Here is a 144,179-nt window from a genome sequence, read left to right as displayed (position 1 = left end):
CTATAAACTACTGTACTATACTATACTATAAACTACTGTACCATACTATAAACTACTGTACTATACTATACTATACTATAACCTACTGTACCATACTATACTATAAACTACTATACTATAAACTACTGTACCATACTATAAACTACTATACTATAAACTACTGTACCATACCATACTATAAACTACTGTACTATACTATACTATAAACTACTGTTATAAACTACTGCACCATACTATAAACTACTGTACCATACTATAAACTACTATACTATAAACTACTGTACCATACCATACTATAAACTACTGTACCATAATATACTATAAACTACTGTACTATACTATACTATAAACTACTGTTATAAACTACTGCACCATACTATAAACTACTCTACCATACTATAAACTACTGTACCATACCATACTATAAACTACTGTACCATAATATACTATAAACTACTGTACCATACTATAAACTACTGTTATAAACTACTGTACCATACTATAAACTACTGTACCATACTATACTATAAACTACTGTACCATACTATACTATAAACTACTGTTATAAACTACTGTACCATACTATAAACTACTGTACCATACTATACTATAAACTACTGTTATAAACTACTGTACCATACTATAAACTACTGTATCATATTATACTATAAACTACTGTACCATACTATACTATAAACATACCATACTATAAACTACTGTACCATACTATACTATAAACTACTGTTGTAAACTACTGTACCATACTATACTATAAACTACTGTACCATACTATACTATAAACTACTGTACCATACTATACTATAAACTACTGTACCACACTATAAACTACTGTACCATACTATACTATAAACTACTGTTGTAAACTACTGTACCATACTATAAACTACTGTACCATACTATAAACTACTGTATCATATTATACTATAAACTACTGTACCATACTATACTATAAACATACCATACTATAAACTACTGTACCATACTATACTATAAACTACTGTTATAAACTACTGTACCATACTATAAACTACTGTACTATACTATAAACTACTGTACTACACTATAAACTACTGTACTATACTATAAACTACTGTACCATACCATACTATAAACTACTGTTGTAAACTACTGTAGTGTGTGTTGGGGGCAGATGCTGTGTGGTGATACCGTCTGTTCAGCAGCCTGATATCTTTCAGGATCTTAGAAATACAGAAATATCTCTCAGAGGAGCCGCAGCTTCCTCAGAACAGACACCAGAAAGAATCACTCAGCAGAAGAAGCCTCCATCTGGATAGTTCATGTGTTATTCATGTGTTATTTATATGTAGACTGTGGATTTTTTATTTCCTGAGATTTAAAGTTTAAAACTCTTTTCATACAGAATAAAACCTCTGACTCTACTTTTAATCTGTAATAAACTCATTATTGTGCAGAACGTCTTAAATCTTCTGTTGCTTCTTTTTTTACTTTAATAAACGCTGAAATTATCTAGTGATACTTAGATAAAGATAAATAGTTTGACCTTTAACTGATCGATGACGACAGGAGCAGTGTTACCTCATTTACTTTTGCTTTAAATGCAGTATTTTTTTTTTTTTTTTATATTTTATCTAGTTTTAAATGAGGAACTTGAAGTTTTCCGTCAGGTTTTATGTCTTTTTTTTGTGTTAAAAATAGTAAAAAATGCTATAATTTAACATATTTTAATAAAAAACATTTGATGATTAAATGATAAGTGTAAAACATGTCACCTCACACACATACAGCATAAAATAAACTCATTATTATTTAATAAAATGACGTTCTTTATCAAGAGAGAATCAACTAAACAACCTCCTCTTAAAATGATCATCATTATCTTAGTGTGACGGTTTATTATCTGAAGAGAAGAAAAATGAAAAGTAAATAACGAAATCAGCCTTCAGAGAAAAAAAGGAGGAACAGAGGACGAGTTATGAAAACTGGACAAAAAAAACAACAACCTTCTTCCTTCCTGTTTCTTAAAGTCACTGGATGAAGCTCAAGTCACTCACATGTTAAAACTCACATAACAGAAGTCTGTTAACGACCCCGTCAGCTACATTTATATGATCTTTAGCTTTAACAAGGAATAAAGTTTCATTGTTAGAGTTTGTCCTGAACTTTGAAGCTACATGATGAAACAAACCCACAAAACATTAACCTCTTAACCCTTTGAGGGTCTTCAGCACTTTCTAGTGTGTTATGATTTTTATTTTTAGCATATTTTATCAGTTTTTCATGCATATTGCTTATAATTTTGCAAGATGGTGAATTTTTCAGAGTTCTCAATTTTTTTCATGTATTTTTTGTGTATTTTAGACCATAAAATGATGCGCACCATGACAAAAACATGGCAATTTAAGGGTTAATTTTTAAAAAAAACTAATTAAAATTTGATATGTATGATTAGGGCTGATGCTGGTCTAAAAAACTATTTAAAAAAAATTTAAAAAAAAGAAAGATTTTTAACATTTTTATGGCTTGTTTTTATGCATACACATTTATGTGTGTAAGGATCTTTAACGTGATTATTTCTGAGGACCTTCAAGGGGTTAATTTCCAGAAAACACAATAAAGTCACCTTTGTGCAAAACTCTTTATTTCCACCCTGAACATAGCAGTTTTTTTTTCTCCTGACTGCTTCTGCATGTATTTATAACACATACAAAACATATTTTGAACATGTTTTGAAAATCACGGTGCAAAAAACAATATGAAATATCAACAGTTTTGCCCACATCCATGTCCACACGGCCCCAGTTAAGCAGAATTAACTACTATGGTAATATAACCCAAGATGTGATGAGAGGTCTTTAGAGGTTAAAGCCTATTTTTGTAAAGAGTTGAAATGTTAAATCTGTGCTCATCAGTTAAAAGAATATAAACTTGCAGGTTAACTTTTAATATTGTGGCTCTCCAGGGAGGAGGCGCAGAGCTTGTCAGCATCTTACAACATTTCCTGCCCACGTTTCCCAAAAGCAACCGAACAGATTTGTGCTGTCGAGTCACGTCAACGTTACTTCAGCATCACTGAGATTTAAAGTGCCGGACTTATTTTATCCGAACCAAATCCAGAGCTACTTTGTTTAAATACCTTTTTTTGGGTTTTCTGCTTTAATGTGCTTTATAAATAAACGATGATAAAAGCAACCGGACAGTGAGGTTCTCATCCTGAGTTAAAAGCCGGGAAGTAAAACTGTGTTTGTATCTTAACTTCATGCTTCTGCTTACAGTGTTGTTGGCTGTGATGTCTTAAATGTGTTTAAGGATCTGAAGCTGAAACAGAACGACGAGCAGGAAGGAAGTGAAAACAAGTATTTCACAGTTTAAATCTCACTTTAACTGAGCTGAGTCCCCCAGTGTGGAGATATTGTCCTGTAATTATCCTGTTTCTGCAAAAGACAAAGATAAAATACTTATATATAATTATGAGGTGCAAAGTCGAGTTTTAAGACGAACTACGACAGGATTTTGACTTATATCAGTATTTATTTTATTCTTTTTATTCTTTTTTTGTTGTTGTTCTTCCATACGGGTGTCATTTAAACAGTTTTTGGATTAAAATCTCTGCATGTTGCACATTTTCTTTCAGATTTTACTTTATACTGTGAACATTTGCACACTTGTTGGTCATAATGTCACACGATAAAAAGTATTGCATTCAAAATGTTGCTCCTGTCACTGTAACGCTACTGTAGTTTATTACACTATCTGATTATTATTATTACTGTAACATAAATATCATATGAGCTTATTCAGACTCATATGTCACTGTGGAGTGTAGTAATCTTGTAATAACTTTTTATTTACCGTTTTTAAAACGGAGTTTACAAAGTGTTTTGCCAGACGAAGCTGAAGCAGAACGACAAGAGTCAAACAAAACAGAGACAGAATGAAGGTTAAGTTGAGATAAAGTTTAAAAAAAAAAGAGGACAAAAGACGCAGAAGCACAAAAGAGAGAAGACAAAAGGACGATGAAATAAAAGGAGGGCAACAGAGATGAAGAACAATTATATGAATAAATACAGAGAGGAGAATGAAAGCAAAACAACAACACCGATGTCTGTAACAACAGGATTCTGTCTCCAGAGCACGGCTGTGAACGGACTCCTGCACTTATTTATTTAGTGAACCTTTTCTGGGGCAGGATGTAAAGCCTCCACCTCCCTCTCTAAACTACCTCAACACAGCCGTTTATTAGTCATTTAATAATCAGTAATCAGAACTGTGATCTGATCTTCTCTCTCTTCTCTCTGGTAGAACCATTGCTTTAAAAGTGCTCATTAAAATCAGTGGAGAGAAGCAGGACTGGGCCCAAGTGACAGGGGGGCAGTTAAAACCAGAGAGAGCGACGCAGTAAAAGTACTTCAGGGGTGTACCTGAGTGCAGTACTAGGGTAAATGTACCTGAGTGCAGTACTGGGGTAAATGTACCTGAGTGCAGTACTGGGGTAAATGTACCTGAGCGCAGTACTGGGGTAAATGTACTGGGGTAAATGTACTTGAGTGCAGTACTGGAGTAAATGTACTGGGGTAAATGTACTGGGGTAAATGTACTTGAGTGCAGTACTGGGGTAAATGTACTGGGGTAAATGTACTTGAGCGCAGTACTGGAGTAAATGTACTGGGGTAAATGTACTGGGGTAAATGTACTTGAGCGCAGTACTGGAGTAAATGTACTGGGGTAAATGTACTGGGGTAAATGTACTTGAGCGCAGTACTGGAGTAAATGTACTGGGGTAAATGTACTTGAGCGCAGTACTGGAGTAAATGTACTGGGGTAAATGTACTGGGGTAAATGTACTTGAGTGCAGTACTGGGGTAAGTGTACTGGGGTAAATGTACTGGGGTAAATGTACTGGGGTAAATGTACTTGAGTGCAGTACTGGGGTAAATGTACTTGAGTGCAGTACTGGGGTAAATGTACTGGGGTAAATGTACTTGAGTGCAGTACTGGGGTAAATGTACTTGAGTGCAGTACTGGGGTAAATGTACTGGGGTAAGTGTACTGGGGTAAGTGTACTGGGGTAAATGTACTGGGGTAAATGCAGCTGCAGCTCTGACTGACTTTCTGTCTCCGACGGTTGTTGTTGCCGTCTGAACAAAGACGACTTCATGTACCAAGAGAGCTGTGTTACTGTGTTCACAGGCTTAAAGGGTCAGTTCACCCAAATGTACAAAGACAAACTGAATGAATAACGATGAACCACAGCTGTGATTTATCACATAGTTCATGTTTGAGCTCGGAGATGCTGTGATGAATAAAATCTCAACATGCTTTTCAAATTAAAAGCCCCTCACGATAAAAGCCAGGATTTATTCTAATGAAACATCATCTGTGGTGCTAATTAAATCATTTAACGATCAGACTCTTAATTACAGGAAACTGCAAAAGCTGCAGTCGATTAATAAAAAGAAAGATAACTCTAGTATTTTAACATTTGGGCCCTGATTTACATTTTTTCTGTTTGCAATGACTGGGAGGTACTAAAAGTGTTGGAATCAGTCCAGTAGTTCGCTTCTACTCGCTATGTAATCCTCCTCCAACGTCACCTGATCACAGTAGGTCCACTAAAAGAGCTTGTTTGATCCACTGACAGGCTCAGAGTGTTATTCTAAGTGTGTGACAGCATCATGGAAAGGATCCCTACAGAGAGAGACCTGGAAGATCCTTTTGGTTTAACCACAAACAGCACACACACCAGACTACATTCACTAAAACAGGGATTTTAGAGAACAGAACACAGGAGTTGATCAGTTGCTGCCTTGAACAGTTTGTTTGTGTGTCACACAAAAAAAAAGCAGCTCTCCTGCAAAACTGCTGTCTTTGTCAGCACTTTGTACTTATGTTATCATAATAAATGCACTTCTGTCTGTTTGTCAATGCCGTTTCCAATCCCAGTATTAGATTTAAAAACTGCTGCTGCTCTGGTTTTTGGACACTCGGGGGCAGCAGAAGTCCTCGTAAAGCAGAGTGAGGTGGAAGAGAGAACAGATTCCAGAAGTGTTGGGACATTAAAAAGTGCCTTTTGCATAATATAGGACCTTTTTTAAATGTGCCATGTAATCAACGTTACACAGCCATGCCTTAAAGAACTGAATAATCTACATTTTTGAATATATAGATATATAAATGTACAAATATACAGAGCAGAATATGCAGGTCGTTACTCGACCTTGACCTCGACTCATGTAGTGATTCATGCAGTCATTTAATTCTCAGAGAAATTCTGCAGTTACAGAATAAGAAACATGAGATGCAGCTTTTTTTTTCTTTTTAGTGAAATAAAGAAAAAGGAGGAAGCGGCGATAAACAGCAGTAAAATGAAAACACGCAGCTTTGAGGTTGGATTTGGGGATTTCAGGATTTGCAGAGCGGCGGTAAAACCGTCACATTCGGTCTTTGATGAAGTCAAAAGTGAAAACGTTGAGCAGCCAGAGCCTCGATTCACATGTGAAGGTAGACGCACTGAACCGGGATCAGTTTGGCCTCATCAAATCATCATTTATCCTAAAACAAGTAGAGAACGACACACACACACACACACACAGTGTCAGTGTTTACCAAACTGAGCAGTATCAATATCTCTGATGTGCAACAAAGTGACTTCAACCACAGCAGTCGGTTTATTTATTTACCGGAGAGTCTTTATTGGGAATGACCCTTTAATATTAATACAAAGCATTCAACAAAAAACAAAATCTTTTTTTAGGGAATATTTGTTCACTAGTTTATTATCTTATCTCATCTTAAATATCAGACACAGATTCAGGAGATCACATGAAAATGGATCAGTCATTCATAGATCAGAGGAAATATTTACCATATTCTGCTTTTATATTTATACATTTTGCCTTTTTTACTTGCTATTCCACGTTTCCCTTTGATGCTCTGAAGCTGCAAACTATCGTACCGTATCCTGCTGTGAGTAAAAGACGTCTACTCAAACTTTTACTGTAGTGTGTTTAAGTGCAAAATACACATAAATGCATCCTCAATGTGCAGAATAATAACTGATAATATGTTATATCATTGGATTATTGATGCATTACTGTGTTCATTGCTTTAATGTTGGAGCTGGTAAACTGTAAATAACTCCCTGAGGATCAATGGAGTTTTATCTTAATCTATATTAAAACAAAACTTTAGTTACTTTGCAGATTTAGATTAATAATGTTAATTATAATGTAAAGTTATCAGATAAATACGGTGGAGTAAAAAGTGCAAAACTTGACTCTGAGACATAAAACTGGACGTAGTGTAAGTGAAGTACTTGAGTAAATGTACTTAGTTACTTTACTTTGCCGCCTGCAGGTGCAGCAACAGTGAAAATGCTTCGTTCCCTGAAAACCTGGTTTGAAATCTTACGTATTTCTCTGCTACATTAAACATTCATGACAGAATAAGAGCTTTAAAATATGACAGAAGTTCATTGTTCAGACGTGGATCGACTTCATCGGGACTGAGGTTTGATCTGATTGACAATACTTGATCAAACAACCCATAAAGGATCATCAGAGCCTGATTCAGACGGTGCAAAGTCCTGATAATGTTATGTTTTGTGTTTTATCACGTCATAACATCCCTTTATTCTTCTTTATTTAACACTTAGAAAGAGGAGAAATAACAAAACATCTCTTTATTTATGACAACTAACTGAAAATAAAGCTGGTTTGTGGTTTTTATGTCGAAGAATGATGAAGAAGAATCACGAGGAGGATGTAATAAGAACCCAAACTGATCATCAGAGTCAGTGAAGCAGTGTTTGTCCGTGCAGCTTATTGTCTGAATTTCCTGCATGTGGGAGCTGAAGCCATCGGAGAGGACGTCCCCCGTCTCAGGTCTAAAATCTGTGCAGGAGCAAAGTCACCGCAGAGTGGCGGTAAACCTCGGAAGTGTCCCTGGAAGGACTGAAGGACTTTCCTGTCTCAGCCATCTGCCGGCGAGGAAACATGACGTCTGACATGATGTTGTCAAGGTCTCTTTCACCACAAATAAACATGAAGAATCTGAGGACATCTGGTTGATCAAATTAAAACGTGTCCCTCAACTAACGGCACCATCTGGCCCGCTGAGCTGTAAACTCGCTAATTTATGATGTTTTTTTTTTTTTCTTTCTCTCACTACGCTCAAGTGAATAAACGCTAATTCACTGCACATTAATTAAGCACACGCTGTCACTTTCCCGTGGCTGTTGGATAAAGTGGTTCTGAATGAAAAACAGGATCAGATCCTGATCGGTCACGGAGGATTACGGAGAGAACAGAGCATAATTCGTGGCCTGATTCCATCCTGATCCTCCCGGGAACGCCGACCCGACCTGAACCCAGAGGAGAGACCACATCTCTCTGCTTCTTACAGTCAATAGGTGTGTTTTTAATGCGCATTTTTAATTTGTGCATAAAGGAAACGCCTCAAAATATTCCTGAGAAGTTGTTTTAGCTTGGCTGAGGAGGAAAAGTTGGTGTAGAGAAGAGAAATGGGAACAAACCTGAGGTGAATTAATGAAGCGAATGACTGAAAGCTCCACTAAACAGACTGTAACCTCTCTCACATTAACGGGTGACTTCAGTATTTTTAAACCTTTTGGGTTCAAAATGACTAATGAATACAGAAAGTTGGTCATGTAGCAGCCACAAACTGGGCTACGATAGCGGCACAGTGTCAGAAACAGATCGCTCTCTTCAAACACACCAGACTCCATTGACAAAAACAGTAATTTTACTTCTCAGGACACTGGAGTTTGTGGTCTGCTGCTGCCTCCATCAGCTGGTTAGTTTGTGTTATATTCTATTGTATTCTAACTAACCATTAACACCAAAGTTACTCAATAACAAAGACAAATTAATCGATCGAGGCAACAAAGGTGATCTACTGGGGACTACAGATCCAAAAGTTTTTGTGGCTACTAGTAATTTCTAACCAAAAATAAGACCCATGAATTATTTTAACCCTTTCATGCACAGAGGTCACTGCAGTGTGCAGCTCTTCAGAAGCTGTTTCCTTCTATATGCATGAGTTTTGATGGCGTAGCTGCACATCAGCCACTACAGTGAAGCTGCTGCATCATCTCATCCACTCAGAGTGAAGCCAAGATGGCCGACAGACAGCCAGAAACACCAAGCTGCTCATTTCTTTCTGTTCAAACCTTCTATAAAAAGAAACCCTTTGCAGGTAAGAAAAACATGGTGACATCAAGTAACATCTAAGGAGTCATGCAGTTGCTAAATTGTCCAAGTATTGATTTTATATTGGGAGGAAATTATGATTAATCATACGTCCACTGAATTGTACATCATGCATCACTGGCTATATTTCAACTACTTCATGCATGAAAGGGTTAATTACATCATCTAATTGCACCATCGTCTTCTGCAAAACTAACTCTTAAGACTATAAACTGGTCAGGAAAGAGTTTACTGAGCTAAAAAACAAACAAAACAAAATCAGGAGTCGGCTCATTTTCTCATAGACTTCCATTCAGTCAGACTCCTGCTGGATATCAGGAAGAACGCAGGCGTTCAGACAACAATACGACTGTGGCTGTCAGCTCCTCAGAGGAAAGAGCTGAAGAGATCAGACACCATGTAATCTGAGCTCACCTGAGTCACATACACTTTAGCGTCAGCCCTGTGATTGGCTGCCTGACCTGTCCACGCTGGACCTTTGAGGATAAGACACTGTACATTCACTTCTGCGTGAGCAGGTTGGAGCCAAAGCTGCGAGTCAAACAGAGATGACGACACAGAAACGCCAGCTTCAAGCCACTGGCCTCATTTTATTTTATTATGTGCGTGCACTAAAATATTGATGAGCTTCCCTTTCCGCTGACGAACGCCGCGTCGCCTTTCCTGCCAAAACGACCAGGACTGTTTACTGTTAACAAAAGCTGCAGTGGAGGCTCTGTTTTAAAATACCACGTGGGGAGAGGACGGGCGGCCATCCTGCCACCAGAACAGTTTGTCACTATTTTCATCTCACTGTGATCCGTGCCCAGCTTGCTGCTTTTCCTCGAGAGCTGTTTTATGTGCCGCCTTTGTTTTTACCTTCTGGAGCCTGAAAGAAAACACGTTCTGCTGCTAATTTCATCCCCTCTCCCTCCGAGCTTCGTTTCTCCGAGCACATCTCTGATTTATCACCGCTCCACGGCTTTCAGGTAATTCCCAGGCGGTGCCACCTGTCTTAACGACCGCCCAAAATAGAAGACTTATCACCCAGAAGTAGGCTACAGAGGCTCTGTGAGAGACGGTGTGTACGTCGGCACTTTATTCCACCACACATCACAGAAATGCTCCTCCACTTTGGATTCCTCTGCAGCACATAATCTCATGCGGCGTGATGCGGAGGAGACAATCCTGGATTCAGCTGAGGTTTTTGTTTTTGAGTAAGAAAACGTTTCCTTACGGCCACGCTGACGGGCTTACAGTCATGTCTGCGCCCGCTGTAGAGGGTCAAGGTCAAAGTCAAAACCCCATCGAGGGGCAAACTGAGGCAGCAGGCGTTCATAAGCACATTTAAACAATTCATTGATAAACACAGAATACATACATGCATACAAACAAACAAAGTTGTGAAAGAAAATGAGTAAAAATAACTTTAACTTGGTGCAGTCAATCAATCTTTATTTAATTTGTCTTTGTAACATAATCTAGAGACACTTTTCATAGAAGAGCAGCTCAGGTAAAACTCTTCAACGACTCAAGAATTCAAAATTAAGGATTCAGGATTCCCCACATGAGCAACAAACAGGCAACAATGGCAGGAAAAACCTTGGACAGAAGTCTGATTGGATGGAAGTCTATGACGAAAATGAGCCGACGTCTCTCCTGATTTATTTTCCTGATGAGTTTCTGCTCTCAGTCTCTAGTTTACAGTCTTCTTCAGCACAGCAGGATGTTCATTTAGTCAATTATGGTCCCATTTAGAGGACAATAGACCAGGAAGAGGGGGGCGGGGCTACCTGCTCACTATCCAATCAGGGTCTTTGTGGAATTAGCGTCACTTCCGGTTCCTAAAAACCAAGATGGCGGCGCCCATAAAGTCAAATGTCCACTTCACTGATTCACAGACACACACTAACGTAACATCATCTGCCTGCTCTACCTGTGATGACATCCTCATACCAAACACATCACACCGGTACTTATGAACCCTTTGGGTGTGTCGTTTTTCTAGTTTATGTATTTTCAAAGCCTGACACAAACTGAGACTATGTCCCCTTTTCCACCAACATTTCCATGAACTTTTATTACCGGGACCTCGTCGTCCGTCCACTTCTCGTAGCTTCTCTTCTTTTGCTCCATTTTCCAAACGATCAAAACACAAACAAAGTGAAGCTTGTAGAAGTGAAATAAAGAAGTTTGCTTTGCCTGCTAGGTACTTTTTTCAGGGAAAGTTTGCGGTTGAGGGAATGTTTTTTTTCTCCGGGTAATTTTGGTGGAAACGCGCCGAGGTTTTTCAAAATCCCGGGTAAATGATAAAAGTTCCTGCAGTGGAAAAGGGGCTTTGGTTGACTTGCAAAATGATCTTGTAAATTGAGAAACATCATGCGTGGGATTCAAACAGGATAAAAACATTTCTTTTTCATTATTTGTCTGAAATGAGGTGCCATCACAGTCCCAAAGGAAGGACTTCACCTCTCTACATGCTCCAACTCAAATTCTACTAAATTATTTTAAATACACTTCAGCAGGAGAGAGGAGTGAGGAGTCAGCGAGGAAGGAAGGAAGGAAGGAAGGAAGGAAGGAAGAGGGAGATAAAATAAAGAGTAGTCGACCCAAAGAGGAATGATTTATAGATCAGAAAGGATGTGATGCTGCAGGCTGAGAGACGAGAGAACACGAGAGAGAAATCAGGGAGACGCAGAAAAGGAGATTGTAGTGTGGATCAGTCATTGCAGTATTTATTACTGATGATCAATACTACTGTCTTAAAGTGCAAATAATTAGAACAGGGAAATAAAACTTCTTCCTAATAAGCAGAGTACAATATACTCACAAAGATACACTGTCTTAGCAGAGAAGATCAAAGTTAAACTAGTGTGTGCAGAGTCTGGAGGATTAGCCTAGCTTAGCATAGAGGCTGGCAGCGGGGGAGTGGGGTGGGGGGGTGGGGGGGGTGGCTTACCTGGCTCTGTCCAAAGCTCAGAAAACACACCTGTGAGCAGACAGAGCTGCTCGTCTCTCCTCCATCCGTCAGCCAACACGCAGCAGATGGACGCGAGCATCGGCGGCAGCATGTTTACAGAGAGATGGAGGAGAGGATGTTCAGCCTGCTGCTGTTTCCTCTCATGTTTCAGAGGGCAGCTTTTAATTAGAAACGACTTCAACGTATATCGATGAATTGATCGGGTATTTTTCACACAGTCGATGCACCAAGAAGTCTGTGTGTGTGTGTGTTCTTATACTTGCTACATAGTGAGGACCATAACATTTTTAGGGACGTGAGGACATTTTGGTTTTAAGGTTGAGGTCAGGGTGAGGGCAAGGCATTTAGACGAGGTGCTTAAGGTTACGGGAAAGGGCTATGGGAATACATTACATCAATGAGTGCCCTCACAAAGAGTGTGTGTGTGTGTGTGTGGCTTCTTGTATGTCTACCTTTGTGAGGACCCGTGGGAAACAAAGAAACCTGCGATGAATTTTGAAAAGTGGGGACATTTGTGGAAAATGAGGGAATATTTGAAAAGAAAGACGGTTTTCTTGTAAAATGTTTTAATGTGAAGGATGCTGTTTTTAGTGATACATCTTGTCGGACCAGTCCGTATCAATATATTTGTCAATAGAGGGCTGCATCGGTAGTGGGACCCACTTGCGTCCTGCAGGACCCAACGCAAATCTCTTGGGGGAACGGGAGGTTTGAGCTTAAAAAATGAGATGCAGGATGAAAAATTGTAGAAATGAATTCCTTCATGTGTGAGTCAGTGATCACACTCTGGAAATAACCTCTGGTTTATTAAGAACAAACACAGAGTGAACAGACCGAACAGTAAACACGTCCTCTCTCAGGACCGCGAACGAGACGAACTGAGCCTGAGCACGTTCGCCAGCGTTGCCGTGGATACACATACACAGTACGGTGGCTCGTAGTGTCCAAACAGGACGATAATCTCAAGCAAATAATCTGAAAAGGTCAAATCTACTCTAAATCTACTCAATACTGGTTGTTGGTCAGTGGACTCACGGAGAAAGAGCTCTTTATTCCAGCTCACTGATACTGAACTGATCATCACTTACTGATTAATTAATATATTATTTACCACATCTTTATCTACTATATAGTAAATCAGAGTTATTCAGGAAATCATTAAAACAACTTATTAACGATCAGCTCCTTCCTCAGTAACTACTCACATTTTTGTGCTTTCCAATGTGAAGTGTTACCATATTTTATTTCTAATGTATTTTTTAAGGCATTTTGGGAAAATAGAAACCTTTTTTAAAGTAAGAACGTCTTTTTTAGGTGAGAACATTTAATAAAGTCTTAAGAGTTTTTACTTTACATGAGACATAAAAAGGCATTAAGTTAAGATATGAAGGGCACACAAAGCAAAACAATATAAAAAGATGTCAACAGGATCTTAAATGAGTAAAATAAAGACAGATTTAGTAACTCAGAATATAAATTTAAAGTGATTGGAAAGTGATTTTTAATTCAATTTAATTGTTTTTATTGAACAACATGCAGCACACAGCTGGTACAAAGTGTCTTCTGGACTATGTGGGTGAATTACATCAAAATCTATAAATACATATTAAGCGTTTTTCATTCCACGTTTCTCCAGTTTAAACTTTCCATAGATAGATAGAAATACTTTATTGATCCCCGGGGCGCTATAAATACATATTAAGTTTAAACTGAAGAAGTGTGGGAGTAAAAAAAGTCAGACCATCGTGGAGTTTTGATGTGAAATGAGGATGTTTTTCACTTTCCAAAATGTCTGTGACACTTTTGTTTGGAGCAGGAATGTTTTATCTCAACAAGTACATACAGCCGCTGTGTTTGTGCATTTCTCTGCATGCATTTACTCAACCTACCAACCTGTGTACATGCCAGGGTGAGTGTGTGTTTGTTGGCCATGTGTGTGTGTTTGAGACTGCAGATTCCTTTGACCTTGGACGCCCGTTAAGCTGCTGGAAACACGCAGCAGCTCATCAAATATTTACGGCTCCATCTGATTCAGGACTTCATGTGGTCTTTCTTCCTCCGGCCTCGGGCTGTTGGCCGCAGGCTGCCAGAGAAGAGGAGAAAACACGTCGGCGCCCAAGAAGCCCAGACTCACTGCAAAAACATGAAACGCACCGCTCACCCTGCCCATAATGAGCAGTTAGACAGGATGTTCAGGGGCAACACTTTAAGCTTAAAGAGCCACTTGCAGGTTATTTCTTCTCTGACATTTATATTTAACCTGGCCTGAAAATGAAATGAAAATTTTTAAGGGTAATGCAGGATTTAATATGTTTTACAAGACGTAAGGGCAGAAATTAAGAGGAGGAAGTGGCCGTTTTTCCATAAAGCTCCTAAAAACGCTCTTTTTTTTTTTTTCCACCAACACGTCACATGACGTAACATAAGGAAGTCTCTGTAGTCGTCGGACAATTTTAAGTAATAAACACTTCTCTGAGCCTAACTGACGTATTAATCATTTTAAGGGCATAATTATTTGGCTATCCATTAGTAAAGCAGCGTATTCTCGCGTGACATCCTGATGCTGTTATTGTTTTTATGCTGAGATAACGTTGTGTGAGACATTAGCTAGAGGTCGCTAGCTAGCAAGAAAAAATGTCACTGTCAAAAGCAATGAAAAGAAAAGTTGATAGTGAAGATAGGACGTACAAAGAAGAGTGGAAAGAAAAGTATGCATTCATCCCACCTGAATGCAGCAAGATCCTGGTTCGAGGACTCACAGATCAGCAAAAGTGCGTCCCTTGAAGTAGCATGGGTTCTCACCCGGCACAACAAACCATTCACTGAGGCAGAAGTTTTTAAAGAAGTGATGGTGGCTGTTTTGGAGGAGCTGGCTACTGATGAATCAATGGATGGCGTGAAACAGGTGCCTCTCTCTGCGAGGTCAGCGTCGGATGCTGTGCATGGAGTCATTATCAGTGGTCTGAGTCAGGCCATATTACTTTATTTATATTTTTTTTTAAAATTTTTAAAATCAATTTCACCTGGCGGACCAGGTATTATTGGCGGTGGGCCAATTTTGGCGTCTGAGCGTCACCAGATATCATCAGTCCACAGTTTTCCCAGCAGGAAAAAGGAGCGCTGTTCGCTTTGTGCTGCTTCATCCATTAGGAAAACCAGGATTTCAGGATTTTCTTCCTGAGTTTTAAAACTCACACAGCAGCTGGTTCTCCTCACACCACGACTCACTTCTTCTTCTCTGACCGTTAATTCCTTTGTCTGTTCCTGATCTCTTTTGACAGACTCATAATTATATAGTTGTATGAATAAATGTTTACAACCTCCTCTGCATCAGAATTAGCTTCAGCTTCATCCACTCAGTTCTGTTGTGTAATTCCATCGCTCTCCTTTATCTTTCGTCACATGTGGAAGTAAAATTCAACTCACAAAAATGATTACAGAAGTAACTGTGGGGAATATATGAGCATATTTTGATGAAAATCTAGTTCCTAGATCATTTTCCTCTCTAACCTGCAAGTTGCTCTTGAAGATTTTTCCTTGTGTTTACCTGATTGTGACATTTAACAGAGTTGTTAGTTAGACTGAGAAGATGAGAGAGGCTGTCAGTCAGCGGATGTGTACAGAACGAACGAAAGGGAAGTGGTTTTGAAGGAAGGAAGGAAGGAAGGAAGGAAGGAAGGAAGGGGGTGGGCTTTTTTTTTTCAGCTGGATACTTTCAAAATCTAGTTGTGTTTAGTGTCTCCAGTGCTGCACATCCTGCCTTTAAATGTGTTGAAGTTACATCTTCGTGTTGACCCTCTGGTTCCTTAAAGCTCTGACTGGACTTGGTGTTACTGGACCAACTTCTACCTTTATTGTCGATGCTGTTGCCGTGAATACACAATACAGCGTTTTAAAGCACCGCATCAGCTTATTGTGAAGCTGTATTTTTGCAGCGTTCTCCTGCACTGTCCTTTTTTTTTTTTTTGCAGTTCACAGCTCAGCAGCATTTCTCAGTTCTTTTTGGCTTTGATTTACCTGCTTTATTTTAACCCTGTCCTGACTCTCTGGACCGATCACAAGGCCAAGCCACCGAGTCCTACAGCAAAAAATACAAATCTCTTATGAAAAGCCTGAAGATGTCAGCTTATAAATATAACTGGAGAAAAATTCAGATACAAAGACTTTAAACAACCCAAATTGACAGAAACAATACAGAAGACGAGACCTCAGCAAAGGTTAAATGTGAGAAACTTATGAGGTGACCTTCACCTTGTTTTTCTGTTTCTCTGCTGCAGTCTTATGAGGAGCAAAAGCTCTGCGTGCACAGGACTAATATTCAGTTTAAACCTTGTGTAATTAATGAATTGCGCCCCCACGCAGTTTATTTTTGTCAAGAGCAGAGTTTGGGGCATAATTTAGTATTCAGGGTTATTTATCACCTGCTGATTTGGCATTGCTGCGTTGAAGTGATGCCTCACAACTGCTCCTGTATAGATTAAGATGAAAATAAACATCGGATGCCCCCGAAGAAGTAGAGAAAGAAACGGTGTCACTCTTAACAAATTGTAAAAGAAATGAAAACGTAGGTACTATTGGAATTATGAGTGTCTGCGTGTTGTAATGCTGCGTGAAATTTGTGCTGCAATTCTTGCTTTGCACATTACAAATGAGTTTTAAATAGGATCTATAAATCAAATACACTTACAAAGAAATGTAAGTGGGACAGCAGGGTCGTCTTCTTCCTACACAAACACTGAGAGCTGTGGTTGTACTGTGTGTGTGTGTGTGTGTGTTCGTGCTCCACCTTTACGGGATAATTAAAGTGTGAAAACAACATGTGGGTCCATGAAGTGTGTTATTCTTTAATAGGCAGAACTCCCACACACCCAGTCTGCTCCGAGTCAGAGTGTAAATGTGTTCTGACACCGTTTCCATCCAAATATAAAGGTGTTATCGTCGTCTCCAGCGCCGGTGGAGTCGGCCTGAATCGGGATGACGGGGAGAAAAGTTGGCTCACGTGTCGGCGGACAGAAAACGAGAGGTGACGTCAGCCTGATATCGAAGGCACGGATCGTATTTCAGTCATTTCAGTCATCTGTTGTCTCAGCAGCGATTGGATGGACGGTCGTTCAATCAATCAATCAATCAATCTTTATTCATCCAGTGCCACCAGTGTTATCTCAAGACGCTTTACATAGAGAGCAGGTCTGGACCAAACTCTCCATTCAGGAATTCATTCATTCATTCATTCATTCATTCATGGTCCCCAGAGGATAAACCCTAATAACCACCTGATCCCATCAAATGTCCTTACAAGTAGGCCAAAAGGTGCATTTCATCTATTATTATCAACACGGCCAGAACAACATGTACGACCACACTTCTGTCGTCATTGTAACAATGATAAACACATGATTAATGCACACACACACACACACACACACACACACACACACACACACACACACACACACATCCTTGCTGACAGTCAAACAGGACTTGCACTAAGTTGCACTTTATTATCATCACCCATCACTTTTTTACCTCTGTACATACATTTTGTTTGTCTGTAAATATTTTTTATTCTGCTTTATTTATCTATGTGTCTTGCCGGGTTGTCTGCAAAATTTTGTTATTCCTGCTCCCTGCATAATGACGATAAAGAAACTTGACTTGACTTAATGTGTCTGTCATGCAGTGCAGTGGAACGTGAGGCTGTGACGATCTCATTTTTACTCCCGTCCGCTCAGAGCACCTCGACCTCCTGCAGTCCACCATCATGTTTTTGGTTTTTGTTGGTGTTTGAGTGCAGGTTGAGAGCGATGCATCGTTCTGTCGGGTGCTGACTCGTCGTTGTCTGTCAGCTCTTCCACCTTTGTGTCGTCGTTGGAGGAAGTGGATGGTTGGAGCGGTCGTACGTGAGAAGAGCACCGAGCTGCTGTGTCTTATTTCTTATTTCTTTGTTTGAATCCAGAAAGTTTTTAGTTTGTGCAGATTTATTATTTTAGCACTGAAACAGGAAACAAAGTTCATCAGAGCTAATCGCTAATATGAGCGCGGCTCATAATCATAACACAGTCAGAGGCTCCACACACACACACACACACACACACACACACAGACCACCGTGTTGATTTATTTCACCGCTGTGCTCGGCTGTTTTTCTTTCCTTTTTTTTCTCCAGTCCTGATCCCTCGATTGTAATTCAGCGGTGGAGGTGAAGGGCAGATGGAGGCGATGAACAGATCTGCGGTGAGGAGAAACAGAGGAAGAGCTTCCCTCAGGCGAAAGGAGTGATTAACAGCGAGGATGAAGGTGACTCTGACAAATAAAGGGAGCTGCGAGAGGGTGGGAGCACTTGTGCGACTGTGGAGGTGAAGGTGTGGAAGGGAAAGGCAGAGGCGGGAGTCGAAACATCATGTTTGTTGTTCTTTATGTGAGCAGAAAAGGATGCAGCCGAGTTCACACGTCACATTTTATTCTCTTCTGTTATGAGCGCCTGTGAAGAAATGTTTATTACACCAGCCACTGGTCAGCTTAACGCCTCAGTAACTCCTAAATTATCACATCTTCATTAGATTCCCTGGGGGAGCTTGATTCATACACTTCTGTGAACTGCTGATCGTGGAAACGTCTCGGCGACGACTCGTCCAATCAATGAGCCGTAGCTGACAAATGCAACACATCATCCTCACGAAGCTGCTCATATATTAGTGGATGGTAGCTGTGAACTGGCTTTCAGCTCTCAAAACTAATTTGCCTAAATGGGAGCACTGTACATAAATCTATATAACTCCAGACCCGACCAATCGCAGGGAGGTTTGGATAAACGCTGCACCAGACTAACCAGATTAAATTGACTTACATGAAGTTATGGACACGGCTGAGCACCTCACTGCCCTCAGGCACCTTCCTGTACAGTACAGTCACTGTGTGTTAATGTGTTTTTTAAATGAAGAGTCACATTTACCTTTGTAAATAGCACTTGTAAGTGTGTAAAAGTCCTCATAATGCAGAGAAATGGCCCCCTGTGAGTGTTATACACGTTATATAGTTTATTATTTGATTATTAGAACTGATGCATTTATGTGTAAGAAGAATAATAATGGATATACTTTATTTATGCACCACTTCAAATGTTCTATATAGCAAATAAAATCCGGCAATTAAAATAATACAGAAATACAATGGAATAAAGCACCCAGCAGTAAAGATAAACAATAATAATACTAATAAATATCCCACAGTGTAAATATTTATTTCATCACAGCCATATATTTATATTTATATTTATATTTATTTTGCTATTGCTATTTTTTCTTCTACTATTGCTTCTTTTCACTCTCCCTGTTCAATTGTTGCTGCTGTAACATGAGAATTTCCCCCTATGGGGGATCAAATAAAGAAAAGTCTAAAGTCTAAGTCTAATAATGACATGCAGGCAATAAAACAGTATGCTAGAATTAATAAAAGGACCAATTTTGAGAGGTGGTTTGGAGCATGGATGTCTTCTGTTGTGGCAAATTTGTCTTCGACGGACAATAAAAGTCAAGAGAAATGAGGTGAAATAAGCAAATATGGAGGTGAGATGCAGTAAACCAAAGCTGATGTGTTCTCACACCATGCAGAGAGCTGCAAACAGGGGGATGCGTGGAAACTGAAATTAGCAGATTATAATCGCACTGTGTTTGTTGTTACTGCAGCTCAGGCGATTGAAGATCCATCCATCCATCCTTGTTCTTCCTCCTCTGAGCAGGACGCTCTTCTGGGCGTCATTCCCTCCATCACCGCCTTCCAGCTCCTCCGTCCTGCGGGACCCCGAGGCGTTCAGGGGCCACGTGACACGGATAATCCCTCCAGCGAGTTCTGGGTCTGCTTCAGGGTCTCATCCCAGTCGCACGAGCCCAGAAAACCTCCAAGGGAAGGTGGCTGAATATCGGAGTCACCGGAGCTGAGCCTGTGAGAGAATGACACCTCGGATCAGACGTGAGGCACCTGGTAAAGTCAAAGGTGGGAAATAATGAACAACAAGCAGTGCAAACGGGTGAACAATGAGTTTCCAGGAACAAATCGAACCAAATCATCTCTCTCGTTGGGGTTTCACAGGTTGCGTGGTGTGCGTGGAGAGGAGGAAAAACACATCTGCACTTTGCAATTGAATGTAAATTCTGTTTTGTTTATCAAATGAAGAAAAGACAAATGCTAAAATTGCTCATTTGCATTTGAATTATCCGGATTATAAAACCATTAACTTGGTCTTTTGTTTGTTTTCCATTTATAAACTCAGCCACGCGGAGACACTGTGACACATGGTCTGATGTTGTTGTATAATGATCCACTCATGTGTTCAATAAAGGCACGGGATATTCAGGCTCTTCAGTGAAATAATGCAATAAAGCTGGCTCAAATTGCTCAACATTGTATGAAACCATTTGGTTGTTATTGAAGGAGCACTGAGGCATGAATCAGACCTCAGGGCTGCGTTTCAGAAAGAACAAAAAAAAAACCTCAAAGTTCAACACTAAGCTTTTAACGCCACTCGTATCACCGCTTATGTGACACGTTGATAATGGTGCTGAGCGGCTGTGCTCTGTTACGAGATCAGCGTGGAGACACATGTGGCGTCAGGTATGACATCTTAATCATCCCGGTACCGAACTATGGGCTGTAAAGAAAGTGGACGTAGCCAAAGTGACGTCACTCAGACTTTGGTTTGTGGACTGAAGCCTGAAGTTTGGCTTTTTCAAAATCGCCATCTTGATTTCGAAGCTAAAAGTGATGCATGAGTATTTTCTTTCATGCCTCTGATTGGTTATGTTTAGTCCTGACCCTCCTCTGATTGGCTAGTGAGCAGGTAGACCCTCCTCCTCTTCCTGGTCTATTTTCCTCTAAATGGGACCATGAATTACTAAATGAACATCCTGCTGTGTTGAAGAACACCCAGGACTCAAATCACCATTCGAGGCTCGACACATCCATTCATTATAAAGCAGCACAAACATGGCAGCCTGTTAACTTTTACAGTCCTCATCTTGTTCTAAAATTAATCCGACTGCAAAACGCAGCTGCAGGAAATAGAAAAAAGGGCGACGGAGAGCAAAGCATCGTGTCAAACTGGGGAGGAAAGCACATATTAGTGATGTTTCCTGGTTTAATGTTAAAATACACATTATTTTTTCAGGATCTGTCTGAACAGAAACAATCTGCTGCTTCGCTCTCGCCTTCGACATCTTCGTCTTCGTGAGAAAAAAAAAAAAGATGGTGGATAGTTTGTAGCCATGAGTTTCGCTTCACGGGCGTCGCCATCTTGGTTTTTTGGAGCCAGAGGATACATTTGTTCCACAAAGACCTCCTCTGATTGGTTAGTGAGCAGGTAGCCCCACCCTAAAGCCCCCTGTCCCCTCTTCCTGGTGTATTTCCCTCTAAATGGACCATAATTTATTGAATGAACATCCTGCTGTGTTGAAGAAGACTGTAAACTAGCGACTGAGACCAGAAACTCCTCAGTCATTGTCATTGTCATTGACTTCCATCCAATCAGACTCCTGTTTGGAGCCAGTGGAGTCGCCCCCTGCTGGACACGCTGTCTCTGCACAGTATTCGTCAGTAGAGGCTAAGAAATGAGGTGAAAACCAAAAAGTGTGTTGTGATAACATGAAAATAACTGAATACAGTAGCGAGTCAGTAATTCACCATCATGTATCAACCTGTTCTGGTTACTGACAACAGAGTCAGACACCAAAACACCAACGAGAATGATCTTTGATGCACAGAAACAATTCTTATGGTTGTTACAGTTTCACAGCTCCGTTCCCGTGGACACGCTTTATATGGATTGATTAATTGAGACTCTGGCAGCACAGAAGTTAAACCAATCTTTCAAGCTGCACATGATTAATAACCCCTGCAAAATGCCCCTGAAAACCAGATTAAACGGGCCAAACTATTTGATTTGATCGCCGGACTCTGGAGCTGAACATATGAGCAGACCTCGTCGTGTGTTTCTGATCATCTCACGTGTCAAACCAGAGATTAGCTCAGCATTTCTGCAGACTGCAACGCTGTTTGTATCCGAGGGAGTGATTGATGGCTGTTTACCTGTTTATCTGTGTGTGTGTGTGTGAGGGAGATCTTAACCCCTTGAAGGTCCTCAGAAATAATCACGTTAAAGATCCTTACACACATAAATGTGTATGCATAAAAACAAGCCATAAAAATGTTAAAAATCTTTCTTTTTTTTTAATTTTTTTTAAATAGTTTTTTAGACCAGCATCAGCCCTAATCATACATATCAAATTTTAATTAGTTTTTTAAAAAATTAACCCTTAAATTGCCATGTTTTTGTCATGATGCGCATCATTTTATGGTCTAAAATACACAAAAAATACATGAAAAAAATTGAGAACTCTGAAAAATTCACCATCTTGCAAAATTATAAGCAATATGCATGAAAAACTGATAAAATATGCTAAAAATAAAAATCATAACACACTAGAAAGTGCTGAAGACCCTCAAAGGGTTAATATTACTGTCCTTGTTTTGTTTCTTCTACCGACCACGTCCAGTAAAAACAGTTAGTTTGTCTTTGGATGTGCAGACATTGTTGGATTATACATGTATGTACATATTCATATATATATAGATATTTACAGTAAAATGGAGGTCCGGTTGAGTTTTGCAATATTTAACAACAAAAAACAGAAAAATCCATCTTCCTCCAGCCTTAAACAAGAGCTTTGAGTGGCCGAAACAGAACCACGACAAAGTTACGAGCAAATATTTTGGGGAAACACATGAAAAATATTCAGTATGAATATAAACGTCTTTTACGGTTTAATCAAAATGTTTCTCCTGCTGCACTTCAGTCGTGTATGAAAGTGATTTTTCGGAGACATGATAGGATCATTTTCAGTTTAGCGCTTGAACTTGGACTAAAAGGTACATTTTAAAAACAAACAGTGACATAAAGCAATTAAATACATTTACTTCAGTATAGTTTTAAAGTCCTTCTGAGGGAAATAAATATAAAAAGTAAAACAGACAATTCTTGTTTACTTTGCAAACAAACACATCAAACCAACACATCATTAAAGATCAAACCAGCGGTTCCAGCGTTTCTGACCTCTAAACTTCTCAAATGTCTCATTTTAAAAAACTGTTTTGCATATTTTAAAAAACAAATAACTATAAAGTCTGATATATTTATTGTCCCATTAATCATCTGATGAACTAAACTGTCCACCTGCAGCAGCTCCAGCAGGAACATGCTGCTCTGATACATATAATATAATAATAATATATATAATAAACACTTTTGTTCTTTTATTCAAGCAGGATTTAAAATGCAGAACTTGTATTAGAATGTTTTTCCCTTGCTGTTCTGGTACTTTTACTTAAATAAATGATCTTCTCTCACAGCTGCATTTATATTTATTCAATGTATATCTACTAAAATGCAAATGCCTAAATTATAATCAAACACGCTCAGGGTTTTAGGCTCCATATGGGATAATGAATGCAAACACAAGCCACTGAAGACATGATATATAATATGTTATATAATAATATTAAACGTTAAACCAGCTCAACCCGAAACTGACAATTATAATCAAACTGATGCACAACAAATAAATCACTACGTTTGCTAGCTTAGCTAAAAAATAAAACTTTGGTGCCTCAATTATTTGTATCAACTGAATTAAACAGCTTTTTCTTGGTTTATGTGCTAAAAATGAATCATAGAAGAGTCGAAACACCACCTGGAAATCTTATTCTGCATTATTAAGATCTTTGTTTCTTCTCTGTCACAATTTTAGGCTGATTGTCTTCGTATAAAGAACACAAGCTCACATTTAAGCTAACGGCGTCTCGGCTAATGCAGGTAAAAATATTACAGTTTAAAAAGAAAAGTTAAAAAGCAAATGAATAGAAATAAGGATGCAAAAAAAAGGGGGTTTGATTTTAAGGCAAAGAAAAGGGTTTTACAGCTCCGCAGGAGTCTGAACGTCCACGTGAAATAGGTTTTGTCATCTGAGAGGAGAAAAGATTTGTGCTGTTATGTTTCTGAAAACAGCCTGAAGACCACAGAGGAGGAAGAACTGAGACTTTACTGCTCTAAAAGAGTCAGAATCAGCTTTTACTGTCATAAAAAATGTATAAAAACACAACAAAACTGACATTTGAGTTGATGCATTTCGTTCTGTGTGTAGAGGAATAATAATAAATCTAAAAGTATATGATATAAAAGTGTCTGAGTGCAGCAAAGGGCTTAAAACATTCTCTGTTTTTTGTTAGTTCAGCGTGTTGATGGAAAGACAGATGGCAACAGCCCAAAGGATCAGGATGGGGGAGTGCGGGGGTCTTTAATGATGCTAATACCTGTAAAATAGATAGATATAGATAGAAATACTTTATTGTTCTGGTGTTACAATAGTATAGAATGAATACAAACAAATAAATAAGCAAAATAAAAATGTACAAAATGTTGTGAGTTGCAGAAAAATGTACAAAAAAGGAAAAAGTGCTTCAGTTAAAATGTCACATAAGTATTTGTAATCAGGAAAATCTGCTTTAAGAGTTAAAATAAAACTACTGAATGCAGAAAAAGTGTTTTTATAAGTGTTATATTATCATATATTATATCTTCCTCTCGTCCAGAGGCAGCTGTGATTGGCTGCAGCGCAGGAAGAAGCAGTACGACCAACAGACTGAAGCAGAAACAGAAACATAGTCAAAACTTCAGAACCATTAAAAACACATTTAAATTATTTAAAAGAAAAGCTGTGAATCTTGACTTCAGTGAAACTGGATACACTAAATGTCTTTTAAATGTTTTCATGAACAAACAATTATCAAAACAGTTGCCAGTTAACTTTCTATGAATTGTACTTGTACATCTTCATGTGTTTTATGTGCAGAAATCGTAATTTTTGAAGCCACAGAAGCTGTCAGAGTGAAAAGTGCCATATTTTTAATGTAGTGGAGAAGAAGTAGAGTGATAAGAAAAGAAAGGACAAGCACCTCAGATTTGTACTTCATTACAGTCCACCACTGCCTGATAAGGAAGGCAAAGTCACACTCCGACTGAATAAACATGAACAGTTTTGTCATTAAAGGGCTTCCGTACATTTTGCAGGATTGTAAATAAGTGTGAAACCGAACCAGAGTGTGAAAAACCACCAAAAGTTGTGTGTGTTGATGTGAAAACAGGCTGGAGGGCTGCAGCATGAGAGGGAGGATCTCTCACTCTCCAGTCCACCTGCTGCGAAGTGACGTAGACACACACACACACACACACACACACACACACACACACACACACACACACACACACACACACACACACATGCTCACCCCTGTAACCCAGCACTTTGCTGATGCAGCAGAACAACAGCCAGTGTGTCTCTCTCTCTCCATCTAAACAGGGTTACTTGAGCATGCAGAGCCACAGAGTGGTGCAACATGACAGATAAGATAAGCCACGTCGTCCTCCTCCTCTTCCTCCTCCTCTTCCTCCTCCTCCTCCTCCTCCTCCTCCTCTTCCTCTCTGCTGCCTGGAGGCCTGAGACTGCTGGTGATGCACGGCGTTATAGATAGACAGACGTGGGGGACCTGACGTCTGTGGCGTTAAGCACATGCCAGATGGAGAGCGTCAGTGTGTGTGTGTGTGCATGTGTGTGTGTGCATGTGTGTGTGTGTGTGTGTGTGTGTGTGTGAAGGAGATGAGTTTGCATGTGAGGAAGAAAAAACAAAAACAAAAACAGTAAGCTAAAAGGAAGAGGCAGAGAAGAGTGAAGGTGTGTTTGTGCTTTGAAGGGGCTGCATGTGAGAGGAGGTGACGAAGGTGACGAAGGTGACGAAGGTGACGAAGACGCCTCACAGGGGCCCACTTGATCATCTGTCACCTGTCGTCTTCATCAGCCTCCAGGTGATCGTTCACCGGGGTGTTTGATTAACAAGAAAAGCCAACTAAGCAGGGAAATTGCTGCAATTACTGTAATTTGTGACTCGACTTGGCACGAGCTGCTCCGAGCGAATCACTTGGCTGTTAACAGTCGTCGGATCTGGTGCACTTAGGCTGCCGGTGACTCACCAGCAGACCAGCTTTGTGCTGTTACCTGAATTGCCTCTCTGCCTGCTGGGGGGCAGCTTTCCTGTTTTTTGCACCTGAGAGGAGGAAAAAAAACAAAGAGGTCTCACTCTGCTGCAGAAAAAAACACCACACGAGCCGGTTCACTCCCACCACACTGCACATTTACTACATTTCCTACTATTTAAGTGCCGTTTTGAGCTACTTGTACTTATATAATAATACTTCTACTTATACATATAATACTTTAGCTACTTTGCAGCTTCAGATCATTAAAACAAACTCAAAATAATGATTTATTATGAGAGAATAACTTCCCTGCTGTGTGTAAAGTCGTTAAAATCAGCTCCACCTTTATTAGCTGCAGCATTAAAGTGATGAACACATGATCAATGATTAAAATCCAAAAATATAATATGCATAATTAATACTTTAACTGTTGGTATATTTTGATGCTCATACTTCTGTACTTTTACTCAAATAAGATCTTTACTTGTAGTATTTATACACTGTAGTATCAGTACTTTTACTTTTACTTTACTTCCACCACTGCTTACATCTTATATTTTAAAGAAAGAAAATTAAAATCACAGCTTTAATTTTGAGCTGAAGAAACAGAAAACCAGCTAAAGCCATGAGGTCCATTTAGTAGCAGCTCCGGAGCTTTCTATCGTGGAACTACAGATGCTAAAGATGTAATTTTATTTATTTATTCTGAGCACTTTAAAGGCTGAAAACCACTTAAATGGAGCATTAAGTAACTGGATTGAGTCAACAGCCACTCCAGTCCTGCGGAAGATGATCATGTACAGTGACTGAAAGCTCCAGAACAGTTAGTAAAGCACCTTTTACTGTTTTAATTCTGTTTTTATTCACCTAATTCTTGGTAATATGGCTGTTTTTTTAATTTTTTAATTTATGGGACAGATAGAAATCTTTAGTATTTATACTTTTAATTATTGCTATGACATCATATCCTGTTTCCCAGCCAAAAAAAATTAATTTTTTAATAATTTTTTTTAAATTATTTCTGCAAAGATAATTCAGGTCGGCTCATTTTTTACTGATTTATTTCATTTAACTTTATTTAACAGTAGATGAAAGTTCATTATCGACGAATGAAAATGAAATGAAAAACGTTCTCACCTGCATTTTATTGGGAGCTTTCAACCACATCCCATGGTCTTCCTCTGCCGCAGCCCAGCTCAGACGGCTCAGCTCTCATCAGGTCGACTTCATCGTCGCGCCATCCACCGGAGGAAGACCATGAGATGCAGCTGAAAGCGGTTTTAGTCGCCATGGTTACCAAAAAGGTGTGTTCAGATGAAACCATGAGGTCTTTTCACTCCGTCGCCTCGTAGTAAAACACACGTTTTTCATTCAGTCGCTTCTGATCAACAAAGACATGTTATGGATTCATTACTGAGCAAACGAAACGAGACCATCTTCACACCTTCGCTGTGAATTTTCACACAAATCCCGCTGTTCTTTTCTTCTATTCAAATGAGCTCCTCACTGCAGCACAGGGCAGCGCCGAGGATCAGGGAACCACAGTGATGTGATATTCAGTGAGTCTGGTTAATTACTAAACAATAGTTTGGTTTCAGACTTTTAATCCCTCTGAGCTGTGAGATCTAAACGCTGTGTCTGCGTCCTCGCTGCTGTTTCTTCTTCTTCTTGTGATGTCGTTTCTTGGAGGATCTTCTTCTTCTTCATGTCTCTAAAATGTGTCCAACCTCAGCAGAGAAAAGACTTCAGACTGGGAGAAACATGGAGAAAATACAGGAATCAGACATGTTGTTCATCAGAGGAGACTAAAGAAAGACAGAGAACATGTTGATCCAGAACAACAGTGGATGTAGAAACAGAAACTAAAGATCTGTGAACCTCCAGAAGAGATACTAGAGACACTATAGACCTCCACTACACACTAACACACTGACTAACTAGCACACACACACACTATAGACCTCCACTACACACTAACACACTGACTAACTAACACACACACACTATAGACCTCCACTACACACTGACACACTGACTAACTAACACACACACACTATAGACCTCCACTACACACTGACACACTGACTAACTAACACACACACACTATAGACCTCCACTACACACTGACACACTGACTAACTAGCACACACACACACTATAGACCTCCACTACACACTAACACACTGACTAACTAGCACACACACACACTATAGACCTCCACTACACACTAACACACTGACTAACTAACACACACACACTATAGACCTCCACTACACACTAACACACTGACTAACTAGCACACACACACACTATAGACCTCCACTACACACTGACACACTGACTAACTAACACACACACACACTATAGACCTCCACTACACACTAACACACTGACTAACTAGCACACACACACACTATAGACCTCCACTACACACTGACACACTGACTAACTAACACACACACACTATAGACCTCCACTACACACTGACACACTGACTAACTAACACACACACACTATAGACCTCCACTACACACTAACACACTGACTAACTAGCACACACACACACACTATAGACCTCCACTACACACTGACACACTGACTAACTAGCACACACACACACACTATAGACCTCCACTACACACTGACACACTGACTAACTAGCACACACACACACACTATAGACCTCCACTACACACTAACACACTGACTAACTAGCACACACACACTATAGACCTCCACTACACACTAACACACTGACTAACTAGCACACACACACTATAGACCTCCACTACACACTAACACACTGACTAACTAGCACACACACACACTATAGACCTCCACTACACACTAACACACTGACTAACTAGCACACACACACTATAGACCTCCACTACACACTAACACACTGACTAACTAGCACACACACACACTATAGACCTCCACTACACACTAACACACTGACTAACTAGCACACACACACACTATAGACCTCCACTACACACTAACACACTGACTAACTAGCACACACACACACTATAGACCTCCACTACACACTGACTAACTAGCACACACACACACTATAGACCTCCACTACACACTAACACACTGACTAACTAGCACACACACACTATAGACCTCCACTACACACTAACACACTGACTAACTAGCACACACACACTATAGACCTCCACTACACACTAACACACTGACTAACTAGCACACACACACACTATAGACCTCCACTACACACTAACACACTGACTAACTAGCACACACACACACTATAGACCTCCACTACACACTAACACACTGACTAACTAGTACACACACACTATAGACCTCCACTACACACTAACACACTGACTAACTAGCACACACACACTATAGACCTCCACTACACACTAACACACTGACTAACTAGCACACACACACTATAGACCTCCACTACACACTGACACACTGACTAACTAGGACACACACACTATAGACCTCCACTACACACTGACACACTGACTAACTAGGACACACACACTATAGACCTCCACTACACACTGACACACTGACTAACTAGCACACACACACTATAGACCTCCACTACACACTGACACACTGACTAACTAGCACACACACACACTATAGACCTCCACTACACACTCACACACTGACTAACTAGCACACACACACTATAGACCTCCACTACCCACTGACACACTGACTAACTAGCACACACACACACTATAGACCTCCTATAGGTTGTGGAGTTGAATGCTCGCTCTCTGTTTCTCTGACTAACTTGGTGATTTCATACCACAGTGATTCACACACTGCGGTAAAATAGGTCCAAGATGCTGAACCAGCCGGTCTGAGGGGTTTTAGTGGTTGGTAGTTGGTTTGGCTTCATATAATTTAAAGGTGAACAGAGTGCAGACACGCTGGGTACAATTAGAGGCCACGGAGGGAACGTGCTGGTCTGTGCTGCAGCCTCGGCTGGAGGAAGTTTGTACACAGAATAACATCTTCAGATCGGCACGGGCCGCTTCACCGTGCGGCACGCCCGATACGGCTGCATTAGAGTTATAATTTCTGTGTTTGCAGCTCGATGTCAGAGAGTTCATCATCAGAGCGGCTCCACACTGCCACGTAAACAGGAAAGTCTCTTTGCTCGTCCATCAGCAGCAGCAGCAGCATGAAAACATCCCAGAGACCAAAAACTGCTTCAAAGCTCAGTAGAAAAGTGTCAGATTAATGTTAGTTTACCGAAAGGCAGCAGAATAATCAGACCTGTGAGCTGCTGGATGAATAAATCACATATTTGTCGAGCTAATCAGTCAAATAGTTGATCAACAGAAGATTAATGTGCAATTATTTTACATTTCTTTAAGGTAAAAATGCTAAAAACTGAATATTAGCTATTAGTTTCTATCATGATCAACTTTAGACTTCATTCATTCATCAGCTGTGCTAATAAATCCTCCCTAGATGAAGGTTTTAATGTTCAGGCTGTGCTGAAACTGTTTCCTAGAGGTGTAGATTCAGATGTATCTTCATTTTGGAGGATGTGGTTTGTGGTGCTGCCCTGCGGTATCCCGTCCAGGTGATTCTATTATTCTGTCCACTCCATATTCTGCTCATTTTCAAGTTCATACGTGTGTTTGGAGGTCCGACTCGAGGTTTAATGTTCAAAAAACACATAATACACATGATCACACTTTAGTCTAAGGAAGGATTGTTTGCAGGGCGGTTGCATGGGAGTAGATTGGTTGTAGTAACTAGGTGTAAGTAATAAACTGACAACACAGGTGAATGTACAGTGTATATATATATATATGTATGAGAAACACAAAGAAAAAAAACTTATTTTCCACAAATATTGCTGAGGACATGACCTCTATCACCTCAAAACTGTCAGCTCATGTAAATCAGACCTTTCCACTAAATGAGCCATGTAACCTTCTTTTAATCTTTCCTTTAAATGCATCGTCTCTTAAGCTTTACCCTTTTTTTGCTTGTGTTTTTATTATCTTCTACATGCAGCGTTGATGCTTCTGTGTCTTGTATTTATTGTGTTTCATGTGTGTGTCTGAATGGTGCTATTCAAATTAATCCACATTTGTTTTTGCCTCTGGACCTTCTCATTTTATCTTAACAGCAACATTTTCATTCCAAATTGTCCCTAAAATCTGAACTTTTCTTGTCTTGTCTTTTTTTTTTTTGTCGTTTTGCGGAGGCAGCCATCTTGTCATTAGACGATCTTTGTTTCGCAGCAGCAGTTGGTCGGCGCATGCGCAGCCGCAACCTCCGTTCCCCCCCGCGCTGCTCGCTGACAGCAGGCTGACCGGAGACCGGAGACCGGAGCTGCTTGCTGCTGCTGCTGCCGCCGTTTTTGTTGTCGCTGCCTCCGGCTCCCAGCCCACGTTGAGAGCCGCCGTCCGGATACAAACCGCCGCCAGGACGGGACTTAATTTCTGTTTCAGGAGACAAAAACAACAGCGGGAAAGAGTTTCGGAGGCTCCGGACGCGCCGAGCTCCTCCCGGTGGAGAACCGGCGGACCGTCGGTGGAGGTGAGTGTCCGCTTTTTGTGACAGTTTTCGGTGCGGGAGGGAGGGAGGGCTGCTGTCCCGCACGGCTCGGCTCACTTCAGCCTCCTCCAGCTCGGCTTCAGGACGGTCTGCGTGTTCACCGCGCGAAATTTAGCCCCTTTGATGACAAAACGAACCGGAAAACGGTAAGTTTTCCGTCCTGAACGAGGCTTTTTAAGGGTTTTTTTTCCTGCCGAAACACGACGCGGGGGCCTCAGGTAGCCCAGGTGCCTCCACCTGTCCGCCAAATGAACTTCCCTTCGCCTTAACCTGAAGTTTTCGTCATTGGCAGCACAGCACCTGAAGTAACGCTGCTGATGCACCTGCGCACTGAGTTATTTATCACTTATTGGCTTGCAGGTTGCCACTTAACACGTAATCGATACTTTGCAGCCTTAACCGTCCGAGTTTGACCAAATAACTCTAATATTTATACATTTTTAAAATAGTTTGACACCCCGCAGAAGAAATCATAGCTCATTGTTGCTCTTTAAGCTTAAATTTCAGTGAGACTGAAGTAAATCAGAGCAGTTAAAGGGTTCAAATTGTCTCAAGTCTGTTTAAATCCATTATTCACCTGCACACACGTGCACAGACACCTAATTTTTTTATATGGCAATACTGTAATTTGAACGCCACCACTACCTTCTAAAATTAGTCTTTTTTTGAATGGAGTTCTGCACAGAGGGGACATCTCTGCTATTGTATTCACATCACAGGCAGGGATCATGGACACGTTGGTATCTTATTCTATTGTGCTTAAGCAGCCTTGGAGAAATATAACCTTTAATACAAGTAGCATAAAGGATATAAAAACAGGGTCTCTGACAGTTTCTAGTTTCCTGTCGTTGTATCTGTGTGATGTTATTGTACCACCAGGCTGATGAGGAATAAACAGCATCAGACTCGTGTTGCATGGATGATTTGAATTAAATCAGGATTAAATGAGGCACTGGAGGTGGTGAGAGGTTCACCTGCACCAGCAGCAGACCGGCCTGCAGGGATTTAGAGAAGTTCAGGGCGTCCAGCTTCATTATTTCTCCAGTACTGAGTTAGATTTGACTGTGACGAGTGTTGGAAACTTGGAAAATTGATTTTTAAACTGTATTTCACTGCCGCAAATGTCTTAAGGCTCATTCCCACCAGGGGCGTCTGTGTTGGGTTCATGCGGCGGACAGGAAACCAGACAAACAGCAAAGAGAAGCCACTCAGATTTCACAATAAGAGCCCCTCTGCAAGCTTACAATCGTACATTCCAGCAGCACATCGACGTTGTTTTATAATCGGTGGCACCAGGCCAGACGTCAGCCAGTCAGAGGGGTTTTTAGCACCATGTTCGACGAGAGTTTTGCCTCGGATGTGGAAAAAATACTTTCTCTTTAGCTGCTGTCATTACTTGAAGAGTATCTCACAGCCCCGTACGACGGGGAACTGAGGCTGTTCTCCTCAAAGCTACCAGACTCCATTGACAAAAACAGTAATTATGCCTTGTAGAACGTGTCATTCACTCATCTAGTTGCTGTGACTTTCAACATGTTGAATCTGAATTAATGTCCCGTGTTCTTCGTGCTAAAATCACTGTTTTTGTCAATGGAGTCTGGTGGTTCGGACAGGAAACTTCAGTTCCCCAATGAAAAGAGCCGTCTGACAGCAAGGTAAATGCTTCTCCAAACTGGTGGCCATCTACTATAGATAATACACTAACTATGGATTTCTTCTTCCCCTGAAATGTAAACGGCTCTGCACTTTCTGTCAGTTAACGCTGCCTCTGTATCTAAGTTTTCCTACGTTTACTTGATCCTGACGATCGCTCAGCTGTACGTCACCAGGTCGGGTATCAGCTGCGGCCCGGCGTGCTCGGTAAGCAGAGAGCCGGGGGCCGGGGGCAGGTGGCTCCTCAGAGCCGGAGGAATGTAAATAGAAACGGTAACTGGAGCCTAATGGTCATCTGCGGCCGCCGAGGGACCGGCTGCAGCTAAAAGTGTTGACGAGGGTGCAGAGCTGCTCCTGTAAATGAGGATCAAGTGTGCGTGTGACATTTTGTTTTCAATTAGAGGCGTCCTGCGCTGTGTGTGAGGCACACACTAATGTTTTCCTAACAGTAAATCCTCAGTGTGGACGCTGAGGGCCGACGACTGCGGCTCAGCTCAACAGAGCTCCTCTTTTAGCCTCATCATCGATGAATCTTGGACAAAATTATGTTCAGTAGCGAGAGACAGGTTTTTATCCTGTTTGTCAATTTAAAAGATAATTTTCAAGTCAGGAAAGTCACAGGTTTTGTCGTTAAGATGGTGAAGAATCTTATTTTTTGTGTGAAACAGCTGAGCTAGCTAGCTTAGCTACGTTCCGCTTGCTAATCTATCTGACCTGATGTGTTTTATCAGCCGGGAAGCCAAAGAACGAGCAGACCCGTCTACACCAAACACACACAAACTTCAAAACTTACAAGGCTCCAAACAGAAGTCTCATTGGATGGAAGTCTATGAGGAAAATGATTGATTTATCAGCTAAGTGAACATTTTCCTGATGAGTTTCTGCTCTCAGTCTTCTTCAACACAGCAGGACGTTCATTTAGTCAATTATGGTCCCATTTAGAGGAAACTAGACCAGGAAGAGAGGAGGGATTTAGGGCGGGGCTTCCTTCCTGGCTCCAAAAAACCAAGATGGCGACGCCCGTGAAGCGAAACTCGTGGCTCCAAAGCGGAGCAGCCTATAAACCAACGGTGGCTACATCCACGTCTCTTATACAAACTATCCGCCATCGTTTTTTTTTCCCCTCACTAACGCGAAGATGTCGAAGGCGAGAGCGAAGCAGCAGATCGTTTCTGTTCCTCTGAAACTGAGCGTTCAGACAGAGGCTGAAAAAAAAAACGTGTATTTTCACATTAAACCAGGAAACATCACTAATATGTGCTTTCCTCCCCAGTTTGACACGATGCTTTGCTCTCCGTCGCCCTTTTTTCTATTTCCTGCAGCTGCGTTTTGCAGTCGGATTAATTTTAGAACAAGATGAGGACTGTAAAAGTTAACAGGCTGCCATGTTTGTGCTGCTTTATAATGAATGGATGTGTCGAGCCTCGAATGGTGATTTCAGTCCTGGGTGTTGACGCTGCAGCGCTAACGAGGACGGGAATAAAACACTGGGATGAAACGTGTTGGGACAACCGGCTTCTGTTGTCGGTACCAGTGGGAAATATGACATTTCACGACACGCCGTCCTGCCGTAGTGCCGGAAACAATCACTTGATTGATGTTTTTGTCAGCCGACAGGAAATGACTTCATCGGTTTCATGATGATTGATTTATCATTTCAAGTCGTTGCACTGCAGATGTTTGCCAGCTGTGAGAGGTGGAAACAAAATGACAGGTGGACAATGAAAACTTAATTTCATCACCACACTATCATCCATATGTCCATGTGGTACCGAGCGACTAACAGTATCAGCTTTTGTTCCTCTCTGCAGTATTGATTGTTCTATTGATTTTAGTTATAGGGTCATTTTTCAGTGTACAGTTACATTAGCTCCATTTTTATGACTGTAGGTTTTATAAGTTGGCCTGATAACAAGCCAATACATGCTGCTGTTTGCCAGCCAATCAATCAAACTATAAATAGGTGGACTATACATCATAATTGATCAATGTGTTTGATTTCTCTATTCTTCTGTCATTTGTACACGAATAACAAAACACTTTAGAAGCATCTGATTCTTCCTCTGGTGCCACCAGCAGGTTGACATTTTGCTTCGTATTGAAGGAGCTGCAGCAATTAGTTGATTAATTGTTTAGTTCATCAGTAGGAAATTGATTGGCATTATTATTTTTGACAATTTCAATCATAATTAATCTGTTTTTTTAAAAGCAATAATGTGTGAATGAATGTATGTGAATATTTTTTTCTTTGTTTCCTGCAAAACACTTTTATTAAATTAACCCACATTAGAAGACATGACTTTGAGCTTAGGGAATCGGTGCTGAGCTTTTGTTAAACAGTTTAAAAGATTAAATCGATTATTCTGGACAGATTAATCCATTTCAACTTTATTCATAAAGCACATTTAGAAGCGACAGCAGTCGACCTAAAGTGTTAAACAGACAAAAAGGACCAAACAATAACAAAAGCAACAAGACAATAAGGAGAAAAAAGCCTCTTATACTGAGTTAAAGCCAAGAAATAAAAATGAGTCAATGTAATCGATAATGAAAACAACCCTTTGTTCTGCTGCAGACATTCATGCTCCCCGTAGGATAAACCATAATCACCATTGACATTTCCTCTTGCAAAATGCCTGCAAAACTAATGACATCCCCATCAGCCTCAGCTGTACTTCATATTTAGATGCAATTAGCAAATGTTAGCATGCTAACACGCTAAACTACGATGGTGGAAATGGCGAACATTAAACCTGCTTCAGCATGTTAGCACGTTAGCATTTAGCTCGAAGTTCAGCCTCACAGAGCTGCTAACATGGCTGTAGTGTCTTTCGTTTGTTTTTCATACAGTCAGGTTCCTCTGTAGGTCTTTCATTTGACCTTTTGAACTTCGATGCTTCCTGTGGCGAATCACCAGTGGTCACTTAATCTGTAAAACGATTATTCTGGCTGCTTCTCGTGTTGCTGGAGCGTCTCTGCACAGTTTCACGCCCTCCGTTTTCCAACATGTCCGCTGTGACAGGCTGCTCTGGAGCACCATCACATAGTTTTTTAAATAATCCCTCTGGCTCTGCGGTCCGTGCAGTGGAGGCTGTGATGCCGTCCTTTTGATTCGCCCTCTCAGCAGTATCGCACAGCGTAGTCGTGCCAGAGCTATCTCCACTAAGTGAGTATCTCAGTGTGTTTGATATTCCCTGTTGATGCGCTTCGATTTTCAGGATGAGAAACGTATATCCCGGGTTGCTCCATGTATATTTTATTTCCTTTCAGTGTGGACAGGCTCTGGAAACACATTTAAAAGATCATAGGAAAGGGAAACTCTTTAATACACAGTGACCCACCACACTGATTCATTATATATATTTCAAATTAAGGATTAATTTGCTAAAAACATAAAATAGTTTAAAAAAAACAAATCATTGCTGGTCTACAGTTAATCACTGGACTACAGGGGATGGGCAGTGATTTTTTTAAATGATCAAATAGTCGTTAATTTCTAAAAAATGCAGCTTTCGTCTTGTTTTGAAAATACATTTTCTTTCGTTGTTGCAGGCCCTCATTGATTCTGATAATTCGTTGCTTCGGCAGCACTTTATCCAGTCGATCTTCCCACCACAGGACGTTAGCTTGGAGCAGCTTTAGGTGCTAGCTGGGTTAGCGTAGCTTAGCTTAGTTTAGTGTAGCTTTCCCACTGTGGTCCAGCCATTGATTCATGGTCTGATTTAATCCAATCACTTATTTCAAACGTGCAATTCTGCCATCAGTGGTTTGTATTAAAGCAATCAATGTGAACAAAGTGGCTGATAATAGGAGTCATATGAGGTCGCACCAAAACCCTGAACATTTACCTGCTGCCTTCACTCTTCAAGCTTCATGCTTTCCTCCACATGTTGGATCTGCAGGGATTTTCTCCCATTCAGACACGAGCGCATCGATATCACTGATCAGATCTGGCTCCTGAAGGTTCTGGATGGGGTTGAGGTCTCTGTGCCGTTCAAACCAAACTGGGAAATCTATTTTTTTTTTAATGGACCTTCATGTTGAAACGGGACACGACCAAACGCAAACTGTTGCTACCACTAGGATTTGTTAGTTAATTAAGTACTTTAAAGAAATCCATAATTTTGTCATCATTTGTTTTATAAATAGATAAAAATATCTTTCATATGCAGGCAGTTAGAGTGAATATTGATAGGTTGGTTAATTTAAAAATATTAAATTAAAAAATGACACTTGAGCATATTTACCGACATCTACTTATTCTTACCTAACACCAGGTATTTCTTGCCTTTTTAAACTTCAGGGCGTAGCTAATAAACTTGAGCCCGTCCCAAACGTTAGCTAAACTAAACATTACCTGACGTCCTCATTGACATCAGGCTTATTTCTCTTCTTAACATTTTAAGAAACTCATCAAAAAATGAGGAATATTTTAATAAATGTTGGCAACTATTTACATTTATTGAAGTAGCGTTACCGGTATTAAGTTAACGTTCAAAATATATCCATATTACTGATAGTTAGTTGGTCGTGATCATCAATACAGAGCACACTGCAAATGTTTATTCTATGTTAAATCTGTCGAACTAAACATTGGCTTGTTAAATCAATCTCTTTTTATTGTTTTCCGGGATCATAATCTTCAAAGTCGGTCGTTCCACCTGAGCTGCTGTTCATCTGGTCGACGTGACTGTGCGACTGATTGGCGTCCTGTCGCTGCTCCAGCTGCTCGTCCTCAAAGTGGAGCGGGAGCAGCGTTAAGTGGAGCCGGCCGCTCCTCACAGTTGTGCAATTGCGACTTGATGATATTTTCTTAAAATTCGGTGGGGATAATGGTGGAGCAGCGGAAACACACTGCTGTCGGTCTCTTCTAGTGAGCAAACTGTCTGAACTCGAGGGCTCTTTAATTTATATAGAGGCTAATAAGCGGTCGCAGCCCCACCTCTGATACCTCAATGTTTCATACATTTGATAACCTCGTGCCTCTGAAGCAGGATTTAGACCAAATCTACTCCCATGAATCAAACCAAGACTTCCTTTACTGTCTGTATATCTTCTGGCAAAGTGACCCACCAAGATAGAACAAAATCATGAATAAAACATGCAGAGAAATCAAAACCTGACACACAGATTCATGCACACAGGCAGATCTTTCTGTCTCTGTAGCTGACCACTCGCTATCGACCCCATACTACATTGTACCCGCATTAATTATGAATTGTAATATTAATATTTAGCGATCGCTACATCAGCATATTGTTTACTCTGCCTGCTGCCAGGGGCTGATCATCAAGCTGGTTCCCTCTTCACTTGCAGTAGCTGCATCTTCAGAGCAGCTGAACGGGTCTGTTGAGGTGAGCAGGCAGGTTCCTGCTGCCATCAGCTCTCTTATTTCAGCTCACCCTTCTACCCTCATTTCACCCACACAAGGATCCTGGAGAGCTCAACTCATCCCGCACTATAAACCCCAGAGAGCGGCCTCATTTTAAAGCCCGGATGATGACATCTGAACGGGCCGTCTTCTCTGACTTTGCCCTGCTGAAATGAACGCCTCATCATCTGGGACACGGTGTTTTTATGAGGGCCCCTGAAGATGTCTCTCCTCCTGAGCCGTTTGATGTGCTCTGAAAACAGACAGCCTGCAGCTCTCGGGATGTTTGAATTGCGGTAGCTGCCAGCCGCCTGCTTCTGCCAGCGCTCGCCAGGGACTCGTTTACCAATCCCCTCGTGGACTTCCATCATGGGGCCACCAGCTCACATGTTACATCTACCTTGTTCTAAGACATGTTTAGGGGATCTCTCGGGTCCAGGCTGCCACCACAAAACACAGTATAAACCCCCCCCTGTGCTAATTTACTGTTTTTTTTGCTAGTCATTTACTGAAAGCACAAAATCTTTTTGATGTTTCTCAAATCAGTGGAGTCGATTGAAAGGGCGTTTGCTGAATTAACGAGCAGACTGAGTCCCCACAGAAAGAGGTTGTTGTTTCAAATGCCGCACTCACGCCTGAGATGCAGAATTGATGTTGACAGTTTTATTTAGAGATAAACTGCTAATATCTAGCACCAATCTGATAACAGTGCTTTATAATCTGTGTACCTCAGCCTGTGAAACCGTGGGAATCATTTTTATGCAAAGGAAAATGACGTGAGGGATAGCTGATGGCCTGTTGAGGCTAAATGAGTTGAGCGATAGCAGAAGCACAGAATTTTATAATGATATCGATTAAGAAACTTTTCTTAAGCAGAATCATACTCATTATGGCTGATTCGCTTAAAGGGTAGCTTCAGTATTTTTAAGCTTGAGTCCAATTTTTACATAATCCTGGTGTCTAAATTGGTAGGTATTAAGTGTTGGAACTGGTCCAGTAGATCACCTCAGCCACCACTGACAGGCTCAGAGTGTTATTCTAAGTGTGTGACAGCATTATGTAAAGGATCCCTACAGAGAGAGACCTGGAAGATCCTTTTCGTTTAACCACAAACAGCCGTTATATCGCTCTCTGCACACACACCAGACTCCATTCATAAAAACAGGGATTTTAGCTCAAAACCTGCTGCCACGTTTGCATTGATGTAGAAACTAAAATGTTCATTAACGTGTGAATAAATAACATTTAAAAGAAGGGTAATATATCTGAGACAATGCTGGTGTTACTGATTACATTGAAAGTGCAGACTTTGATCTTAAGATCTTAACATCTTCCCCTTAAATCTGAATCACTGCCAAATGGTGCCTTTTCGTTTTAGCAGCGAATCCTCCGCCGTCGTCTTGTCGCTCAACTGTCGTCAGTCTCGTCACGTGATGAATGAAATCAGTACCAAGCTCCGCACACTCTCAGTTGCTCTGATTGAATAATAAATTACGACATATTAGTGCCTCCAGTTGCAGCTCAGGTCATTTGTTTTTAACTCACCATGTCCGGACCTTGCACCCACATGAAGATATAGTCTAAATACGTGTTTTGTGTGCTGTTTTGAATGCAGCTTCCTGGCCAGTTTAGTGAGTCAGAGTTCGTCGAGTCTAATCAGGATCAAGTCCAGCTGTGACGTGTTACTGTTCAGTGAATCTGACTGGTGGAAAAGAAGTGGTCAAAGTCAATAAAACATTCAAAAACAGATTGCTGCAGCAGGAACACTAGAGAAAAAACCAAGAGTTTTTCAGCTATGTGCCTCCAAAGTGGCGACCTGCTGAGTATCTGCATGCAGGAAGATGATTAATTAGTTTGACTGTGATAACAATAGAGTAATATTTTGATTTCTGTCACCTTACTGTAGTTTTGAGTCTCGTACATGTCGGCTCGACGTGCTTCTCCTGCAGCCTGTTTTTTCCCCGAGCCTGGCTCTGGCTCTGTAGTCGTCGAGCCGCTCAGGATGAACGGGCCCACCTGATTGTTGTCAGCCAAGAAGTGAATCCCCGCAGCAGGCGCAGTCTCTCCTCTTAAGATCTCCCTCGCATATCTCTAAGTGCCGCACGGCTCGTGGAGGACGAGTGTCGCTTGTTTGAGGCTCGCTGGAAAAAAAAAAAAAGACCCACAGAGAAGCAGAGCTCTTTGCCAGCAATTTCACAGGGACTGAAATATTCACACAGGCGTATCTGCTCTGGCAGCATGAAAGGACGGTCTTTACATCCTCTTCTGTGCTGGCACATTCAGCCAGCTCCCGCAGGTGAAGGACAGAGCTTGTACACAAGTCTCACAAGTCTGGATGAGCATTAAAAATAAATTTCAGGGTCAGATTTGGCCTTTCATTCAGGAATCATGTGCATGCTGCCAGCACTCCCCGAACATAACGTCGCAAAGACTGAATTTTCTTCAATACACACATGATTTTTTAATCGATTTAAAGAGTGAAATATGTCAGTTCAGAGCTGAGTAGATTATGTGTTCACACTGAGCCGCAAAAAGAAAATAACACCAGCCTGATGTCTGTGGAGAGTTTCAGTTTCTCACTGTGGTGTGAATTCTGTTTCACAAGACAACATACTGTAGGTGTTTTCTGCCGTGGCAAAGGTTTGAAGGAGGTACGTGGCAGATTACTTTCTAGTAAAATAGTTTGATTAACAAGTTGATATGCAATGCGAGTACGTTCTACAAGACTAGCTTCAAAACATTGTGTGCCTGTCTGAACGACAGTCTGTCGCTGAGCCACAGCTCAGATTTTATCTGCCATTGCTGTGTTATTAGCTTGCTAGCTTTAGCCTTGTGGAAGACTCCGATCAGGTAGGCAGGTACGTAGGCAGACAGGCTGGTTGGTCATCCTTGGGGATGAATGAAATGGTTGGATGGGCTCTTTACAGGCCTGGACACTGGATTGTTTTCTTTTTTTGTCAAAAAAACATTTGATTTACTGATTGTTGTCGGACTGTTAAGAGAATTTCAACAAGTTAAACAAAAACTGCTTCTGAAATAAGTAGGTATGAGGGATGTAGCGTCCAAACGGCAGATTACTTTCTAGTAAAATAGTCTGATTAGCAAGTTGTGATGTGCAATGCGAGTATGTTTTATAAGACTCTTGTGTTGTGAGCTTGATGACAGAAATGTGCCTGTCTGAACGACACTGAACGGCAGTCTGTCGCTGAGCTACAGCTCAGATTTTATCTGCCATTGCTGTGTTATTAGCCTGCTAGCTTTAGCCTTGTGGAAGACATATCATGTGCAGTGGATGCACAATTATTTAATTTGTGATGAATGAAATGATTGGACAGGCTCCTTACAGGCCTGGACACTGGATTTTTCTCTTTTTGTCAAAAAAACATTTGTTTTATTGACTGCTGTCGGACTGTAAAACTAAAACGCTTCTGAAATAAGTTACCTACGCACCTTTAGTGGTTTAGACTACTGGTTTTCTTGACACATGAGTGATATCTCAAATCACAAACCCAGTTGAGAGCAGATCTTCCAATGCAGGTTGGGTCTGGAGACGGTTGAGAGTTAAAAAAAAAAGATGCGTAGTAAGTCAGCACTGAGGTCATCTGAGCAGATTAAAGTGCTGCAGGTCAGACGGCGATGATGTGTGGCGATGCGGCTTTCCCTCTCTCCCTCTCCCCGGTGTTTCACTGTTGAGCAGGAGTGCTGTGAAGCGGTACGTGAGCTGTGAGTGCGATGAGGTGGAGTCCAGGAAGAACGCCGTGCATCCAGAGATGCACTAATGAAAGCCATTAGCGGAGTGTGCAGCTTCAGACGAGAGTCTCCTGCAGCTTCACCTGAGCTCAGCGGAGTCTGGGAATTGCGTCATGACCCTCAAAAGCTGGCAGGGTTTGAGCTTTTATCTTCTCAGTGGAGGAGTTTCTTTGTGTTCTTTAAGGAGTATTTATGCTCTGACGCTGGGGGGGTTTGCTCACGGCTCAGACTGTGTTTTGTGGTGTCCTGGTGTCTCAGCTGGCGAAGATTACAACCACTCAAAGCTTGTTAAACCTGAGAATACATGAAAACCATCATAGCTGCACCCACACCGGTGTTTTTAGGCCAACCAGGTCAGTCACAATTAGTTCTTTACATGGACATAACCTGTCTCTTTCTGTTTCTGATTCTGAACGAGCTCTAAATGGTGATTTGAACCTGGAAAACAGATGCCGCCTGTTAACTAGGGGAACTGTAAATTAAACATGAATGCTGGAAATGGACACGACCTGATGAGCTGTTTTAAGTGATCTCAGAGAGGATTAAATGCCTCCCAATCAAACTTCATTCGTACAGCACCTCTCGCACAGGTCGGTGCAGTTTGAAGTGCTTCACAGATGACTGACGACCCTTTGAGCGACGCAGGAGAAGCAAAGGTATAAATAATAACATTAGTGTCCCAGTAAGAGCGTTACCTAAATGGAATTCAGCCATTGTTGCAATGCATGAGATAAAATCAGATTTAAAAGCTTTAATAACAGTAGTAGCAGTAAACCAGAGAGGAATAAAAACTGGATTTAAAGATTAAAAAATGTGTATTACAGCCAGATAGCACAATGAGTTGAGTCCTTCTTGCGTCCATTTGAAATTAAACTGAACTCATAATTAGTTTTTCACATGGATATGAAGGATATTTTTCTGTTTTGGATTCAAAACAAGTAAAAAAAAATGGTGAGATGAATGCAGATAGCAGATGCTGCCTGTTAACTAGGCACAAATTAATAGAAATTAGTAGATTAAATATATCAAAAAGACAAAAGTGCAGACAATGACATAGATTTAAAAGCAATAATAACATATAACTGAAAATTGATAAGAGCAATCAAAATGTATAATATCAATAATAAACAAACATAAAATTAAATATAATACAATTTTACACAAACATCTGATGAATTAATTGCATAGAATAAATTAAATGATATCTGTAAACATTCTTAATCGAGGGAAGTTTTAAATCTAAAGTTGCTCTCAGATCCACAGCTGGTCAGATGTAGATTTATTGCTTCTGCAGCTGTTTGTGCACCTTCACTTCCTTAATAGAGAGATTCATATTTAATAAGCTTTGATTGCTGCCGAAACAAGTTCAGCTGCTCCGTTTATTACGAGGGATTAACGGTGGAATTGCTCAAAAATCTGTGTTTGTTTTGTTGGTTTGACTCGTCACGTTGACGCCTACCGGTGCAGGGCGAGGTCACCAACATAGATTCACTCCCAGAGATCAGGTTTAAAAGAAAATGAGCAGCTTTAATGTGCAGAGCCGCGTGGAGGGAGTCGACTCGTGACTAATGAAGCCGCCTGGATCGTGTTTTGTTAACACCTCCATTGTGCGTCAACTGAGAGCATTTGTGAGCAACCGCTTGATGCAAGAAAGCTGCTGAGCCTTTCTATCAAATCAGAAAAACACCACCTTTGTTTGTCTGTGTTTTTGGGTGCTGCATTTGGATTCTTACAGTGAATTTCTCTTCATAATGGAGGACGGCGTTGTTGTCGAATAAAAAAAACTTTGTGTCTCCAAAAATTTCAGTGATTCAGTAGGAAAAAAAAAAAAAAAAGTTCTGGTTTTAGCTTGTCAGCCACGGATTTGTTTTTTATCCAGACAGGGTTTTGTAAGGGTTGCGTAAGCACAGTAGGTTGTGGCGAAACATTCCCTATCGCACTGACTTAGAAAAAAAGAGTTAAAAGATTTATATGCAACATTAACAACACATAAACCCTGGGAAGCTGCTTTATTAAATATGTTTTTTGATGCTAAATCATTGCAAATGTCAAAATGTCGCCAAAAAGAAATCAAAATTCTTGTCTCATGCCGGACAGCACCTACTGGTGGGAGGATTAATATTGTAAAAAGATTGTCCAATCATCCATATTTTAGGATATAAAGACAGAGGCAGCCTGTCGAAGCTCGGTGGAGGCTGCTGGCTCTTCCCTCCGCCTGCAGAATGGATTCAGAGCTGCAGTTCGCAGCCTTGTTCGATACCTCAGGTGTTGTGGCAGCAGCTCTGCTCGAGTACGCCGAGGTGAAAAGTCTCTCCGCAGTGATAACTCTCTCCCGGGCGCTGGACGGCATGAGGTGAATGGATGTAGTGAATTGGCCTCAGCCCATGAAGGCTGCCTGGACTGATGCCCAATACTACGCTGCTGGATATTATAATTAGCTCCTCACACTGGGACTCTCAGAGTTCACGCAGGGCTCCCAGGCAAGTCTGGGAAAGAAATTTTATTCTGTCCACATCCTCAAAGATATGTACAACTGCACTAAAGAAAGAAATAGAGTGGGAGTCCTGTGTAAAAAGAGCTAAACCAGAATAAATCTTCACATCAACAGCAGAAAATTCAATTTTCAATTCTTTCTATAACAATTTGTACATATTTTGCTGTGTAAGTGACTGGCAGGTACAAAAAGTGTTGGAATTGGTCCAGTATATCGCCGCAGAACGCTTGCTTCAGCCGCTGACAGGCTCAGATTGTTATTCTAAGTGTGTGACAGCATCATGGAAAGGATCCCTACAGAGAGAGACCTGGAAGATCCTTTTGGTTTAACCACAAACAGACGTTATATCGCTCTCTGCACACACACCAGACTCCATTCACTAAAACAGGGATTTTAGCTCAAATTGTTGTGAAATTGCTGAAATTGCTCAATTGTTGTGAACGACTTAGATTTAGAAAAACGCAGTTTAAATAAAGATTATATCAGAAAAGTGCTGTTCACCAAATTTATCAAATTATTACTGTGAAGAATATTAAACATCTCTCAACAGAAGAAAGACACTGATGCTGAAATATATAAAATCTTCCAGCCGCATCGATGTTGACGTCTGATGGGAGGAAGCAGAGATTGCTGAGCGATGAGCCGCCAGTCGTGCACGGCCACTCGATGTCTCCATTACCTGTCAGACACACACACACACACACACACACACACACACACACTCTCCACCTGCTGCTCGAACACACCGCAGGCAACCCGCTTCATATGTCACTCTGCTCTGATTGGTTGTGGGCCGTTGGAGGAGCTCAGATTGCATCCCGGAGGTGATCTGCAGCTGCACACGATAAAGTCTCCTGAGCGCCTTATTTGTTAGCGGTGAGTGAGTCGACTGCGGGGACGTCCAGGATGTCGTTACTGGACACTTATTGTGATCAGCTGTTTGCTGTATTGCAGCTCACGTGCATCAGCCTGGTGACGGCTACTGACACAGCTTCTCTCATCTCTCATTGAAATGAACGGACGATGATGATGTTTTTGATCAGAGTAAATAGGTCGGTGCATCACTGACTTGACTTACTTATTTCCTGGAGAGACGTATGGAATTTGGCATTAATTATAGATTAAATAGAGATATAGTTCAGTTAGTAGCCTACATTTCCAAATAATCACTGAAATGGTGCAAATGAATGTGAAAACATTTGTTTACAGGCAATTATTAAACACAAACAAAGAAGAAAAGCATCCAGTGAGACTTAGTTGGGTTTGAAAGGAGCATCTTTGTCTGCATAACTTAACTATAAAACAGCCTCAAATTATCTAAACTATTAAGTTATTACGAATTACGTAGTAACAAAACCCTCAGATAACAATAATAAAGACTTCTTAAAAGTACAGTGTGATTTGTCAGGTGGTTTTCATTCCTTATTGTCTTTAATATTCCAGTTATCTTTCAGTTTTGATGCTCAAATCAAACCTATCATATCATTAATATTTCCTCAAGGGCCTAAACACTCAGGCGTGTCCTCAGCTTGCTCGAGTCGAGTGACCTCTTTGCTAATATTGCAGATATGCAGATAAATCTTTATTTTTCCATTTTTTCGATCCAAATCTTAAAATCTTCGCCCGTTGAAAGGTGTGTAGTGGCGATATCCGTGGGTGCATCGCCTTCTGCTATTTCTGATATCGTGTAGTCAGATGTTAACGTGATTCAGAAAACTTTATTGCTCATCAGCCGTGACACAAGAATTTCGTTTTCTCACGCACTCATTGATTTATTGAGTTAATTATTGTTACTGTTTTACAAATATAGTTTAATATGAGTAATAATTCAACTCTAAAGAATCGTACTGTAGCTCATTTACTACAGATTGTGCATAATTCACATTTGAATATTTCCTCTGCTGGCCCAGGCAGCCATTGTTTTCCATTAATTTCCATACAATCCCACAATCTGTCAGCAAACTCTTGCAGAAATGCAGACTTGACGTTCACTGTGATGGAAGTTTTCACCTCTTAACATCCAACTTTTTTAGCGTGCGGCTAAAACCCAACACCTTTTTATTTTGATAACAATTATTAGGACATGCTGGATGCCACAACTATGCAAATCAGTCAACCACACACGTATAAAACTACTGACTGGGCAGTTTTTAGTTTGTGGTCTCACTGGTGCTCGAAGAGGCTGAAAATCTGTAAATTGCTTTTTCATACCAGACAGAAGTGATTAAAAAAAAAAACCAATATATGATTGAATTAGTAGGAGAGACATGTATCCCAAAATGATAAAAAAAACATTATTTCTAACCTTGCCAGAATCAGGAAAGACCTTTCCATCGATCGACTCTCTTATTGTCAGCAAACATCCACAGTGAAAATGATCATTTCCTCCAGCAATTCACGCTGACACACACTTGTAAACAGACACACACCCACATGCGGAGAAATGTAAACTTAATCTGCTGTATATAAAACTTTCCAAGGCAGAGCCAAAAGTGCTTTACAAACAGTATAGGGATAATAAAGAAGATAGTACTGCAAGCAATAAAAATGCAATGCAAGCTTCTTTCTGCGGACTAGAATAATAAAGCAGGTCTGAAGGAAGCCGCAGCTCTCTCGGCTCTCTGTTCCTTCTCATAATTTTCTGGCAGAAATCCTCCTTTGAGTCTTCATCGATACAAAGGCAGTTTTATCCGGGAGATGCTGCGACCTGCGGTTACATTTCTACTTTATGACAATATCCTGACAGTCACAGTTTCACTCAATTTTCTCACATTTCTCCCTGAGAAACTTTCCGACTCGATTGGAAAAAGTTTTTCTTCATTCACTGGCTGATTGACTGGTTTACTGTCAAACTTCACAGCAGAACATGACCGGTTCAAATCCCCACACCTGCTGAGCGGAGACAGTGGCTGAAAAGCTGGGCTGTAACTGTGAAACCACCGCTGAGGTGCCTGATAATCAGACACAGTTAACATTATGTTTGCTTCATTCGCTCGGTGTGACATCGTGTTCATGTGACTCTTTCTGTTTGAGCCACGACCACAAACGATTCCTTCATGTCTTGTGTGGTCAGATCCCAGATTTCTGGCATTTCAGCCACTAATCTGGTCACAAGAAGTGTCGGAGGGAGGGAGGCAAGAAATAACATGTCACTGAGTGGTAGGAAGCCTTATTAGCAACTTTAAAGATAAGAACAGACATTTTATTTGGCAGGGGGTTGATGAAGAAAACCCTCTTCAAGCCTAATTAATTGATATTCAGCGCGAGAAGCTGTAAACTAGTCACTAAGTTTATCTGTCTGCTGTTTGGTTTTCTGGACAGCTGGTGAGCAGAAGCTTTGTAGATCTTGTTTGAGGGAGCGAGCTGCCTGCTGCTGCAGCTGGAAGAGAGCGACATGAAAGCAGCGAGAGGGAACCAGAACAGTCTAATTGCAGAGATGGTGATCGCTCTCAGTGGGGTCGTCTCTACAAACGACACCTTTCACATCACATAAAGTCATTTTGATCCATTGTGAAAATTAGTAAGAAGACACCACCCGGGACTGGGATGCACAGTTTCCAGTCCTGGATCAGTTCTAGCTGGGCGTAGCTGGTGATGGCTGCAGCAGAGGAACATTTTCACGTCAATGAAATTGATTAAATATAAAGATTTAAAAATTGTTTTGTCAGTCAACATATTCAGTTGGTCTCAGAAGGTCACGGCCCCGTTTCTGCTCCCACCCACCAAGCCCTGATTGGCTCATTAGTTTTTAGGGCTGCGTGTAAATCAAAATCAAAATTAACTTTATTGGCCAAGTTTGAACAGGCAAACAAGGAATTTGACTCGGTGAAACTTGACTCTATGTACAGTGTTGAACTGTACGGTATGTACAATAGAGGTGGGTGTAGTGCAGAATTGCAGTGCAAAAAAAGATTCTTGTTGCTGCTGATTAATCAGCAGATTATTTTCTCAATTGATCGATTAATCGCAGAGTCTAGAAAATAGTGGAAAATGCCACAAAATCACAGTGACCTCATTAGATGTCCTGTTTCATCTCACCAAGAGTCTAAAACACTCAAGAATTCAACTTATGAAAACGTAAAACCAACAAAAGCAGCACATTTTCCCATTTAAGGACCTGAAACTTAAAAAAAAGGACTTAAGCGATTAGTGAGTTATAAAACTAGCAGCTGTTTAGTTACTGCCGACTGACTAATCGATTAATCATCGTTGCAGCAGATAGTTGTATTTCCAATCTGGCCGACCGCTGTCATCCAGCAGGATAACAAACCTGCAGCACAGCGTCTGCATCCTGAGCTGAAGCTGCCAGATTCAATATTTTATGTCCTAACCGAAGTTCTATTTATGGACCAGCAACAAACTGTGTCCCCTCATCATGACACATGCCTGGTGCACAAAAACAACCAGCTAAAAGACAAAATGTTGGATCTCACACACACACACACACACACACACACACACACACACACACTGCTGCTGCTTTTAGTAGCAGACAGGAATGGGAGTGCTGTGCTTACTTGGATGTTTTCAGGCCCACAGTGCAGCACTGATCCATTAATGCATTAATGAGGGTCTAATCCTCCTGAAAAAATAAAAACACTGAAGCTGCTGTTTCATAACAAAGCAGCTGTGTTTCCTGAGCCCTGCGTGTGGGCATCACCCAGCTGGGCTTCATAAACTCGCCTCGGGGCCCGCCCAACCTTTTCCTCGACTGCGGCTTCCTGCGGAGACCCCTGACTGCAGGTGACCGTGCAGGTAGCTGCGTCAATCTGCCGGTAAAGCTGTTGTAATGATGAGGAGTTAACCGGGCCGTGGAGAGGTCTGGCACGGTAACCGATCGCTGGGTGGAAACGCGCCATGAGTCACCAGCCAAAAGCTCCATGTTCAGATTTGGCAGTTTGTCCGCTCCTTTTATCTCTCGGAGGGTTTTTGTACACTCTAAAACAGGAAGAATTGAAATTACTCACTTCTGTTTCCTGGTTTAAACCCTCATTTTACACGAGAGATTGTGCCCATGTTTTGCTTTCTACTTCTGTCAGAAGTAGAACACAGCCAGAACACATCCCATACTCAGTGCTGGAATCAGTGCAGCTCACTTTTCTTTCTTCTGCTCTGATGATTAACACCCATAAATCCACTGAAGAATCATAGAAGAACTTAAGATTTTGCCTCTTAATCAGAAAATTTTGGATTTTTCTTTAGTATCAGGGTGAAATCTGTGCATTAGGCACCCAGAACCTACCAGAACTTCTCAATTTCAGCATATTTTTTTATGTATTTAGTTATTTAGAATTAGGGTAGCGTACTAAATAACATGTTGGTGAGGAACTTTGGACGCAGCCAGTAGCTGAGAGTGTTTGCTAACGCTTGTAAAGATGCTAAGCTAATGTTAACCAAGTGAAAGTTATCTCCATCTATGTATCCATCGAGCTGATTAATCAATTCCCTGAAGATGTTGATGAAGTGCGTCAGGGAGGTTTCAACTTCTTTAGCGCTGGCTGAAGGTGTTGCTGCTGCAGGGAACTTGGCTTTCACGCCATCAGACACGGTCCACTCCTCAGCTTTCGGACAGATTTAGTGATTGATCGGTTGTCTCCTCACGTTAAACGAGTCGCCTATAGCCGCTTTGCACTACAAATATTCCAGCGAGCGTCGTCTGAGTCATGTTGTGAAGAATGTAAGCACACTTGCGTCCACTTTTGGTTCACCATCAATTGATTTTGCGTGAATCGGTACCCTTCAATCTACTGAGTTCTGTATCCAACCCTAAAATATCAAAGTCAGTACATCCACACAGTGCAAACACAAACTCTAGCTAGCAAGACTTGCTGGTGCAGATTTGACGTGGCTGCATCTTTCATGCCGTGTTTACAACTTTTAAAATATTTACATCTGTGTTCCTCCAACCTCCTGACGGGAGCGTTGCAAAGTAACTAAGTACACCTACTCAAGTGTTTCTGTTTTACGCAGCTTTGTGCTTTTTACCCCACTACACTTATCTGACAACTGCGTGGGAGCAGCAACCAATAGCACTCGTTTTGAAGAGCTGTTTTCCTACTAAGAATCGATATGAACGGTGTAAATACCTCAGATAATGTTGGCATTCATACCTTAGGAGGGGGACGCTACTGAAGGAGTATCTTCCTTCATTTACTTGGGTGGATTATGACAGGCTCTGTTCTTGAGTGCGTACTAAGAACCTGCTGAAGACGCTGATGGTTAGACTGGTTTTTTATTATCGAAATGGGGCCAACCTTTAATTTAGCAGTCAGGAAACACTTGTACAGGCCACATTCATAAGTGTTCCAGACTATGGGGGCATATTTTACATGCCTCCTCTACACTTTGCTGCCTGGACTCTAAGTATCTCTAAGTTTTATATGCAGCACATCATCACGCACACATCGCTGTGAACTTTACGATCTGGTCTCCTGGTCTTCATTAAGACGAAGGAGACGGCAGCATTGGTATATTAGTATTTGCAAACTCCCCTTCATATCTGTGTAATCTCCTATCACTCACCATCACTTATTATTATGATTATTGCTCCTCTATAAGGCGGTTCATGGTCTTTGCTCTGAACTTGGTAGAGCAGCTCTTCCTCATTTTGCGCCCCGGTCATGGAGCGACCTTCAGAGCACACTACAGCTTAATGATTTTGTCTCCCTGGGAGAGTTCAAAGCTCAGATTAAAAAAAAAACGGTGTAACTGAGGAGTGGAATTGCTGTTCCTTCGCCGGGTCTTGTATGAGGCATCTGTGGTCCGCTGTCTGTTTTTAACGTGCTCCATTTGTCTCGTTTTGACATGCTCTATTTTCTAGCGTGTCTAGCTCTGTAATGGCGTGCTACGTTGGCCAGGTCTCCTTCAATCTTTAATCTCAAGGGGCCTCATGGTTAAACGAAGGTTGAAAAAAGTATAAATAAATGATGCAAAGCCTCGAACTGATTCGTACACAAGTCAAGCGCCTCGGTGCGCTTCAGACAAAGTGCCACAATGTCAGTTTTTATGTTTTTGAAAATTGCCATCATGCCCACTTCACACAGTGATTGGTCAAGTGTGTGAAGGCTTCCTTCACTTTGTGTTTGTGCAGCTGGAGTGTAACATCCTGTGAGCTGTTATCCCCCTTTTTTTTTGTTACGATTCATGTCGAGACTACAAAGGATCAGAAAAAGACAGGGCTGGTGGGGAGAGATCAAGGAGACGGTGGGTTGAGGGCAGGAGGAGGCTACGATCGCCTTCTGGTGAGGCCATTCAGCAGCAGAAACACTTTTGGCCTCAGCCGTGGCAGTGGGACGCTGATACTGAACCCTTTAAACATCTCTGTTCCTGTAGGCGAGCCAGCGAGGTGTCACTCACACCAGGCATAATTATCACCCTAAGGATGATGGGAACTGTAGTACCAAAACCAAAGCATATTCATTCTAATTGGAAATGACGAAAAAAGGAAAACACGTTTGCACATTTTTCTACATTTTACACCTTCAACAGCATGAAAATAAACTTTTAACGCTGTGTTCACTTTATGAGCAATAAAACTACAAAAGGGCCAAACATGGCTAGCTACATTGGTGCAGAGCTGCCATTTAAGTGTTGCTCAAGCGCTTGTTGATGTGGTTATGTCCTCATTGGCCTTTGTACCATATTCATTTCCGATTATCTTTGATAGCTAGTAGTTTTTTGTAGAGAGTTGTTATACTTTGCTAAAAATATGTGGCGAGGACCTTCTAGATATTCGCTAGTTAGCGAGGGCAAGTTATATTTATCTGAAAAGGTTACCTGCAACAAAGCACGTCGACTGAATGTCATTTAAATTTTGTCTGATGTCTTTCTCATGGTGAAACAAAGACGTATGATTGGTCGAAAAGTGGAGGCTTAGCTCAACCTTTGATTCATAACGTGTCGGTTTGCAGCTTCATGTCTCTGGTTCCCTTTGAAAAATAAACGTATTTAGCTGGTTTTCTAGATCTTTTCCATAAAAACGTCTCCGGCCTAAATTACTGCGGAGAATAACAGTAACTGTGTGTCTGTTTTAAATGCTGCCTGTCAGATTGTTAAAGCCGCCGTCAGGACTGTCTGCTCACTAACCGTGGCGCCTGATGTTTGGAGGCGCGGATCTCTAATTATCACTTTTCCTCTCAGCCCGATCTGATGTCGCCTCCCGACTTAAAACAAACGTGTTGAAAATCTGCAGATCCGCAACCGAGATAACAGCTTTGGTAATGAAGACCTCCAAGATCAGCTCTGTCAGCGGTCTAAGTAACGACCTCATTTCCATGATTCTTCACACATTATTTTCACCCACCTCAACAGGCTTCTTCTTCCTGTCACATATTAGTCTTAGTATTATTCTAGTTCGATTCACCGCTTCTATCTCTGACGTGGTTTTGACCCTTGACCCCTTCTTCTGTCTGCTGCTTGACATCTTAACAATGCAAGAATCTAAGTTTTAGTCGCAGAGATGTATAGAATATACGCAAGATTAAATTCACCTCTCAGGAAAGTAAAATCAGGCTCAGATCTTATCCCAGTGTCTGTCTGTAAAATCAGAGCATGGTGGGAGATTACTACAATTACTACGGTGATTTAAAGGTGAACGTTGTCCCTGCTAGTACCTGCCTTCCTGTCTGATATGTGTGTGTTCATGATGCTGAGCCTTGTTTCCTCTGCAGTCCGCCCCCTGCCAGCTGTGGCTCACTTATATAACGTTTGTAGTCGGTTTTATCGGCTCTGCAGCAAAGTCAGACATCTCCGGCTCGTCGAGGAGATCACAGAGAATTTGTGCAGCCGCTGAAATATGTTCTCTTGCTGTGAGGAGTCGTGGCGTTCGGTGTTACAGTACCTGTGCTGAAATACGCTGTGAGCTGCTCACGGTTCTGCAGCGCTAGCATGAGCACACACACACACACACACACACACACACAGACAGACGAGCCCTGTGTGTGTTAGAGGAAGGAGGATGCAGAGGATGGGTCGGGTTAGCAGGTCAGGACTCACATTGTTCACAAAATTAAGTCCACAAGAAGTAGCTCTCATGTTCCTGACCCGCCATCACATCCTCCAGCACTAAAAGGTGGCGTGTGTTCAGGGCCACGAAAAGCCACGTGTGACCCAGCGTGAAAGCTGTCTGAGTGCTTTGTTTCATTCAAGGCTCTAGAAATAAAACGGGTTGATGATAAAGTTCACTTGTACAGCAGCTTTTTTTTTTTTTTTTTTACAAGAAATCACATATTCTGAATGAAAACAAAAACAAAATATATTAATATAACAGGAAAAATAAGGAAAAAAATAGAAGTGACTATATATATATATATATATATATATATATATACATACACACAATATAAGATGAAAGATCACATACATTGAATACTACTGCTACCACGAATGATGATAATTTATATAATAAAAAGAAGGTTAATAGTGCCGAAGGCTTTCAGGCCTGTATCGTTATCAAGTAGAAAGTAGACAGTATAATACGAACACTATCAAGACATTACAGGAAATAATGATTGAGGACTTTTTATTTTATTTTAGTTTATCAAGCAGGAAAATACTGAATATACTGTTGTGGCTTTTTAAATCTGAGCCTGCTGAATTATTAATATATCATCTGTGATTCTACGACAGTTGGACGAATAAAAGGAGCATTTTAAAGTAGGGATGCATGTATAATTGTTTTTTTTTTTTATCGATAACAAATAATAATATTAACTGACGTTGGACGTCCAAACGTCTGTGGTAGAACTGATGTCCTGTACGTTGTCGTCGATCACAGTATGAACATGTTTTGCGAGCACTTTATACATTTCCAGTAAACTCTGCGATTTTCATGTGGTTTGCTTTTGTCTTTGTGTCATCTCTGTCAAGCTTCTTTGTTTTTTCCAATGCCTCGTCGATAGGCTGAAGTCCAGATGCCTTCTTGCTGGCGTTCTTTCCGTACACCGTCGTTGTGATGATGAAACTTCAAGTGACTTGTGAGGTTCGATGTGTTGAAGGTTGCAAATTGCACTCGTGCAGTCTTTCTCTGAAACAGTAAAGAAAGCCCACACTGCTGTTTTGCTATTTTTCCCCATATCGGACCGATAGTTATCAAGCATCACTATTTTGTGTAAATGTGTAATCAGATCACCAATACATTTCAGGCCACAATCAACAATCACTTAATTCATCGATGAATCAGACATCAATATGAAATGTAAGATGTAAAGAGTGACGTCTTCAGATATTCAGCTTACTTCAGAAAACAGACATAATGAGTAAATCCTCACGCTGCACAGGATGGAGCCACAGAAGGGTTAATCAGCTAACTGCTCTCTGAACACATTCATCAATAATGAAACTAATCATTTGCTGTTCTAATTATGAGCATTCCTCAGTTTTACATTCCACCAGGACACTTGTCACAGCACTGCTGTTTGGTGTTTATCAGGCAGAGAGATGATAATTAATAATAATAATGCATTTTATTTATTCAAAGACGCTCTGCATAAACAGTTAATGAGTCGTAGTGAGCGGAGTAACAATAATTAATAATAATGCATCTTATTTATTCAAAGAGGCTCCGCACGAAGCACGTTGGTTCCTCCAAACACCACTGGAAGAAAAACACACACACACACACACACTGAGGCCTCCCAAGTGATTTAAAGGAATAAAACGGCTCGTAAATCCACGAGATCAAAGTTAAATGGCAGGAATTATCCACAATCTAACGATGCATCGAACTGAAGAGTGTGTCAGGTGCTGATTTTAATCCAAGAAGAAGAAGGAAGTGTGTCTGTGATCAGCTGGGGATGCAGCTCAACCGGTAAATGTTTGCAGTAGAGATGCACCGCTCTTAGCTAGCTCGCTAACCGCCGCTCTGACTCTTAGTTAAATTCTGCCGTTTTAAAGTGAGGAGCAAAGAGCAGCTCCATTACTTGTGGCTTTATATTGTGAAATACTTTTGCTCTGAGTTAGATAGTTAATGATTCTTTGGTTTTCTTTGTCGCCGTCGGATGTCTCTGTTATTCTGTTATAGTTCAGCTACAGTGAACACATCTGTGACTCTACTGATTAATATCATGGAGGACAGATGTGCTTTAACTGAACCAGTTCATTTTACCTCACTTATACTTTTGAACTGACATCATGTGTATTTGTACAACTATATTTTCACACGTGATGGTTCATTTTATTGCAAAATTGGCCTTAAATTTAATTAAGCGTTGGATTAAAAACTCTTAGAAACTCTCAAATCTCACGTTGACACCTTGGAAGTCACCGCGTGAGCACATTTTTTATTTGGGGGTTGTGTAACCTGGTGCAGGTTTGGAGAAAATGTAAAGGTTATTTAATAATCGATTGTTTTATATTGAACGTACAATTTAATAACGTATATGTGTGTGTATGCTGCCAATCATAGTTTAGAAAATCATCTGCAGACGGAAAGAAATGCTGCAAACAACTGTTTATCTGGTTCAAAGTGTGTTTTCACGCCCCTCTCGTGATGCCTCATCTACTCTGACATATTCTCTCTTCATTCATGAAGGTTCAGATTTCTACCCACCGTCATGTAGAGCCCGAATGTGCCTTAATCTACTGCAAATAAATGAGGTAATTTACACAAATGTGCTCGTTTTAGAGGAGGAAGATCTCGTTAAGTGAAGGTCAGTCTGCGCTAATCTGTCACAGAGGATCTCCACTTTACCCACTGTCCTGTTCGCAAGTAGCATTTTATGTAATCATGCAAATTTATGACCATTTTGTTTGTCATTAGTTTTTGTGCTTTTGAGCAGTTGGAGTTCTTCATCATTTTCTGAGGAAAAACTCCCATGTGTTGGAAAATGTGTGATCCCCGGCACTTGGATTGCTATGAGAGAGTCTGTATTGCCTTTTGTTGTCAGATCAAATGTTAGTCACAAAAGATTTTTCTTTTTTTTTACTTCCCATCCCGCCTGGTGCGAGTTCGCAGGATTGCACAGGACATTATTTGAAGTCTTGTGTGAACATAAAAGCCTGCTCATAAAAGTTCCACGCAGTGAAAACGACCTAAATAAACACAGCCCTGGAATAATACCCATCTAACCTCGCTCAAAATGGAGGCCGGGGAGGCTGGAGGAGGCATTATGGAGACAATACCTGAGGTTGTGATGGGCTGGAGTGGCAGCCATTTGGTGGATGTTTTTGTCCAGAGTGCATTACAGCAGCATGAGTGGCTGCATTTTTAGCAGGACTGGAGTCTGACCTGTGACTCTGGTGGTGTTACAGCCTTTCTCTCCACACTGGGAATGAAACTAATAGCATGCCGCACATTAATGTTCGAATTTAAGTCGGGTTTGGAAAAAAAAAAGAAAAAAAAAAAAGAAGGAAAAACATCAGATTGTTTCAGTTTCAGAAACCCGCCGCACTCGTCTGTGTCGTGTTTCAGCTGCAGTCTGGTTTTTCCCGCAGCTTTAAATCCCATCAGGAGCGTTTTTCCCGGCTGATTAGTCGACCTGCTCAAATTTTGTTGATTAAATTGATTTTAGTGCTTCTAACAGGATCAACCAGGCTGCTGTGCTGCAGCTACAGACAGCAGCTAAAGTCAAAGTCAGAGTGTTTCTCCACATCCAACATGAACCTGGAACATACCACTGAAAGTCTGCAGGGGGGCTTTTATTTTGAAAACTGAATGGAATCTCTTTGTCATTTGTTTGTCTGACTTCCTGCCGCCTCGTCTGCTGTTTGAATCGAATGCGAATCTTAAGCGCGCCGCTGTGTTTCTGTTTGGATTTAAAGTGTTAACTAAAGTAGGTGCAATCAGCTCCGGCAGCCTGAACGTGCCGCAGACGCTCCTGGTGGGCTTCAGTCTTGAGCCACGTGTCGCCTGGAGACAGTTATATAAACTTTAAACTTTAAAACATTAAGAGTAGTCCTGGTTTTAAATTGTCAGGCTAGAAAGAACCTGCTTGTTGCATGAATATTAAGTCTGGCTCAGTTTGAGGTAGAAAAGCTCTCCTCCTGGTGACGCTAATCGTTAGGCAAAGTTAAAAATGAGCATTAATGCCGTATTTTATTAAGTGACGCACTATCGCTAAAGCCCACTTAGGCGCCGCCATGTTTTTGCTGCCACTGCAGTGTTTACCGGAGATGCCAGTGATGCATCGTTTGCCAAGCGGGACACTGAAATCTCGTTTAACTAAACAGCAGCGATATTAAATGTGTCGATCTTATGGTCGGTGGTTACAGTCGGCGCTGGCGCCCTGACATCCTCGGTGTTTATCCTCCGGTCAGCAGGGAGGAAGAGACTCATTTAGGAGGCAGAGAAGAAGCACATCTGATGTAGTCCACAGCATCCTGCTCATAAAGATATCATGAAAAAAGGAGGATGTGCAGAAGGAAACCAGGAGGCTGCTGGGAGTTACAACAACAATCTTCCCTCTGAACATCACTGGCTGTGTTTCTGTTTTGTTTGCTGGTCTGAGGGCATCATTCATAACTTAGTCCATCACTGTTCGCTCTGTCTGACAGCCGCTTTACTGCTGCTGCTCGCTCCTCCTGCAGGTATCTGGCTCCTTTCAGTAAATATGGAGCCCAAATTCAACAGCAAACTCAAATATTTAATATACCTGAATATTGAAGACTCTGCAAAAAAGGACTGCCTCCTAATTTCTTCTGTCAGTTTAGTCCTAATTTGATCTTATATATATATATATATATATCTAATTGTTGTTTTAGCTGAACTCATTTAATTCACCTTAAATGCACCAAACTGCTCCACTATCACTAAAAAATAACTTAAATAACTAAAAAGCTCATTTCTCTCTCCATAGATAAAACAGAATACAGATGGAAACCATCTTTCCTTAAAACCTAATCTATTTTCTGATCTATTATTGTTGCTGTCTTTTATTACCTTTTTCATTTTTAATGTTACTGACGTGAACTTGTCATATTTAACAGATTTCCCCCCGAAAACATTTGATTATTACCGTTTCTATCATATTTAATTCTCTGTAACAGAAGCACTGTGCAGCTGTGTTATGTTTGGGAGAATAAATCACTAAACTAGCTATTTATTCTAAATCTTCATATACTGTATTATTCATGTATGTGCAGTAACCTGTACATCATCCTATTTTATGTTGAGCATCGTGTTTTTACACATTTACATTTATACATTGTGGTTCAATGATTGTGTTTATGTTCAGTCTGAAGCCAGAGTCAGATTCTTCACGTGTTCACGTACTTGGAGCATAAAGCTGATTCTGATTCAGGAGTCGAGTCGCTCTTTCTGTTTAAGATCAGGATTAAAAAAAAACAATACCCAGTGTAGGTCATTCTGTAATCTGGGGTCTTTGAACGCCCCTCCGGTCCAGCACCCCCCTCCTCCTCCTCCCTCTCTTGGTGCCTTGCTTCACGGGGACGTGGACGTTTTATCCGCAGCAGAGTTGGCGCCCGGCTTCAGTTATAAATAATCAACCCCAAACGAAGCCATTTGCGCTCCAGCAGCAACAAAAGCACAACATTTGTAACACGCCACTAAACTGCAGCGAACCTAATTTTGCTCTCATGGCTTAATTGTTGCAAACATTTGTCTCTGACTGGAGTGTAATGATGTTAATTACTGTTTGGTGAAATAAGGTGAAAAGCTCTCGCAGAGTTTTTTTTGTCCTCTCTGAGGATCCGAAGCCGGAGTGTGTCGTTTTCATTTATTGTCTCATAATGTGGGCGTTGTGAAGCCCTTTGGAGACTCTAACTGTGATTAAGGGTTATGCAAATAAACTTGACTTACAGGGAGTAGAAGCGTTCAAAGCACTCAGCGTTCGTATATCGCTCGTTTGTTGGCTTTTATTTATGTGAAACACGCCAGTGTGACTCCTGAGAGTTGTGTAGAAAATCTATTTTTATTTACAGGGGGGGAAAAAAAACCCATCCTTGCTTACGTGTTCTCACTTTCTGGCTTGTTTTTTTTTTAAATCAGCATTGTCTTTTTGTCACACGCTGAGCTCACCATCTGCTGCTACTGCAGCCCCGTCAACGTCCTTAAAAAGTCATTGCTGTATTCTTAATTATCTTGGTTTAATCGCCGCCCCTCTTCAGGGAGATGAAAGGTTATTAGAAAACGAGTGCACATGGGGAATTTATTCAAACTGCAGCAGAGGACTGTGTGCAGGTACAGCCAGCCGTGGGTGTTGTCCTTGTGCCAGGTGTTTCAGTATTTACTGTTTTTATGGCCGCTGAAGTCCCATCACTCTGTTTCCTGCTCGCCCCGGTCTGTCACGTCTTTGTTTGCAGCCTGCGTCAGATTTTGCAGTTGCACCTCTCACATATTTGGTCATAAAGATTTGATGGAAGGACACAGAAAGAAAGCAAAGGGAGAGCTGGGGCGGGCGTGTCCGAGTCCAGCCAGATCAAAAAGAATCTGCACAGCCAAATGCATCAGAATGCAGCTTTTATTCTATTATTTAATTTGCTGTTTTCAAGCAGAAGCGCTGACGTTTAAAGCGACAGCCGGCACAGCGAAATACGTTTTTTCTGATCGATTTGGTCAGTTTCAGGCATAAAAACTAGAGAGATTGTGTTGCACTTGTTTGAAAAAAAGTGTTTTATTAAGGTCAGGGGAGCTTCTTCACCAAGGGGACGATAACAAACATGTGGTTCAGGTTAGGCACTGACTGAATGTATAGTAAAGGTGGATGTAGGGGTACGTAGGGGTACGGGACCACTGGCTGGTTCGCCAGAAAGCACCAAGGTTCTGAGACTCCAGAACGGAGCCAGAACCAGAACCAGAACTGTGTCTGTCTGAAAGCACTTAATGGAAATAAGCGTCTGTTGTTATCCTTCTTTTACGTTAACACTCTTTTCCATTCTTTTCTTTTTAAAGAAAATGTCTAATAAATCAGATCAAAAGTAGCCACATCATTGTGGACTACTGTTTTGAAGCCTTGAATTTGGCATTTTGGTCGCCGCCATCTTGTTTGTTTTGGAGCCAGAAGTGATGTTCATGTTCATTCCACAAAGACCTCCTCTGATTGGTTAGTGAGCAGGTAGCCCCGCCCTAAAGCCCCTCCCCCTCTTCCTGGTCTATCTTCCTCTAAATGGGACCATAATTTACTAAATGAACGTCCTGCTGTGCTGAAGAAGACTGTAAACTAGCGACTGAGAGCAGAAGCTATTCACTGAGCTGATTTTTGAGCTGAGTTTTGTTTACAGGTGGAAACACTACTAGCTTTTAATTTTAATGGAATGCTTCTGTTTTTCATTAAAATTAATCTTTCTGTTACTGAATGACTGTATTTTCAACAGGATCTCCTGGAAGTATTTCTTGACAAAAGCGGTTAAAGATTAAAATCCTTCATCCCTGAAGATCACACGTGAAAAAGTCAGAATTGTTTTGTATCCAAACTTGTAAAAGTCAGGTAATCTGCCACCACATCACCTTCCTGTCTCCTCTGTCCTCTTCGCCCCCTGCAGCCTGTCGCCGACACTCAATTAAGTCACATTTTCCCCTCAGAGACGTGTGAACCAGATTAGAGCAGAGGTGCAGCAGAGATGTGGCGTGAACAGGTGATGTATCATCAAACCGAACACTGATGCAGGAACACGGCACCCGTCCGTCTCTGCCTCCTCGTCCTCGGTGTGAGAAGGAGGCTTGTTAGCATGCATGTGTTGCGTTCCTTGTCTCTCACACGTAGCTGCGTCTTCCATTATTGAGCAGTTGTAAATGCTTTGAAGTTCCGCTGTTTGGGGAGTTTTTGTTCCAAAATAGGGCAGGAGCGGGAACGTGGGGCTTTTGAAAGGCAGAAATCTCAGATCCTGGCCCAGAAATTCTCATCCCGTATTGATCAGCATCCCCTTTTCCCCGATATTTCTCCTCAAACAGTTGCACTCTTATGTGTATTTATTTTAGGCTTCTGCAAACAGCAGCCAGTAAAAGGCAGAGCTGCAGCAGCGAGCACCGTCCGCCTGCTCTGCTCTGTCATTGAAAACAAGGTCAAGGTGACGGAGGATCTAATTGACGCTCCGCTCGACCCCGCAGGTTCCCCCGGGATGTTGCACAGCGGCAGCGCTCGCTCTCTCCTCCTCCACCACCACCACACGCTTCCACCACGGGCTCGGGCTCACACCTCATTAGCATTTGACCGCGTGGGCAAAGCAAAGCGGCTTCATCTAATGCATTTAATAGTGAGAATATATTCTGCTCAATTTAATTAACGTGTTGGTGTGTCCGTCTGTGGCCAGATAACGTTAAGACGATTTCACAGCAGCATCAGAATCAAAGTGGTTTATTAGATTAAAAAAATAAATAAATAAAAAAAAAGTGTTGTTCTGGTTTATTTTTATTCAGGATAAGAAGCACGTTTTGAAATGTCAGTAAAGCCATTAACTCATCCAGGAGGAACCTGAGCAGCCGTCTGTTGATAAATGCTGCTGAATGATGCAACACGCGGTTACAGATCCTCCTTAATACGGGAAATACACACCGAAGACCAGAGCAAAGTTTTCCCAGTGTAAATAAATCCACAGCTTTTATTAGTCGCCTCTGCAGGATTATAATTTGTGCTGCAAAACACCAAAAAAAAAAAAAACCATCTCTGACCGAACTCTCAGCACTCTGGGTGCATTGTGGGTAATGTAGGAGCCATGGAAGAAGAACGTGTAGAGTAAAAAAAAAAAAAGATGTTATTGTTAATTTTGTTTTTCAAAACTGAGATGATGAATCCTTGAGTGCTCTTTTAAACTGCAGAGATTAAACAGTGGATTTAGAGCAGCAAGTAACGATTATTTTCATTACCGATCAATCTGTAGGTTATTTTAAATTATTTTATTAATACTTTAGTGTCTAAAATGTCACAAAATTGTAAAAACATGTGTATTCAAAGAGCTTCTTATGTCAGAATAGCAGTGATCTAAAACCGAGCGAATCCTTGTGTTAAAGCCGGGAGGATGTGTGACATGATCTGCTTGATAAATGATCCAACAATTGATTGATTATCAAAGTTCTTGCAGCCCATTTCAGCAGATCATAACCAATCAGTTATTGATATTTACTTCAATCCGACTGAAATCATTCTGAGCTGTTTACACAGAAGCTAAATCAAGTGATCCAACATCAACATCTGTTTACATTCCCCGAAACACTTAATCAGAAGCAATTAATCTGCCATAAATACAACAAAAGAAGAAGAAAACTGTCAAAATAAGTGTTTTCCTATTGAATTATAAAAATGTACAGACTCCTCACTAGTTACCTCTGATCAGGCCGCTCTCTTCTTATGCAGCTTGGGATGTTATTCCCATCATTAGTGGCACACAGAGGTCCATGTAAACGCAGCTACTCACTAAATATTTCAGCACCAAGTGGATTAAGTTATTGGTAGAACGTTTTTTATGTTTTGGGCTCCTCAATTCCAGTGAAAGCTGCAGCCCAAAGTTATATTTAGACAGTCTGTGTTCGGCCCTTTCCTCTTTCAACGGGACATAAACAACTGGTTGTGGGAAAGAGCCCCGACCTCAACCCCACCCGACACCTCCTGGAGTGAGACCTGATCACCCACCTCAGTGCTGCTGCTGTGGCTGCAGCCGGTTTCCAAAAAATCTGGTGAAAAGCCTGAAACCAGAGGAGCTTATTAATGCTCATGGTGGTGGAATCAAAAATGCAGGAGGCGTTCAGGCGTCCACACACTTTTGGCCAAAGTGGATGATCTGCTGTCACAGGACGATGTGAACAGAATTTAGAGGAAGTAAATCTCCGGCAGCTTCTCCCCGATGAAGCTCGTCTGAGCCACAACATGTCTAAATGTCCTGTGTTTTACATCATCTGTAGTTTTGTTGGGAAATATGAGGCACAATGGTTGAAAATCTGACATTTAGGATTATCACTTTAGCCTTTGCAGCCCCACGTTTGAAGCATTTAGCTTATGCTTATTCGGAGCAGCTTAGAATAAGCTTTAAATCCTGGATCACCCACATTATAAGTACAAATAGTATAAATACAAAGATTAAAGCTGCATCACCGAGGCAACCAGCGTGTCAACTTGTGTCCTCTGAATGTTTATGTATATCAGACGAGGTTAACACGCATTTACTGATGGCAGGATTCTCTCTGTTCTTCCACAGTGAGACTCTGACTGAGAGACCAACAGCCGGGAGACATTTGACTGCATGAAGAGGCCGAGTGACGGGACCCTGGTCCTCACCTAGACCCCTCCCACGACCCCCCCTCGCTGCCAGGACATGGTGAGTCCCCGAGCATGGCTGCTCTTTGTTTGAGCTGTGGGTGTGTTCGTTTTTTAGCCATTGCTGATGTTGGTACACGCAAATGTGAATCTGTCTGCAACCTCTTCCAAGAGGTGTCCTCAAAGACAGTAAACAGCAACGAAACCTGACTAAAATGAGACTCTGTTGGCGGTCTGAGGTCCTTCCCCATAGTCAGTGCCAGTTTGGAGAAGCAGGCAACAGGAAAATGTTATTATAGCCAACAGACACACCTATCTTACCGGGAACTGAGGATGTTCTCCTCTAAAGCCACCAGACCTCATTCACAAAAACAGCAATTCTACCTCGCAGAACACAGGAGTTGCTGGTCTACTCGATCGGCTAGTTAGTTTGCGTTATTTCGAGATTTCTAGTGTTTTAAAGGGTTAGTTCACATCCAAACTAACTCGTTAGTTCATTAATCAAGGCCGTAATAGATGATCTGATAGAGAAAGTTACTATTTTGATGAATATATAAAAGGCCGTCTGGCAAAGCAGTGAAAATATATTAAATATAACACTAAAACTGAGTTATTTTTACGTACAGTTTATGATCCAACAGAACGTTCCACGTCAGTGTCAGCCATCTTGGTTGATTTTCTGTCGGACATCGTATCAAAACCCGCCCCATAGCAGATAAACAGTGGTGATTGGCTCAGCTATGGGCCGGCTGGGCGTCTGTCTAAACAGGAAGGGGACCACATGTATCAGCCAGAGCAACTAACGCATGAGATTTATCTGGTTCCCAGGCTGGATGGTATTTTCCTGGCCGTTGAGTATTTTTTTTGTTGTTTTGGCAAATCAGGCTACTTCGGTTAATCGGTTCAGTCTGGAGAGCACTAGCACAGAAACAATGAAAGGTTTCAGGATGAGACGCTGAAACACTCTGCTCACCATCGTCAGGTACAGAGGAGTCTTTCCCAGTCGCCATCACTTGTGGTGCGCCACAACACAGACAATCGCCCCGGGGATTCGAGTGAGCTGTGAGTCTGAGGTCTGAAAGCATCGCGGCCCGGCTTGATTTAAAGCTGCTGTCAGGCCTTCAGCTGAAGGAGGCCGTGTCACCACAGTTGGATCGCCGCCCGCGGCAACATGGCCTCCGTCATTTCATCTCAAACGGCCTCCTGTAAAACTAACGAATCCTAAATGTCCTCTATAAACACTGAGCTGAGTTATGCCTTGTATAAATTCCAAATTCAATATCGAAAAAAATGGGATTTTTCCATTTCCATGACAGGAAAACATCAGGTTCACAACAGATTCACCAGAAGCATGTTTGTGTTTTTTGCTCACCACAGAATCTGAAAACTTACAAAGACCTGCAGGAGTTTTTACCAACATTAGTCAGATTCAGTATTAAAGTTGGTGGACGTTTAAGAAACTGTGCGTTTGATAAAAAGGTGAAAAGTAGTTCCTCAGCAGTTGGGACTCAGACCTGGAGGCAGGGATAAAGTTTATAAGATCTAGATGTTGGATCCACATCAAGATAAAGTGACTTTCAGACAAAGATGTATGTTTTTAGTTGTTGTCAGCAACGTCTTCCTCCTGCTTTTACGTCCTCCACATCCCATTTCTACGCCCTGTGCTGCCAAAATGTAATTTAGGCCTCCTGAACACATTTGGAGAAATTGTTGAGTAAAGGTTGAGAGCTTTTGAATGATGATTTTCACAGTGTCATCAAAATATATCAACAGCAGAGATTATTGGCCTCAGTGTGAAGTGTCTGGTTCAGAGTTAAAGATGGATGGAGGGAGGGATGAATGGATAGAGAGAGAGGTATGGAGAGGGGGTAGAGAGAAAGAGAGATGGATTGATAGAAAGATGAGAAAGAGAGTGAATGATATGTAGATGATAGATATGATCATAGATAGATAGAGATGATGGATGGATGATTGATGGGGGAGATGGAGGGAGAGATAGATGTAGAAGTAGGGAGAGATGGATGGATGAGCGAGGGATTGATAGATAATGGATGGGGAGAAGGAGAGATGGATGGATGGGTGGAGGAAGAGGTAGATGCAGGGATAGGGAGAGATGGATGGAGAGATAGATGATGGATAGATAGATAGAGAGCAGTAAAGAGAGAGATGGATGGATGGATATTTTAACTTTAGACATCCAGTGGCTATTTAGTTGATTAGTGCTGATGACTTCAGTCTCCTCCACCATCGCCATGTTGTCGTCTTTACCCCGACTGAACCCTCATTTGTGCTCATGTTGGAGACGGAGGGATCATTTATCGTGAAGAAGGCCCCGTCAGTGTGGAGCTGATTTGACTTTTCTAAATTACACTTGTGTTAGTGACAAATGGGCTTCTTTGTGTAAGCAACTTTTTTTATGCTCATGCCGTCAGAAATGATCTTAAAGGTCCCGTGTTCTGCTCCTTTCTAGGCTCGTAGTGATATTTGGAGGAATCAGAGCAGCTTTACATGATTTAATGTTAAAAGAAAAACAACATTATCTTCCTCGTAGCAGACGCGGCGGCTGCAGCTTCTGTCTGAACGCTCTGTGTTAGATGAACAGAACGATCTGCGTGCTTCGCTCTCACCTTTGACATCCACCATTATTACCGGGAGCAGGCGTTACCGAAGAAAAAACATCAGAAGGGGAGCCGAATCTAAACGGGAGCGTTTTCACACACGTGTAGTGAAAGATGGAGCCGTAGAAAAAGAGAGAGGGCGGACTTTTCTCATAGCGACACGTATTTATGTTGAATAGATCGTAAAAAGTGGATTTTGCCTTATGTGGGGCCTTTAAGTTCAAGTGAAAATCTAAGAGCATCTTTATGAATGAGGCCCCTGATCTAGTGTCATCCCTTTCCCGATAAATCACGATAGATGTTACTCATATGTGTATATATATATATATAGATGGAATCAATATTCTTCTCTGTACTCGCTGGTTATCTGTTTCCTCGGTTTCCCACTCAGACCGTCCTCCTGAGTCGTTTTACAGAAAAGAGAAAATGCTAGAGGAATCATTTCTGATGTGTGTGTCGGCTTAAAGTAAATGGCACCCACTGACAAACCCTGCAATGCAATTAATTAAAGCTGTGAATGTCATTATCCTCTAATTGCGGCGCGAGCCTGAACTCCCAGCTGTCTTGTAGGTAACAAATAAAAGGAGGCGGCCTGACGCCGGGCCGGGCCGGGCCGGGATCCAGAATCAGCGCTGAGGCTGTGAAAGTCTTAATCTTTCATTTAGATCTCATTAACGTTTGTTTGTACGTTTGTACGTTATGGTTGTTGACGCTGCCCACACTCGCCGCTTCACAGCCTCGAATGCCCCCGGCAGTTCAGCGAGAGATTAGCTAGGTCGTGATGAATGACCCTTGCAACTCCAGCAGAAGCCCCCCGAGACTTGTGGCCATGAATTATTAAAGCACCTTCATAAATAACTCACCGTAATGAGGCTGTGCTTACGCGCTGCAGGCGGGGAGAGAGGGAGGTGAGGAAAGAGAGGGGAAAAGGAGAGGATCAGAGTTGAAGAGGAAGGGATGATTGAGAGAGATAGCAGTTTGACCTTGGACAGCCCGGCGGATGGACGTACTCAGGCTTGTAAAAACGACCACCGAGCCAATTTTGCACATCAGCCGTTTTTTTTTTTTTCCCCCTCTTCAGAGCGATGGGCTCTATACCTAAGTACATGCCATTAATGTTAATGTTAAGTAACGGCGGCTGTATGTAGGCCACGCAGAGATTGGCAGCAGCACGGGTCGCTTCAGGTGTTGCTGTCACCGTGCGAAGCTGTGACGAGCCTCCTCGACACGGGGAGAAAAAAAAAAAAACCAAGCTGCTGCGTTTGCACCAGGAAAACAACACCAGGCGCTGAATTAAAAAGTTTGTTCACGTTCAGAAGAAATCTATTTTGCTCTGGATTTCTTCTTCTTCCTCCAGCAAGTTCACAGTCAACAAACTCAGATTAGTTTCTCTGTAATTACCCGGAGTGAGCAGCGCTTTGATGGCGGCGTTTGATGATGGATGGCTACGACGATAATCCTTCTTTCAACCATCAGACCAGTTTACTGATCATTCAGTATTGAAGAGCTTGGGATGGCTGCTGGGAATACTGGTTTATAGTGGGCAAAGGTCAGGTGAAGCAGCTGAAAGTATGTGAAATACACCAAAACCACCTCGAGAGCATCAGCAAGGTCCGACGCTTCAGGGGCGTCGTCGTGTTGACACAGAAAAGGGAAACACAAGATTGAATAACACTATATTGTCTAAAAAATTCACGTGCTGTTGCTTTAAGATTTATCTTTATTAGCACCGAGGGGCCCAAACCACGAAAAACAGCCCCAGACTGAAAGTACAGCAAGACTACGACCTCATGAAGGTGGTTTAATTCAAAAACACATCGTTTTCTCTTTGTTTTTTGCCATTTGTTCACATCAAAACGCTGCTTTTCTTGCCTGATGATAAGAGGAGATAGATCTTAGAATGCCTGTTGGGTTTTTTAGTGTGTAAAGGGAACAGGAAGCAGTAAATAAAGGTTGACATAATCCTGCCCAGTGAGGGTGGAGGGTTATGTGGCAGCAAAGTTGTATCATAAGCAGTATTTTTATTGGCCTTCGTCTGTGTTGGGTTTGTCAGGCGGCGTCAGAACCAGAAGATAACGATTTAGTCGAGCTGTGTCTGTCGTACTCTTTACCAGATGTGTAAATGTTTTGTTTTCCAACTGAGAAGAAGATGAAATCCAAGAGATTCAGCCACTTTCCTGTTGTCCAGGTGTTACATCCTGGAATAAAAACACTCCTGTGGATGTCAGATGAGCGCTCTCAGAGTTACCAAAGTTCACCTGTTCATGACCTCCACCAGTTATGAAGATGTTGATTTTCAGAGTTATTGTATTGTTTCCAATGGGAGGCGTATCACCTGCAACACTCGACTCACCGCTGATGATTTATTTTAACTTGTGCGTTGAATCTGCGCTGCACCCTGATGTGCTGAACACAGAAAATTCACCCCCTGACTCAGTTGCTTCAGTGGTCGTACAAACCACCTCCTCCTCGTCTACTGCAGTACTCACAGTAATAATTCAGTAACATGTCAGTATTTCAGTAAAAACTAATGTATTAGTAATAGAAAAAGCTCTACGTATAAAAAAGTAACTGTCGTTTAATATTTAGTAGCTCCGGTCTGCTCGTGATGTCTCCTTGAATCCTTAATTCTGAATTCCTGAACCGTTGGTTCTCTTAATTAGTTTGGTCTAGACCTGCTCTTTATGGAAAACACCTAGAGACAACACTGTTATGAATTGGAGCTCATATAAATAAAGATTGGTTGATTGAGTTGTTGAAAGGAAAATGCTTCTGTCACAGTCCCAGTGAAGCTCTACGTTTGGCTTTATTTGTTTCTTATTTAGTCAAATAAATGTTTTGAAAATGCTGCGTTTTAAACTCCTCAGGTACTTAAATGTAAGAACACTTTGAGATCTGCTCCCTTGTTAAGTCAGAACATATTCGCTGACTGTTTAACAATCAGCAGCGTTCCCCTGGACGACATTCAGCTGATTAATTACAGTGATTAGGAGAAGCAGACCATCTTTAAGGTCACAGGGCGTAAAGGCCACAGGTTTGAGCCCGTTTAGGTCCATCAGCGGACATGTTTCTAGTCTCACTCTGTGTGTTTCACACTGGACATGAGATGAAGACGTGTCTGAAATGAAAATGACTGTATGTCTCTCTCCCCTCTCTCCCCTCGTCTGAACCCAGAGGTCGTTCCGATCGTTTGCAAATGACGACCGCCACGTCATGGCCAAGCACGCCAGCATCTATCCGGCGCCGGAGGAGCTGGAGGCCGTCCAGACGCTGGTGTCCACCGTGGAGGGAGCCCTGAAGAAAGTCTCCGACTGGATGGACGGCCTCAACAGACCCTCAGGGAAGACGTCCGGCGGCGACGAGGCTGCGGAGAAGACGCTGGAGAAAGACGCCGCTGAGGCCAAGTATGTGCTCTGGTTTTAGTGTCGTTTAAACGTCCTGTCCTGAGTGCGCCCTCCTTTACGGTACCACACCGTCTTCGTATCGCTCAGTGTTGCATCTGTGGACGCAACAGCAAGTGAGTTTATTGCTCGCTCCAGTTTATTTTTCTACCTTCAGCCGTTTCCTCAGCCACAACATTTCCCCTCATAAAGCTGCGTTCTGCTGTAAGTCTTCATCGGGAGGCTACGTGTGATGATTGGATGATTAAACAAGCTCAACAAACAAGCAATAAATCCTCAACATTTGGCTCGTGGCCTAAATATCCTCGCAGAGTCTGTGGAGAAACAGTGGGGAGCAGCTTTCATACAAATAAAACAAGGACAGAAAAATATATTAAACATTAAATGTGCGGTGGATATGTAGGAGTACGCCAAGTAAACCGAGTTCTTACACTGAATTTATATCCAGGATTTGTTCAGGTCACTCAGGAGTTTTTTAGCTCACTGTCAGTATCAGATCCATACGGAGGCACATTATGGACATTTTCAATGAATCCATCAATTTTACCAGTAATAGTAGTGAAACAGAGCAAGACAGGATTAAAAAACTAGACTAAATAAAAATCAGGAGCGTTTTTCTTGATTGATCAGTGTTTCTGCTCAGGTTTAGCTGGTTTGGTCGTTAAACTGATGTTGGAGCTTGTAACAGGATCAAACAGGCTGCGTTTCTTCTTCTGCTGCTGCTTTAAATGTGTTTCTTGGATGTATTTCCTGCTTTGTTGTGCTGCAGCTAAAGTCAAAGTCAGAGTGTTTCTCCACATCCAAGATGAACCTCTGGTGTTAAAACCCCTCTGAGCGGCTGACGTCTGGCCTGGTGCCCCCCCCATTAGAGAATAATACTGATGTGCTGCTGGAATATACCACTGACAGTCTGCAGGGGGGGGCTTTTATTTTGAAAACTAAGCTGATTCTCTTTGCTGTTTGACGTGGACGCCATCAGCTCTGGCAGCCACGACGCCCCCCCCCCATGGGTTTTAGCCATAAGAAAAGAAATTAACATAAAACTTTACAACATAATCATGAAGAAATAAGTGAATAAAATAGTCTATAACCCATTTTTAGTCCAAAGCCAGATAGAGAGGAGGTAAACTGTAGGATACATTTAAAGATTTGAACACTTTCAGCTGACCTCAGATCCTCAGGACGACATAAACGAGCATAAAATCTGAAGGAAGGGTCAACAAACACAGACTGTACCTGTACCAACATTTAAAACATTCAGCAGCAGCACGGCGGCTCTCCAGGACGATGTCTGGTAGTTGATCACAGAACTCCGTGCTCTATTCACCCAGGCAGCGGTGGAAGAAGCACACAGAGCTGTAAATAGTAAATGTCACAGTAGCTCCGAACTACAAATAACGGTCCGTCCAGTCTGGAGTGTTTCATCACCAAGCGTCTTCGCACCACAATCAAATCTGTAAAACTAAATCAAAAGCCAGTCTAACATGGCTGCAGGTAATCTGGCTCGTAATTGGGTCAACGTTCTTGAAACTTTCAATGATAACGAGCTTTTAAAGACTTAATCAGGGTGCTCTGATGATTTCACAGCCGGTCGGGGATGCAGCTCAGCTTCTCATTCACGTTTCTGCGTAACTGGGGGATTTCTGATGCATCTCTTTCATGCTGCTGAGATAAAAAACTAACCAACAAATTAAAAAAGAAAAAAAAAACAACAACAAAGTTTTAGCAGCTTTTTAAAGTAATTAAAACTCCGTTAGTTTCAGGTCTCCTTTTAAACATGTGGCAGGAGACCACAGATGAAAACTGGCCCTGCGGCTAATTCTGGCAGTTTTGTTGTAAATGTTAATCAATGTGTCCTTCGCTCCTCTTAGATAAATAAAAGACACACACACACACACACACACACACACCTCTGGTCTGTGAGTAGATTATAACGCTGATCCATTGATCACTCTCATGTTACTAACGTGCTCTCGGAAATTAAAACTAAAGTGAAACTAAAAATTCATCAGTTTGCTCCCTCAGCTGTCGTGTCTGTTACCATGGTAACCTCTACTAGAGATGGAGGTGACTAAATATCATCATCATCATCATCACATATGGACACCTCATGATGTCTCCCTCTACATGATACATACGTATGTCCGTGGGCAGAGCTGCACAATTAGTATATACATGAAAATTATGGAAATATTTGCATTTAATTAACACCTGAAAATGCCGTTTCCTACAATAGAGAGCCTTCATGATCAATAAATCAGGTTAAACCAGTTAGTTATGGCTCCTGACGACGTAGTTCTCTGGTGTTTTGTTTGGACCTCAGTGGTGAAGCTGTGAGTTCTGACTGGACTTGAACGCTCCGCTGTGAAGCTAACGCTAATGTGTGAGAGGACTTCCTGTGATTTCTAGAAAAATAAAACCTGCTTTGTTTCAGGTTAAACGCTTAAAAACACCAAATCACCCCTGCAGCGTACTTTAGCTTCACGTCCTGCCTCCTGCAGCCCTCGGCTGAACCAATCGGAGTATTTCAGGAGGTGCCAACAGTCCGACAGACAGTTAATATGAGAAAAATGTCCTTGGCGAAGACGAGAAATGTAGTTTTTAAATCACATGCTACATATGACACGGACATAGAGAGCTCATTTTAATCCAAACTTGCTCAAATGTTTATAGATATCAAAGGTTCCTCATCAAAAGTGGGTGATCAGTCTGCTAAACTACTAAACTATCATCATTATTATTGATTTATTAAAAAGTAGGCAGCGTTTTACAGTCTCAGCTGGTCAACATGGAGCTAAACTTACCTGATTTTTATCTGTTACACATGATCGTTTTCTGTTTTGCTTGTAAAGTCTAAATCTGCAAACTAACTCATAATTATATCTGTTGAATGTAGAGGGATAAAAAGAAGTGGAGCACATTTCTAAGTACCTTAACTGTACTTTAGGTGAGACACTACACGGTGAACCAGGGTAAAAATGGCCACCATGATTACTGAGATTAAGATAATTATTATTTGTGTTGTAAGTTGTCTGAAATGTTATGTTTAAATATGCTAATGAGACATTTACTGATTAAATAACCAGTCATTTGCATACATTTCCAGAACAGAAGTCTGAATGCTGGATGAATTAGGTTCAAAGTTTTTTCGTATATTTTGTCGACACATTAGAGCCGAATGTTTTTACAGAGGAAATTTCTTTTATCGCTCCATAAATTAGAAAATACTGTCAGCAGCCATTAAAAAGTGTTCTCGCCATGTTTTTAGGAATAAAATGTTCTCTAAATCAGGCCATGAATGATATATGAGCAAACCTCCTGTGTTGAAAACCTTCAGAGTATAAAGAAGAAAAGAAAGAAAAGCGGAGAGTTTGGTGTCAAAAAACTCATTTTGAGCCTTTAAAGATCTGAATTTAGGAATAAAAAAGTAAAATAGAATAATGAGTAATTAATTCCTATTTTTGTGACTTCTCTTATTCTTTTATTCGCCTTTATTTATATTTGCATTCTTAATGTTTCATGTTTGTCTGCTGTCTCCTTTCTCTCCTTCTCTCTGCTGTTCTTGTCTTTTTCTCTTTGTTTTGAAGAGTCTCCTCTTTTGTTTTGTCTGTCAAACACTTTGTAAACTCTGTTTTTAAAGGTTTAAAACAGATAAAGTTATTATTATTCTTATTTTTATGCTGTAAACGGGGAAAATAGCTGCTTAGAAATGTGGGTGAACAGATGGACGGACAACATGGGTGTGATGTAACCAATCAATCAATCAATCCATCTTTATTTATAACCTACAGTGTCTTGAATCAGGTGAAAATACATTTGAAGGTTCAGTTTGTGCTTCCTCAGTGGACGGATACTTCCTGGTTCCTCCCCTCTTCTCTCTCTCTCTCTTTCCGTCACGCATGGGAACCACAGATTAATTAAAAGTTTAACCATCATAGTATGAAACACAGTTTTGCTGCTGCTGCTAATTTTTACAGTAATAATTCCCTAAATGACGAATCAGAGTGTAAGTGAACAGACACAGGTGACAACAGGTGACAACAGGTGACAACAGGTGACAACAGGTGACAACAGGTGCTGCTGGGTTTGCTGTGATTGGTTGATTTGATGTTTAAAGGAAACGACTCATATTACACATTTTAATTTAAGAATTGAATATTGAATATTTTAAATATTCTAAGGTTTTCTGTAAAGATAATTTATCTTAAATGCTGTTTTTATTAATAATAATTTTTATTTAATAAATAGAAAGCAGAGTTACATTTGTCTTTATATTTTTTGCTGATCTGAAAAATGATATTTTGTGTTTAAAATGTACCCTGCTGTTTATATTTGTATTATTTGAACCCAAACCATCATCATCCATTGTCTATCCTGCTTATCCTTCAGGATATTATTATTATTATTATTATTATTAATTCACCCAATTCCTCAAATCCTTTACAACTTTCCTCTCAAGGTTCTACAGATTCAAACTGCAAACCAGCCAAAACAAGATCTTTTCCTAAACCAAACCAAGTGTTTTTGGTGCCTAAACCTAACCAAACTGCACCCAAAACTAATCACAATAAAAGAAGACTTGAAAATATCATTTTAAATGTAATTTACTGTTGAATCGAACCCAGTTCTCCTGGGGGGAAGTTGTGTACCTAAACTGGCATTTATTTATTTACTGCATGTCCAATTGCACCTGGACGGCCGCTATTTGACTATTTGCCCCCACGTGCAATTAGACAATTAGTTATTTTCCCCCCCTGTTATTTAAAGTGTGACTCTTCACTGTTCATGTATCATGTGGATAAATTATCAGGACAGACTTGTATAATATCTGAGCTTTGCTAGTGGAGAAATAACGAGGTGGAGAAGTCGTACATTAGGATGAGCTGCTCTCAGGCTGTGTTTGTGTTGTCGGTGAGAGACTCTTGACGCCGGCTGTCATCCCTCTGCCCTCAGGCCAGACGGCACGCCGGCGCTGTGCGGGGTGACGCGTGTCGGCCTGGTGGCCAAAGGCCTGCTGATCAAAGGGGACATGGACCTGGAGCTGGTGCTGATGTGCAGAGAGAAACCCACCAAACTGCTGCTGTACACCATCAGCGCCAACCTCCCCCTGCAGATCCAGGTACGCTCCTCCGGCGCCGCGGTGTTCAGCATCCAGAATGAGCCGTGAAAGCACAGCTGAGGAAACAACCTTGGGGGTGGGGAGGCTTTAAAAAGACATCTTTGTGATCCGAAGCTTCAGTGGAAACACTCGTCCGCAGAGAACAGCCGGGAGTTCTTTATGTGTGATAAAAGAGTTTGTCTGGTGACATTGGAGAAGAGAGGACATGACGACAATAATAATAATAAGAAGAAAAATAACAGTATAGGTAGACGGTCTGTTATGTTTAATACAGATAATACAAAACTAAAACACGTATTTTAACTCGTATTGTTTGTCAGTTTCATCAGTGATGGGTCAAACAAATTATCTTGTAAGATGGTGTTGAATATTATTATGTCATGTTATTCAAATTATCACTACATTATTTTGTTTTTTAACACGTTTTAGTGATTCAGGTCGTTGCATTTTAAAATTAATGTGAGTAGATATTTTTGAATCACAAGACAACAAAGATTAAGAACGTTAAATAGAATAAGAATAGAAATAGAAATGAATAGAAGAAGATATCAAAGTGAACTGAGGCCTATTTTCCCACTGGCTGTACTAAACTGGATGATAAACAGCTAAACGTTGACTCACTTTGACTCACAAACAACTTTTGAGCTCTTCTGCCCGTCCACCTTAGCCTTAGAGTTTCCAGGTGGTGTTAATCTTTGTGCCATTGTTGCAAAGACGGCCGCTAGCAGCCTGGTTAAAGAAAAATCCGGGGTGGTAGTTGAAGAGACGCAGTCCATCCTAAAGGCTAAAACCCACCGGGAGACGTGCCTGGTGGGATTTTAAGAATAAGAATAAGACCGACTTTATTTATCCCGGAAGAAATTGTTGTGCCAGAGTGCGGTACAGAGGTCGTCACAACAATACAATTTATTAAAATACAAAATTGAACAGAAACTTAGACACAATAAAATACAATTAAATTAAATAGTCTGTCCCTTTTTAAAACAAAAAGTACAGATTGAAAAAGGCCTTTGGGGTAATAGTGACGGCTGTTAGCTTGCCAACCCCTGGCAATGGGTCTCCAACAACAACAAATCCAGCATCAAACCTCCGGACTCCCAGTCCGTCCATCCCCTGAGATCGACATTAGATTAAAAATGATCCTTACTAATTAAATACCAGTGATGCCTCCTGTTGTATCTAAAATGAAACAATTGCACATGTATTGTTAATAATTATTAAAATACTACTAATTAAAGTGATTTGTGTCGCAGAACAAGTTTAAATCATTAACGGCACAAGCCGGAGATGAATCCATTGAATGGTGCAAACATTCATCTGTCTTCACAATAATGACGTCCTACAGAGGAGCTTTTCAGCAAAACAACTAATATCCTGAATTCTGAGCCCCAGAGTTGCACAAATAACGTCAACAAAAGATCTCTATCCTTCAAATGGGTTTCCACAGGATCCCCTCCCACCTCCCTCCAATCATCTGGCAGCCAACAAAGCAGCGCCGACGTACACGGCGCCCAAATGTGCCCCCATCTCGGTTAATTACCTGCCATAGCAGCAGTGCGCGCTTCATCATCAATGGAGGAAACCGTCTGAAGCTCATTTCCTGGGCCAAACTGGATGAGATTGACAGGCAGAGGGGTGATGGACGAGGTCGTTTCTCACACAGAGATTGAGAGAATGCACTTGAAAACGTGCCACTGAATGTAACACGGCTCTTGAGGAAAAAACAAGACAAGTTCGGCGTGCTGGGAGCTGGCAGGCAAGAACAACAGGGGTGGAAACTCAAGAGGAAATGTGGAGGAAAGCCGTGTGTAAACACAACTGTCTGTGTCTTTTCCTGCTTGGCATCAACAAAAACTCTCATGAAGCTCACCTAAATATCTTTTAGTTCGTATAAATAGTGCAAATTCTCAAATAAGCGTCCGAATCCAAATCATTTAATCCCACCAGTACAACACAGTCATGTCACTCCTCTTCTCCAAACTCTTCTCTTTTACATGTATAGTCATTATTATTATTATTAAAGATCCAATCAAAATCAGTATCTGTAAATACCTAAACCATAAATAGTTTTAAACCCAGCACTTCTGCTGTATGCTTCAAATCAAAATCCCACCATGAAAGGGAGGGATCAACCTCTTTGAACCCCTGGAGGGCTTTTTTTCATTAAGAGATCTGTGCAGGAAGAGTTAAAGCGTAAACTTGGGTATTTTTAAACCTGGGCGCTGCTATGATGTATTTTGGTGTCCAAATTACTGGTAGGTTCAAAAAGTTTTGGAAGAAACAACTGTTATATCGCTCTCTTTGAAGCCACCAGACTCCATTGAGAAAAACACTAATTTTACCTCGCAGAACGTGGGAGTGGCCGATCTACTGCTGCCTCGGTCACTTAGTTTGTTTGTATCATTGTGTGTTATACAAATATTGTCTCTGATCAGATCTAACCTGTCAAAGCACAAAAGTCGCACCACAAAACAAACTAACTAACTGGTCAAGCCGGCGGTAGACCAGCAGCTCAAAGGTTGGAGTAAAGGTAAAATCCCTGTTTTTGTGAATGGAGTCTGGTGTGTGTGCAGAGAGCGATATAACGGCTGTTTGTGGTTAAACCAAAAGGATCTTCCAGGTCTCTCTCTGTAGGGATCCTTTCCATGATGCTGTCACACACTTAGAATAACACTCTGAGCCTGTCAGTGGATCAAACAAGCTCTTTTAGTGGACCTACTGTGATCAGGAGCAGTTGTCCTAAGCTAAGGTGATCTACTAGACCAATTCCAAAACTTTTTGTCAGTCAGTCACTTGGAACCCAAAATGCGTAAAAATAATACCCAGGTTTAAAAATACCAGAGTTATCCTTTAACATTGATCCAACAGTATTCAGTTCACTGTGGTCCACTGTAAAAATCTCTTTATTAGTTAAAATCAGTAAAGTAAATTATTCACACTCAGCAGATGTTTTTTGTGTGTTGAAATGTTTTATTTGTGTTACAGTGTTTGTACTTGTCCTAAACTCATCATCCAACGAAGTAGATCAGCAGCGTTTTCGTTCTTTACGAGCAGCAGGAGTCGGTGTTTCCACTGTGATATTCGATTTTTAATTAATCGTGCAGCCCTGCCTTGCAGACAATGACGGAGGACAAATACGAGGTGCAGTCGTGCGTGCCCGAGGCAGCCATCCGGGTCTGCAGCACCAAAGACCCCCAACTCACGCTGAAGATCACCCTCTCCTCCTTAGCCATGAGGGAGGAGCGCAGCGCCACAGATGAAGGTATTGACCAGCACTGCTGCTGTTTGAGAGGATGCCTCCTCTGTTTTTATATGACAACAGAGAGGGGAGGGAGTGGGAGAGGGGGGAGGATCAAGGTATAAAAGTGTAATGACACCTGAGCCTGAAATGGGAGACAGTCTGAGGGAAACTGGGGATGGGAGAGGGCTGAAAGCTGAGAGGAGAACAGGGGGGAAAGGGAGAAGGGATGATATGGATCTGGGTCAAGTGTGGTGGAAGAAGCAGGTGGCTGGTGGAGGATGATTTCCGCAGGGGATGTGTTGGGTCAGGATTGGCGGAAAAGGAGACGCCTGTCTCAGGTGTCCTCTTGTATCTCGCTGCATCTGATGAGAAAGGATTCAGTTAACCAAAAATCAGAGGAGGGACGTTGTTCCTTTGGGGCCGACGCGTTAAAAACAGACATCACTTTAGAGCAGAAATGGATCTGTATTAAGGAGTTAATCCCTGGAGAAAAAGGAGGTGGTTGTTCAAGTGTAGTAATCCCTCCCTCGCAAAACAATTCATCTCGCTAGCTGTGAGAGAAACCCCCCCCCACCCCCCCACAGTTGACCGAAAATTGATGGGAAATTCGTTCTGTCGAGTGTCGAAGTCAGGAGCCGACGTTTAGCATCAGTGCTTCCGCCGTTTGTTTGTTTGCCCCCCCCGCCTCCATCATCATCCCACAAATGGGGAACGAAATTAAAAATGAATGAAAGCTGAGTCAGAAGTGAGGAGCTGCCACTGTGGAACGGCGAGGCCCGATGTGGTGTCGCTCCCGGTGGGAAAGATTTTGAGTCGCGGCATCAGAAAAAGGTAGAAATAAAAAATAAAATAAAAAAACCAGGAGAGAAGCAGCTGTCGAGTGCAGAGACAGAACAAGGAGAAAACCATTCTTCCTCCAGCTTCAACCTCCTGTCAGCTCAAACAAAGACAGCGTTCATTTTCTTTTTTCAAAATCTCATCCAGGTTTTGTGTGGTGCAAAAGTGGAGGTTGTCCTTCTGCCTCTGCTGCAGAGCTGACCGTGATTCTCACACTCCTGAAAACAACTTTAAATAACTTACTGGCATCGCAGCATCAGGATTTCTGAACTCTTGCTTAAGGTTTGGGTTCGATAGCTGGTTCTAAGGCTAATAAATCTCTTATTGCATCTGTATTTATTCTCTTTTTATAGTAGCAGGAGAAGATCTATTAAACATTCTCATTTTTCGCCATCACTGAATGTTGTTTTTTCAGAATCCAAAATCTAACTTGGCTGCAGTAGCTGGGTTTCCATCCATCTGTTTTTTTTTTTAGGCTCATTTTTAATTTTGTGTGTTTAAAAAAACTTGAGTGAAAATGTCTCAGATTTGAGCAAATATCATACGTAAGTTTTTACGCTTAGCTGAGGTGGAAACGTTTGTTTATCGATAAAAGAAAGTCCAGCGGAAACAGACATTTAGCGAATAAATCACGATGGATCTGTGCAGAGCGACTCGGAGCCTCCAGCTGTTTATCTTGACAAACCAACGCAGAAATGTTGCGTACAGGTGTAGAATTATTTCACATTTTCTTTTACAGATAAAGTTTTGTGATAATTTGCGCTACATTTGTATGGAAACCCGGCTTCTGTCGAGTTAATCTTCTCTCTGCAAGCTGTCAGAGAAAGAAGGACGACTCTTAAACACTAATGAATGACTGTACTTCAACAACATCATGGTGGCTTTTCTTGTCAAACTATAACTTTTACGTTTGAACTTGGGGCCTATTTTTTTTTTTTTTTTTACATATTTTGGTGTCAAGGTAACTGGCAGGTAGAAAGAATTTAGGAATCGATCCAGTAGATCCCCTAAAGCTAAAATGGCTGCAATTTAATCGTTTAGAGCAACTCAAATCATCCAAGTAGGTTTTTGTGTTACAGAAATATTGTGCTGGATTTGATTTAACCCTTTAAAACACCAAAGTCACACAATAATAAAACAAACTAACCAACCAGCAGCAGCTCCTGTGTTCTCTAAAATCCCTGTTTTAGTGAATGTAGTCTGGTGTGTGTGCAGAGAGCGATATAACAGCTGTTTGTGGTTAAACCAAAAGGATCTTCCAGGTCTCTCTCTGTAGGGATCCTTTCTGTCTGTCCTTTCTGATGCTGTCACACACTTAGAATAACACTCTGAGCCTGTCAGTGGATCAAACAAGCACTTTTTTAGTGGACCTACTGTGATCAGCTGACGTTATCCCAAAGGATCACGCTGCAGCCGTTGTGCATTGGACCAATTCTGACACTTCTGGTACCTACAAGTCATTTAGACACCAGAATATGTAAAGACTGGAAAACACAGAAGTTATTCTTTAACACATGAGCTGTTCCTGTGACACCAAGTTACATTTTGCACACCAGAAACTTTAAATGATGGGATCTCACACTTTTCTGACTTTATTTATGGTGCTTCAGTCCTCGTACCTGCATGAGATTATCAACATGTGTACTGTATAATAAAACCTCAGCTCTATCTGTGCTACCTCTCTTAACATCTGCTATATGAGGGTTCTTTTCCTGGAGCCCGTCCAGGCTCATGTTTACTGGTGAGTTACGGTCTAACTGGTTCTCTCGGGCTCTCAGCCGACCCCTGGTGTTTACAGTGTACCTGCTGTCGCTGGCCTCTGCTCACTGACTGTTGGTTTTGTTGCCGTAGCTCCGCAGGTCAGCGCGCCGTGTGGACTGACACGTCTCCGCGGCCCCCCTCCGCTGACGAGGCGCCCCCCCCCACCCAGCAGCAGGAAACCCCGGGTACAAGGGGCTCTCCCGATCAACCAAATCAAACCAACCCACTCACTCTCTGCCTCAGACATGCTCCTCTACCTCCCCCACCCTTTCCCCCTCTTCCTCTGTCGACTGGACTTCTCTCTGGGTCACCATGAAATTCTGGTCCATGTCTAAAAAGGACAAAAAGACTACATTACCCAGCAGCCCATGTCCAGATCTGTGCTTCTTTGCTTTAATCACAGGGGCTGACGCTCTCTGCCCATCAATTTCTATTGGCTCAGAATTTCATGTTGTTAAAAAAAAATGGTGTTAATTGAATTAATCTGATGTCCTGGTCACTAATCAAAATTCCCCCGAAGCTGATGATGTCAGGGAGAATTTAGTGGGGGGGTCGTCCTTATCTGTATGTGGTCTCGACCTGTGAGTGACGGCTCCTTCACGTCCTGCCTCTGGGGGGGGGGGAGAAGAAGTCTGTAAAGTAAATCAACACATAAACACTCAAGGTCTTATATCAGTTACAGTAAAACCTGCACGTTATTCCTTCATGTCAGAGTCAGTAAGTGGAAAATAGAAGGAAAAAACACAACAAGCTAAGAAACACAAATAGAAAATAGAAATATTTACAATGCAGAGTGAGAAAAAAAATCCAATAACTCTTTATTTTATTCCTACTGAGTCTCGAATCTGCCTCCAGAATAATTTGGCGTTAAATGACCGAGTCATAATTTAATTTTGTAGGCGGCGTCTCTGCGTACGTGTCTCAAAAAAAACAAAATGAAAGAGAGTCGTTTCTAAATGAACGTTAATCAGAAGATGTCAGAGCGGAGCGCAAATTTAATTGAGAGATTGGATGTAATAGCTGACAGTTAATGTACGTCAGCAGGCGAATTAGGGCTGAAACACCTCATCGATTAATTATTTTTAAGTCTTTTTATTAACATTTGGAAAATACAGTGTTTACAGACAGATCAAATGAATACAATAAGCCCCCCCGCTCCAACAGTATGACTGTACCATCCATTGATTAATCAGAATATATTCCACAAAGTTAGTTATATATACATATAAATAAAGTTGAAACACTTGCAAAGGAAAGTAAAAAAAAACAAAAAAACCTAATCGATTAACTTGACGTGTTTTTTTTGGTTTTAGTTTATCGGTGAATAACATGCACATGTGCCAAAAGCGTTCCCGTGGATTCCCAGTATTGATGATGAGCCGCCATCAGGCCCAGCGGCGCACCATAAATCCACCAATCCCTCTGACACCATCTCCAACCCTCGACCTAACGCCCCTCTAAGCCGCTGATACAGCAGATACTCAGCAGCTGAGCCACATCTGTGCTTCTGCTGGAGTAATTAATTATCTGATCAGGCTATAAATGATCAAATTAATCATTTATCTGTACTTTTTTCAGCAAATTCTGGCAAATATTTGCTCATTCCACCTTCTCAGATGTGGTCATTTCTACTTTCCTCTGTTTTAGGTGATCAGATATTCAATGCATTTGAGTTTCACACAGAAAATATGGTGCATTCTGATGAAAATGAGATACTAAAGGTATTGATTAGTTTATAGTTTGGTATTCGTTATTTGCAGTTTATTTGAGTTAATGTTAAATTTTTTTAAAATTGATCTGATGCAGTAAATTGTTCCTTTATAAGATCAAAAATAAGTTGAATTTAACAACATGAAATTAGATGTGGGATTGCATTTAAAAATCTATTAATTCATATTTTAAAGTCATAATAATTTTAATGCAGTTTTAATTAACACTAATATATTTTTTTATTTTTAGATTTTGAATGAATTCAATTCAATAATTGATTATAATTTAACACAAAATAGTCGTTCCCTTGGCGCACTTGATCCTCCATAGAGTTACTGACAGAATTTATTGCTTATAGAAATATTAAATGTTCTTATTTTAAAGTCGTGTCCGGATTTGAAGGTCAAGGTCATTAACATGATCCTGATTGATCCCAGGAACCACTTCTGTACGTTAGAGTGACTTTAGTTTTCCACCGCAAAGACAGAAAAGTAATCAAGTGGCTTTTTTGTCGGGTTTCACTTCAGTTCTCTGTTTCATTTGTTTTGGAGTCTGCAGGAAAGAAACCTAAATGTGCTGGATTAAAAAAAATAAATCTCACTCTGACAAATCAGGCCAGGAGTGCATTATATTACCCAGAAGTCCCAGGGGCAGAGCAGTGAAGGTCCTCAGTCGTTGGTCCTGGGGGAGGAGCGACACGGGACGAAACCCTGTGCCTCTCATCGGCTCCTTCGTTTGTCTTCCACCTCTTCCATCCTGTTCAGCTTCCACTACAGTCTCTACAGCAACAGACTGCTGCACCACACCCACCGCTCCCCGGCTCACCTCACACCCATAAATTGGAATTTAAATACTGCACATGCAGAGTTTTGGAATTGGAGAGCGAAGTAAAATAAAAAAAAAAAAAAACCTCCTCCCTTCGAGCAGGAGCTTCTTATTTTCAAAGCTCCGTGTCAGCAGTACTGTCAGCTTTGTAGAAAATAGCCGTGATTTAATCTCTGCTGGCTGTTGCTCATTGGAAGAGATCTTTGAACCATAATGGGGCCGATTCCAGTGTGATGGGACATTTATCAAGATTTGATATTTGCAACTTGGCGAGCTGAAGAGTTAAGATAAAGCCCGAGTCCTCGATGGGGTCCGTGATAAGCCGTGAGCCTCCTCCGCTGAGCTCTGCAGTGTGGTCTGCAGTCTGTGTCCCCCCCCCCCCCCCTCCTTTTTGTTTGTCTGCTTGACTGTCCCACAGTGGGCACCCCCTTTAGCTGCTCCCGAGAACAAACAGCCTTCACTTTCTTTCCAGGGTGGCGTTCTCACTCTCAGATGTTTATGTTGCCGTTGTCATCTGCTCTCACTCTTCTTCTGCTGTCGTTCTCCCATGGCTCGGCCTCCAGTCATGGCAGGAGTGCTCCCCACAGGAACCCGGTGTGGAGAGACTGTTTCAGTCAAACATAAACATCTGACCGACCCCGCAAGAGTGAAAATACTAGCATGGCGCCCCAGAAAACTGCAGAGCAATGACTTATTCTTCCTCTTCAATCAGAATAGCTAATGTGTCTGCACTGTTTGCTGCCTCCCACCCCCCCCCCTCAAATCTCAGGCATTCCTGAGCCAGTATTTCTGAATCCACGTGTAATTTGAATCTTTTTAATCTGGCTTTTGGTCCCGAGTCGTTGCCATGCTCTCATTTTCGTCCTGCGCCGTAATTGATAACACACTAATCTGGCGTGTTCCATCGCCTTCAGCCACTGATCTGCATCTAGAGTGAGACTCCGGCCGGGCGGCAAGACGCATGCGCTCACGTCTACTCCGGTTCCTACTGTCAATGTCATGAAAGATCCTGCCTTGTGCATGAGAAACCCCCCCTCTCCCAGAAAAAAATCACGGAATCTCTCAAATTTCCCCCCTCTCAGCTCATTCGGTCAGATCAGTGGGTTTTGCCTAATAATAATTAGCCGTCCAACCCTGCTGCCTGTGTGTCTGTGTGTGAGCGTGGCGGTTCAGCGTGGTCACGCTCAGCCTGTCCTGTCTCATCCTGTCCCTCTCTCCAGAGGAGGGCCATCACGACCGCAACACGGAGCGGCAGGAGGACAAGGAGGAGGAGGAGGAGGAGGAGGAGCAGGAGGTGAAGGAGGAGGAGGAGGAGGAGGAGGAGGAGGATGTCCTGGACAGGCAGAAGTGCCAGACGGCGCTGGCTTCGCTCCGACACGCCAAATGGTTCCAGGTGAGCACAGCTGGTCCGATGGCAGCAGGTTGCAGCCCAGACATCAACCCTGTATCTAGAAACTACATCTGAACACGTCAGCGTGGAAATATGTTTGTTCTTTCTGTTTTTCAGCTCCATCTACAGCCAGGAGTTGATAGACAATTAACTTCATACTTGTATTTTGGTTGGTTTTGGTTTGGTTTGGATGTTTTCAGTGGATTCAGGATGTTTCCCCTTATGACATCGTTGTGTTTTCCCACAAACATGGAGCAGGACAAACCAAGAGAGGACGGCCTTTACTCAGGGTCCTTACTCGTAATGTCTCTAGGCGCACTGGGGAAACATGTATGTTGTTGTATTTTGCATAATGTGGAGCCTTTTTTGAGTAAAGGGACGGAGAGCATGTGTGTGTGAACGTGTCAACATGCACAAAGAGATGATTTCATCTTCTCAGTCCATGTATTGTATGTGGAGTGGGTTAAATTTTAACCACATATACAAGCAATGTTTTTTGTCTAGTATTACAGTTATGGCACCTTTGCTCTTCCCAAAATATTCTTAATTTAGGCCAGAATATGTGGGTATGGTTACTGGCTTGTGTGCCACAACATTTCTTTGGGCCCGTTTTAGCTGCTGTTTGTGGTCTTGGAAATACCTTCCGTTTGAATTACTGGTTTTTCGATGTGCTTCAGTGCAAAAGAAAGCATGTTTTAAAAGCCACGACAGTGACGACAGTAAAAACAGGACTTAAATGAAGCGTAGCCGGAGCTCCGGCAGAGCACTGACGCTGCTTTTGTACGAGCTGACAGGCAGCAGCTGTTTCATCCATGTTCAACAATAATCTCCTTCACCGCTTAGCAGGGAGTAACGTCCAGTCTCATTCATACAGGTGGACACCGTGGACGTTTTTACCTCCTTAGTTTTTGGTTCTGCTGAGAGATAAAATGAACAAATCTGCAAAGTAGTAAAATGCTCGTCCCTAAAGTGTCTGCAAAATGTTTTTCTTCCCACAAAATCAGCTCCTAAAGCGCGACTGACGTTTTTACGGTTATGTTTAGGCTCTCAGAGCACTTTGTTGAGGTTAAGGAAAGACTGCGGTCTTGGTTAAATACACATTGAACAGTGTTTGCTCTAATATCCCAAACATAACACTCAGTATTCAGGATGTGAACCCTGGTGTCTCACACTACACCCACCATCCACCTCGAGCACTACGTCTGCACAGCACAATCAAATAAATAATAAAACATCCTGGACCGGAAAATCCAGGCTTGTGTGACCATTCCTCCAAAATGTATTTGACAAAACCTCCATCCCTCTGTTTTCATGCACATTTGAATTTAGCACGTAAACAAAAGAGCTGAAACGATGGAGAAAAAAAAACGTTACGCTTGGCTGAGGTGGAAAAGGTGATGCATCGATAAAAGCAAAATGCGACACAATGCAGCGGGAACAGACCGAGCAATGAATGAAAGGAGCATGAATGTCCATTTTTCCATCCTGTCTCACATTGTTATTGTTCATTTGTTCTTTTTAATTACCTCTTCCTCTGCAGTGGTTTAACGCCACCTCACTTAACAAATCTTCTCTGAACAGTAGTGGATGGAAATGCGCATTAATTTGTGTTTTCCTTTACGTATTTTGAGGGTATTTCGGTGATTCGCACCACATTTAGATGGAAACTAATAAATCCAACAGTGCAGTGACATCATTTGACAACATTATGAATATCCAGCAATTACGTGTACAAACATTAAAACCACAGTAACTGGCAAGAAAGAGAGAAATACTTCAGTGTGTGGACGTTTCTAGAGACGGCAGAGAAACATTTAGGGAGAGAACAGATGGTGTGGAAACAGCAGAAACTTAATTTTTCAGTGTGAGCAGAAGAAGAACATGAAGGTCACGAGGAGATTCTTCACCAAATCAGGTTTCACATGAGCCGAAAGTCCGACTGGACCGAGAGCTCTTCCACTTCTGAGCGGGCAGGAGGGAGACGAGAGGCAAGGTCGGCCTCGGGGAAGGAGGGCTGAATGCCAAACGCTATCAGAGTGAAGAGCCGAGGGCGGAGCAGCGAGAGGAGGACTCTGACTCTGCCTCGTCCTCTTCAGACGAGGATAAATGTGATCCGCCGACCTCCGCTGATTTGCAACTGCAGATACGAATAAAAAAAAAAACGTCCTACTTCATTATTGTTAACAATCAATAATCTCATCATTCATGAAACTCAGACACACTTTACTGAAGGTCAAAACTGGAAGCACAGAACAGAAAACATTAATGACACATTAAAAGGAAGAAAGCGAGAATAATCCTGGCATCTCATCCTTCGGCCTCTTTGAGCTCTTGAGCTTCGGGAGGCGCTGTAGATTCCCTCTAGTCTTTCATCTCACGTGCCGTCAATATCCTCGATTCAGCGAGTCACTGATGAGATCTGAACTCGTTGACATGAACAGCTTGTTAAATGTGAAGTCCACTCCTGGTGGACGATAAAGATTCTAGTCTATATGACCTTGTTCAGCGTTAGCATGATGCTAGGCTAATGTGTTTCCCCCTTCGGACCAATGCGAGCAGACTGGAAGGAGGGCGAGAAAGATAATTAATGTGTTTTTTCTTTTTTTTAACATTACAGCATGTAAACGTATTCTAGTAGGACCCCCAAATACAAGTACGAACCAAGTATGTCTCCTTTAAAGGTCCCACATGATGCAAAATGACCTCTTTATTCTGTCTTTTCATCATAAATGTGTGTTTAGAGAGCGTCAGACTGAGAAAAAGACCGTCCTCTCTCTTTTTCTCCGGCTCCATCGTTCAGTAAACGTGTGTGAAAATGCTTTGTTTAGATTTGGCTCCCTTTATGATGTCACGAGGGGATCTCCTACAGGAGGTCATGTGACCTCCTCAGGCAGGGCGACCATACCTGACAATGAAAACCTCCTGAATCCCATTGAATTTTCCTCGCTGACAAATAATGTGTAGAACCATGTAAACTAGTAGGACATCCGAATACAAGTGGGTTTGAAAATGAGAAAATTGAAAATGAAAAAAGCTTGAAAATGTTTTTCTAATCTAATCCATAAACTCCTATGGAAACGTCCCATAATCTGGTCCTGATGTCCGTATTTAGTTGTAGAGTATCACTTCAGCTATTCCAGGCTGCTTACTTATATACCTGAGAGGTTAAACTTGACAGAATTTTCTGCTAGCAGATACATTTTTTTTTGGTCAAAAATCAAGTTAAATATCAAATTCAGTCTCCCACAATGGTATTAGCAGCATATTGCCATTTCAGGGGTCATGCAGATGCCTCTTTGCACATCTCAGAGCCTGGAAAGTGTCACGGGCACACAGGCTGTATCAAACTGGAGTTTTCTGCTGCTCTGCCAGACAGCCGTCTTGTTGAAATGCTCCCCACGCTGTCACTGAGTTTGGTCTGTCTGTCCCCTCAGGCCAGAGTCACGGATCTCAAGTCCTGCGTCATCGTCTTGAGGATTTTCAGAGACATGTGCAACAGACTGCCGGGGTGGCAGCCTCTCAAAGGATGGGTGGGTGACGGCCACACAGTCAGAGCGCCGTGCTGCGCGGGGACGTCAAGATCTCGCAGGGATCTTAAAGTTCAAGGCTTCAAAGCAGCCGTTTGTGCGGTGAAGTCTGTGTGAATCATGACTGTAATGGTATTTGTTGAGTGTTGTCTCTCTATGTCCGTCCTCCGCAGCCTCTGGAGCTGATCTGCGAAAAGGCCATAGCCACCTGTAACCGGCCGCTGGGCCCCGGTGAGGCCCTGCGCCGCGTCATGGAGTGCATCGCCTCAGGGATCCTGCTGCCGGGTCAGTGATCACTCCTCCACAGCAGCCTCCGGCCTCTGCTTGTGTCTGCTGTTTACTTCTCTGCAGGCTGAAGATCGCCCAGAGCTCCTTTATCAGCGTTTAAGACTCACTGCTCGTGAATATTGTGCAGAGCTGACACCTGAGATTTAATACACAGAACGATATAAACCGAGGTGAACGTGCAGAGATTTAACTCGTCTGCTACACACTGTGTTCCAAATTATTATGCATATGCTGTTTTTGTTCGTTTTTCCTAAATAGTCAATACAAATGACAGTCGGTACGATTTTTTAAATCCTCAACAATTATATTATAATCAGGATTTTATCAAACAAAACTTCAGATGATGACAACAGTGTGTGCACAACAGAGTTTCTCAAATTAAATGCTGTTTCAATCAAAAACAACCAGGAGAAACAACACAAGCAAAACGTTTCGTTGAAAAACAAAAGTGCTCTCAAAGTGTAATTACATATTACTAGTTACTTTAATTTAAAAGTAAAAACATACTTTATAATATTATAGTTTGGTTTCCTCTGTTGCCTCACAGCAGGAAGGTTCCTGGTTTGAACCTTGAACTTTTCTGTGTGGAGGTTGTGTTTCGTACCTTCAATGATGACACGGGTGTGTTTTGGTCGTAACGTCAGTGACCACACCTCATTTTAATACCGACGTGACTACAGATGGACACAAGCACGTTTGTTTCTCACACAAAGTGGGCGATGGGTGTGAAAGTGACGCCTTGTAACATGGGGCCGTTACCATCCATCGTTTTTCTGATAAAAGTTGGAAAGTCTGAGGAGTAAAAGTTTAGATAAAGTCTATTAAGTGAAGCAGCTTTAAGAGTAAAAATGATCAAAATTGAACCATAAAAACAGTGAAAAGAAACAAACAAATGAGCAACAACAGACCTTAAAAACACAGTTTGAGTAAATGAGTCTTCGGCTGCTTTTTAAAGGCGTCAAAAGAAAAGAGAGTTCTCGTCTTCGAAGGCTCGACCAGCTTCTGTTTTCAGTTTTCGGGCCTCGTCCTGAGCTGCACGTGCCTGATCATGTAGGACTCTACATGTGATTTTAAAAAAAACAACCTTAAAATGAACTCTGAACACGATGAGGAAGATAAACACGGGTGTGACGTGAGTCGTCCCGCTGGGAAGAAAATACAGTTAATGCTGCCTGACATCCAGTTGCATTATGGGCCGTGAAATCACAGAGATCTTTGACTGGAACGATAAAGAAGCTCCAACTTTTTATCAAAGCTTTGCTTCACTGGAGGGCGACATGAGGCGGGCGAGTTCCTGTTCAACTCCATGTGGCGACACATAAAAAGCTTGTATGTGATGTTTAAATAGACGATTCAGCCCCGGGATCGAGAACAACCTAAAAAAAAAAAAAGTAAGCAGGTAAATAAGCTGAGAGGGAATCTTTAACGTGTGTGTTGCAGGATAACCCTGCTGCTTGGCTGTAACCTCAGCGTGTCCCAGAGATTCATGGCCTGGGAGCAGACAGTGATGCAGCGTAGCTTCACCCGCTCTCAGTCTCTAAGGAAGGTGCATTAATGGTTTCCAAATTGGGGAGCAGATTCCCTCAGGACTCCTCAAGAGAGTCCCCGTGGATTCACAGCAGCATGAAGGATGGTTTAATTTAACTTTTACTCGTGTTTCATTCAGTTAGAGGTGCTTCTGGAGTATTTCAGAAAAAAACATTACACCGTGTCCTCAGGTATTTGTGCCCTTTCTTCTCTTTTTATTTCAGAGTAGTCCAGGTGAGAAATGGTTCCTATTCAGCTCTAATAAATAGAAGCATGTTCACAGATTTTTTTTTTCCTTCTTCTCTCTTTTCCTAATCCTTTATCTGGGAAACCTTCAGCTCCCGTGTGTGCTCACTGCAGAGCAGCAGGGCAGCCTTCCTTTCTTACGAAGTTCAGTTCAGGGTTTACTGGCAGGTTGGTCCCTGAATGCCTCTGAATCATTGATGGGTTACTGCTGCATTCAGAGTGTACACCCCCGGAGTCAGTAAATTATTTCTGTGTTTTCCTGTCGAGTGAAATTAAGGGAGAGCTCCGTACTTTTAAACCTGGGCCCTACTCGGCCATGTTTTGGTGTCTTTTGGCATCACAGCCAGCAGCCGCCAAATGGGGCTGCGATGGTTGACACATAATCCTTTGGGGCAACTGCACCTGATCAAAGTAGGTCCACTAAAAGTGCTTGTTTTAGCCACTGACAGGCTCAGACTGTTACTCTAAGTGTCTGATAGCATTATTCCCTACAGAGAAACAGCCGTTATATCATTCTCTGCAAACACACCAGACTCCATTCACAAAAACAGTGATTTTAGCTCACAGAACACAGGGCTTTGTTTGACTTGGGTGTTTTAAACGGTTAAGTCAGATAACTACCCTTTTAAAACACCACACAATAACAGAAAAAAGCTAACACAATAGCACAAACAAACTAAGCAAATGAGGCAGCAGTAGACCAGCAACTCTCATGTTCAGTGGGATAAAATCACTGTTTTAGTGAATGTAGTCTGGTGTGTGTGCTGTTTGTGGTTAAACCAAAAGGATCTTCCAGGTCTCTCTCTGTAGGGATCCTTTCCATGATGCTGTCACACACTTAGAATAACACTCTGAGCCTGTCAGTGGATCAAACAAGCTCTTTTGATCTAATGGACCAATTCCAACACTTTCTGTTCCTTCCAGTCATTTAGACACCAAAATATGTACAAACAGGGCCCAGGTTTAAGAATAGCGGAGTACTCCTTTAAGATGGGGTCAAAGTGTGTTGGAGGCTCCCCAGTCTGAGTCAGAACCTGGTGTCGGAAACACTGACGTGGTTTTTCTTTACAGGAGGTCCAGGAGTTCATGACCCCTGCGAGAGGGAACCCACAGACGTCCTGTCGACCCTCAGCGCCCTGCAGGCCGACGCCGTCACACACAGCGCACAGGTCAGCTCACGTTACCCATCAGCCCCGTCAGCTGCCGTCAGTGTCGTCTTCTTGTGACAGTCTTTATCTGCAGATACAGTAACTACAGGTTCTAATGATTAGTTTCAAGATTTTTATCTCAATCAGTCAATCATTTGGGCTTTAAAATGTCTTTTTTTGTTTCATCCAAAACCCCAAAAGATCAAATTTACTCTGATATGAGACAATAAAACGCAGCAAATTGTCAAATTTAACCGTGAAGTGAAATGAGGTGCAGCTAAGATGAGTTTTGGAGTCGGATGGCTGCTGTTCAGCACCCGATTAAACAAAGACTTTTAATATAACTTCCCTCCCTCCGCCTCAGAGTGTGTGAAAAACATTTTCTTCCTGGTGCCAAAAAGTTGTTTGTTTGGGTTTCTCAGCTTTAAAGTGTCCGTGTGCAGTAATATATTCGACGATAAAGCACCTCCGGCTTTATTTAGCTCGAACAGCTCGGAGAGAAACCTCATTAGTGGAAGGAATCCAAACAACCTGCAATATTTTTGTTTTCTTGATTATTTTCACCTGTTTCAGAGAGATAGTGGATTCTGGTAGTTTGATGAGACGCTTCTGTTTTTAATTTTCTTGTTTCCCACCGGAGCAGTTGAGGGTTTAGCGCTTTGCTCGAGGGCACTTTGACAGTAGCTGTTAAGGAAAGTGGGAGCTACGTCCTCCCGTCTGCTCCGGGGGCAGGGACGTTAAAAGCTTCCATTAACTGGCTCTTGTGTGTGACCTCTGGGCCGCAGCTGCCCGGGTCTGAACTCAAAGCCGAAGTCGATGAAGTCGGTCACGCAAATGTCATCAAGTCTGCGATGGAAAGCCTTTAAAACCCACAGCTGCTCGGTGTTTAATGTTTTTATGAAAATGCAATTTCACCGTGTGGCAAATGGATAGTGTGAATTAAAGGGATAGTTTGGATTTTTTTAAGTGGTTGTAGTAATCCCAGCACAGATGCTAGACAATGCGCTGCATCAGCCTTTCCAAGAGACCTGGAGCCTTTATATTGCTCTTTTCAAAGCCACCAGACTCCATTGACAAAGACAGTAATTTTACTCCACAGAGCACAGCAGTTGCTGGTCTACTGCTGCCTCGGATTATGAACTAACATGTTAGTCCAGATCCCAGCTAACCATTTAAAACACCACAGTAGTCACACAATAGCACAAGCACACTAACCAATCGAGGCAGCGATAGAACAACAACTGCTTTGTCCCACAAGGCAGAATTACTGCTTTTCTCAATGGAGTCTGGTGTCTTTGAAGAGAGCGATATAACTGCTTCAATTCCCTGTTGGAAAAGGCTGTTGTTGGCGAGGTAAAGTGGTGAAAGTACTCTAAATACAGCGTACACTTCACTGATGTAACTGTTTTTTAAGTGCACCCATTTTTAGGAGGCTAAAATCTATTTTCCTGCCCCCCTGTCCTGCCTGCTTCTCCAAACTGGGGGGTTTGCAGACCGCCATCTACTGTAGGAAGGACCTCCGACAACCACACTTGGGGAAAAAAATCCAAACTATCCCTTTAGTTTTAAGTATTTTCAGGGCTGATTATTGTCCAGACTGGGCTGAAGTGGAGTTGAGGGGTCAAGCTTGAAATGCTGAAACGATGCGATGTGTTTCTGTGATTTTTAACTTCCATGATGAGTCTTTTCATTTGAAGTGCAGCTTTCAGGATGTTGTCTTAACGTCTCCCCCTCGGAGCATCATAAAACTTCCCTTCCTGTCTTCCTGCTATAAAACCAGCCGCAGACGCTTACTTAACTGAGCGCGATCATTACAGAAAGGAAAACATTTTTTATTTTTTTTATTTTTAAAAACCTCATGAGACCTTGAAACATCCCACCGGGGTGTACTTCCACACCGCCCACTCAACAAAAGTCAGCGTTTCTTCCAGGAAACCAGACGAGTAGAGTAGCGCTCCCTCCCCAGTTGCCCTGATTGAAGGAGGGTTATTTAAAGCGAGGCCACCCCGGAGAAGCCCCGAGCTCACGTCAGCACTATAAATAGCTGAGCGGCCGCAGAAGCCCGGACTCTGACCTCAGATAAGCAGCTCCTCATTGCCGCGGAGGCTTGACGAACTGGCAGCCTAATTAGCCACCTAATGAGCGTGGGAACACTCTTCCCCGTGTACACCCACACCAGCACTGCTACCACCACCACCGCTAATGCTGCTTCTGCTGCTGCTGCTGCTAATGCTGCTGCTGCTGCTGCCCCCCCCGGGCAGAAAGATGTGGCCTCAGCGCAGAGAAATATGAAGACGTCCTCAAATTCATCTCCTCTCTCTCTCTCTCTCTGTGCTTCTGCCAGGCTGGGAGCATTTTTCATTCTTCTTGTTTTCCTCCCTCGTTTGTACCCGCTTATTGTTTACCCCCCCCCCCACACACACACACACACACCTCCATAACGCTGAAAGTTCCTCCCAACGGAGTTTACACAAACGTCAGGGGCCGCCCGCACAACTTTCCTGGATAATTAAATCGTATTGATCGGAGAATAAATGGTGTCGTTGCTGCCTGTTCTCCTCTGAGTGCAGAGTTCTGTTGCTTTACCAATAAAGTGATGTGCCCTTATTCTGTCTCCTCTGTGTGTGTGGTGTGTGTGTGTATATGTGTTGTGTGTGTGTGTGTATATGTGTTGTGCTGTGTGTGTTTTTCAGCACGCGTTACGCCTCCTAGCCTTTGGACAGCTTTACAAGGTCTTGAATATGGATCCTCTCCCCGCCAGCAAGCCCTCACCAAGGCTGTTAGAAGGTGTGTGTTTTCATATGCATGCGTGTGTGTGTGTATGTGTGTGTGTGTGTGTGTGTGTGTGTGTGCGCACATCATTTCTTTTTTCATCTGTGTGTATCCATGTCGTTTCCTATTTTTATCTCCTCCAATATTCTCCTTTTTTCCTTATAAAGCAGCTCCTCTGTTTTAAATACATTCTACAAAAACAATAATGATAATAATAATAATAATGATAATAATAATGATAATAATAATGATAATAATTATAATAATAATGATAATAATAATGATAATAATTATAATGATAATAATAATAATAATAATAATAATGATGATGATGATAATAATGATAATAATAATAATGATAAAAATAATAATGATAATAATAATGATAATAATTATAATAATAATGATAATAATTATAATGATAATAATAATAATAATAATAATAATAATGATGATGATAATAATGATAATAATAATAATAATGATAATAATTATAATGATAATGATGATGATGATAATGATAATGATAATGATAATGATAATGATAATAATAATGATAATAATGATAATGCTAATAATAATAATGACAATAATAATGATAATAATAATGATAATAATAATAATAATGATGATATGTCTAGCTGGCCTGTGTGCTGTGTCTGTCTGTCTTCCTGTGTGATGTTTTCAGGTGATCACTCTGTTTGTTTCCGCTCCACAGGCGGCTGTCAGAAGAGGCTTCGGGACGATGCCGGCTCGGATGACAGAGACTTCATCAAAAGGATGAAAGGTGACTTTCGCCACTCGACTCGCTCATTTCAGAGAATCACAGTTTGCTCCGCTGAGCTAAAATCCTCCTCCTCTCACCTCCTGAAACAAAAACAAACACTTCAGCGGACAAGTGAAGGTGTGGAAACAAATAACCGAAGGCAGGCTGACCACCAGTACGTGACCTCCTCGTATTAAATGCTGTGTTCAGGGTCGCAGACACAGCAGAATCAGCCGTGTTTCAATTATGTCCAATATCGATGTGACTTTGTTGTGTCGGGATTTTTCTCATTTCGCGGCCATCACTCAATTCCCGCTCGTGGTGAAGTCAATAGCACAGAGCCCAACAAGGCCTGAAAGGTGATACTCATGAACACCAGTTATCATCTCATGGGAGGAAGTTTGAACTCTAAACGTGGCGCCTGCGTCCATGTTGGTGTTTCTTCTTCTTGTGATGTCGTTTTTCTTGGAGGACCTTCTTCTTCTTCATGTCTCTAAAATGTGTCCAACCTCAGCTAAAAGGTTCCAGAAGTCAGTGAAGCAGAATGAGTGAGAAAAGACTTCAGACTGGAGAAACATGGAGGAAATACAGGAATCAGACATGTTGTTCATCAGAGGAGACTAAAGAAAGACAGAGAACATGTTGATCCAGAACAACAGTGGATCTAAAGATCTGTGAACCTCCAGAAGAGATCTGAACTGTTTCAGCTTTTAGTTTCTGAGCGAGGCTGCACACTATAGACCTCCACTACACACTAACACACTGACTAACTAGCACACACACACACTATAGACCTCCACTACACACTGACACACTGACTAACTAGCACACACACACACACTATAGACCTCCACTACACACTGACACACTGACTAACTAGCACACACACACACTATAGACCTCCACTACACACTGACTAACTAGCACACACACACACACTATAGACCTCCACTACACACTCACACACTGACTAACTAGCACACACACACTATAGACCTCCACTACACACTGACACACTGACTAACTAGCACACACACACTATAGACCTCCACTACACACTCACACACTGACTAACTAGCACACACACACTATAGACCTCCACTACACACTGACACACTGACTAACTAGCACACACACACTATAGACCTCCACTACACACTGACACACTGACTAACTAGCACACACACACACTATAGACCTCCACTACACACTCACACACTGACTAACTAGCACACACACACACACACTATAGACCTCCACTACACACTAACACACTGACTAACTAACACACACACACTATAGACCTCCACTACACACTGACACACTGACTAACTAGCACACACACACACACTATAGACCTCCACTACACACTATAGACCTCCACTACACACTGACACACTGACTAACTAGCACACACACACACTATAGACCTCCACTACACACTCACACACTGACTAACTAGCACACACACACACACTATAGACCTCCACTACACACTGACACACTGACTAACTAGCACACACACACTATAGACCTCCACTACACACTGACACACTGACTAACTAGCACACACACACACACTATAGACCTCCACTACACACTAACACACTGACTAACTAGCACACACACACACACTATAGACCTCCACTACACACTAACACACTGACTAACTAACACACACACACACTATAGACCTCCACTACACACTAACACACTGACTAACTAGCACACACACACACACACTATAGACCTCCACTACACACTGACACACTGACTAACTAGCACACACACACACACTACAGACTATCCTTTAGGAAGAGTTGTCCTTGAGGAATGCAAAGTGAAACGTGTCACTCCAGCCGCCTGCTTTCTATCTCTGCCTGTCGTGACATGTGATTGGTTGCGGGCACGCACACATCAGCAGAGCGCTCAGTCGGTGCGTTTATTTTGCACGAGGCCGAGCAGTGTGGACAGAAAGTGGGCCGCGGCGGAGAAAGGGAAAAGGTGAAGCTGAGAGTGAGCATTAACGGGAGGAAAGTGCTGCAGAATTATAGTTATGTTCATGAGAAAGGGCTATGGTTAAAAAAAAAAAAAAAAACCCAGCAGCGCTATCACAACCATCCTGCCCAAATTGATTCTGTTTTTCAGAAAGGAATAAATGGCAATGGAGACTTAATGATTCTCTGAAGGAAAGCAGAAAAACCAAGAGCTGTGGACTCTTTTCTGTCAGGTAGAAATAGCTCCAGTCACTCAGAGCTCCAGGCCTCCTGGGCCTTGTTATACATATTCTGGTGTCTGAATAACCGGCAGGCACAAAAAGTGTTGGTCCAACACCTGTGAAACGGGCTGCAACGGCTGCACCTGATCACAGTAGGTCTACTAAAAGAGAGCTTGTTTGATCCACTGACAGGCTCAGAGTGTTATTCTAAGTGTGTGACAGCATCATGGAAAGGATCCCTACAGAGAGAGACCTGGAAGATCCTTTTGGTTTAACCACAAACAGCCGTTATGTCGCTCTCTGCACACACACCAGACTACATTCACTAAAACAGGGATTTTATGTATGAATACTAACTCCTGTAGCTAGCTGTATGTTCAGTTTTGATTTCCAAGAGGCGATTATCATCAGGTGCAGATCAAACTACCCGAGGACGCAGCTTGATACAATCAGAGCAACAAAACGTGACCAAAGCAAAATCAAATCCTGTCGGAAAAGACGGCAAACGACATCTTTCTTATGGACCAAAGCAGGATTAGTTCGGATTTTAGTTCCAATGTTTTATTCTTTTTTTCTGGACGCACAAACCAGATGTGAGAACAGTTAATTGCGTCACATGCAACGGCTGCGAGTGTGTACGAGTGTGGACTGTCTGTCTGAAAGATCTGCAGTTAAGTTTTTCCTTAAAATCCGAGTTAAGGCTTCCTTAAAATGTTCTGTGTGATCTCCGACCAGGAGAAACCTGACGGACACGCTTAATGACAAGCGATTGATTTTCCTAATTTCAGTTTTAGTGTGAGCTCTCTCTTATTGTTTCCCTCCAGAGGTTCAGATCTTTTCCTCCTCTGAGCAAGAAAATATTTCTTTCTTCCATTTTCTTTTTAACTTCAGGAAATCTATCGCGAATGGAGGCAAACAAACCGTCTCTGTGGAAACTGAAGAACTTTTTACGACTTTAAAATTAAAATGTGCAGCATCCTTAAGTAAGTCCCCCAGCTGGCTAGCACTTCAGCATAAGTGTTAAGGAAGACAAAAGATTTGCTGATTTGCAGTGTGATGCCGTGCGTCTCTCTCTCTCTCTCTCTCTGCCGTGATAACGAGGTGTCAGGCCTGTTTTTAGAAACCCGTAATTGTCGAATGGAGGCCGAGTCCTGAGGAGAAAAATACAGTAAGTGTTTGTCTCTGTACAAAAGATAAGTGGGTATTGATTGAGGACTTTGTCGCCCAGTTGTAGCTATTGACAAAGACAAAAGGCTGTGGTGTTTACTGTGTGTGTGTGTAAACTACAGCTGACTGTAAACAAGGGGCTTTCTGACAAGCTTCGTGTACAAAGGTGGAAAATCGAGTCAGTGGAGCAAAAAAGATTTGAGCTTTTCTTATAAAAAAATATATATATATCAGGACTCGTTGGTCGGGGGAGGATCAAAACGTCCCGTCAGGTTAAAAAAGCTGCTTCCTGCTGACAGATGATGTTCAATCTCAGTATCACAGCGGAGAAAAGCACCCTGACCCCGCCTGAATGTGATCCATTGTGAGCCAGCGTTTGAAATTCAGCCGTCGTGTCTGATACCTTCACAGGATCATAATAGGAATCCAGTTTGGTGCATTGAATGGTCACCAGCTCGGCGTCCTGCGTCGCTGTATCTCAAATTGGCATCTTTCACCGAGTCATAAAAAAGAAGCTGAAAGTCTTTGAGGAGCTGTTTTGCGTCAGTGAAGTGTTTCCTCCAAGCAAAGCAGGAAGGAAACATTCAGAGGTTATCAGGAGTGAATCTGTGTTCAGGTCCGTCTTAATGTCAGCCGTCCGAGTCTTTATCAGGACCTAACAGAGAGGTTTGTTCAGCTCAGATTGATGTCACGTGAAATTCTGATTCTTGTCAGCGTGAAAAAGTGTTTCATATTGGAGGAGAAACGATAATGATATGAGTTGAGATAAGACGAGTTCACAGGCGACGGGGCTAAAAGGCACAAAAAGAGATAAAGGAAACACTGAAGGTTCAATAAGTAGAAAATTAAAGAAGAGGGTGACGTTAACAAAAAGTTAAACAATAGCATAAATGATCTATACGCAGAATTTTAACTTTCAGTGTGACTTTCAGAGGAGCTTTCTGAAATCTGCTTAGAAATCATAGAAAAGACGCTACAGATCTTGCCTAAGAATCGTCCCATTTTAAAGTTTGACTCAGTATCACAGTAATCCAGTGATATCTGTCAGTGCATCAAAGGTTGTCCTGCACACGGGAGCTGATACCAGCGAATTCGGCGTGTTTTTAATGGTGCTAATTTACCATATTAGATATTTAGGGGGGGGTGTTTGGGGCTGCAGTTTGCTTCAGCAGTGCACTTCAAGCAGCCATGATGTGTGAACTATATACAGTATAAGTGCAGGTATGAACAATAAGTAAAATACATGTAATTAATTTAAAATGTAAATGGTAAATATTACTAGATATTTAAATCTCCCTTAGAGTGCTACTGGGTCTTAACGTCTTGGATTAAACACCAGAGCATCGTTTGTTTCCGTCTCCTCTGTAGTAAAACTGTTTCCAGGCCTGTAATTGGTCAGCTGCGGTCACATGACCTCGTTCCCTCCTCTCATTGGTCAGAAGTGTCTGAGCTGAACACAGGAAGTAGCCGCTGTCTGCCCAAAGCTCACGGACGTGTTCAGGGGTCGGTTCGGGGTCATGTGACCGGCTGAACGTGCCTTCGTGGTGTATTTCCCATCATGCCTCTGGCTCTGCTGTGTAAAACTGACTAAATACTGTTGATGCAGTACTGAGAGAGGCCACAGGGAGAAACTGGAGTCTCCCCCTCTCTCCCCCCGTCTCTCACCCTCTCTCTCATTAGTGATGACTCCCTCCCTCTCTCGCTCTCCCTGGTGGTCCCCCCCATCTCTCCCATGCTCTCTCTCTCTCCCTCCCCCACGGTCTCCTTTTCTCCCTCCTCCTCTCCCTCTCTCACCCTCTGTCTCCTTCCACCTCTCTCCTCTATCTCTCCCTCCTCTCCCCTCTTTCTCTCCCCTTTCTCCCTCCCCATCTCTCCTTTACTCTCTCATCCTGATCCCCCCCCCCCCTCTCTTTGTGGTGGTCTCCCTCCCCCTCTCTCCTGTCTCTCTCTCCCTTTCTATCTCTCTTTTTCACCCTGCCTGTCTCTCTCTTCATCTCCCTCCTCTCTTTCTCCCTTTGTCTGTCTTTCTCCATCTCTCTCACTCTCTCTAGTGACTTCCCTCCTCCCCCATCCTCTCTCTCTCCCTCTCTCAGTGGTGGTCTCTTTTTCTCCCTCCTCTCTCTCTCTCTCTCTCTCTCTCTCTCCAACTGTCTCCCTCCACCTCTCTCTCACTCTCTCTAGTGGTCTCTCCCCTTCTCTCTCCCTTGGTGGTCCCCTTCATCCTCTCTCCCTTGCTCTCTCTCCCTCCCCCTCTGTCTCTTTTTCTCCCCTCTCTCTCCCCCTCTCTCTCTCTTTGTGGTGGTCTTCCTCCCTGTCTCTCCCATTCTCTCTCTCTCCTTCCCTCCCTCCCCATCTCTCTTTTTCACTCTGCCTGTCTCCCTCTCTCTCACTCTCTCTAGTGACCCCCCATCCTCTCTCCCTCCTCCTCTGTCTCTTTTTCTCCCTCCTCTCTCGCTCCCTCCCTCCTCTTCTCTCTCCCACCTTTTCCCTCTTTCTTTCTCTCTCCAACTGTCTCGCTCTCTCTCTCCCTTGGTGGTCCTCTCCATCCTCTCTCCCTCCCCTCTGTCTCTTTTTCTCCCTCCTCTCTCCTCTCTCTCTCCCCCTCTCTCTCTCTTGGTGGTCCCCTCCATCCTCTCTCCCTCCTCCTCTGTCTCTTTTTCTGCCTCCTCTCTCCTCTCTCGCTCCCTCCCTCCTCCTCTCTTTCTCTCTCTCTCTCACCTTTTCCCTCTTTCTCCCTCCTTCTCTCCGACTGTCTCCCTCCACCTCTCTCACTCTCTCTAGTGGTCTCCCCCCTTGCTCTCTCTCCTCTCTCTCTCTCTCACCTTTTCCCTCTTTCTCCCTCCCTCTCTCCGACTGTCTCCCTCCACCTCTCTCACTCTCTCTAGTGGTCTCCCCCCTTGCTCTCTCTCCTCTCTCTCTCTCTCACCTTTTCCCTCTTTCTCCCTCCTTCTCTCCGACTGTCTCCCTCCACCTCTCTCACTCTCTCTAGTGGTCTACCCCCTTGCTCTCTCTCCCTTCCCTCTGTCCCTTTTTCTCTCTCCCTCCCACTGTGTCTCTTTTTTCCCTCCTCTCTCCTCTCCTCTCCTCTCTCGCTCCCTCCCTCCTCCTCTCTCTCTCTCTCTCTCTCACCTTTTCCCTCTTTCTCCCTCCCTCTCTCCGGCTGTCTCCCTCCTCTTCTCTCCCACTCCCTCTAGTGTCCCCCTCCCCCCTTCTCTCCCCCCCTTGTTCCTGTCTTTCCTGTCTCTCGGTGTCACAGTAATTAAATCGGCCCTCACTGGGACGATCGTCTCCGGCAACTCTCATCTGCTTCCAGTTCAAAGGAGGTGACGGAGGCAGAGATAGAGAGGGATTAATACTGCAGGCTGCTGCCACGCAATTATCTCACCTCCTCCCACCACACACACACACACACACACACAGTGCATTAACACCTCCCCCTCTCTCCCTCCCGGCACCTGTCCATCAGCACCTTCACATTCATCCTCTTCCACAGCGTCTCCATCCATATTCATAGTGAGCCACACTTCAGTCTTAAGTGGCTCACAGTTATTACACTCGGTGACTGCAGGACAGAAGACGAGCGGCGGCAGGATGAAGTGTTCGCTCCCCGACGCCCGTTAGACACACGGGGACGTTCGTGGGACGCCGCTCGGACACGATTATTACCGCCAGAGTTATCGCAGCATCCTCGTCATCAATAAAGACCAAAGCCCGTGTGAGAGAGGAGACAAAGACCATTTTAAAATGACACCTCGTACGTTCTCACACCCTCAGACAGACTTCGGTAAAGCTGCTTAAATAAAAAAAATAAATAAATGAAATGAAAATGAAATTACAACTTTGCGTAACAGAACTTCTCTCCTCTCCCATTAATCCACTCAGATTTATCCAGATTTATATGGTGTCCCTTCGGAGGCGCCCGACCCTCCAGGTTTTGCTGAAAATAAAACTATTATCAAAGATCCTCCTAATAGAAAAATGGCTGATTGATCACTTCAGCGCATCTGGGAACTTCAGCTTGTGACTCTGGGGGAAAAACAAACGACACTCGCAGTGAATGAAATTACTTTATAAATGTCCTGAAAGATGCATGAAAAGATGAATGTGATCCACCTCCAGTCACGTCCCGTCATCCTCCAGCATCCAGCAGATCACTAAGGTCCGCCAGTGACCCCCCCCAGTGGTCAGAGGGTCCAGATCAGCAGGTCACCAGGAAACATTTTACTCCTCAGTCCTGCTCTGCTAACGCTATGCTAGCTAGCATTAGCACTGCGCTGTGACAGCTCACCTAGCTAACGTTAGCTTATAGCCTATAAGTTTATGTTAGCGTACGTTGATTCTGTAAAGAGGACAAACATTAGTCTGCAGCTTTAATATTAAATTCATTAAAGTAACAGTGCGCACAGGGTGAAGAAACACAGGTTACTCGTTTCACACACAAGAATGCAACGTTAGCATGTCACCGTAAAATCCTTCTATCAGGATCTTTTTCAGGACGTGGTGGGAACAAATCAGAGATCAATGATGTGGGATTTAATCCTGGTGACACCAACTACTCAGCATCTCTTTGGCAGAGCATTATTAGTTTAAACTGGGTTGTTTAAGTGTGGACGCTGCTGCCGTCGGTGAAGGAAAAGGGATAATTTTCCTCCAAAAAGGGGCGTGGTCACAAGAGACTCTCCTGAGTGGGCGTGGTCTCGGTGTGAAGCTGGTGTGGATGGAAGGAAGCAGACCGGCGCTGTGGGAGCATCAATAATCGAGCACTGAGCATCAACTAACTCTAACCTGCACTGAGCTACTGCTTGGGGGCTTTTATTTTGAAAACTGAGCGGCTTCTCTTTGCCAGGCGCACATCTTTATCCATCTTCTCGCCGTTCCCGGTGGGTTTTAACCTTTAGTCCCAGTCCACATCTGCCAGGCCAGCATGTTCCCTGAAATGTCACCCAGCTTCAGCAGGGGAAGTCGGTTCAGATTTCCTTTAACTAATTTATCCGTGCTCCCATTCACATGTTGAGCTCAGAGGAGACGTGTGTGGATCTGAATAAATCATAAGTCGGAGACCCATCAGGAAGATAAATCTAAAAAAAAAAGTTATCTGAAAACTTGTAAATCTTCAGCAGGAAAGTTTGCTGCTCTAAACTCAAAACAGTTGAATCCCCTCTGGTTTAAAAGCATCTGTGAAAGCAAAAATCAGGTTTATCAGGTGCAGAATGTGAGAATTTCTGTGTAATTCAGTCGTGTTGAAGCTCCGGTCTCATTTTGACTCATTTGGTCGTTGATGAATTTACAGGCTGAACAAAAGGAATCTCTAAATCTTTTAAATCCGCTCAAAGCTCGGTTGACAAAGTCGGACTAAGAGCAGGAAGGAAAAGGTGTTTACTCCGCAGACGTGGTTATAATAGATGTCATGGAGTGTCACTGTTTCATTTCCAGTTTATCTGTGAGATATTACTGCTCTGACGCTCCCCATCTTCCGTCAGCGTGGAGGTGTGAAGTCACCTCACTGGGTTATTAACAGGGGAGGCAGCCAATCAGGCGGCTTCTCAGACTTCCTGCTTCTGTATTCAGCAGCGCGCCGTCCTCTTACTTATTACTCTTATTTTATTGATGGAGCCCGACCACAGATGGAGTCCGTGCACAAGAGCTCGGCACGCATTTTTAGCTTTTAATACTTTCTCCGCGCTCTGAAATTCACTGTGACATTGACGGTGACATTTACTTTTAAATGCAGAGGTCGTGGAAGGTTTTCATAAATTTCTGTGTTATTTTAAACTTAAAAATCACCTTCAGACAAGATGAAAGGGCAAAAGTTTTCCCAAAGATCCTCTATAACTAAAGATGGCTCACATCGGGCTGTGTCAGCGGTCTGAAACGGTCTCTGGTCACTGACTTCCTGTCCACACGTTAGTTAGTTAGTTCCATGTTCAAGAGGAAAAAAAGATAATTTCCAGGTTCAGCTGAGGATAAAACTCCTATCAAAGATAATCTGATAAAAAAAAAAAAAAAGATGTCTCGCTACAGGCTGTGTCGGCGGTATGAAACGGTGTCCACTTCCTGTCTCCTGAGTGGGCATGGCCTCCTCAGAGTTAACGTGGTGTGGACGGAGGGAAGCAGACGCTAATTAGTTAGCATCAATAATCTATCTGAACATCAACTAACTCCGACCTCAGTGGAGGTTGGAGTTAGCTGTTAGCTGTTGTTGCTACAAACAGCTGTTAGCCTGTTGTTGTTGTAGTTGTTAGCTTCCATGCTAACTAGCTGTAGATGCAGGTGTAGAGTGACAGCTTTCTATCAGAAACAGCTTCAGAGTCACTGAGGATGTTAGTTTGTCTTTGGCTGTGATCACGTTCACGCCTCCATCAGACCGAACAGACTCAGGACTCCTAAAGGGGGCGGGGCCAAGGACAGACCACCTGACACCTGTCCTCACATAGGCTAGGCTTCAGTTCCCCTCACGTTGTGTCTTTATTTCCTTGTTCTTGTCGTCTCTCTGCCTTTAGTCCTGGACTGGAGGATGACCGACCCAAACCACCCCATGAACGCTCTGATGCGTCTGAACCAGATCCACCCGGGCCTCCAGTACCGCCTGCTGTCCCAGTCCGGCCCGGTGCACGCTCCGGTCTTCACCATGTCCGTGGACATCCAGGGAACCACCTACCAGGCCACCGGGAACTCCAAGAGGACCGCCAAGCTCCAAGTGGCGCTCAAGGTATTCGGCTGAGCTCAGACTGCGACGCCAGAACGTAACTGAGGTTTAATGAGCAAAAAAAAAAAAGTGAAAATGTAGATTCTGGTTAACTGGAAGCAGAAAAATATTTTTAAAACAGACAGAATCCCATTTTAAAAGAAAAGATAGAGGAAAAGTAAAAGTTTTTAAAGTTAAGAAAGTTAATTAAACAAATATAAAATACAAAAAAAAAGAAATATTTGCAATATGGTATATGAAAAAAACACAATAAACATGCTCACTGTGAAAAATGAAAAAGCTGAAAGTCAGAAAAAATATAAATAGATAATAAATATAAACAGTTTTAGTTGTTTTAGGGAGTTTTAGAGGTAAATATTGTAGTTTTACTTCCATATAATTATCTGGCGGCTTTAGTTACTTTACAAATAAAGATTCTTTCACACAAAATGTAGAAAATAAACGATTTGTCAGTCAATCAATTAGTCTAATTAATTAATCTGATGTGCTGCTTTTCCTCTTTAGTGATTTTGATCATTTGAATAATTTATTTATTTTAATAATGTTGACATGTGACACCATTTTTCATTATTTTCACCTTTTTTAACAAACCAATCAATGAGCTGATTGATGGAGGAAATGATTATCAGCTGCAGTTGATACTAAACAGTCTTTTGCTTTCACATGAATGCACGAGGAATAATAATCAGCTAGTTCGATAGTCGACGAATTGTTTAAGTAATCGCTAAAATTCTTGAAATGTGATTGTTCCAGGTTTTAAAATGTGGAAATTTGCTGCTTTTCTTGGTTTTACATCGTAATAAATTGCAATATTTTTAGTTTTTGGATTATTTGATGACATTTTTCTTTGTTTTCTAATGTTTTTCAGACCAAAAGATTCATTAATTAAAGAAAATAATCAGCAGATGAATCAATAACAGACATAATCGCTAGATGAAGCCTTAAATAATATTATTTTTCTGCACTAAGAGCTTTTATTCAATCTCACAGGAAGTGAAACAAAAACTGCATAGACAATCCTGTATTTTTTCAAAATAAAAGTCCTGATGTAGACTACAACTACATAATCCTGTTTAAACTGACATATTCTTCCTGAAATAATTTTCCCAGGACTTTTATATGTCACAGAGTGTTTTTACGGTGTGTTATCAGGACTTTTACTGCAGTAAAGGAGCTGAATACTTCAGTATTTTAGATTCTCTGTGTTTTAAAAGGCGGGAATGTGACATTAACTCTCCTGTATCTTGATGGTGAGATGATCAGACGTGCCGTGACTGAAACCCTGAAACCTGAACTGAAGACAAAGAGCCAAAAAACTCGACGAGAGGGCGCCGAATGTTCTTTTTTTCGACCGCTCGCACTTTGTCACACACGTTTGTTCGCCCAGTCACACGTTCACGCCTCAGAGCTGCAGCCGCTCGGTGTTGTTTTGTTGTAGATGGCCTCTTTGCAGCCTCGCTGCAGCAGCAGTTTGGTGGCTCGAGGGCAGCTCGCTCAGAGATGACACAGGCGTGACTCATGTCCCCCGTCTGTGGTGCGTTCAGGGACCGTCTGGGCATTACAGAAACTTTATTTGACGTGTCGTCTCCTCTTCAGGCGCTGCAGGCTCTGGGCTTCGTGCTCGCCGGCGACGGAGACGTGGACTCCCTGAGCGCCGACGAGAAGTCAGATGGCGAAGGCAAGAACGACAGGATGTCCAGCAGCTCCAGCTCCACCTCCATCACCTCCTCCACAGACACACAGGAGGTGGGCAGCACACACACACACACACACAGTAACACACACACGAGGGTCACACTGGTGCTCAGCCGCCTTTTGTGCTTCACAAGTTCATGATGTTGTGATTGTGATGTGACGGAGACTCGTTCACAACAACACCTCGGTCGTTATAAACGGTTTAGTCATTAAACAACCTGCTTACTTGGTTGTGACGTCACACACTAGTCTGTGGACCGACGTTTTGAGTATTTGGAGTCAGTCAGTGATGTTCATTCTGCCTCTGATTGGTTAAGTTTAGGCATGACTTGTCTCTGATTGGTCAGGTTTAGGCATGACTCGTCTCTGATTGGTCAGTGAGCAGGTAGCCCCGCCCTAAAGCTCCTCCCTCCTCTCTTCCTGGTCTGTTTTCCTCTGAATGTGGCCATAATTTACTAAATGAAATGTTGAAGAAGACTGTAAACTAGAAACTCACTGAGCTGATAAATCAAGAGAGAAGTCGGCTCATTTTCCTCATTGACTTCCATCCAATCAGACTCCTGTTAGTTTTATAATCGACTAATCGTTTAAATCCTTTTTTTAAATCAAGTTACAAAAAATGTGATTGTTCCAGGTTCTGAAATTAGAAAGTTTGCAGCTTTTTTTGGTTTTACATTGTAATAAATTTAATATTTTTAGAGTATTTGTCAGATAAATTAAGACAAATGATGATGATGAGGTCACTTTTAGTTGTGATTGACAATATATTTCTACTGCACCTAAAATGTTATCTTACCACTAGAAAAAAAACATCTTCTGCTGCTTCTGGAGAGTGTGAGATTCCTGCAAAATATGTGGATGATTTTGTAGTTCAGAGGTTAATTGTCACTTTAAATAAAAGTGTCTGTTTGTATTATCTAATATTTGTCCTTTAGAATAAAAACTTTTCAGCAGGAATCACTAAATAATCAGAAGTTATAAATGAAAGCCTCTGACTTTAATAATGATAATAATAATAATAAAAATCTGTATCACACAAAAACATGTTCATGAACTGTGTAAAAAGAAAACAAACACACAGTAAAGATAAAGAAAAAAGTCATTATATCGTAATAAATAACTAAAACATCAATTATAGTGCTTTTCCACATTTATATCAAACTTCTCGTCTTCTCTCCGTCTGCAGTCCAGAGCTCCGGGTCCCATCCTGACGGCGGGAGGTAAAAACCCGGTGATGGAGCTGAACGAGAAACGCCGCGGCCTCAAATACGAGCTGATATCAGAGAGCGGCAGCAGCTACGACAAACGCTTCATCATCGAGGTACGAACACACACACACACACACACACACACACACACACACACACACACACACACACCTCATTATCGTCTTTTATTAGGAACTGATGAGGAAGTTTGATGTTCGGCCTCCTGCCTGAAACCAGTTTTACTGTGTGAATTCAACCTGAAATCAATCAAAGGCCAAGAAAGAAACCGTTTTTAAAACCAACATCACTGCGTCACCTTCAGATCGATCTGATGAACAATAGAAACACTGACAGCCAATCAGATCGTCACATTAGAAAACACAGAAAAGCAGGATTTTATTCTGATGCTCTGACGGAGAGTCTGAAGTTTGTCTGGTTCTCTTTTGATGATCAGATCCAGAAGACGACGGCTCTCCGAACTCCTCTGGTTCCTTCTGGTTTCCTCTCATTTATTCTCTGCAGCGTTCAGCAGTGACGTGTCATCGTAGTTATCGTTGTAGTTATATTTAGCATCGTAGCTATCATTGTAATTATTATCGAGGTTATCGTTATATTTATCGTTTTAGTTCTCGTGGTTGTTATCATAGTTCTGGTTAGTTGTCATCGTGATTATCGTTAATGTTGTAGTTTTCTGAGAAACGTCTCAAAGCTCATTTCATGAACTTGCTTCAGATTAATTTTACTTTTTAAAATATAGTTTTTATGCATTTTATTCTTATTTATTGGTACATTTTGTTTCTTATGTCTTTTATATAATTTAATACTGATTTATTTCTTCTTCAGCACACAGTGAGATAAAATAACCAGAGTTAAATTATTTTAAGACATTTTTCCATCCAGAACTGCGACTAATGTTTATTTTCACCATTAATTATTCTGTCGATTCATTATTTGCTCTATAAAATGTCGCCTTCAGAGTTGATTGTTTTGTCCGTCCATCAAAATGTTCTTTAATTTAAACCATAAATCCGATAAATCTATTAATCGACCGAGAATCAGCTGAGAATCAAACATCAAGACAAAAACAATCACTAAGACGTCGTCCTCTCTGCATCGTGCGACAGGTGGAGGTGGACAAGCAGGTCTTTCGGGGGACGGGTCCCAATAAGAAGGTGGCCAAAGCCAGCGCAGCGCTCGCCGCCCTCAACAGCCTTTTCTCCGGCTCCAAATCCACGACCATCAAGAAGAAACGGCCGAACCCTCCTGTGAGTAACAGACCGGTTCACTGCAGATCACAAATCGCCGTCACAGCGCTGACCTGATTTTGTTTCTGTCTCCGTGCAGCCGAAGCGACCCGTGACCTCGGTGCTCACCCTGCCCGCCCTCGCCGCCAGGCCTCCACGAGTCCCCGTCATCCCCAGAGCTCCGTACATCAGCACCCCACCCACACACGGATACATCCCCCCCGGTGAGTCCGCCACACCGCCTGAACACACCGCCTGAACACATCGCCTGAACACATCGCCTGAACACGCCGCCTGATCGCCTGAACACGTCGCCCAGTTTTACATTATTTCTAAGAAAAAGGCTGAAAATCAGTTAAAACAGTGGAGCTCGTTTCTTTTAAGCCAAATTCTGAATCACATAAAGGCCGAACTGACAATTGTTTGTGTTGATTTGCTGATAAAATTATAGAATATATAGCTTTTATTTGACAAAAGTAAACGTAACCTCTTATGTACAATGTAAATATATTAGATTAAAGAAAACAGACGACAGGTTTCAGGTTTTCATCCAGTTTTAATTACGGAATCAAGGATCCAGAATTTACTGGATTCATTCATCTGAAAAGTTAAAGTTTACACTCTGAAAACAGGAGATTTGGGTTGTTGGTTAAGTTTTAGTTGGGTGAAGCTACGTCCTGTTAGCTTAGCATGCTTCTGCCTAAAGGTGAAGCTCTCACTAACGAGCTCGTTACAGCTCCTTTGGTAGACGGACAGACTTTATGCTAAGCTAACTGGCTGCTAATATTAGAGCTTGGTACGGGCAGGAGAGTGGCGGCCATCTTCTCAGGTAACTTCTTCTTCAGTGAGGAGGCAGATTCTGTACAGAGACACATAAAACAAACACAGTTTAACTTTTTGTGTTTAAGACTTTAAGGTGCTCTTGATGCAGCTAAAGCAGGAAATTAATCTGCAACAATTGATCCTCAATTTCGAGGCATTAACTGGATCTCTGGGAATTATCAATGCTCGTATTTTTCTAATATTTTATAAGCTGTCATTTGAGTTTTTACTTTGAGGAACATTAGTACAAAACAAATAAATAAAAATATGTATAAATATAAGCAAAGCAGCACAGACAGAACAAAAGTGCCCATAACATCAAACCAGGAAGCAAAAGGAACACAGGAGCTCACCTGTATATTAATTAATCACAAAGAAGTATTGATAAATTAGTGACAAACAGTGGGGTTTGTTACTTCTTTTTCTGTGTGTAGCTTTAACACTCTGTTAGGAAAACTCCGGTAGATAAAGGAGCCTTCACACCTTTTACATTCCCACTAATTATTTCCTAGTAAACTGCTTCTGATGGGAGTGAAATAATAACATGAGTCTTCTGGTTCGTAGTTTTCCTGATATATTCTAAGTTATCTCCGTTATCTCCCTCTGCCAGATGAGCTCGATCTCCTAAAAGGTGGAAGCTGACTGATTATTTTCAGGTCATTTAAAGAAGCGCTGTTCCGTATTATCTTTCCCAGGCAACTGCTTAACCAAGTGAACGATTATTAATAAATCAATAGACGAGAATAGATAATGAAGATACTATACTAAGTCAGACGTCGTTATGAATGATAAACAGGCGGCGCAGAGCCTTTTTCTGACACTGTGGGGTCCTTTAAATTATTATTATTACAATTATTTAGTTATTTTACTGCTTAAAAATCAATAAATCTTTAATTTGCATCAGAATACAGTTAATTAAAAAACTTTATAATGTGATTATTCATTTTAAAATCACCCTTAAAAGTTTCTTTCTGTCTGTGAACTACTGTTAGAAACAAGCAGAACTTTCTTGCCAACGAGGACGTCGTGTAATCAAAGCTGAGGATGATTGATCGCCTGATTCAAGAGGAAACATTATACAGTTTTAATGTTCTGTGCACCTCCTCCATTTGTCTCCTCTCAGGCTTCGGTGCTCCTTATGGCTACAGCCCTGCAGGCGCCCTCCCTCCCTACGGTAAGACTGTCTGATCAATAATCCATCCGATCAATAATCCATCCGTTTGATTTGTTGGTGGCTGCATCCTACAACACTGGAGTTCTCTTTTTCTTTTTGCTTTTCCTCAGGTTTTCCCTCCAGAATGCCCTCAGTAGTTGTCCCAGTCATCAGAGTCCCCACAACCTACCCCGTCACCCACCTCTACCCCTATTAGGACCCTCCCTCCCTCCCTCCCTCCCTCCCTCCCTCACCCCCTCCCTCCCTCACCCCCTCACCCTAAATCTTGTTTGTTTTATCACGACTTTTATTTATTTGCTTCACAAATGGGCATCAGATCCGCTGCTGTGCAACATGTTTCCTCTCTGTGTTAGTTTTGACGGATCAGCTCTTCGATCGATTGTTAAACCATTGATTGGCTCAAAATCACCCGGCAGGGAGGAAAATTAGATTCACTGAATTCACATTCACCGCACGAAACAAATTGATCAGCTCAGGAAACAACAACCGTACAAAGATGGAGGCAAACAGAATAAACAGTGTGGAGAAGAAGAAGAAGAGATGATAATTAGACACTCAAGGGAACTAAAAACTAAACAAACACCACTAAATGTCTCTTTTACAGAAATAAAGATCATCAGCAGGCAGACTAATTAGACACCACTGGAAACAACGACCATACGAAGAAAACTAAACAAGCTAAATGGAGCTAAAAGAAAATTAGCCACTTAAGGGAACTAAAAATTAATTCAGCACAGACTAGTTAATATTCTCCTGTAAGGAAATAACTTTCAGTGCAGGAACTTACTAAACATCCACACAAAGATGTGAGCAAACTAAATCAACAGTATGGAGATAAAAAAAAACAATAATTTGCCACTCAAGGGAACTAAAGACAAGTTCAGCTACAACATGCCGTCTTTAACACACACCTCTAAATACCCAATGTAAGAAAATAAATAACCACAGTGAAGAAACAAGCGTCATCTGTTAGGAACTAAAGAGATACTTCCCCCTACTTAAGCTGGTTTTAGTTCCCATCATGATGATTAGTTCCCTAAATTAATATCCAAATTAAGGAACCAAACATCCTGTGTTGGAGTTTCAGTTTCCCTACAGTGGATGTTTAATAGTGTGTATGTGTGTTAGACACACTACTAAACAGACGATTAAGGAATTAGGGAACTAAAAAAAATAAAATGTAAGAAGCTAAACATTATCTGTACGGAACTAATTCAACATCAACCATTGGATGTCACCATAGGGAACTTAAAAAAAAGTATATACACTGACAATAAAACACAGAATGTAGGGAAGTAAAATATCTATTGTTAGAAACTAAAATTAATTTATTGGACAATGTAGTAAACTAGGGAACTAAAACAAAAACTAACTATACACCAGCTACTAATTACCTACAGTATGAACTAAACATACACTGTAGGGAACAAAATAAACAGCCACTGTAGGGAATTTGAAAAACACCAACTGCACACTGACAACAAAAAGAGCCAAAATATCCATTGCAAAGAACAAAAGAAACGAGGGAACTAAAGTATATGGAGCCAAGATCATTAACTCAACATTCGGCATAGAAAATTAAATTCACTAAATCATGGGGAACTGTAATTATAGGGAACTAAAATAACACCAACTGCACAATGACAACAAAATAGTCTATGTAGGGAACTAAACATACTTTTTAGGGAACTGAATACACTAGGGAACTAAAGGACTCATTAACCACACACCAAATACCAAACATCTAAAATGTGGGTTTAAACAGTCACTCACTGCAGGGAACTAACTCAACATTCACCATAGAAACCTAAATTCACAGACAGTATAGGGAACTAAAATAACAAACTGCACTCTGACAACAAAAAAGCCAACATAGGGCATTAAAATATCCATTGTATAAACTAAACATCTTCTGTAGGGAACTAACGAAATCTCTAAATCCACACTGTAGATGTTTAGTATGTTTAAACAGATGGTCACTGTAGGGAACTAAATCAATATCCACCAGACTAAACTAAAACCAGTTACTATAGGAAACTTAAATAAACACACACACTGAATACTAAATATCTGATGAAAGGAGCTTAATAAATATGAAATGTGAGGAAACAGCCACTGTAGGGAACTAATTAGTGTTAGCCGAAGAGCGTCTTTGTCAAAAGATTTTTCATTTAAGTTCACGTTGTTTTGTATTTTAATTTCTCTCTGTTTTCTATTGATGTTCTGGTTTCTGTGTAGAAAGAAAGAAAAACAAGTTTACAAAAATCAAACGCACTGAGAAACTTTTTTTTCCTTTTGTTTGGACATCGATTGTCCCCGTTTACAGTTTCGAGCTGTTGAGCCATTTTTGTGTTGTGTTGAAATACTTTCTTTTCAGAGACGTTTTATTTTGACCTGTTTGTTTATTCTGTTTAAATAAATGAATATTTTTGGCAGCAGCTGAGTAAAAGTTTTATCTTCATTCAGACACATTTTACATTTATGCTCTGATTTACTTTTTGTTTGTTTAGTCATTTTTACTCTTTCTTTAGTTTTATTTTCTACTTGGAAATTATCTTCAGAGTAAAGCTGATTACTTCTATCAATAAAAATGATCATAACTGCGTATTCACCAAGTTAATCGCTGATGAGATCTGAGACTGCAACAGCGTCACTAAAGAGAAATAAGAAACACAAGCAGGTTTAAATATAATAGTTTATTCAACTAACTAAACCAAACAGTGAAATGATGTCACTTCCTGTTTCGTGGTTCAGGAGTTCTCACTTGTTGATAGAAGCAAAGTTATAATAATTAACATACAAAATAAAAGAACATGTTTTGTTGCTCTTGTAGAGAAAAGCGACGTCTGACCTTATTTTATAAATTAATTTCACGTCAGTACAAATAATTTTTTGATTCCTTCTAAATTGATCATTTAAAAGATAATTTTTCCAAGTCAAGTTTAACCCTTTCATGCATGAATTATGATCTTTACCTCAGTCAGGATTTTTTTACTAAGTGTTTTTCTTCTTCTTCATCTATCGGCATGAAAAACAAGATTTTTTTCAACCAAATTTTATAAAGATATTTTTACATGTCCAGTAGTTGAAATATAGCCACTGATGCATGATGTACTCTTAAGTGGACGTGTGATTAATCATAATTTCCTCAAAAATATAAAATCAATACTTGGAAAATTTAGCAACTGCATGACTCCTTAGATGTTACTTGATGTCCCCATGTTTTTCTTCTTAGAAGGTTTGAACAGATGGTGCTTCTTGGTGTTTCTGGCTGTCTGTCGGCCATCTTGGCTTCACTCTGAGTGTGTGAGATCTAACCTGATGTGTTTTATCAGCCGGGAACACACACACGTAGCTTTAGCATCGCTGGCTAGCTGGACGCCATGTTTGGGTGTGTCGTCTTTCTAATTGCATAATTTTAAAGTTTGATACTTGACTTTTAATTATCTTTAAAATTGCCAAACATCGTGTGTGATTCACGGCACAATCCAAACATTGACGACAGGTTTTTTCAGAATTAAGGTCCCACAGTCGTCCACCAGAAGGAGCATCTACAGTAATCACACACATCCTTTTTAAAGACACGGAGCCAAAGTTATCTGATTGGCTGATCAGCTACAGTTAAAAAAAAAAAAAGTTATTTCAGTTGATTAGAAAATGAGAAGTCTGAAATCAAAGACTCATTGCTTCAAAAAATGACAATGAATTCCTCAACCTGCCCTTATTGTCGCTGTAAGACGCTGTAAAATCATCCCTTCAGTTAAAGGGACAGTTTGTGTTTTTTAAAGTGTGGTTCTATGGGCTGTTTCTGCATAGTCAGTGTTTTACCTGCAGTAGATGACGGTCGACTCGCCCCCAGTTTGGAGCAGCAGGCATGATGTATTTAGAATATTTTCACTGCTTTACCTCGTCGTTCACCGTTTCTAACAGCCACCAGACTCCATTGACAAAAACAGTCATTTTACCTCACAGAACAGGAGTTTGTGTTCTACCGCTGCCTCGACCGGTTAGTTTGGATCCAAGCCAACATGTTAGAGTCGCAGCAACTTGACCGGCAGCTCCTCTGTGTTCTGTGAGGTAAAGCAAGTTTATTCGTACGGCACATTTCAGCAACAAGGCAGTTCAAGTGCAAAAGAAACACACGATGAAAGGACATTCAGATGAAATAGAATAAGAGATTTGAGTTAATGAAAGGCAGCAGCAAACAGAAAAGCCTTGCAGCAGACCTGCAGATTTCTGGGAGTTTGCTCCAAATATGTGGTGCATAAAAACTGAATGCAGCCGGCGTAAAATTACTATTTTTATCAATGGAGTCTGGTGGCTTTGACTATTCAGTACAGCCAGTGTGTTTCCTATCTGCTGTCGATCATACAACCCCACAAAAATCCAAACCTCACACACACACACACACACACTGTTTGTTATAACTACTCTGTGCTCGAGACGATAGAAACACTGTGTAGTTCTTCATAAAGACCAATAAATGTGACTGAACCTGCTTATTTCCTCGACCTTTAAGACGCTACGACTTTAACGCCTGTTCCCTCGGAGGTGAGGAAGCAGACGATAATGATGATGATGATGATGATGATGATAATGATGATGGTTGTTATTTGTGCTCCTGTTAACCCCGGCTGCTCGTGTCTCCTGTCTGCAGGCGGCCTGTACATCGACAGTGCCTATTACCAGCCGCAGACCATCGCCACACCTATCATCATCCACCTGGGCCCTCAGGACCTTTTCTGACCCCGTCGGAGCGCCGAGCCCGGCCCAGCCAGCGGCCCCGACCCCCCGTTTGATCCCTCGCCCTTATTAAACTCCGTCAGCGCCTCTCTATCACCGCCCGCTGGTGCCTCCGTCCACGCAGCAATGTTGAAAGCAATATGGAGGCGAGAGCACCCCGGGGGGGGGGAGGGGGGAGGCGACGAGCTGTCAAGTCCACGTGAAGAAGAAGCCGCAGACGTGGCTCTTCGCTGCAGAAAATCAATAAGCAATACTTCTCCTGCCGTCGGGACGCTCAGCGGTTTTCTTCAAACGGACCATCAGCACCGGCACGTTCACGGCAATGTGCCCGACTGTATGTAAATAGGATATTTACTACCTGTACATATGGATGTATGTGAGTTTTAAATATATATAAACATGTTAATATGTTTGAATATGTAAAAGCCACCAACAGGTAAACTTATTTATAATATATCTCTGAATGTAAATACTGTAGTGACCGATATCTATAAATATTAAGAGTTCAATACCTTTTACAATAACTCTGTATTGACGGTATTTAATCCCTATTTAAATATGATTACACACTGTAGTGATTTTCCGGTTCAAAGCACCGACTAAACAATCCGACACGTTTTCATGATTTATACGAACATGTGAGTTTGTATTTTGAGTCGGTTGGTTCCCAACCCGAGGCCGGCGGCCCCCACAAGGGGTCGCAGGACACATCTTCGGGGGTCACGTGATGATTGGCGCACATATTGATCACGTATTTCTACGTTTCTTCATTTAAAAACACGGTTTGGGAACCACTGATGAGATGATTAAAGAAAAAGGTGCAAGAAACAAATATGTTAATTATTGTTTTTCACATTAAAAGCCTCTATCATGGCGTATGTAATTTTATATCGCAATATCAGTATATATTGCAATGTAGTAAATATTATAGAGAATTTATTGAGAAGCTGTTCATGAATGTCTGTGTTTGGCTGAAGGAACATCAGCCATGATGGTTTAATACACCCGGAGAGACTAAAGGGGCGTTTATCTCTGTAAAAACTGGAGGGTAAAATCATTTTATGTACATATTTACATTCTGGAGTCTTAAATTCGCTCATCGAACGTTGGCAGTGAAGCTAATTCTCACATGTGGTCCAGCTGAAACATGTAAGCTAACAAATTTGTCAGTTTCAGCTTTTAACTTAATTTGTTGGCACTCGTGAACTACAGCTCCCATCATGCTTTGGAGGACGGCGTAAGAGTGTTGTGCTGCATTCAGGTACCCAAGTCGTTTCCCCAAGTCGTAATATATTAAAACAACGCAACGCTACAAAGAAAAATATTTTATTTTAGTTAAGTTTAAACAAGACTTTGGTGTCTTTAATATCTTTTCTAACTAATTTTACAAGTCATCGGCCAAAATCTTCCTGAGTTCAGGTCATTTTTTCCCATTAGGGAACTACTTTGTCCTATTATTCCGACACCAAGTGAATGCACCATCATTACTAATGTGAGAGCAGTGATTTAACGCTAAAAGTCTTGATTTTTTTGTCTCGGTTCAAATGACGCAGCCGCTTCTGTAGAGATTTATTTTCTATTTATTTATTTATTTTAAGGATGAGGACAGAAAAACTTCATGTTTTAGCTTCTGTAAAAAATAAACCGTCGGTATAAAACCACTTTTAAATTTTAAAATTAAACAACTGAGACTTTAATAAATTGTGAAACTTGTGTGATATTTCCACTTTTAGCGCGTCACCTTGACTTTGGCAGATTAAACAACATGTTAGGATGTTTTTGGAGCTTTATTTTTATTTTTTTTTGTCCCTCGCTGCAGCCTGACCAGGAAGCACAAGAGTCTAAAGCAATATTCAACTCAGGAACGACGTTCAAACCATAAAAAAACCCCGACAGGAATGCAAACGTAATCTGATCATGTGACGCAAACAGACAGACGAAGCTTCAGAGCTGCAGACGAGCCGACGCTTTGACAGATTGTGAAGTTTTGATGAATGTCTCTGTTGGAATGTAAAACAGTTTTATTTGTTATGTCTGCAGAAGATAAACTGGGCCAAAGATCACAAAGGTCAAAAGTTTCAGTGAAGGTTAAGAGTACAGAGTCTAATTCAAGATGGAGTTTAAGGTCTAAATGCTGTTTGTGAGGGTTTAAAATAATTTGAACTCTTTAGTTTCAGAAGTTCTAATTACAGTCTGACTGTACGGAAGTTCATTAATGACAAAAACAGTTTATCTGCACGCAAACTAGTATTTTTTTTTAAATCTAGAAGTGCATTTTCACTATTAAAATACATTTGTAGATATCTGCAATTACATAATTTGTGGTCATAATTCTGAAATTGCATTTTTACTGGTCACAATGTGTTTTGAATATTCAAAATTACATTATGAGTTTTTCCTGATGTGATTTCTGCCGCAAATATCCTGAATGTTCCTTCATTAAAACAGTAATTTTACATCGCAGAACGCAGGATTTGCTCGTCCAGTCGTTGTGACTTTGTTTTGGTGTTTTTACATGTGAGTTTGTATCCAAACGGACCTTTTAAAACACTAAAGTCACACAATAACACAAACAAACTAACTGATGGCAGCAGTAGATCAGAAACTCCAGTTCTCTGTCAAGTAAAATTAGTGTTTTTGTGAATGTAGTCTGGTGTGTCACACACTTAGAATAACACTCTGAGCCTGTCAGTGGATCAAACAAGCTCTTTTAGTGGACCTACTGTGATCAGGTGCAGTTGTCCCAAAGGATCACGTTGCAGCCTGTTTTTTCACTCCCAGCTGAGGACCAGTTCCAACGCTTTTTACAGCTACCAGTCAATTAAGACACCAAAATATGTAAACATTGGACCCAGGTTTAAAAATACCACTACTCTTCTAACTGAGAGCAAATGAGTTTGTCTTTCCTCCTTCTACCAAATCACAACAGCTCACTTTGTTTTGCTCTCACTCCATAGTTTTGTCGTTTCTGAACATCCGTATCAAACGTCGGCAACTTAAACCAGGATCCCTGTCTTTACTGTGTGAAATCGGAAATGCATTTCTGATTTGTAACAGCCGTGCAGAACTAGGAAATTGAAATAAAAAAAATGAAGGAGGCGTGAAAGAAGTTGTGCGTTGCTAAGCTCCTCGTCAACAGGCGACACACTCGGCTGCTGCGGAGCTAATTACATCTGAGCGAACAAAAGGAGAGTGAAAGAAATGACTGAATAAACGCTGCGAGAATCAAACGACGACCCAAAACAAGACACTTAAAAGCAGCTGTTTACATGAAAAGCTGCAGCACTTAATGAGGATAAGATGTGTAGGGAGGATGTTGTCACTCTGCAGGAAGCTTATTTGGCGTCCCGTTAACGGACTTAAAGGTTAACTCCAGTGTTTTTAAACCTGAGCCTATTTTTTCTTTACATATTTTGGTGTCTAGTCGATCGACTCAGTCAGCAGCGTAAAAACCTTTGGGGCAATAAAAAAACATCACAGTAGGTCCACTAAAAGAGCTTGTTTGATCCACTGACAGGCTCAGAGTGTTATTCTAAGTGTGTGACAGCATCATGGAAAGGATCCCTACAGAGAGAGACCTGGAAGATCCTTTTGGTTTAACCACAAACAGCCGTTATATCGCTCTCTGCACACACACCAGACTACATTCACAAAAACAGTGATTTTACCTCACAGAGCACAGAAGTTGCTGGTCTACTGCTGCCTGGATTGGTAAATTTGTTTGTGTTATTGTGTGTAACACAAATATTGTGTTGGATCTAACCACTAAGTCTTTAAAACACCAAAGTCACACAATAACACAAACAAACTAATCAATTGAGGCAGCAGCAGACCAGCTGCTCCTGTGTCCTGTTCTCTAAAATCCCTGTTTTAGTGAATGTAGTCTGGTGTGTGTGCTGTTTGTGGTTAAACCAAAAGGATCTTCCAGGTCTCTCTCTGTAGGGATCCTTTCCATGATGCTGTCACACACTTAGAATAACACTCTGAGCCTGTCAGTGGATCAAACAAGCACTTTTAGTGGACCTACTGTGATCACGTTGCAGCCATTGCAGCCCGTTTGGTGGCTGCTGGCTGAGGTGATCTACTGGACCAGTTCCAACACTTTTAGTACCTGTATGGCCCAGGTTTGAAAATAGCAGAAATACCTTTAAAGGTATCTAAACTGTCCACTGTACCACTTATTGTCTGTGTTACATCCAGTTCATTGTTCTTGCCAAAATCATCACACCGCAGACACTCCATCAGTCCAATGTTGATGTTTTTTCCCTGTTGGTTTATGACTGGAATATTTATTTATGTCTATTAAATAAACTTTTACTTCTACAGAGGTGCTTTATGGGAGTTTTTTGTCTTGAACATTTACAACTTCAACCTAAGGAGTATATCAAAGTTTTTTCCTCAGAATATTTCCCCCATACAGTATTTTTTCCCTTATGTCGTCATACATTATTGACATGGGAACAATACTTTGATAAATCAATCTTAAAGTTCACTTCTTCACGCAGTGGGTGATGAAAACTTAAACCTAACTTAAAGGAAAAGTTCTCCCACTAGCATCCTGTTAGCTTAGCTTAGCATAAAGACTGTAAATAGGTGGCTAGTTTGGCTCAGTAGAAAGTGAACCAGACTCCATTGAAAAAAACAGCAATTCTACCTCCCAGAACACACTTGTGACACAAACGTACCGTTCGAGCCAGCAACTCCAGAGCTCTGTGAAATAAAATTACTGTTTTTATCAGTGGAGTCTGGTGTGTTTGATCTCTACTTTGATCAGGATTTGATCTACTGGACCAGTTCCAACACCTTTTGTACCTGCAAGTCATTTTGACTTTTAAACAGTTTAAACCCACCAAACTCCATTGACAAAAACAGGAATTTTACCCAACAGAACACAGGTGTTGCTGATCTATCAGTTGCAGTGTGTTGTGTTTGTCTTTTAAAACACCAAACTCACATGAAGTCCTGTGTTCGGTGATTTAAAATTAGTGTTTTTTTCAATGGAGTCTGGTGGGTTTGAAGAGACGGATATGGCGGCTGTTTGTGGTTAACCTAAAAAGATCTTATAGGTCTGCCCCCGCTTAAAATAACAAGCTGAGCCTGTGTCTGACAGCATTATGGAAAGGATCCCTACAGAGAGAGACCTGGAAGAAACAGCCATTATATTGCTCTCTGCACACACACCAGACTCCATTCACAAAAACAGTAATTTAACCTCACAGACCACAGGAGTCTGTTTGTGTTATTGTGTGACTTTAGTGTTTTAAATCATTACTTTATATCCACACACAAACATCTGTGGTGTCAGACCTCAGACATGAAACAACACGATCCTTCCTTCCTCTGGAGGCAGACAGAAAACTCTCAGTCTGAGCGTCACGGACCAGCGAAGTCGGCAGAGTTGTTCTGTCTCGTTCTGGAGGACGCCGAGACGGGACGACGCCTCTCCGCGAGATGAGATCGAGGATGTTTTGTGTTTGTTTCTTGGGAGGCAGAAGCAGGCGAGTGCCGGCAGCTCGGCCGGTATCAGATGGAGGTCCAGATCCTGCTGGTATTTTTAGCGGTGAGGGAGAAGCCAGAAGGTGTTGGATTACGCAACGCGGGCACATGCCGCCCTCACTGATGGCAGTTTGTCATCTTATCTCAGCACTCAGGACCAGGATGCATTGCAGTTTGTTCACCTTTTCTCAGACCGACGCAAACAAACACCTCTGACGTCCATATTCACGACACATTATTGTTAAATTCTGCCATATAAAACATTCTGTGTGGAGCGTTAAAGTCTTTCTGATCAATCGAAGCGCTTTAACACCACATTCACACATCAGGAGGAAACTGATCGTTCACAGGAGCTTTTTTAGTGTCGATGGAGAGGAGCTGGGAATCGAACCCATGATCTTTCTACCTCTGAGCCAAACATTTAAAACAAACACTAACCCAACCTTCAACCCACAGAAAAGAGACGTGAGAATTATAATCAAACCAAATCTGGACTGAAAACGGTTCAAATCATCAGAGTAAAAAAGATTTACAGTTATTAGCTGAAAATATCCAAAAGTTTTTCCAAAGGAGAGAAAAGTCGACACTATTTTAGAGGAAAGTTTATGTTTGAGGAAGAATAAGTGAGGATTAATGTCAAATATCACTGTGATAGAAAGTTTGAGACAATTTTAAATCAATGTTTAAAAATAAAGTATTGATCAGATATTAGCAGAACTGACACAAATATATATATATAAATATAAATATATATATTTATATATAAATAAATCTATATATATATATGAATAAAATATTTAGGTTTATTGATTAAATATTTAATAAATTAAATTAAATATCTATGTTGTTCATTGTGAGTTATTTGTATGTTTGCTGTTCATTTTGTTTGTTATTCTTGTTTATAATATAATTATAGAATTTTTTGTTTATCGACCACTTTTTAACATCCGTTTTGGTTATTAAGATGATTAAATCCCTTTTTTTTTGTTGTGTCGCTGGTTTTATTTTCATTTATTAACTGATTTGTCATTTTATTTCATCTAAAATAAAAATAAAAAACAGTATTTACAACATAATTCACTGTATTTACCTGTTTGTTTATGTTCTGAGAAGCAAAAAGCCAAATTAAAACTGAGGATGTTTAAGTTTTTTCCCCAAACATTTGAGATATAGATTCACATTTTTTAACTTATATTTTCTTAATGATCAGAAACCAGAATGTGCTTAATGTTGAATTTTACTTATAAAGGAACTAATCAGGAACTTGAAATGTCGGCTTTACATTATAGTGGAAGTTAAAGTCCGGGTCCTGGAATTTCTGGAAAGTCATGGAATTAAGAAACGTCTATTCCAGGCAGGGAAAGTCAGAGACTTGAATAAATTATTCAGGAAAATTGTTGGAAAATCAGGGAATTTTTCGCATCTTATTTAAAAAATAAAAAAAAATAAACCTGTGCTTATTCACCAAACCAATATTCGCTATAATCATTAATAATTAATGATTATTCCGCTAACTTCCTGTTTAATGGTCCCATTTAGAGGAAAATAGACCAGGAAGACAGGGGGAGGGGCTTTAGGGCGGGGCTTCCTGCTTACTAACCAATCAGAGGAGGTCTTTGTGGAATAAACATGAACATCACTTCTGGCTCCAAAAAAACCAAGATGGCGACGACCTTAAAGCCAAACTCAAAGCTTCAAAATGGCAGGTTTTCAGACGTCTCTTTCACCACCAAGTATTTTCTCACAAGACAGACGCCATAGTTATAAATTACACGGTTTGGTCATCATGGAAAATTGACTGCAAACCCTGGAGACGTTCGTAGGGACTCAGCGGCGGCCATGACAGTAACACACAGTAAAACAAAGGTAAGTTACAGCCTACGGTGACTTTAAAGCAGCATTAGTGAGGACAGCGAGGTGGTGATCAAAGCTTATGACATCATAGAGGGGGTCAAATCTAAACTGCATGTTTTCTCACACATGTACTGAAAGATGGAGGAGGAGAAAAAAGAGAAAGGACACAACTGTGACACATATTTATGGTGAAAGGACAGTAAAATGTTTCCCGGCGGCTCCTGTGTGTGAATCACTTTAAGGTGTCTGGGCCTGAGAAGAGGCGCCAACAGGACGGTTGTGGTGAGCAGGGTGAACGTGGGGCAGCAGCCTCCTCTGCTGGTTCACTGACGCACTCACAGGTTTAGATGTTTCTCTTTCTGTTTAATCTTTGTTTTTATCTGATCGATTTGATCAGCAGGATTTAGATTTAACGTAAAGTTTATTGATTAAAACGGTCAGTATTCACTTCTGGACATGAAATGTTTATCTATGTTGTTCATTGTGAGTTATTTGTATGTTTGCTGTTAATTTTCTTTGTTATTCTTGTTTATAATATTATAATTATTGTATTTTTTTGTTTATCGACCACTTTTTAACATCTGTTTTGTATGGAAGTCCGTTTCCGATAAATAGTAGATAAAAAGTCAGCAGTTGTTTGTATGAATCCTGTATAGTTTGAAATGGACTGCCAGTACATTGAGGACTACTTTAAACGGGGCTTTACAACGGATGAAATACTTCATTTACTCTCTGATTTACTCGGGATTATACTGAGCAAACACACACTAGAAAGGATTTTAAGCAAGAAGAACCTTTGGTGTAGAAAGAATAAGACGCACTGTAACGAAGACCACAGAGTTAGACATTAGAAGATCATTTCAAAGCCACATTAAAGAAATTCTCACAACTTGTTTTGCTCCCTGCAACAATGAACTAATTTAATATTTCAAAGCTACATCATGCAGTCATGAAGTCACTTGTAACAGCGACCTTTCAACCACAGGACAGCGTCATTGCTGTAGCTGGACAAGCGAGGCGTTCATGGACCCCTTTCTCTGTCGGAACAACTGAAGCGCATGCGCATTTCCTTTCTCGTAATTTCGACTTTTTTTCTCGTAATTATGACTTTTTATCTCGTAATTATAACTTTTGGCGGAAACGGGCTTCCATAGTTTTGGTCATTAAGACGATTAAATCCCTTTTTGTTGTTGTTGTGTCGCTGGTTTTATTTTCATTTATTAACTGATTTGTCATTTTATTTCATCGAAAAATATGCTAAAACAACAGAAGCAACTACAGCTACTAATAATAATGATAATAATAATGATAATAATAATAATAATAATAATAATAATAATGATGATAAACTGTTTTTATGAGGCACCTTTCATGCAGGAGATGCAGCTCAAACTAGGGAATACATAAAACCAAGCCAATACTTCAAAATGACTAACAGAATATGTGAAAGAGAGAAGAAATAGAATAATAAACTCTCCCTGTATTTCTTAGTTTATCTGGCCTTTATTGTCATGTTACAGTCTTTGTTTTGTATATTTATAATGATGGTTTTTGCTTCTACTTTACTTTATTAAATCTTATTTGTTGATTTAAAGCATTTTGTCGGTCTATTGTTTGCTCTTTGGCTCTGGGCTGCACACATAGAAGCTGAGTTTTGGCAATAAGGAAGGAAAAACAAGAGTAAAACACAGAAAGGAATCAGAATCACTTTAATAATCCCCAGGGGGAAATTGCTTTTTGTTACACACAGCTCCAAAAGAATAAGAATAAACTTCAAACACAAAGTAAAATATAAATATATAAGAGTATGAATAAAAAAAAAAAAGATGTATTAAAAATTATTCTTACAAATTATTACACAGAGGAAAGAAATGAAGGAGGGAAATAATGAAGATGGAAGGAAAACTGGGAGAGGACAAAAGAGGGGAAGAAAAAGGAATAAAAAGGAGGCTGGAAACCTGAACTGAACCTCTAGATGGCGGCAGACGTCTCCGACCTGAGATCAGCTGCAGCGGCACAAACACTGGACGCTTTGTCTCGCTGCTCTGGAGCGAACAAAACGCCTCATTGTCAAATATCTGAGTCCACGCAGGCCGTCGTGTCACAGGGAGGTTTTATTTTATTTAGATCAGTGGGTCCCTGAACTCCCCACGCAGCGTTTTGGAGAACAGGAGCTCTGCATGTTCATCACGAGGAGTTTTATTAGGATTCACATGCTTTGCTGTTTCTCCTTTAAACTATGTGAGAAGCCAAAAAGTCCAGTTATTATTATTTAAAATATACGTTCAGATTTGAAAATCAGGTTTGTAAAAAAAGATTTTCTTAAACAGTAAGTGTGGTATTTTTAAACCTGGGTCCTATTTTTACTAAACTAATCCCAGAGAGGCGGCGTTCAGCTTCTATGCACCACAGATCTGGATCAAGGGTCAGGAGCTCTAAGGGTGAGGAGCTCTAACGGTGAGGAGCTCTAAGGGTGAGGAGCTCTAACGGTGAGGAGCTCTAAGGGTGAGGAGCTCTAAGGGTGAGGGGCCCTAAGGGTGAGGAGCCATAAGGGTGAGGAGCTCTATGGGTGAGGAACCATAACGGTGAGGAGCTCTAAGGGTGAGGAGCCATAAGGGTGAGGAGCTCTAAGGGTGAGGAGCTCTAAGGGTGAGGGGCCCTAAGGGTGAGGGGCCATAAGGGTGAGGAGTCATAAGGGTGAGGAGCCCTAAGGGTGAGGAGCCATAAGGGTGAGGAGCTCTATGGGTGAGGAACCATAACGGTGAGGAGCTCTAAGGGTGAGGAGCCATAAGGGTGAGGAGCTCTAAGGGTGAGGAGCTCTAAGGGTGAGGGGCCCTAAGGGTGAGGGGCCATAAGGGTGAGGAGTCATAAGGGTGAGGAGCCCTAAGGGTGAGGAGCCATAAGGGTGAGGAGCTCTATGGGTGAGGAACCATAACGGTGAGGAGCTCTAAGGGTGAGGAGCCATAAGGGTGAGGAGCTCTAATGGTGAGGGGCCCTAAGGGTGAGGGGCCATAAGGGTGAGGAGTCATAAGGGTGAGGAGCCCTAAGGGTGAGGAGCTCCAAGGGTGAGCAGCCCTAAGGGTGAGGAGCCATAACGGTGAGGAGCTCTATGGGTGAGGAACCATAATGGTGAGGAGCTCTAAGGGTGAGGAGCTCTATGGGTGAGGAACCATAATGGTGAGGAGCTCTAAGGGTGAGGAGCTCTAACGGTGAGGAGCCATAAGGGTGAGGAGCTCTAAGGGTGAGGAGCCCTAAGGGTGAGGAGCCATAAGGGTGAGGAGCCATAAGGGTGAGGGGCTCTAAGGGTGAGGAGCCCTAAGGGTGAGGAGCTCTAAGGGTGAGGAGCCATAAGGGTGAGGAGCCATAAGGGCGAGGAGCTCTAAGGGTGAGGAGCCCTAAGGGTGAGGAGCCATAAGGGTGAGGGGCCATAAGGGTGAGGAGCCATAAGGGTGAGGAGCTCTAAGGGTGAGGAGCTCTAAGGGTGAGGAGCCATAAGGGTGAGGAGCTCTAAGGGTGAGGAGCCCTAAGGGTGAGGAGCTCTAAGGGTGAGGAGCTCTAAGGGTGAGGGGCCATAAGGGTGAGGAGTCATAAGGGTGAGGAGCCATAAGGGTGAGGAGCTCTATGGGTGAGGAACCATAACGGTGAGGAGCTCTAAGGGTGAGGAGCCATAAGGGTGAGGAGCTCTAAGGGTGAGGAGCTCTAAGGGTGAGGGGCCCTAAGGGTGAGGGGCCATAAGGGTGAGGAGTCATAAGGGTGAGGAGCCCTAAGGGTGAGGAGCCATAAGGGTGAGGAGCTCTATGGGTGAGGAACCATAACGGTGAGGAGCTCTAAGGGTGAGGAGCCATAAGGGTGAGGAGCTCTAATGGTGAGGGGCCCTAAGGGTGAGGGGCCATAAGGGTGAGGAGTCATAAGGGTGAGGAGCCCTAAGGGTGAGGAGCTCCAAGGGTGAGCAGCCCTAAGGGTGAGGAGCCATAACGGTGAGGAGCTCTATGGGTGAGGAACCATAATGGTGAGGAGCTCTAAGGGTGAGGAGCTCTATGGGTGAGGAACCATAATGGTGAGGAGCTCTAAGGGTGAGGAGCTCTAACGGTGAGGAGCCATAAGGGTGAGGAGCTCTAAGGGTGAGGAGCCCTAAGGGTGAGGAGCCATAAGGGTGAGGAGCCATAAGGGTGAGGGGCTCTAAGGGTGAGGAGCCCTAAGGGTGAGGAGCTCTAAGGGTGAGGAGCCATAAGGGTGAGGAGCCATAAGGGCGAGGAGCTCTAAGGGTGAGGAGCCCTAAGGGTGAGGAGCCATAAGGGTGAGGGGCCATAAGGGTGAGGAGCCATAAGGGTGAGGAGCTCTAAGGGTGAGGAGCTCTAAGGGTGAGGAGCCCTAAGGGTGAGGAGCTCTAACGGTGAGGAGCCCTAAGGAGCTCGGAGTAGAGACACTGCTCCTTCACACCCAAAGCTTCAGGCATCTGGTTACTTACTGATCAATGATTGACAACTGATCGATCAGTTAACTGATCGTGACGGACACTCTATAACCTAAGTAACAACACACTGATCAATGACGATCAGATCAATGGATAACACACAGCAGGGAGCTGCAGCTGTGTCAGAATCAGCAGTGAGGATCAAACCTGGGTCACATGAGGGGGAGAGGACGTCAGCCTGCTCTGGTTCAGTGTCTCTGAGCTGCACCTGCTCCTCACGAGCTCCACCGCTCACAGAGCCGCATTGTGGCCGCCGGCCGCCGGAGGACTGGAGACGGGACGTCAGCCATTATTGTGATGCTTGTGTTTAACACAAGGAAATCTATTGATCGGATATTTTATGGATCCACGGAATAAAACAGACTTTCAAAATAAGACACAGAAAAAGACAGGAAGTAAAAATAGATTTAAAAAAAACAATAAAATTATATTATTATTATATTATTAAATTATTAAAAATATTCATTAAACTTTTTAGTTTCGTTTAGTTTCACTTTCCATTGATTACTGATCAGTTAACTGATTATATAGGGAGACCTGATCCACATCTTTACAGAGACCTGATCCACGTCTAACCAGAGACCTGATCCACGTCTAAACAGAGGCCTGATCCACGTCTGTACAGAGACCTGATCCACATCTGTAGACAGACCTGATCCACAGCTGTAGACAGACCTGATCCACATCTGTACGGAGACCTGATCCACATCTGTAGACAGACCTGATCAAAGTCTAAACAGAGACTTGATCCACGTCTTTACAGAGACCTGATCCACGTCTGTACGGAGACCTGATCCACAGCTGTAGACAGACCTGATCCACATCTGTACGGAGACCTGATCCACATCTGTAGACAGACCTGATCAAAGTCTAAACAGAGACTTGATCCACGTCTTTACAGAGACCTGATCCACATCTTTACAGAGACCCGATCCACGTCTTTACAGAGACCCGATCCACGTCTTTACAGAGACCCGATCCAAGTCTTTACAGAGACCTGATCCACGTCTGTACAGAGACCTTTCTGATGCCAGTGAAAAGTTGGGACATGGTTTGTAACACAAACTCTAGTTTTCCTGTCAAACACACATTTGTTATTCAAACAGCTCATATTTTAACACAAACCATCATCATTACCTAAAACTAACCACATGGTTTTGGTGCTTAAACAAAATTACAACCGTCAAACGCCGATAAACGGTTAAAATGCAGAGAATTTCCTTAAAGCTCGGCTCTACTCGACAGTTGCAGTATAAGTTGCAGCGTAGCTCGGTCTGGTTCTTCACTGGGGAATAAAGGCAATCAATTGAAGAGCTAAAGAGCTAAAGTAAAGTCTGTGTGCATGTGGAGAGACAAAATTAACCACATTAAAAATACATTTCACACTATTCGACCCAGAACTGAAGCCTCCGTTTGCTCTCCGGCAGCAGGAAGGTTTCAGCCGTAATATTAAATATTAATTCAACCTCCGCGCACCCTACACAGACTTCTGCTCCACTCCCACTGTGACACAAAGACGAATTAAAAAGAGGACAGAAGTTGATACAGAAAGAGGAAACAGTTTTAAATAAAATGACTCATCAGGATTTTTTTTTTTTTTTTGTATCGTGCCGAATGAATAATTAAAATAAAAGGAGAAAGAGCCAGAAAAGTGCATCTATCTTCATTCTTCACTCATTTAATGTCACAGTTGACAGCTGATTTGGTTCATTTCGACGGTAGAGTTGTCCCACACATTAAACAGATTTCTAGAACTGCCTTTTTCCATCTACGTATTGCCAAATATTGCCAAAATCAGACCCATCATATCCACTGATGATGCAGAAAAACTGGTCCATGCATTTGTCACTTCTAGGTTGGACTGTTGTAACTCATTATCATCAGGCTGCCCCAATAAGTCGTTAAAGACTCTCCAGCTGGTCCAGAACGCTGCTGCTCCTGTTCTGACGAGAACTAAAAGAAGAGACCATCTTTCTCCTGTACTGGCTTCTCTTCACTGGCTTCCAGTAAAATCTAGAATAGAGTTTAAAATCCTTCTCCTCACCTACAAGGCTCTTAATGTTCAGGCTCCATCATATCTTAAAGAGCTCATAGTACCGTACTACCCCACTAGAGCACTGTGCTCCCAGACTGCAGGCCTACTGGTGGTTCCCAAAGTCTCCAAAAGTAGTGCAGGAGGCACTACTTCCCAAGTTAGCACAGGCATTAGCCCCAGTTAGCACAAGCATTAGCCCCAGTTAGCACAAGCATTAGCCCAAGTTAGCACAAGCATTAACCCCAGTTAGTACAAGCACTAGTAATAGTTAGCACAAGCATTATCCCAAGTTAGCATAACCATTAGCCCAAGTTAGCACAAGCATTAGCCCCAGTTAGCACAAGCATTATCCCAAGTTAGCATAACTATTAGCCCAAGTTAGCACAAGCATTAGCCCCAGTTAGCACAAGCATTAAGCCCAGTTAGCACAAGCATTAACTCCAGTAACACAAGCAAACAAGCATCATGTAACGCAAATAAACAAAAATGATCTGGCGATTTCATCTGGACAAGTAACGCAAGGATATTCATCTTAATGCTCTTCCAAAGCATTTCATGTTGGTTTCTCATCACTTTCCTGACGGACCAGTGGGGTCATTTTTCTAGAGGCACCCCCACCCGTCCTGTAGGGGGCGTAACTCCCACTAGGCTCAGCGTGGAGACTCCCTCCGTTAGCAGGCAGAGGAGCTGACAGCTGCAGAAAGCCAAGCTAGACTACCTGCCTCCCACGCAAACCCAGGCACCTCCTCCCTCCCTCCCCCTCCGACACACAAAGTCTTCACCCTAAAATAAACACCAGTCTGTTCCTGCGTCCCCACATCGTCACTAATACAGTAAACACTCACACACACAAGGTATATTCTCCATAGTGGTCCATAGATCACGCTCCTGCTGTTTTCAATGATTAATTAGCTGCTGGTTCCATTATTGATGCTCTGTTTGTGTGCAGCAGAAAAGCCTCGCTGAATAATGGATTGAACCCCCGACTCTGCTGCTGCTTTTGGGGGAAGAACGGGGGGCGGCGGGTAAGGGAGCAAGGATGGCAGGGAGCAAAAGGACAGACCAAGGGAATTTATTTACTTCTCATATAAATGTACTTAATTTTTGTTTTGTTTTTAATTAAATACCTCAAATACCTTAACTTTTTTGGGTTTCTCCTCGTCCTTCAGTGAATGTTGGATCTGTGCAGATTTGCGTAACATCCAGAAATGTGGTGCAGTTTCACAGCAGTTTTAAGGGTCTTGTGACTGAGAGAGATTTACATCTCAACACACAGTTCTGGTTAAGTGACGGTCCATTTTCCAGGAATCAGCTCAGCAGAGCGTTCGTTTGGAAAACACAATTTGTTCAGAGAATCTGCCGTTTTAACGCATTTTCCACTCTGACATTTTCACAGTAAACACCCTGTTTTAAACAAGGTATTAACTGATAGTATTGTCCCTGTTTATGTCACTTCCTATTAAAAATGTGGTCTTTGGTGTCAGTGTCTGATGGTTAACAACTTTCTGTGATAGTTAAAAGTGAGACACCAGACTCCATTGGCAAAAACGCTAATTTTACCTCACAGATCACAGGAGTTGCTGGTGAACTAATGCCTCTCTCAGTTATTGTGTTTACACAATTCCACTGTGTTGGACCCGAACTAACCCTTTAAAACACACCAAAGTCACACAATAACACAAACTAATTAATTGATCAAGGCAGCAGCAGACCAGCAACTCCTGTGCAAAATCCCTGTTTTAGTGAATGTAGTCTGGTGTGTGTGCAGAGAGCGACATAACGGCTGTTTGTGGTTAAACCAAAAGGATCTTCCAGGTCTCTCTCTGTAGGGATCCTTTCCATGATGCTGTCACACACTTAGAATAACACTCTGAGCCTGTCAGTGGATCAAACTGAGCCTGTCAGTGGATCAAACAAGCTCTTTTAGTGGACCTACTGTGATCAGGTGCAGTTGTCCCAAAGGATCCCACTGCAGTCACTGTAGCTTGTTCATGGCTGGATCAAATATGTAAAAAATATGGCCCTAGTTTAGAAATACAGAAGTTATCCTTAAATCTATTATATTAAGATTTTAGAAGTGTACGTTAGATTTTAGGAAACAAGAACCCTGAGTGAGAGTCAGACATCGAGCTGTCAAGTGATGAGGAGGAAGAGCAGCCAGGCAGCAGAACAGGTTTGAAATTTGATTCCAACATTTATCAAATGAGAAAGAGTTAAAAAAAAAAAAGAAAATGTATTGTTTAATCATCACCAATTCGAGCCTTGTAAAGTACAGTTAGTGGGAAAGATTTACCTGATGTCCACTAGAAGGGACATGCTATGAAAACTTCAATTACTTAAATTATGCACAAAAAAAAAAATCTAAATATGAAAAGGTCTCAGGAGGTAATTGACATAAATTGTTGTGGTCCAGACAATTCAAGTATAAACATTTTTATACATAATAATGATTATAAAATAAAAATATTTCACTTGGATGTGGGCTTATTTTTACACAATCTGCAAAGCTGCTACAAACAGGCAGCTGAAACTCAGCCATCGGGGGAGAAGCATTACTGGAAATGAGGCCTATTTGTTGAACATATTCTGTTGTCAGATACTTGTGAAGTGTGTTAGCAAAGGTTTCGAGATTCAAAAGTCAACATTACATCCTTGTGTAAACTCTCAGCTCGAGTAAGAAAAGGACAACAAACAGTGGAGCCGCTAACGGGGCTTCGCCGCAGAGAAGAGCAGCGTGGAGCGAACTTGGACGGTGCCGAGTGTTATTACAACATTTATTCAAATCAATTCAAAGTGAAAACAGCTTTGTTAACATGACAGCTGCGGTATGCGTCAGCCAAAGCCGCACAGCAATCTAATTTGTCAGGTTTGGCAGAAGTAATGTGGGTTTAACAGTGATGAAAAGACTCTCATTATTAGCTAGAGGAGGAACCCTTAAAGGGCCGTAGTCCCGGCTATTTTTGGCGACGTGGTTGCCACAGTTGTTCGACTGCAGTGTTTGTATCTTGGTAGTTTGAGTGTTTATCAGGCCTCCACGTGTCGCCGTGCTGAAGCCAGACTGAGTTTGTCCCTGCTGCCAAGTGACGGCCTGGTTAATTATAGTTAAAGGTGAGTATAATATTTAGGCAGATTTGCACCTTTAAGGTACAGTGCTTTACCAGATTTCCCCCACCAACCAATGGTGGTCCAATAAAATGGCTTGTGGTCGGCACATAGACCTTAAAATAACTTAAAAGAATCCTTTAAATGATCCACCATCATCGGTTCGTCTTCACTTTCCAGGTTTTTCCTGTTTGTGACAGTGTTTTTTGACCTCTGTAATTTAAATGTCCGTCTGCGTCCACGTTGGTGTTTTTACTTATTGTGACGTCATTTCTTGGAGGATCTTCAGATGTTTTGTATCCTTAAAATCTGTCCAAGCTCAGCTAAAAGGTTAATGAACCAGAATAAATGATAAAAGTACTGAGATTGTGCCATATACACATAAAAAACAAACAAAACACAACAACTAGATCAGACTAACTAGCACACACACACACACTATAGACCTCCACTACACACTAACACACTGACTAACTAGCACACACACACTATAGACCTCCACTAGACACTAACACACTGGTTCACCATCACACACACACACCTTTACTCTGGCCAGTACCAGTATTACCTGGGGAGCTCTCGTAATCTTACTCTGATTTACTCTGAGGAGTTAACATGTTAGTTCAGCAAACTCCTGTGTTCTGTGAGGTAAAATGACTGGTTTTGTGAATGGAGTCTGGTGGCTTTGAAGCAAGCGAAGACAAAGAAAGAACGACTTGGCCAGGACCAGTGTTACCTGGGGAGCTCTCGTGATTTGTAATAATTGCAGAGGTCATCTCTACCATGTCTATAATTTAAAACTACCCGCCATATTTTGCCAAATACAAAGATTATGTGATAATATCCATTTCCTTAAACCCAAGATTGACGTTTTCAGATGATTTTGTCCAACCAATAGTAAGTGTCAGCTTTCTCTGGCTGTGAAACTTGAGCCGCTAGAGCCTCTTAAAGACCAGGCCTGTTTTTCTTGGGTTAATTCACGGCTGCATCCATTCATTCCTTGTTTCCACTCAAACAGCTTGTGCACATTGAAGGACGTCCAATAAAACCCATGCTAATTTAGGCTGGAATTTAAATTCAATACAGCTTTACATTGCAGGCCTTTGGTAATGGCATGTTCCCACGCATGTTCCCATTTAGCCTGTTGCTGTTCACCATCTTAGTTTAGCAAATTACCAGCAAAATATATCAATAAGTATCATTAACAGCGGTAACATATGATGTTTGTGGATTAACGTCACTGCTGCGTTAACGCGTTTGTTGCATTTCACCGCTGCAGATGTTCAGATTGTGCTAATCTAATTGCTTATCTCCATAAAGTCATGATGTAAGAAATACCTCCATCACTACTGTTATCTAATTACCCGAGTGAACAGCTTGTTCAGCTCGTAGAAGGAGTGATCATCTGGTCCAGCACACCCTCGCTGAGCATATTATGCCCGCACAGCTGAAAAACCTCATGTTTGTGCTTTGGTTATTTTCATGTTTCTGTAACACACTCTTCCATGAGCTGATAAGATTCTGAGAACTGTTGAACTTTCATATCGAGGCAGATAAGATGGAAAATAAATAAATAAAAAATGCATTTCAATCCAGCCATAACGAGGAATTGTTTGTTTGTTCCTGGAAAGCCGGCGCGCTGGAGATATGATTTTGATAAAAAGCAGGCGTGTGACTGCAGAGCTGACGGGGAAAAGTGAAGGAGAAACACTCTCCCTGACTCTCGTCCCTTTAAAAGCCTTGACCCTGTTAAAAGCCTCCACGCAAACTGCAAATCAAAGACCTCTCACATGTTTTTGTGACACATTAACATTAAAGTTTCTACAGCCAACCTTAATTTTTTTCCTAAAATGGCTTGTTAGCGTTGTTAACACGCCTCATTTAAACTGAGGGCCAGAACCAGCTGCTGCTACAGAGGGAAGTCTGAATGTCAAGAATGCTAACAGAGGAACCGGGGGAAACTGCTTTGAAGCAACACTTTGCTTTATTGACTCAAACTTAACTCGTTCATCGAACTTCTTCTCCTGCTTCAACACACACCTGAGGCTAGTTAGATAAATCAGATTCTCACACACTACTCACTAAAAAGTTAGGGATATTCCACTTTCAGGTGAAATTTATGGAAAATGTAAAAAGTGAATGCTACAGTGATATTATATCATGAAAGTAGGGCATTTAAGTAGAAGCATGCACTGGTGATTTCTTCATTTTAAACAATTTAGTGAAAGAAAATCTACCAACAGTGGTAGGTAAACCACAACAAAACATTTTCAGTGTCTCAATAAATTGGGACGTGGCCAAAGGACGTCCACTCCTCTCCTTTCTGTGACTCTTCCAGTCTCTGTATCACTGTTCCAACCTCCTGATGACACTCTGTGACCCTCTAAGCTCAGTGAACACCTCCGTCTGAGGACTTCCTGTTTGAAGCCTCCAGTGTTGAGGTGCTGCTGATCAACTGTTAGGTGTCGTCTTGGTCTCATGATGTCAGAATGTGAACAGCAGGATGAGGAGGACTGTTTAAATACCAATTCTGACTGAAGCAGGAAATGTATTGGTGGATTCATGGATCAAACCTGTTGTGAATGTTGCTGTTAAGCTTCTTGTTAGAGAACAGCAGCTGGTGCAGAAAGTACTGAGACACTGAACAGTTGGACATGTGCATTCAAAGGTTTAGAGAAGGTCACATTAAGTTCACCTGGAAAGGTTAGAATGCATTTTAGGTTCATCCTGAAATTTCACCTGAAAGCTGAATATCCCTGACTTTTAGTGAGTAGTGTAAATGAGAGATTACTGCAACAGGCTTTGTACCAAACGCCCAAAATATCAGCAGCCATGTGTTAAAGTGTGACTGCTGCTGCTGCTGCTGGTGTTTTAGAGTACAGTCGACACTAAAACTGGACCAGATCATCTGACTAAAGTGATGATGTTGTTCTATCTGTGTGAGGACCAACTTGTGTCCTGAAAGTGGGGATTGGGCTGTTTGGGGGCTCAAAAGGTACAAGACACCTGATTTATAATCCCATTTCTTAATACTTTTAGGATTTATTGTGACAAGCAATTGAAGTTACACAAAAGCATTAAAGGACGACTCCAGTTTTTTAAAACCTGGGCCCTATTTTTTTTTTAACATATTTTGGTGTCTAAATGATTTGTAGGTACAAAAAGTGTTGGAATTTGTCCAGTAGATCATCTCAGTCAACTGCAATTGTTACAGTGTAATCCACCTGATCACAGTAGGTCCACTAAAAGTACTTGTTGTTATTCTAAGTGTGTGACAGCATTATGGAAAGGATCCCTACAGAGAGAGACCTGGAAGATCCTTTTGGTTTAACCACAAACAGCTGTTATATCGCTCTCTGCACACACACCAGACTACATTCACTAAAACAGGGATTTTACTTTGCAGAACACAGGAGTTGCTGGTCTGCTGCTGCCACCATTGGTTAGTTAGTTTGTGTTATTTTGTGACTTTGGCGTCTTAAAGGATTAGTTCAGATCCAAGAAAATATTAGCATAACACATAACAAGACCAACAAACTAACTAACAGGATTTCCTGCTAAGAAGAATAAGCCAGCAGGCAAATAATGTTGAAATAAAGAAATAAATACAGAAATAAAGACAGTGTAGTTTAAAGGGGAAACATGGCAGTGATTAACAGTTACTAAAAACATTACTAAGACCTTTCACGCGGGGTAAACTGTCTTATAATGTAATAAATCTACTTCAGAAAGGAGCAACCAACTCAAATCTGGTGACTGAGTTCATGTAACGTCGTCACTGTCTCACATCACACACGTCCGTCAGCCTGAGACGCCTCTGTGATCAATGGTTTGTTTGTTCGCAAGCATTCACACACATGAAGCCTTTTGTTCTGAAGATTTTACAGTCAGACAGCGGTCACAGCTCCTGTAACCATTTCTAATATAAAATTAGAGCTGAAACCGTAAGACCATTAATCAGAGAGTTCTTGAGCACTCGTTTAAGCTTCTTAAAAAAGGATGTACTGCTCTGAACCTAAAACACACACACAAAAAAATCAACATCAGTTTACATATAAGTGATATCTGGAATATTTTCACCGCTTTGCATTGCTGTCGGACAGCTCTTTCTGACCGGGAGCGAAGTCGGTCTTCGCTTGCTTCAAAGCGACCAGACTCCATTCAAAAAACCAATAATTTTACCTCAGAGAACACAGGAGTCTGCTGAACTAACACGTTAACCCCCTCAGACTGTATATAAAGATGGACGACATGACAGCTCACCAAAATTTAAACCAAAAACCTCTTTCATCGCCTCCTGGTGGCTGGCTGCAGTATAGATCATAAAGCCCCCCAAAAATAAAAAATAATTATTTCTGTTCTATCAAATCTCCTTCGCTCGGAAACTAAAACATGGAAACAGTTCAAATCTCTTCTGGAGGTTCACAGATCTTTGGTTTCTGTTTCTACATCCACTGTTGTCCTGGATCAACATGTTTTCTGTCTTTATTTAGTCACATTTGATGGAAAAACAGGTCTGATTCCTGTATTTTTGGCCCAGTTTGAAGCCTTTGACAGATTTTAGGGACATGAAGCATCTGAAGATCCTCCAAAAAATGGGAAAACAGGGGGGTTAAAAAGGATCAGAGGGCTGAAAGAACATATTTTGTTGTTTTCTCAGAGTATTTTAGATATTGCGTGGGTGCTGTGGCAATGATTTGGGGTAAAAAAACAAAACATTATCCTTTACAATCTGACGTCCTGCCTGAAAACTTTAAACTCTTCATTTTTTCTGATTTCTGCCTTTAAAGATGCGATGTTAATAAAAATAAATAAATAGTGCTCAGACTCAGAGAAAGACATGGAGAGAGGGTGTTAGTGAGAGAGCTGGAGAAGAATGACAGGAAGTGAGGATAATGAACAAAGAGGGAAGCCGAGGAATTTCAGCTTTCTGTATCAGAGGTTCCCACCGCAGACCTGTGGAGCTGCAGACCGCACACTGCTAGAAATGTCAATCTTATGAATGACATTCAGCTAAACGGTGGAAATAAACTCGTCAAGTTCACGCTTGAAGGCAACGCGATCATCCCGATCAACCTACAGCACATACAAAGTCTGCTTAGTCACGTTTGTGTGGTAATGATCTATAATTTACGGATGTTAGGGAGCTACATCAGCTTTACGAGCAGATATTTTTTGCAGTGCGGTGATCTTGATAATCATCAGTGTTTATATTGAATCTATTTCTAGTTATCAGGGTCACTCACACAACCACAGGGACCCAGATTACACCATGCTGCTAGTAATGATTTCTATTTTTGTCAACTCCAAGTCTGCCGCAAAAGAACGTGTGTGTGTGTGTGTGTGTGTGTGTGTTGTTTTGTCCTTGTGTCCTTGTGAGGACTGTGGAGAGTTACTGACCTGAAACTGGGGACATTTTTCCACATCCTCACTTTTTTTTCAAGGACCTTTTTGAGCGTTTAGACTTTATTTAAATGGTTCAGATTTAGGATTAAACGCTAAAATTAGGGTTCCGGTATCTTAATGTCCGTCTGAGGCTTCATAAGTTATAGACGCAGGGTGAGGAGGCAAATGACATCCCTGACGCTGCCGTTAACACATTAATGTCCGTAATGACAGCCATGACTAAAGGAGGGAACAGAGACTCAGCCTTCAGTTGCTTTCTCTCCAGCAGAGTGGCGTTTAAGTCACGATTTTACGCTGGTGGAGGATCGGCGGTCCATAACTGTCAGCCTTCCTTTCCTGCAGCTAAAGTCAGAGTCAGAGTGTTTCTCCACATCCAAGATGAACCTCTGGTGTTAAAACCCCTCTGACCGGCTGACGTCTGGCCTGGTGCCCCCCCATTAGAGAATAATACTGATGTTCTGCTGGAATATACCACTGACAGTCTGCACGGGGGGGCTTTTATTTTGAAAACTGAGCTGATTCTCTTTCTCTGTCTGACTTCCTGCCGCCTCATCTGCTCTGAGCTTCATTTAGCCTTCAGAAATATTGATAATATATTGATAGATATTCTTTTATATTGTGAATACTGGTGTCTATCTAGACTCAAACTTTCCCCATAGAGGCCTGAAACTCTTTGCACCTGCACATTGCTGACCTTCTTTTAAAATATTGTAACTTAATTGATTGATACATTCTATGTATTGTATTTTTTGACTTTGTGTGTTATCATTATAATTATTATTATCATTATTCACTGTTTTATCTTCCATCGTTTTCTATTTTAGCTTTTTATTTTCTGTTCTGATTTTTTTTTTAATATTTAAATATCATGTAATGCCTCTAATGTTTTATGTGAAGCACTTTGAATTGCCTTGTTGTTGAAATGTACAAATAAACTTGCCCTGCCTTCTATTAAACATTACATGTATTCTGTTTTCACTTCACACATTTTGCTTTATTTTTCATCTTTTGTCACATTAACATTCAGGCGATGCTTCAATCCAACTGATTTATTTGCTGTAAAGCGCTTTGAGCTGCATTTTCTGTATGAAAGGTGCCGTAAAATCAAAGTTTATTCTTACGATCAATGTTGTTGTTGTTTTATTAGACAAAATAAAGAATTATACTGCCTACAGTATACTGCCTTTCGTGCTCAAAAGGCGCCGTCTGGGACGGTGTGTCACTCCAGCCTGCGTTTCATTGGTCCAGTCTACTGCACTTAAGGCCAACTCATGTAATTTCTGCTTCTCAGAACTATATAACCGTAGTCTTAAAGTCTGTGGTGTGTATAAATATATCTGGCTGTGTGTGTGTGATTGCAGTCAGGTGAGTCGTCCTTGCTCCAGGCTCATTTCCTCGGCTCTAAGAATAACCGGCAGCGTGAACAGGCTGTTTTCTCTGCCCTCCTTCACTCTGATTACAGATAGGACCTCCACCTTCTTATCGCTCAGGTTCCCAAACACCAACAACGCAGCTGCTCACAGCAACAACAACAAAAAAAAAAAAATCACCCCACTCAACCATTTTTTAACCCCGTATTCATGCCTACACTGAACACAACATTATTAAAGACTCTGTCACGCAGCGATGAAACAACAGATAAAAGATCATTTTAAGAAATAAAATACAAGTGAACATTGATCAGACTGAAAAATAAGCACAGCTGGAGGAGGAATTCAGGTCCTTTACCACAGTAAAAGAACTAAAAAATTGCTTGTTTACGACTTTTTAAACGTTACATGTCTTGTTTTACATGTTTAATGGACTCCAGAAAGAGTAGCTGCCACCTCACTGGCAGCCTATAAAGATCCAAATAAAGAATAAATAACAAAAGTCCTGCACCGAAAATGTTCTCGTAGTAAAAGTATGTGAGCAAAGTATTAAAAGTAAAAGTACTTGGAACAGATTACAGTACTCCTCTGACTATTATATATTCTATAATTAGATTATTATCCCTCATCATTGATGCAAAAGCAGGATTTTACTGCTGAAGTTTGTTTATTTAGTATCAGACTGCTGGTTATTTTATCCATAAATTCATTGACTGATCAGTCGGCTAAATAATAACAATAATAACATCCTTATATAATGACTTTATTTGTATAGCCCCTTTAAAAACCAACAAAGTGCTTTGACTGACAAAGCAAAACAGGTAATTATCTGCAGAAAGGCCAAACAAAGGCAAGAATTAAGACAAATTTAACAAGAAGAAAAAGACACGAAGAAGATAAAACACATTAAAACATAAATATAATGCAAATATAAATACATATAAATAAAATAATAAGAGCAATAACAGAAACAGTAGAAAATAAGATGATAAAAAGATTATTAGAATACGTTTCAGCTGTTGAGTTTAATTCATAACAAAATGTTTCTAATAAGCTCCTCTTAGGTTTCATGTTCAAAAATCTCCATTCGTAAAGTAACTACAGCTGTCAGATAAACGTAGCGGAGTAAAGAAGAAGAAGAAAGCAGCATGAAAAGAAAAGACTCAAGTAAACTACAAAGCACAAGAACCTCAAGTGCTTAAGTAAAACTTTCATTACTGAGAAAAAGGGTTTGATGAAATGATCTCATTGGACAAGATTCCAAGAAATTGTGATTTTATATGCAAATATTTTTCTCAGATGAGGAATAATCAGCTTTCCTGTGCCTCATAATGCTCATTAATTATGATTAATTAATGATTTTGCCACATCTCTTCCTGTAAACTGATCAACACAAGGGAGCGAACAGGAAGGACAAAGCGAGCTGATGAGTGTCTGAAAAAACCAGTGAATATATAATTTAATGAGTAATTATGATGATTATTTGTTGGGAAATGAGGATTTTATTCCAGGTTTTATATCCATTAATGGAGTTTCTGGATGTAAACTCCAGCTCGTCCAGATGTTGGAGACCATTCGTGTGGGAGGACGCCAAACATGAAGAAACCAGTGAAAAATGTCATAATCAAATGTCAAGTTTTGTCCACCCAACTGTACAACATCCAAAGATATTTAATTAATATACAGCAGAGCTCGGACCACTGGGTGTTTATGCTTAATAAACGCTTTAATCAATTAACCGACTAACAAAATTGTTGATACTGTGACATTATATTCACTGATTGTCAACCATACTCAGTGTTATTTATGTTGAATCCAGCTAGCATAACGTTAGCTTTGTAGCTAGCATGACGTTAGCTTTGTGGCTAGCATGACGTTAGCTTTGTGGCTAGCATGACGTTAGCTTTGTGGCTAGCATGACGTTAGCTTTGTAGCTAGCATGACGTTAGCTTTGTGGCTAGCATGACGTTAGCTTTGTGGCTAACAGCTGAGCCAAAGGGATCAATGACCTGAGCAGACTGGAAATATCTTTAACCAGTCGTATCTATGATCCGATCCGTCCTATTTACTGGAGGAGTGAACAACGTTTCCATTACATAAGAACGTAATGGGATGGCAATGATTGATCCAGGTATTAGTCAAATCCCCCGGTGTTACCATGGAAACAGAGTTATGCTTTTTTTTTTTTTTTTCTTTGGCATGTGACCGTAATGCCCTTCGAGACGTCGATTATTAGGAATTAATGGGCTCCGACGCTTCTCCAACTCCACATTGTCCATTAATTCCTGATACCGGACACCTCGTCCTGCATTATCCATTACATAACCTACACCTCCATTCAAATATGCACCAGAGACACACACACACACAGTGTTCTTCGCTCTGGTGGAACACACCTGTCAGAGATCAACAGGTTTTGTGTTTTGTTCCAGTGGATTTCAACACTTCATGTTCATCGGTCGGCGCTCCCACAACGCAGCCGTTTCGACGAATTCAGGTTTTAACATAAATTATCTCGACACTGAGTTTAGCTCTCATGCCAGCGGACGTCACATTTGTCAGATCTCACGCTGGAAATGATAGTGTGTGGGTGGAGGAGAGCCAAGCCGGGCCGTTCCAAGTTAAACACATAAAATCTCACCCACTTCTAACCTTAAACCGCCCCCCCTACCCCTCTCTTCTTTCTGCTCTCAGTCCTCGTCCAAATTTGGCACTGCTGGCCTCTGTGGAAAGGCATCCCTCTCCCCGCGGGAACGGGGCTCTCTGTAACTCTCGACTGCAGACCGACTCCGACAACATCGTGATTTTCCCACAGGAAAATAAAAACATAAACTTTGACATACGATGTTTGTGAATCAGGGGATCAAAGCTGTGACAGGAGGGGCTTCGTGGGATCCATGTGTGCCTCGCAAAACTCAACGCAGACCAGGAAGCAGCTTCTATTAAGCTTCAGAAAGCACCACGAAAAAAAACCCAAAACACACTCTGGATGTAAAGAATGAGACGAAAACTAAACACTCTGTATTTTGTGTATAAACCACGTAGATGTGGAGCTGCAGACATTCCTTTTGTGTGGAAAATGCAGTATTCTAAGATAGTTTCAACACTTAAATGCTGTTTTGATAAAATTCTTGGTCTGAAAAATGCATTTTATTTTCATCATCTTTGTTCAGTGGATGTATATTATGTTTATTTTGCCATTATTGTGATTCTTTCAGGTGTTTTATTCCCTTTAAAGCGGAAAATGCAATATTTCAAGATAGTTTCAGCACTAAAATGTGTTTTGATAACATTTCAAGCACAAAAAAAACATTTTATTTTCATCATCTTTGTTCAGCGGATGTATCTGATGTTTAGTTTGTTTATTATTGTGATTCTTTGGGTCTGTCTGTCTATCGTTGCTATGGTGGTTGCTATGGACGTTTAACCCTCAATTTCTTGTTTGTCTTTTTTCTTTTTTAAGCTGTAACAGCTGCATCACTCAACACTTAATAACAAGACTTCAGTTTTATTTTATCGGTCTGACCAGAGTACGCCGCTTTCCTCACTGTAACCGCTTTCTTTTATGAACATCTTTGACACAACAACCTGCCAGTGTCCTTGATAACTAAACGATACTGCAGGTTAAAGTTTAGACCATCTGTTTTGATTATTTCTCCTTTGATTCTGAAGAGTAAAGCTTTTCTTTTGTCTGTTTTTGACAGTATAAAGCCATGTAGTGCATTATGGACCGGTTGTTTCAGGCTCTCTTAATTGTAAAGTGTGAAGTTGCTCATTTAATTCTTTTATTTCCTGGAATATGTTGCTGAGGATATTTAACATGAAGTCATTTTTAATAAACACAATGTTAGGACCGTTGAGAACGGGGTCATTAAACTGGATTTCAGATTACACGTCGCACTCATCTTCCATTGTCGCATTATTGAAGCATTTATGCACATTTAGTTTTGTCACCTTCAGATTTTTCATACATTTCTTTGTCCACGACACCATATTGTCCATATTGTACAGTCAAACTCTCATTTCAAGT

At 41.6% G+C, this 144,179-nt stretch overlaps 1 protein-coding gene and 1 long non-coding RNA gene across 3 annotated transcripts; one reads left to right on the top strand and one right to left on the bottom strand.

The window, feature by feature from the left end:
- Positions 1–31,625: 31,625 nt before the first annotated feature.
- LOC139203841 (spermatid perinuclear RNA-binding protein-like) lies at positions 31,626–116,523 on the top strand. Of its 2 annotated transcripts, none has more exons than XM_070833732.1 (18): positions 31,626–31,831; positions 64,201–64,320; positions 70,052–70,281; positions 75,232–75,397; positions 78,515–78,659; positions 84,992–85,164; positions 88,596–88,691; positions 88,862–88,973; positions 91,821–91,918; positions 94,591–94,684; positions 95,388–95,456; positions 105,321–105,529; positions 107,123–107,272; positions 108,408–108,542; positions 109,554–109,694; positions 109,774–109,897; positions 111,619–111,669; positions 116,327–116,523. In XM_070833732.1, exons 2-18 carry the CDS (start codon positions 64,318–64,320, stop codon positions 116,413–116,415), a joined length of 2,085 nt encoding a protein of 694 aa, XP_070689833.1. In that variant the 5' UTR covers positions 31,626–31,831; positions 64,201–64,317; the 3' UTR covers positions 116,416–116,523. The 2 variants fall into 2 exon arrangements, with proteins under 2 accessions (XP_070689833.1, XP_070689834.1); XM_070833733.1 differs by lacking the exon at positions 116,327–116,523 and adding an exon at positions 111,780–112,375.
- On the bottom strand, positions 110,427–121,831 carry LOC139203842 (uncharacterized). Its single transcript, XR_011584411.1, has 3 exons — positions 121,720–121,831; positions 115,635–115,739; positions 110,427–110,532 (listed from the first exon to the last, which is right to left on the bottom strand). It is a non-coding gene; the product is annotated as an uncharacterized lncRNA (long non-coding RNA).
- Positions 121,832–144,179: the final 22,348 nt, after the last annotated feature.

This window comes from Pempheris klunzingeri, chromosome 7, assembly GCF_042242105.1.
Source record: "Pempheris klunzingeri isolate RE-2024b chromosome 7, fPemKlu1.hap1, whole genome shotgun sequence".
Classification (NCBI taxonomy): Eukaryota; Metazoa; Chordata; class Actinopteri; order Acropomatiformes; family Pempheridae; genus Pempheris; species Pempheris klunzingeri.
The sequence above is the reverse complement of the archived record's forward strand: the minus strand, read 5'-3'. Positions and strand labels throughout refer to the sequence as shown.

What these genes read in the sequence shown, in the direction of transcription:
- LOC139203841 (XM_070833732.1), top strand. An exon ending in CTCAGGGATCCTGCTGCCGG is followed by an intron (nt 88,974 to 91,820) that starts GTCAGTGATCAC and finishes TTTTCTTTACAG; the next exon opens with GAGGTCCAGGAGTTCATGAC. An exon ending in ACACGGATACATCCCCCCCG is followed by an intron (nt 109,898 to 111,618) that starts GTGAGTCCGCCA and finishes GTCTCCTCTCAG; the next exon opens with GCTTCGGTGCTCCTTATGGC.